The sequence below is a fragment of the Giraffa tippelskirchi genome, chromosome X, assembly GCF_054371585.1.
Source record: "Giraffa tippelskirchi isolate mGirTip1 chromosome X, T2T-mGirTip1v1.2.pri, whole genome shotgun sequence".
NCBI classification, from domain to species: Eukaryota; Metazoa; Chordata; class Mammalia; order Artiodactyla; family Giraffidae; genus Giraffa; species Giraffa tippelskirchi.
This window is the reverse complement of record NC_137289.1, coordinates 95,723,351-95,833,990: the sequence shown is the minus strand read 5'-3', so window position 1 is coordinate 95,833,990 and position 110,640 is coordinate 95,723,351. Positions and strand designations below refer to the sequence as shown.

Below are 110,640 nucleotides of genomic sequence, written 5' to 3'. Positions count from 1 at the left end.
CACCCTATACGAAGCTTACACAAACCACTGGACCAACCTTAGGAAGGAAGAAACCAAAAAGGAAGAAAGAATTCAACCTTGAAGCCTGAGAAAAGGAGCCTCAAACACAATAAGTTAAAAAAAAAAAAAAAAAAAACATGAAAAGGCAGAGAATACTATACAAATGAAGGAACAAACTAGAAACACAGCAGTCCAAATAAATGAAGAGGAAATAGGCAAAATACCTGAAAAAGAATTCAGAATAATGATAGTAAAGATGATAAAAAACCTTGAAAACAAAATGGAGAAAATGCAAGAATCAATTAACAAAGATCTAGAAGGATTAAAGAATAAACATGTGGAGACAAGCAACACAATTACTGAAATTAAAAATACTCTAGAAGGAATCAATAGCAGAATATCTGAAGCAGAAGAATGAATCAGTGAGCTGGAAGATAAAATGATGGAAATAACTTCTGAAGAGCAGAATAAAGTAAAAAGAATGAAAAGAACTGGGGATAGTCTCAGAGACCTCTGGGACAATATCAAACACACCAACATTTGAATTATAGAGGTCCCAGAAGAAGAAGAGAAAAAGAAAGGGTATGAGAAAATTTTTGAAGAGATTATAGTTGAAAATTTCCCCAATATTGAAAAGGAAATAGCTAATCAAGTCATCAACAGATGAATGGATAAAGTAGTTGTGGTACATATACACAATGGGATATTAGTCAGCCAAAAAAAAGGAACACATTTGAGTCAGTTCTAATGAGGTGGATGAATATAGAACCTATTATACAGAGTGAAGTGAGTCAGAAAGAGAAAGATAAATATCGTATTCTAACGCACATATATGGAATCTAGAAAAATGGTACTGAAGAATTTATTTACAGGGAAGCAATGGAGAAAGTGACATAGAGAATAGACTTACGGACATGGGGAGAGGGAGAGATGTATGGAAAGAGTAACTCGGAAATTCCAACAGGAATTTGCTGTATGGCTCAGGAAACTCAAACAGGGGCTCTCTATCAACCTAGAGGGGTGGGATGGGGAGGGAGATGGGAGGGAGGTTCAAAGCTATTATCGTTCAATAAAAAAAAAAAACACCTAAGGTGAAAAAAAACAAAAAACTAGTGCATGAATGTTTATAGCAACTTTAAGCATAATTTTCCAAAGCTGGAAACAATCCAAATATCTACGAATATATAAATGGATAAAAAAAAAAGTATGGTGCATCCTTATGATGAAATATTACTCCCAATATTATTGATACACAGCACGACTTGAAGAAATCTGTGTCATTATGTTGAATGAAAGAAACCTGTCTGAAAAGGTTATACTTCCTGATTCTATTTATATGACATTCTTGAAAAGGCAAAACTCAAGTGATGGGAACAGATCACTGGTTTATAGTGGTTGGGATTTTTTTTTTCCTTTTGGCTACACTGTGTGGCATGTGGGATCTTAGTTCCCCAGCCTGGGATTGAACTTGTGCCCTCTGCATTGGAAGAGAAGACTCTTAACCACTGGACGACCAGGGAAGTCCTTACAGAGGGTTGGGGTGAGGGTGGGGTGTATCGAGAAAGGGATAGTACGAAGGAGTTTTGGGAGGTGATGGAAATATTTTTTATCCTGATTGCTATAGAGCTCACACAGATATGTAGTAAAATTCATAGACCTGTACATTAAAAGGATAAAAGTCCATTCTGTCGTATGATAATTAAAACAAAATAAAAGACACAACCCTTGTTCTGAAGAGTACACAGATCAGTCAGAGAGCTGGAGGTCTAGCCGTGTCCTACACTGTACAACACAGAAGTCACTGACAGTGCAGTGAGAGCACAGAGCAAGGAGATTATCACTTGAGGGGGTAAAAATCAAAGAAGGCAACCAGAGAAATGACACTTCTTTGATTATCATGCAGCTGTTGAATATATTTTCATGTGTATTTTGACCACTTATGGTGTTTAAAAAAAATAATTTGTTATCCTTTGTTGATTAAAAATTTTGAATGTTCTTTTTTCGGTTTATAAGAATTCTTCATGTATTAACGATATTAACCCTTTGACTTTTATTTCTGTGTATTTTCCATTTACTTCCCTTTTATTCATGTGTTATAAGTTTTGTGATAAACACAATTTTATTTTTGAGCAAGGAGAAGAGTAGATGTTTTTATTGATCTTGAACCCCTTATGGACCTTCATGTTGGACAACCTGAAGGATGCGTGGACCACCCCAGGTCCTCTTGTTCACCCCATCTCTCCTCCAATGCTCATTCCATCCACCTCCTTCTCTGACTATCTCCCACTGGCATCGGTGATAGAGGAGTGCCCCACATCCATCCTCTTAGTGATGCTGGGGCCCCTTCACCACAGCATTCCTCATCACTTTGATAAGTGAAGGAACTCCTGGCCCTCTCAGGGGACGTAGTCACCTTGTGGGTTTTCTGGGGGATTTCTAGTTCACATCATCGCTCCTCTCCAGCACACCCACTTCTTTGACTTTTCTTCTGCCATCTGCTCCAGCAGTCCTGCCATTTCTAGTTCATGTAACATAAGGCTTTCTCCAGCCTTCACAGATGGCAGTGAAACTTCAAAGGAGTAAGGATCAAAAGAAAATCCTAAAAAGGTTTTAAAAAAAAGGACAGATTAAATTCATGAGAATAGGATCAAAGTGATGTCTCATTTCTCATTCAGTTGGATGGTAAGATAAGAGCTGTTTGTTCATTGTTTTTCCTCTGATGTATGCAGTCTCTAGAGCAGTGCCTGGCACCTAGTGGACACTCAATAAATAATTGTTATACGACTGATTGGAGTAATAGCTTGAAAAATAGTTTCAACCTAGATCTATATCACGATTCATTTAACTAGTAGGACAAAATATAGTTATGATTGGACAAATAAGGATGTGATGATCAATGCCCACCAACCTGAGGTGGAAAATGTACCAAAGAATGTACTCTCAGCTAACAGGAAAATAATGCGAGGAAGTAGTGGGATGCAAGGGTCACAAAGTGAGCAAAGACATTGGTATAGAATGCCGGTACAGATAAACAAACGCTGACTATCAAAAAACATAACAGTAAGGACTTCCTTAGTGGTACAGGGATTAAGACTCCAAGCTCTCAATGCAGGGGGCCCAGGCTTGATCCCTGGTCAGGGAACTAGATCCCACATGCCACAACTAAAGATCCTGCATGCTGCAACTAAGACCCAGTGCAGCCAAAAAAAATAATAAATATTTTTTTAATGTTTAAACAAAGTTCAGTTCAGTTGCTCAGTTATGTCTGACTCTTGGTGACCCCATGGACTATAGCACGCCAGGCTTCCCTGTCCATCACCAACTCCCGGAGCTTGCTCAAACTCATGTCCATTGAGTCAGTGGTGCCAAAGGTAACAAAAGGTAACAGTAATTACACACTTTACATTTCTGATAACTTTTGATAACAAGCTAGACATTAAATTACCAAAAATATTAACAGGAGAGGTTGAAAGAAGGATATCCTGTGATGTTGATTAATATGTTTTGGTTAAATTGATTCCTCGGGCTTTTAAAAAGCAGACAATAGAGATATTGATTAATTCTAGCCATTGGTAGAAAAAAGTAGGCTTCAGTTTGTTAAGAATTCTATATAAACATTAAAGTAATAGGAATAGAAAATACAACTTCCAAGTCACTGAGAAAAAAAAAAGAATGAAAATCCCTAAATCAATCCAAGAAGTGAAACAAATGTTCATATATATTGATATTTTGTTATAAAAATATCTGTATCCATATATGGGTAGATCAGTGCTTCCTGGTGGCTCAGTGGTAAAGAATCCACCTGCCAATGCAGAAGACGAAGGAGACAGGGGTTCGACCCCTGAGTCGGGAAGATCCCCTGGAGGAGGGCATGGCAACCTACTCCAGGATTCTTGCCTGGAGAATCCCATGGACTGAGGAGCCTGGCTACAGTCCATAGGGTAGCAAAGAGTTGGACACTACTGAAGCGACTTGGCTCGCACACATGTTAATTAAATAAAGCCTAAAAGTTATTAGGCTTGAGGAATAGGATTGGCTTGTTTACGCCTTTACTTTTGGGATAATTTTTGGAATTCAAACTTGTGAGTAATGATCATAATATGGTTGGAGAAATAGTATACAAAACTGTAGAAAATCATTCCATTTTATGTGAAATATTAATATTATTCATGCAGAAAATGAACACACCTAGAAATTTTAAATGTAATTTTATATGAAGGATAAAAGTAAATGACTTTTTCATGTATAATCAACGCTGAAAGCTCAGCTTCTCTGTGAATGCACGCTAAATCACTTAGGTCGTGTCCGACTCTTTGTGACCCCATGGACTGTAGCCTGCCAGGCTCCTTTGTCCTTGGGATCCTCCAGGCAAGAATACTGGAGTAGATTGCCACGCCTTCTCCAGAAGATCTTCCCAACTCAGGGATCAAACCTGTGTCTCCTATGTCTCCTACATTGGCAGGTGCATTTTTTTACCACTAGCACCACCTGGAAAGCCCTCTCTGTACACTGGTGCCAAATCAAATCTCTGAGACAGAGTTTTGGGTAAGGAGAAGTGGAAAAGAATAGCTTTATTGCTTTGCAAGGCACAGGGGGTCACAGTGGGTTAATGCCCTCAAAACTGTGTGTCCCACCTTAGGGAAGATAGTGAGAAGTTTTATAGTAATCGTTCAAGAGGGCATGGTCAGTCATTGTATATTATATACAATATATTACATATTATGTTATATATTATATATGTGCTTAGTTGCTCAGTTGTGTCTCATTCTTTGCGACCCCATGGACTTTAGCCCATCAGGCTCCTCTGTCCATGAGGATTCTCTAGGCAAGAATACTGGAGTGGTTTGCCATGCCCTCCTCCAGGGAATCTTCCCAACCCAGGGATGGAACCCAGGTATCCCTCATTGCAGGTGGATTCTTTACTGTCTGAGCCACCAGGTAAGCCCATATTATATATTACATTATATTATATACAATACAATATATATTATATAACATATAAATCATATTATATATTTTATAACATATATTACATATTATATAATATATATTGTATACCATATATCATTTGTTATTATTATATATTATGGGCTTCCTGGGAGTGCAGATGGTAAAGAATCTGCCTTCAATGCAGGAGACTCAGGTTTGATCCCTATGCAGGAGACTCAGGTTTGATCCCTGGGCCTGGAAGATCCTCTGGAGAAGGGAATGGCAACCCACTCCAATGTTCCTGCCTCGAGAATTCCATGGACAGAAGAGCCTAGTAGGGTACAGTCCATAGCGTTGCAAAACGTCAGACACAACTGAGCAACTAACACATACATACACATTATATATTATATTATATATCATTAGATATAATTGATTGTATACAATAGATACAGTCCTAAATTATGCAAATCAAGCTGATAATGTTGGATATAGTGCTAGAAAGTTAGGTTGAGATTTGAAATATTTATTTTATGTTTCTATATTTTTGAATTTTTCACTATAATTATCACATTTTAATTTTAAAATTGTAATATATACATTCAGAATTTATCATTACTGGAAAACTGCATATTATATAACAATGCATACAGAAATGAAAAAGTATAATTCAAAATAATATGTACAAGTGAACTCAATTTTATAAAATTATATTTATGTAGGGCTTCCCTGGTGGCTCAGTGGTAAAGAATCAGCCTGCTGATATAGAAGACACAGATTTGATCCCTGATCCTGGAAGATCCCTCAAGCCACCGAGCAACTAAGCCCTTGTGCCACAACTATTGAGCCTGTGCCCTAGAGGCCAGGAGTCACAACTACTGAGCCTGTGTGCTGCAATTACTAAAAGCCCACATTCCCTAGAGCCTGTGCTCCACAACAAGAGAAGCCACCACAATGAGAAGCTTGGGAGTTGCCACTAGAGAGTATCCCCACTCACTGCAACTAGAGAAAAGCCTGTGTAGCAACGAATATCCAGCACAGTCAAAAATAAGTAAATAAATAATTTTTAAATATATAAGTACAAACATGGAAATTTAGAAATACATAAACATGTAAAGTACAGAAATGAGAAACTATTTCTAGGATGTTGGGTTTGTCATTTATTTCTACAGCATAGTTCCTTCTTTTCAGAAAAACTTGCAAGCCAAGAGGATGACCTAATGATAAACGAAAACATCATTTCTGGAATGAAAGTAAAAGAAATAGGAAGCAACGGAAGGTATTTAAAGGGATGGGAAAGGGCTCCCATTCCAATATAAATGAGAAAACCTCAAGACTAAGCTGAACCCCCTCCACTAAAGTGCATGCATGCACACTGCCTCTCTGTGAGCACTGTATGGTGTACACTGATGAATTGGTGGGGAACATCTTACCAGGCCATTGAGGACTTGCCCCAAATAGCTATTTCCCACTTAGTTGTTGTGTTTAGTCATTCAGTCGTGTCTGACTCTTTGTGACCCCGTGGACTGCAGCACGCCAGGCTTCCCTGTCCTTCACCATCTCTGGAGTTTGTTCAAACTCATGTCCATTGAGTCAGTGATGCCATCCAACCATCACATCCTCTGTCATCCCCTTCTCCTCCTGCCCTCAATCTTTCCCAGCATCAGGCTCTTTTCCAATGAGTTGGCCCTTCACATCAGGTGGCCAAAGTACTGGAGCTTCAGCTTCAGCATCATCAGTCCTTCCAGTGAATATTCAGGGTTGATTTCCTTTAGGATGGACTGGTTTGATCTCCTTGCTGTCCAAGGGACTCCCAAGAGTCTTCTCCAGCACCACAGTTCAAAAGTGTCAATTCTTATGTGCTCAGCCTTTTTTATTATGCAGCTCTCACATCCATACATGACTACTGGAAAAACCATAGCTTTGACAATACGGACCTTTGTATGCAAAGTTATGTCTCTGCTTTTTAATACATTGTCTAGGTTGGTCGTAGCTTTTCTTCCAAAGAGCAAGCGTCTTTTAATCTCATGGCTGCAGTCACCATCCCAAGTGATTTTGGAGCCCAAGAAAATAAAGTCTGTCACTGTTTCCTTTGTTTCCCCGACTATTTGCCAAGAAGTGATGGGACCAGATGCCATGATCTTTGTTTTTTGAATGTTGAGTTTTAAGCCAGGTTTTTCATTTTCCTCTTTCATCTTCATCAAGAGGCTCTTTAATTCTTTTTCACTTTCTGCCATAAGGGTGGTGTCATCTGCATATCTAAGTCACTGGTGTTTCTCCAGGGAATCTTGATTCCAGCTTGTGCTTCATTCAGCCCTGCATTTTGCAGGATGTACTCTGCATATAAATTAAATAAGCAGGGTGATAATATACAGCCTTGACATACACCTTTTCCAAATTTGAACCAGTCAGTCATTCCATGCCTAGTTCTAACTGCTGCTTCTTGACCTGCATACAGGCTTCTCAGGAGGCAGGTAAGGTGGTCTGGTATTGCCATCTCTTTAAGCATTTTCCAGTTTGTTGTGATCTACACAGTCAAAGGCTTTAGCATAGTCAATGAAGCAGAAGTAGATATTTTTTCTGGAATTCCCTTGCTTTTGCTATGATCCAATGAATGTTGGCAATTTGATCTCTGGTTCCTCTGCCTTTTCTAAATCCAGCTTGTACATCTGGAAGTTCTAGGTTCACATACTGTTCCCACTTAGTACACCTGGCCTAATGTACTAGCTCTCATTCAAAATGGGCCTGGGGTAGGATCTGAGAATTTATTTCTAACACGTCCCCAGTGATGTAGCTGCATCCTCACTTTGAGACCCTCTGGCCTCATGTCTGGGTTCGCAAACAGAGGAGGACACCCGGAGACTGGCAAGCTTGTGAGACCTGCAACCTCGGGGCTTGGCGGCTAGGACCCTCCTCTATGCCTTTAGCCTCCAGCATTTCTTGACAATTTGGAAAAATTGTGGGGATCTAATGTAGGGTTAACTAGTATGAATTTACAAAGCCTAGGTCGAGTAGAAATGGAATTCTAGACAATGTCTCATCAGATTTTGCAGCTTAGACTTCAGATTTATTTCATATTCATCAAAGGAGAAAGAAGGGCAGTACTGCCGCAGTGAGCAGGTTTCCCGGTAAACACTGCAGCAAGCAGCTTCCTTCCCAATCACCAAAGGGCTCTGCTGCGTTTTTTTTCAGACTCGAAAGGCGGGCGAAAAGGCAGTGCAGATGGGGGTGGGGGTGGGGGTGAGGGATTAAGGGCTTCTTGGCATTTCTGGAGCAACATTGCCACCAAGAGGAAAATATAACAAAGCCTCAAGCCATGTGAGCAAACAAAAGGAGGCTGTTGTTCAGTTGCTCAGTTGTGTCCCACTCTTTGCAATCCCATGGATTTCGACACACCAGGTTCCCCTGTCCTTCACTATCTCCCGGAGTCTGCTCAAACTCATGTCCATTGTGTCGATGATGCCATCCAATCATCTCATCCTCTGTTGCCCTCTTCTCCTCTTACCCTCAATCTTTCTACAATACCAGAATGAAAGGAATGCTTTGGCGGAACAGAAAATCCAGAAATCAATGAGTGACTGACCCAGAAGCCAAATTGAAGATGATCCCAGTGGTTTGTCGATGGGACAATTTGAGCATCAACAAGGTTGCAATGGTTTGAAATACATGAAATATAAACCTGGGTTTTTGTTTTGTTTTGTTTTGTTTTTTTCCCCTACATCATGTGGCCAGTGGGATATGTTTTTCCACCAGGGGAACCTGCGGTCCCTGCAGTGATAGTATGGAATCTTAATCCCTGGACCATCAGGGAAGTCTTGGGAAACAGGTCTTTATGTTGGAAACTGATAAATACAGGGAAAGAATCAAGTATCAAGTATTGATCCTGTTTTTCTTATACAAGCAAAGAGTTGGGGGGGGAAGCTCCTTTTATAAATATTTTTGGGCTAATAAATGAAAGAATAAGAGAATCAAAATATTCTACTTTGTCACCCCCTTGTAAATAAATGGATCCAGTCAGCACCCATCAATGACTGGTGACATCATAAAAAGAGAGACAACCAACAGTATGTGCCTAATTATGGGGGCACAAAGCATCCACACTGACAAACCTAGACAGTGTGTTGAAAAGCAGAGACATTACTCTGCCGACAAAAGTCCATATAGTCAAGGCCTTCCCAGTGGTCACATACAGTTGTGAGAGCTGGACCTTAAGGAAGGCCAAATGCCAAAGAATTGATGCCTTCAAACTGTGGTGCTGGAGAAGACTCCTGAGAGTTCCTTGGACAGCAAGGAGATCAAACCAGCCCATCTTAAGGGATATCAACCCTGAATTTTTGTTGGAAGGACTGATGCTGAAGCTGAAGCTCCAATACTTTGGCCACCTGATGCGAACATCTGTGGTCATTTGATACAAACAGCTGACTCGTTGGAAAAGTCCTTGATGCTGGGAAAAGATTGAGGGCAGAAGGAAAAGAGGGCATCAGAAGATGAGATGGCTGGATGGCATCACCGATGCAATGGACATGAACTTAAGCAAACTTTGGGAGATGGTGAGGGACAGGGAGGCCTGGCATTCTGTAGTCCATGGGGTCGAAAAGAGTTGAACACGATTGGATGACTGAACAACAACAACAATAAAGCATCCATATGAAGCCATCCTGAATATATATTAAAAAATCAGGGTAATGTGAAGGCTGAATGGATATTTGAAACTATTTAGGATTTCTTATTATTTTTTTAGATGAGAAAATGGTATTGAGGTTAGATTTTCTAAAGAGTCCTTATCTTTCAGATACACCTACTGACCTACTGTAGATTAAAAAATATGATGTCTGAGATTTGCTTCAAAATAATCTGAAGGGTACACAGTGGATGGGATATATAGATGATTGGCCATGAGTTTATGAATGTTGGAACTGGATGGTGGTACAGAATGTTCATTTTGCTGTTCTCTAGACTTTTGTGTAAGTTTCTAATATATCCTAATACAAAGTAAAAATAAAATTAGATTGCTGGAATTATGCCTTTTATAAGCACAGTGCCCTTAATTCAGATCTAGCTTTGAATACATTCTTAGCACATATTCTATTTATATAATTTGTATACATACAGCTTGTATGAAATGGGACTTAATAAAGTTTTAGATGGCCTAGTTTCATACAATCCTGAGTCATCTCACAATTTATGAGTCATTTCCCAAATCCACGACACCTACTTCCTGTTAAGGAAGTAGCAGTTCAATCCATGTTTAGCTTTTCTTTTTTCTGGTAAACACATGCATGAATTCACATGGTACTGCATTTTATATGTATTTGATACATGGAATTATTGTAGGTACATGAGGTCTAGTAAATATAGTCAGAGGGTCTCAACTTGCCCTGATCCATTTCATAGTTAATTGCATGTCTGAAGTTCTTGTTTCTGCCACTTGTGAGAAATGAAGCTTCTCTCAATCAGCAGTGTTAGCTGTTAGTGTTACTTAAAACCCTGCAATGACTCCCCACTAAATAAAGGACACATTCTATCCTTTAATTTTAGGGATGCCTTCTGCTCTTACATCTACTTCTGGTTTCGTCAGCTGTGGTCAAGCTGGCAGGAAGGTACTCAACACACAGTGAAGGAGTCATTGTAACCTGGACCACAGCACCGAATGGGGCCCACTTCCTCCCAGGGAACAATGTGATTGATAGCCATTTCAAGGCTTCCAGAACTGGGTTTGGAGCCTGTGCTGAACAGATGTAGCACAGAAGGCCTGTGACTGCTGTCCTTAGGAAGGCCTGTTTGAAAACTTGGACATTGGTTAGTGTAAGAGACTGAATTGTGCCCCCACCCCAAATTCTTATGTTGCAGCCCTTCACCCAAAGTGATTGTATTTGGAGATAGGGCCTTTAAGGAGGTAATCAAGGTTAAATGAGGCCATAAAGGTGGGGTCCCACCACCTAATGCGGCCGAGGATTACGGTGGTGTCCTTAGATGAAGAGGAAGAGACCCCAGAAATTTCTCTCTCTTGGTGCATGCACAGAAAAAAAGCCATGTGAGGACCTAGCAAGAAGGTAGCTATCTATAAGCCAGGAAGAGAGTCCTCGCCAGAAACCAACCCTAGTGGCACCTTGATCTTGGACTTCTAGCCTTCAGAACTGTGAGAATAGAAATTTCTACTGTTTAAGCCACCCAGTCTGCAGTAACTCGTACGGCAGCCTGAGCTGACTAATATAACTGCCATCTGGGAACTCCGATTTTAGGAGAGTTCCCAGCACTCTAAATGACAAGTAGGTGACTATGCCTAAATAGTTTGGACAAATCCTGTGGTTTATGCCTAACACCTGCTTTCCTTCTGGGGATGTACCATTTTGGTGCCTGTTAGCCAGAGGGTACCTACATGACTGGCCTCTGAGAAAAATCTTAGACTCTTATCCCAGGTGAATTCCTCTGTAGATAGCATTTCAGATGCTTTGTCACTGGTCATTGCTGGAGGAATTAAGCGTGTCCCATGGGACTCCACCAGGACAGGAGCCTAAGAAGCTTGTTCCTGTTTCCCTCCCCACTTCACCTCATGTGCCTTTTCCCTGTGCTGACTGTGCTTTGTGTCCTTTCACTGTAATCATCACCATGAGTATGACTCCACAAAGTCCTGAGTCTTCAGAGTGAATTATCAAACTTAGGGACTTGAGACACAGAGCCTCTTCCCCATAGTCTCATGCCATCATTCTCAGAGCCCCTTTGTTCATGGCTTTGTTGTTGTTGTTCAGACCCTAAAGTGAAAGTGCAAGTGAAATCGTTCAGTCGTGTCCGACTCTGGGATCCCGTGGACTGTAGCCTACCAGACTCCTCTGTCCACGGGATTCTCCCAGCAAGAATACTGGAGTGGGTTGCCATTTCCTTCTCCAGGTTCAGTCCCTAAATTCTGTCCAATTCTTTGCGACCCCATGGACCGCAGCATGCCAGGCTTCCCTGTCCTTCACTATCTCACAGAGTTTGTTCAAACTCATGTCCATTGAGTCGGTGATGCCATTCAACCATCTCATCCTCTGTCGTCCCCTTCTCCTCCTGCCCTCAATCTTTCCCAGCATCAGGGTCTTTTCCAATGAGTCAGCTCTTTACATCAGGTGACCAAAGTATTGGAGCTTCAGCTTCAGCATCAGTCCTTCCAATGAATATTCAGGGTTAATTTCCTTTAGGATTGACTGGTTTGATCTCTTTGCTAATTTCCAAGAGACTCTCAAGAATCATCTCCAGCATCACAGTTCCAAAGCATTAATTCTTCAGCACTCAGCCTTTTTTATGGTCCAACTCTCACATCCATACATGACTACTGGAAAACATAGCTTTGACTATACCAACCTTCGTTGGCAAAGTGATGTCTCTGTTTTTTAATATGCTGTCTAGGTTTGTCATAGCTTTCCTTTCAAGGAGCAAGTGTCTTTTAATTTTATGGCTGCAGTCACCGTCTGCAGTGATTTTGGAACCCAAGAAAAGAAAATCTGTCATTGTTTCCACTTTTTCCCCATCTATTTGCCATGAAGTGATGGGACTGGATGCCATGCTCTTAGTTTTTTGAATGTTGAGTTTTAAGCCAGCTTTTTAATCAAGAAGTTCTTTAGTTCCTTTTTGCTTTCTGCTATAACGGTGGTGTCATCTCTATATCTGAAGTTGGTGAGATTTCTCTTGGCAATCTTGATTCCAGCTTGTGCTTCATCCAGCTGGCATTTTGCATGACGTACTCTGCATATAAGTTAAATAAGCAGGATTACGATATACAGTCTTGGTGTACTCCTTTCCCAATTTTGAACCAGTCAGTTGTACCATGTAAGGTTCTAATTGTTGCTTCTCGACTCACAAACAGGTTTCTCAGGAGATGGGTAAAAAGGTCTGGTATTCCCATCTCTTTAAGAATTTTCCAGTTTGTTGTGATCGAGATAGTCAAAGCCTTTAGCATAGTCAATGAAGCAGAAGTAGATGTTTTTCTGGAACTTGCTTGCTTTTTCTATGATCCACCAGATGTTGACAGTTTTATCTCTGGTTCATCTGTCTTTTCTAAATCCAGCTTGTACATCTGTCACTTTACTGCTTGTATTGCCAGCTCCTCAGACACAGAATGCTTACTTTAGTCATCACTGTATTCTCAGTGCCTAGAAAAGAGTAGGGTCCCAGTGTCTGCTGAGTCATTGGTGGGGGGTGCTTAAAACAACAGAAATTTAGGAAATTCCCTGGTGGTCCAGTGGTTAGATACCCATGCTTTCACTGCCAAGGGCCCAGGTTCAATTCCTGGTTGGAAACTAAGACCCACAAGCCATGCAGTGCTGCCAAAAAAAAAGAAATAAGAGAAGAAAAACAGAAGTTATTTTATAGTTCTGGAAGTTAGAAGTCTGAAATCAAGGTGTTGGTGGCAGGGCCATGTTCCCTCTGAAGGCCCCAGGGGAGGGTCCTTTCTTGCCTCTTCCAGCTTCTGGTGGGTTGCCAGCAATCCTTGGTGGTCCATAGCTTGCAGACCTATCACTCTAATTTCTGTATCCACTGTCACATGGCATTCTCCCCATGTGTGTATCTCTGTGCCTCTTCTCATCAGGATGCTAGTGATTGTATTCAGCGATTGCCCTAATCTAAGATGACCTCATCTTGACTTACATCTTAATTACACCTGCAGAGACTGATTTCCAAATAAGGTCACATTCACAGGTTAAGACTTGAATAAACTTGGGGGGGTGCAGGGGAACACAATTCAACCCACAACACCTTGTTTCAGCTATATCAGGATGCCTCATTGGTCAATGCTAATGATTACTGACAATAATTTCTAATTTTCCCTGAGTACTTTCCTTATTGTGGGCACTGGGCTAAGTACTTAATGTGCATTATTGCATGTGATTCTCTCCCTCCACCATAGACACTATTATTATACCCATTTAACTGATAAGGAAACTGAGGCCTGGTGAGGTGAAGCAACTTGCCATGTTTCTCATTCAGTTAGTGGTAGGTTATAATTTCCAAAATTATGGAAATTATACAGGTGGTATATTATAATTTTCAAAATTATAAAAATCATACAGATTTTTCCAGACCACCTTACCTGTCTCCTGAGAAACCTGTATGCAGGTCAAGAAGCAACAGTTAGAACTGGACATGGAACAATGGACTGGTTCAAAATTGGGAAAGGAATACATCAAGGCTGTATATTATCACCCTGCTTATTTAACTTATATGTAGAGTACATCATGCAAAACGCTGGGCTGGATGAAGCACGAGCTGGAATCAAGATTGCCAGGAGAAATATCAATAACCTCAGATATGCAGATGACACCACCCTTATGGCAGATAGCGAAGAGGAACTAAAGAGCCTCTTGATGAAGGTGAAAGACGAGAGTGAAAAAGAGCTGGCTTAAAACTCAACATTCAAAAAACTAAGATCATGGAATCTAGCCCCATCACCTCATGGCAAGTAGATGGGGAAACAATGGAAACAGTGGCAGACTTGATTTTATTGAGCTCCAAAATCACTGCAGATGGTGACTGCAGCCATGAAATTAAAACACACTTGCTCCTTGGAAGAAAAGCTATAACCAATCTAGACAGTGTATTAAAAAGCAGAGACATCATTTTACATACAAAGGTCCTTATTGTCAAACTATGGTTTTTCCAGTACTCATGTATGCATATGAGAATTGGACCATAAAGAAGGCTAGCATCAAACAATTGATGCTTTTGAACTGTGGTGTTGGAGACTTTTGAGAGTCCCTTGGACTGCAAGGAGATCAAACCAGTCAATCCAATCCTAAAGGAAATCAACCCTGAACATTCATTGGAAGGACTGATGCTGAAGCTGAAGCTCCAATACTTTGGCCACCTGATGTGAAGGGCTGACTCATTAGAAAAGAGCCTGATGCTGGGAAAGATAAGAAGGCAGTAGGAGAAGGGGATGACAGAGGATGCGATGGTTGGATGGCATTACTGACTCAATGGACATGAGTTTGAGCACACTCTGAGAGAGAGTGAAGGGTAAGGGAACCTGGCATGCTGCAGTCCATGGAGTTGCAAAGGGTCAGACAAGACTGAGCAACTGAACAGAAACAACATAATTTCCAAAAATGGTCACAGCAATATTTGTGGCCCCGTGTGCCTTTCCAGAACCTTGTCACTCCCCATCAAGAAGCAGAACTTTTTTCTTCTCCATCTGAACCTGGGCAGGACTTTGTGACTGATTCAATGAATAGGATATAGGGGCAGTGACACTATGTAACTTCCAAAACTGGTCATGAAAGATACAACTTCCACCTGCCTCTCTCTCAGAGTCCTTGGCCTTGGAACTCAGCCATCATGTGGTGAGGAAGCCCAAAGCAACCACATGGAGAGGCCCAGGCTACAACCAGCATCAACGTCCATCCATGTGAGTGAAGGAGCATTCAGATGACCCAGGCCCTGGTCTTCAAGTCTCCAGCTGGGGCTGCAGACAAAGAGGAGCAGAGACAAGCCATCGTCACTGATGTAACCCTATGGGGCTGTCCCAGAGCTTGTGGCCAGTCCCAGGGTGGGGAGTGGGGGCCAGGGCCTAACGAATAGATTGCTCCTGCTGGCTAGTGTGGCATTTCTTTCATAGGATCTTATGAGACTAGGACAGCAGAATGGTGGCAACAGGCTGATTTGGGGTGACTTTCAGTTGTGTTGTTTATAGGCCAAGTTCAAGGCTCCAGGCCTGAACATTCAGTGCCAGCCCTTGTGCTTGAGCTGTATGTGTATCAGCTCTCACCATGACTTTTTCATGCCTCCAGTTTAGGGCACCTAAAGGTACAGAGGTGGTGGCAGGTGTCTTTACCTTATATAGCATCCAGGGCAGTCATTCACTCCACCGGCTCTGCACCAGGTATCAGGCAGTCCTCTGGGCCATGCCCACTCCCTGTAGGAACTTTCAAGACAATTGTTCCACAACTCCAGTCAGGTCTCTTCGCTCATCAATGTGGTGACATCATGCTCCCCCAGGTGGGTCTCAAGCCCTGCCAGATGCAGAAAATGGCAACCCACTCTAGTATTCTTACTGGAAAATTCCATGAGCAGAGGAGACTAGTGGTTTACCGTCCATGGGGTGGCAAGATGAAGAATGGACATTCTTTAAAAAAAAAAAAAAAAAACTTCCCTGACAATCCAGTGGTTAAGGGTCCACCTGCCAGTGCAGCTCACACAGGTTTGATCCCTGGTCTGGGAACTAAGATCCCACATGCCGTGGGGCAGCTAAGCCCGAGTGCCACAACTACTGGGCCCATGCACTCTAGAGTTTGTGCTCTGGAACAACAGCAGCCACTGCAGTGAGAACCCTGCACACCACAACTAGAAAGTAAACTCCACTTGCTACAACTAGAGAAAGTCCGCTCCCAGCAATGAAGACCCAGTGTGGCCATAAATAAATAAAATGATTTTAAAATGAAATTTATGTATTTATTATTATTATAGATTGTTTTTATTTATTTATTTTTGGCCATTCCATGTGGCATGGGGGAATCTCAGTTCCCCGACTGGAGATTGAAGCCATCCATGCCCCATGCATTGAGAGTGTGGAGTCCTAACCACTGGACTGCCAGGGGAGTCCGAGAATGGACATTCTTTCTACAATTGAGGCTCCTCACTCTGCCATGGGCACCATGCTTTCCTCCCCCCTAGCGGGGGTGTGTGGAAGGTAGGAGTGCAATCAAGTTTGCAATAGTTCTCATTCTAGGAATGCAGTGATTATCGTTTAAAGAGTTCAAGAAAAGACATGGCTAGAAGTTTTCTTGTTCTACATTTACGATATAAAATTCCAAACAGAAAATTTAACATGACCAGAAAATGAAGTATTTTTATTCACATTTCCCCACGTACTCTGTGTAAGGTTTGCTGTTGTGGGTCTTATCAGCAAAACACAGAAGTATGAGGAGTCACTGGAGGCCAGGATTTATGGGCAGCCTAATGGACGATGCAATGTCCAAGTAAGATGTAACCAGCATTAAATAAATGGTATTAGGGAACTGCAGAGGCAAGAGATCTATATTTTCCAGTACAAACAGATTCTAAAGAGCCGTGGTATTGTGAGTAATAATGGTGTTGCTACTTTCTTGTGGTAGGAGATGAAATTAGCCAGGAATGGCACTGTGAGAAAATAGAAAATATATATTGATTCTGCCCCCAATTCCTGACACAGAGCTCCTGAACCCTTTGTAAATTCCAATGTGACAAGAGCACTAGCAGCCATATATCAACATGAATCATCCATAGTTATACATGTTGATGTATGGCAGAAACCAACACAACATTGTAAAGCAATTGTCCTCCAATTAAAAATAAAGAAAGAAAAAGAGCACTAGCAACATCTTTTATTCTATTGAGTGACTCTAGGTGGGTCTGGATGGCTCCTGGATGGGGGCTGGTCACCAGAAAGACCACACCATAGTTAGAAGCTTGACATTTTCAGCCCCACCTCCCATCCTCCAGAGAGGGGAGAGGGCTGGAAATGAAGTTAATAATTGATCATGCCTATGTGAGGAAGCCTCCGCAAAATCTCAATAGCGTGAAGTTCTGGGAGCTTCCTGGTGGGTGAACCATCCACATACCAGGAGGGTGATGTACCCCAGTGCCACAGGGACAGAAGCTCCTGCACTAAGGAGTCTCCCAGACCTCACGCTAGGTATCTCTTCATCTGACTGTTCATCTGTATCCTTTATCATGTCCTTTAATAAACTGGTAAACGTAAGTATTCCCCAGAGTTCTGCGAGTTGCTTTAGCAAATTAATTTAATTTGAAGAGGAGGCCGTGGGAACCTCTGATTTGCAGCCAAATCAGACAGAATTTGTGGGTAACCTGGGGACCTACTACTTGCAACTGGCATCTGAAGTGGGGTGAGGGGCAGTCTCGTGGGGCTGAGCCCTTAACCTCTGGGATCTGATGCATTCTCCAGGTAGATAGTGTTGGAATTGAGTTAAATTATAGGACACCCAGCTGGTGTCATAGAGAATTGCTTGATGTGGGGAAAAAACCCTACACATCTTGTGTCAGAGGTGTTGTGAGTGTTCTGTGTGAGTAGTATAGGAGACACATCGGAAAGAGAAACACAGAAGGAGGTGGAAAACTTGGTTTTTCCCTACATGGAAGGTGAAGGATAGTTTTTTCCTTTTTAGGCACATTTGACAAAAAAGAACATAAAGAACATAAGGAGATGGCTCCTGGACCTGAAGAGGAAGAGATGGAGACTGGAAATACAAGGATTATTCAGGTGTATTGACTATACAATAAACAGATATCTAAACATCTCTTCTTGAGAACTTACTATAGAGCACAGGGAACTCTATTCAGTGCCTTGTTGTGATCTAAATGGGAAAGAAATTTAAAAAAAGAGGGGCTATGTGTATATGTATGGCTGATTCACTTTGCTGTACAGCAGAAACTGACACAAGTAGTGTAAAGCAAATATATTCCAATAAAAATACCTCTTCTCTACACTTTTTTCTAAATCCTCATCAATAAATCACAATACCACATATGAACCCATGATTTTCAATACATTTTTAATTCAAACTATTCATATAGATGGAGACCTTGCAAAAATATTTGTCTGTGGCCCCAAACACCTTAGAGGCAATGTGGTAGGCAGCCTCTGAGATGGTCCCCAATGACCTCTGCCTCCTGGGGTTCATGCACTTATATCATCTCTTCCCCTTGAGTGTGGCCTGGATTTACAGAGTCACTTCCAACAAGCAGAATTAGGCAAAATGATGAGGTAGCATCTCTGAGGTTAGTTTGTAAAAAGACTGCAGCTTCTGTCTTAGGTACACTCTCTAAGGAGCTGGCTTCCACTGTCCCTGCTGCTACCCATCGCCTTTTTCCTCCCTCAACTGGAGCCCAGCCAATTATATAAAGAAGTACAGGCTATCCCGTGAAGGCAATGTGGAGGAGAGAGGCCTTGGAGGGGCTAGCTGCAAGAGGTACAAACTAACGTATCAGATACTCTGTGTGGTCTCTTGCCCAACCTCCATTCATTCATTCACAGAGGCCCCCAAATTGACAGATCATAAAGGCAAATTCCCAATCATTTCTGCCACTGATGGGCAATAACTTGGTTACAATAAGCCCAAAACAAACATTTAACAGCCAGTGGGGCAGGCAGTATGGCCTGGCCTTGACTGTCTATTTTTCTTTTCATCCCTGCAAGGAGCAGGGTGATATGTGGTAAAACTTTCTTTTTCCTGCACTTTTGTTATTGACTGCCGCTGGAATAGCCTTTCTATAATGCCACACTTAACTCTGTGTTCTTCTGAAGAACCCACAGTGGCTCCCTCCTTCCTGTCATCATCACATGGATTCAGCTGATCATTTCCTCCTCTTCTGTGCCAGCCAGCCATCTGTCCGAATATGCATTGAGGCCACGGCGCTCACCGGGCATCACAATCACCAAAAGCAAGGCCAGGGGTGACCTCTGCTCTGATTCTGCATCACTGCATGGGTTTTAGGGGTCATGGGTTTTAGGGCTGTTTTCCTGAGGGCAGAGGTTTTATCTGTTTTGTTTCTTGTTAAATCCTGCTGCAGTGCCTTGCACAGTGTAAAGCCTCAGGTAGTACATGTCAAAAGAATGAATGAACTGACTCCCTAACCCTCAGCTGGGGCCAGAGGAAACTGACCCACAGAGTGGAGAGGTGACTGGCTCAGGACCATGGATTAAAACCCTGGGTCCCCACTCACTCACCCAGTGGCTACCTGTTTCTTTTCCAGCCCTCTCCCTGCACCACCTAGACCCCCTTTCAAGGAAGCCCTGGCTGCAGTTGTCAGCTCTGCAGGGTGGGCCTCAGGTGATGAGAGTCACCTCCTCGAGGTCAAGCCCTGCCTGGGCCAGCCCACATCTGATGACCCACCAAGGCCGAGACATAAACCCCCCGCGGTTTCCTCCCAACAGGGGTCGCTCTGATGGGCAGCCCTGGCTCCAGAGCTCCTCTCTGGGACCGCCCAGACTCTGTGGGGCCTTCATTGCAGATCAACTGGCCCTTCCCCCAATCTTGCTTCCTCCTGCTTCCCTGAGCAGGAACCAATCCCTAATAAATATGTTATACCCCAAACTCCATCTCAAATTCTGCTTTCAGAGAACCCACCTTCTGACACTGACTATTCTCCAAGGGCCCAATAAAATGCCCCAGTGATCCCAGAGGCCTTAACACTGCCTCCAGTTGTACACCAGTTTGGGATAGCTACCTCGTTTATCAGCTAAATGTAGATGTCTAACTAGTTGAAAAAGTCAATTTATTTAAAGCTCACCTGAGAATACTGGAGGCACATGATGCAAAACAAAAGGTGCAGGAAATGATGGTGTGTATTTCACTGGTGCTGAGTTGTATTAAACTCAGCCCAACACAAGCAGGCAGGTGGGATGGAGCATGAAAACACAGGGATGGCTTTTATTTAGAACACATCTCCATGTGATTCTGAGGGAATTGAAAAAAATCTAAAAGCCCAAGGGAACAGCAGATGGACTGCATTTTTCTGGATCTGGGAAATCAGTCTTCTGAGAGCTCCTGAAACATGTAATATGCTGTGTAGCTCAAGAATCGTGTCAAACAGGTTATTTTAGCTTAAGACACACTCAACAATGAGCAGTAGAAAGCAATGATACTTGATGCTTGCATAATCTTTCTGATGCAAGAATGAACAAGACCAGATCAATCCTGTCAGGAAACTAGAGCATCACCCGGGACAGGTGGAGAAAACAGCCTCAGAGAATTTAGCCCAAACCTCATTCAGGGTGGTGGGAGGACCCTGAGGTCTTCGTTTTTAGAACTGAGTGCTAATTTCTAATCACTATTGCATCATGGTCTGAGAGTAAGGTCATGGAAAGTTATTTTTTTTAATAACTTGAGGGTTTCTTGTGGTTCAGTAACAGAGCACATCTTTTTTATTCAGATGAGGTTGTGAGGTAGAATTTGACCACAAGTGACTTCTCATTTTGAATAAAACCTGAAAATGGAAATGGAGTAGGGGATGTTCACAGATACAGAGAGCAGATTGGTGGTTGCCAGAGGTGGGGTAGGGGCAGTGTGAAATGGGTGAAGGGACTCAAAAGATACAAACTTCCAGTTATAAAACAAATAAAGGGATATAATGTACCACATGGTGACTATAATACTGTAATATAATAACACTGTTAATAATACTGAATTGCATATTTGAAAGTACTCTGGCTAACAAACACATGAAAAGATGCTCAACATCACTTATCATCAGAGAAATGTAAATCAAAACCACAATGAGGTACCATCTCACGCCCGTCAGAATGGCTGCCATCCAAAAGACTACAAGCAATAAATGCTGGAGAGGGTGTGGAGAAAAGGGAATCCTCTTACACTGTTGGTGGGAATGCAAACTAGTACAGCCACTATGGAGAACAGTGTGGAGATTCCTCAAAAAACTGGACATAGAACTGCCATATGACCCAGCAATCCCACTGCTGGGCATACACACTGAGGAAACCAGAATTGAAAGAGACACATGTACCCCAATGTTCATCGCAGCACTGTTTATAATAGCCAGGACATGGAAGCAGCCTAGATGCCCATCAGCAGATGAATGGATAAGGAAGCTGTGGTACATATACACAATGGAATATTACTCAGCCATTAAAAAGAATACATTCGAATCAGTTTTAATGAGGTGGATGAAACTGGAGCCTATTATACAGAGTGAAGTAAGCCAGAAAAAAAAAACACCAATACAGTATACTAATGCATATATATGGAATTTGAAAGATGGTAATGACAAACCTATATGTGAGACAGAATAAGAGACACAGATGCATAGAACAGTCTTATGGACTCTGAGGGAGAAGGCGAGGGTGGGACGTTCTGGGACAATAGCATTGAAACATGTATATTATCATATGTGAAAAAGAACACCATTCCAGGTTCGATGCATGAGACAAATGCTCAGGGCTGGGGTAATGGGATGACCCAGAGGGATGGGAGGGGGAGGGAGGTGGGAGGGGGCTTCAGGATGGGGAACACATGTAAACCCATGGCTGATTCATGTCAATGTATGGCAAAAACCACTACAATATTGTAAGGTAATTAGCCCCCAACTAAAATAAATAAATTTATTAAAAAAAAATAAAATGTATTTTTTCTCCCCAAATTAAAAAAAAAAAAAAGAAAAACACCAATACAGTATACTAATACATATATATGGGATTTAGTAAATTGGTAAAGATAACCCTGTATGTGAGACAGCAAAAGAGACACAGATATATAGAACAGTATTATGGACTCTATGGGAGAGGGAGAGGGCGGGATGATATAGGAGAATGGCATTGAAGCATGTAAATTATCATATGTGAAACGAATCGCCAGTCCAGGTTCGATGCATGATACAGGGCGCTCGGGGCTGGTGCACCAGGATGACCTGGAGGGATGGGATGGGGAGGGAGGTGGGAGGGGGGTTCTGGGAGGGGAACACATGTACACCCGTGGTGGATTCATGTCAATGTATGGCAAAACAAATACAATATTGTAAAGTTAAAAATAGACAAATAAAATAATTTAAAATAAAAAAAATCATGGTTCATGAGCTACATATGACCTTACAAATCATTTAATCCAACTTATTCATTTTACAGATAAGAAAGAAATTGAAACCAAAAGAAGGTCATGAGGTTGTCAAACAACAAGTGGAAAAAAAAAAAGTTCTCATCACAAAAGAAAAATTGTAACTATATATGGTGATGGATGTTTACTAGACTTATTATGGTGATCATTTCACAATATATACAAGTATCAAATCTTAATGTTTTATTATATTTACATCTGAAACTAATATAATATAGTATGTCAAGTATACCTCAATTTAAATTTTTAAAAAAACATAGGCCTATGGACTTCTCTGGTGGTCCAGTGGTTGAGAATCTACCTTGCAGTACCTGGGACTTGGGTTCAACCCCTGGTTGGAAAACTAAGATTCCATATGCCACGGGGCAACTAAGCTGCAATAAAAGATCCCACATGATGTAACAAAAATTCCCTGGTGCCACAACTAAGACTGACACAGCCAAATGAATAATAAATACATATTCTTTTTTTAAAAAATGGGCCTAGGGTAGTCAAGAACTAATACGAACGTTAGACATTATACCTGTGGCCACTCATATTCCCTGCAAGAGAGAACACCCAAGGTCGTGAGAGCACCCTTCTTTGAGTCCAGAAGTGGGGAAAACAGGTAGACCACTTCCTCTATTTTGCTGCATTTTCCACTAAACCTAACTGCAGGCCTATTTCATTTTTAAATGTCTAGCGTGAAGACTGTTCAACTTGATCCAGCCATATGGATAAGTTGGCAAGGATTCAATTGGCTGTCTTCTAGTTCTTTAGCTGATGGTCTGGTCTGTTATATGGACTATAGAAATTCATGACTACTATATTTTCAATCTTGATCATGCTCTGGATCAATAAAAAGGGTCCTTTTTGACTGCTTAATGCTGTTTTCCTTAATTTTATCTTGAATTTATATTGCAACTACTATTTTCTCTCTTTACTTTTCTCATACATTTTTACTTACTGTTTAAAAAAATCTTTCTAAATTATTTTGATTTAGACATTATTTGATTTTTGAATTTTTACTCAATTTGTGTGCCCAACCTGCATGCCCTTGTCACTTAATGTATGGAATTTAATCCATTAATATTTATCCTCAGAATTTTAATTCTGTGTTGCTTTATGTTTTCACTATTTTTTATGCCTTCTTGGTATTTCTTTCTTGGTCTACCTTTTGTTACAGAATCATTTGTTTTTCAAGTGATCGGAAATTTCTCTCTCCTGTTTTTAATTCAACTTGTGATTATCTCTAAGTCTTTTTTAAAAAAAGACTTTGTTGAATCTACCTTTATCTAATTATCCACAACAGAAATGAAGGAATATCTATTCATTTCTTTTCTCCTTTGTGAATGGAGTGTGAACACTCCTATGGTCATACAGACATGAGTTTGAATGCTCCAAGAGTCACACAGACTGGGTACAGGCACATCTGGGGTAACAGCTGGGATGCGGAGTCCCATGAGTCACACACAGAGTAATTTAGAAACAGGTCAGACAGACTCGGTATAAACACTCCTGAATAACACAGACTGTGGTATGAACACTTCTGGAGTCATATACACTAGGGTATTGACATGCCCAGGTCACAAAGGCTAGATGTGGACACTCTTGGGTACATATATCCTGAGGTAGGGACCTCCTGCAGTCACACAGACTGGGGTGTCGACACTTTGGGGGTCTACAGACTGGAGCTTGGACACTTGTGTTCACAAAGACTGCGCTATGGACACTCCTTGGCTCACACACAGTCAGGTATGCATGATAGGAGTGTCCATATTCCAGCCTGTGACTTCACTAGAATCTACATTTAGCTCTGTGAACAGTTTGGTCCGCATTGTAATCTCCCACCCCATTATATCTGATTGTAGCCTGTATTTCACCACTAGTAACCACTTTGAAGTCCTTATAAATTCAGTAGTTTTTATCCTCAATATTTGAATTCAGACAAGGCCACTAATGCTAGAGTATTTACCGTTAAGTCCTGGTTTGAAGTTTTACCAAAGGGGCACAGATGGTGAAAGACATAACAATGATCCAGGTTCAAGGTCAGAAAACAGGGCATGGATGATAGACTAGTTACATGCCAGGGCCTGTGCTCTAAAACAAGAGTGTTGATGGTAAAATGACTAGCCATGTTTAAGGTCAGGCCAGAGGGTCAATAACAGTAGTTTCCTTATCAGAGGCCCCAGTGGAAGGCAACACCACCAGAGGGGAATTGACAGTGGAAGAATTAACAGGGACTGTGGTTCAAAGTTAGATAAGAGGAGCGTTGATGGTAGAAGTTAACACACAGGGTTCAATAATAATAGACCAGAAAAACCACTGATGGTGGAATAAAGAGACCCAGATTTAGGGTCAGATAAGAGAAGCTATCTCTTTTTAATTAGCTAACAATCATTCTGTTTGATTATATAGACAGAGCGGTGTTGATGTTAGAATAGTTAGCAAATGCTTGAATTCAGACTAGACAGGCATTAACAGTTAACAGAGGCCCTGGCTTAGGGTCAGTCCAGAGAAACAGAGATGGAGACAACTGAATTAATATCTGGGTTTGAGCTCAGTCAAGAGAGGAATTCTAAAATAGTTCACAGAGCCTGGGGGTTTGAATTCAGATTCTAGGAACACTGATGTTGGAAGAAATAACTGTACCAGTTCAATGACAGATTCACAGGCAGTTATCAGATCAGGTTTGAGGTCAAGTCAGAGTGGAGTTAATGGTGGCACATGTAACAGAGGTTTGAGGATAGGCCTGGTGTAGAGGGATTTAAATGGCTGTGTTGGATAGTTAGACAGTAGATCATTGAATCTGGAAGAGTAAACATTAGACAGATGGGAGAGCAAGGATAGTAGAAAAGCTTTGATTAGGAAGCAGGATGACATAGAAGATGGGATGACAATAAAACAGGCCCTGTTTTGAGAACAGACCAGGACACTGTCACAGAAGTTAATAGTGGACCATGTCTGAGGTCAGACTAACGGAGAATTGTGACTTGTGTTAAAATGGCCTGGGTTCAAAGTCAGATCAGAGAGGCTGAAGGTTGAATAGTTCAAAAGAAGCTCAGGTACAACCAAGGTAGGAGTGTTGGATGAAGAATTAATAAGACATCTAGATTTGATTTGATACCAGAAGGGCCTTTCAGTTAGAATATGAAGGCCTAGATTCAGGTCATGTCAGAGGAGCGGTGATGGTAGGATACTTAACAGAGACTTTGTTAAGGTAGACCAGAAGGGCACTGATGGTGGAACTGTTAATAGAGGAGGTCAAACCAGAGAGGCTGGCATCTTAAAACAGTACAAAATTAGATCAGAGGGATTCATGTTGGAATAGTTAACAGAATTCTCCACTCACAGTCAGACCAGAGGGCTGATGATGGTCGAATAGTCTATAGAGGTCAGGGTAGCAGTAGAATAACTAACAAAAGCTCTGGGTTTTGGTTGAATGTGAAGCCTATCATGTTGGATTAGTTAAGAAATTCTCATGTGGTATCAAAGATGGTCTTGATGCCATGAGAGCCAGCAGAGTCTGAATTTGAGGTCATACCAGAAATGCCTTGGTGATTCTAGAGTTCAAAAAGGCCCAGTCAGAGCAGAAAGCAAGGGATGGTGGGATATTAACTAGAGGGCTACATTCAAGTTTGGACCAAAGAACAGTCAGCAGAATTTCATTTCCAAATAAGACCAGAGGGGTACTGATGGTGGAGTGGTTAAGAGTTCCAGATCTGATGTCAAATCAGAGGCACAGTGATGATGGACAAGTTAACAGAAGCCCAGGTTTGACTAGGTTTATTTTTTATTATGTGTTCTTTAATTTCCCCTTAGATTGTAAGTCAAGAAAATCATGAAGATGAATTTAAAACAGAATGCCAACTCTGTTACTTCAGAATTTTGCAAGGAGGAAACCCCCCAAGTCATGTATAACAACATCCATGATCAGTCATCTTGAATCCAGATGCAATAAAGAACATGTAAAACGTGAAGAAACGAAGGTGTTAGAGGAAAATGAGGTTCCCCCAAATGATGTTGAGGTTGACTAATCTTAGTTGAAACTGAGCATCTTTTTGGTGCTCCATCCTATGCAGGAAAGAGTTAGCAGCAGGCCTGGAAAGGCCTGTTTCAATGGGGGTCCTTGGCTGGCATCTGGAAACTTCCAGGAAATTTCCACCACTCTCTTAACTGATAAGAGTGACTTGATGTGCCTGGATTGTTCACCCAAGCACTGTGGTTTATGCTAAATAGCTGCATTCTTTCAGGGAGTCTGGAAGTTGGGTATGTGCTAGGCAAGAGGGTGCCTATGTGACCAGCCCCCAGTAGAAACTATGGATGCTTCCCTGGTTGATAATGTTTCACATGTGCTATCACACCTAAGGGAATCAAGGGTGTCCTGTGGAGGCTTGTGCCTCGTCTCCTGTGGACTTGACCCCTGTGTGTCATTTCCCTTTGCTGATTGTGCTCTGTATCTTTTTGCTGTAAAAATCATAGCTATGCATACAACCATATGCTGAGACTGAGAATCCTTCTAGCAAATCACTGATTCTGTGAACAGTCCAGCTCTCTGGACTATCACCACTATCTCATCACCATTTACCTTAAGGTCTGTCAGATGGAACTACCAGGTACAAATGCTTCTGGCTGCAAGTAACCACACTGTCCGGTAACAGTGGCTTGGATGAACAAGAGGTTATTTTCCTCCATCAACAGGATTGCTGGTGTTAGTTCAGCAGCTCAACTATGTTGGGCCAGGCTGGGGTCTCTGTGACTCTGTGGACTGAGCCTGAGGTCTCAAGATGGTAGCTACACTTCCCATTGATGCTGAAGCCAGCAGCCTATGAAGCTAGAGGGAAGGGAGCAACTGGAGCAAGAGCCTCCTTGATATTATGGAACTTTGACATTTTCCGGGTGACTCGGGTCATTGACAAGGGATTTGGGTTATCTGTCTCTCTGCCTATATCCCAAAGTTTCTCTCCTCATTCAGTGCCCAGTAGCTCAGTCATGTCCAACTCTTTGTGACACCATGGACTGTAGCCTGCCTGCCCAACTCCTCTGTCCATGGAATTTCCCGGGCAAGAATACACTCAGGGCTCCTCTCAAATACTGAACATGACTCTGTGGTCTCTGAGCTATTCCAGGCCCTGAATTTGGGCCCTGGGTGGGCTTGGGAGGAGGTGGGGGTGGCCTGGGGTTTCTCTGAGGTGGAAAGAGATTCCTCATCCCCTTCCTCCCACAACAGGAGCCATCACCTCAGCCTTAGGGTCCATGGTTGCTCTGCACTGCCTTGGCACTCTCAACACCTCTGCTCCCTACTTGCAGAAAACAACCAATGCACCAACAGGTGTGGGGCTCACGGAGTGGCTGCCCCAAAGGTGGGGGGAGCCTAGGAACCTCAGCCTCTCTTAGGAGCTGGTGGAGTCCTGCAGACTAAAAGGATGAAACCTCTGTGATAGAAGCCAACATCCCCAACCTTAGCCCCTCTGCTGCCACCACCCCATCACTGCTTGCCTCAACTAATGCAAGTTAGTTGAGGTCCCCTGCTGACTGGTCCCCCTGCTCCCGCTCCCCTGCTTCAGTCTGTTTTCTTCACGGTGCCAGAGGGATCCTCTCATAATGAAGTCAGATCATTCCCCTGCTGTGCTCAAAATCTTCTGGGAACTCACCCCTCACTCAGCAAAAAAGTTCAAGTCCTCACGGTGGCTCCTAAAGCCCTCCAGCACTGGATCTGTCCAACCTCATCTCCTACCAAACCTTGATCCAGCTATACTGGCCTCTATGATGGTCCTTCGGGCACACTCCAGCCTTGGTGCATTTGCACTGCCTTTTCTAAACCTATAATATTCTTCTCCCTCACACACAGTGGCTCTCTCACTTCATTCAGGTATTTGTATAAATTTCACACTGTCAGAGACTCCAGGCTTCCCAGGTGGCTCGGTGGATAAAGAATCCACCTGCAATACAGGAGACGCAGGAGATGAAGGTTCAGTCCCTGGGTCAGGAAGATCCCCTGGAGGAAGGCATGGCAACCAACTCCAGTATTCTTGCCTGGAGAATCCCATGGACAGAAGAGCCTGGAGGGCTACAGTCCATAGGGTTGCAAAGAGTTGGACACAACTGAAGCAACTGAGCACGCACAGAGACCCCAGATAGCCAAAGCAGTCTTGAGAAAGAAAAATGGAGTTGAATTAGGCTCCTGACTTCAAACTATACTACAAAGCTACAGTAATCAAAACATTATGGTACTGGCACAAAAAACAGAAATATAGATCAATGGAACAGTATAGAAAGTCCAGAAAGAAACTTACATGCCTATGGTCAATTAATCCATGACAAAGGAGGCAAGAATATACAATGGAGGAAAGACAGTCTCTTCAATAAGTGCTACTGGGAAAACTGGTCAGTTACATGTAAAAGAATGAAATTAGAACATCCCCTGAAACTATATACAAAAATAAATTAAAAATGGATTATAAACCTAAATGTAAGACCAGATACTATTATAAAACTCTTAAAAGAAAACATAAGCAGAACACTCTTTGACATAAATTGCAGCAATATCTTTTTGGATTCAGCTCCTAGAGTAATGAAAATAAAAATGAAAATAAACAAATGGGACCTAATTAAACTTAAAGGTTTTTTGCACAGCAAAGGAAACCATAAACAAAACAAAAAAGACAATTTTCTCCCACAGAATGGGAGAAAATATTTGCAAATGATGTGATCAACAAGGGATTCATCTCCAAAATATACAAACAGTTCATGTAGCTCAATATCAAAAAAAACAAACAACCCTTGGGATTTCCCTGGGGGTCCAGTGGTTCCACACTTCTCTTGCAGGGGGCATGGGTTCAATCCCTGGTTAGAGAACTAAGATCTAGCATACTGCGTGGTGCAGCCAAACAAAAAACAAACAGGCAAAAATGAGCAGAAGATCTAAATAGACATTCCCCCAAAAAAGACATATAGATGGCCAAAAAAGCACAAGAAAAGATGTTGATCATCACTAATTATTAGTGAAATGCAAATCAAAACTACAATGAGGTATCACCTCACTGCTCAGAATGGCTATTATCAAAAGTCTACAAACAGTAAATGGTGGAGAGGATGTGGCAAAAAGGGAAACCTTCCTACACTGTTGGTGGGAATGTAATTTGGTACAACCACTATGGAGAACAGTATGGAGGTTCCTTAACAAACTAAAAATAGAGCTACCATATGGTCCAGAAATCCCACTCCTGGGCATATGTCCCGAGAAAAACATAATTTGAAAAGATACATGCACGGCAGTGTTCATTGTGGTACTATTTACAATAGCCAAGACATGGAAGCAACCTAAACGTCCATCAAAAGAGGAATGGATAAAAATGTGATACACAGAGTTTCCCTGGTGGTCCAGTGGTTAACAGTTCACCCTGCAATGCAGAGACACCAGTTTGATCCCTGCTCGGGGATGAACCCACATGCCACAGAGCAACTGAGCCCTTATGCCACAACTACGAAGCCCACACTCTATAGAGCCCATGAGCTGCAATTACTGAGCTCACATGCTACAGTTACAGAAGCCCAGGTACCTAGAAGCCCATGCTCTGCAACAAGACAGAAGCCACCACAATGAGAAGCCTGCTGCTGCTGCTGCTGCTAAGTCGCTTCAGTCGTGTCCAACTCTGTGCGACCCCATAGACGGCAGCCCACCAGGCTCCGCCATCCCTGGGATTCTCCAGGCAAGAATACTGGAGTGGGTTGCCATTGCCTTCTCCAGTGCATGAATGGGAAAAGTGAAAGTGAAGTCGCTTAGTCGTGTGCGACTCTTAGCGACCCCATGGACTGCAGCCTACCAGGCTCCTCCGTCCATGGGATTTTCCGGGCAAGAGTACTGGAGTGGGGTGCCATTGCCTTGCACACCACAACAAACAGTAACCCCCACTCGCTCCAACTAAAGAAAGCCAGCCTGCAGCAATGAAGATCCCCATAGCCAAAAAACAAAATACATCTTTTTAAAAAAGATGTGATACATATATACAATGGAATATTACTCAACCATAAAAAAGAATGAAATAATGCCATCTACAGCAACATGGATGGAGCTAGAGATTATCACACTAAGTGAACTCAGAGAAAGATAAATATCATATGATATCTCTTATTTGCAAGATCTAAAAAAAAAAACACAAATGAATTTATTTACAAAATAGAAACAGACTCATAGACTTGGAAATCAAACTTATGGTTACCAAAAGAAAAGGTGGGAAGAAGGAATATTAATAAATTAGGAGTTTGGAATTAACATACATATACTTCTATACATAAAACAGATAACCAAAAAAGACCTACTGTACAGCACAAGGAACTTTGCTCAATATTCTGTCACACCTTACGGAAAAAGAATCTGAAAAAAAATAGATACATGTATATATATAATTGAATCACTTTGCTGTACACCTGAAACTAACACAACATTGTACATCAAACATACTCCAATATAATATAAAATCTAAAAAAATAAATAAAGGTTTTCCTGGTGGTTCAGGGGTCAAGAATCTGCCTGCCAATGCAGGAGACACTGGTTCGATCCCTGGTCCAAGAAGATCCCACATGCCATGGAGCAACTAAGCCCATGGGCCACAACTATTGATCCAGTGCTCTAGAGCCCAGGAGCCACAACTACTGAGCTTACATGCTACAAATACTGAAGCCTGTGAGTCCTAGAGCCTGTGCTCCACAAGAGAAACCACCTCAATGAGAAGTCTGCACACTGCAATGAAGAGTAGCTCCTGCTCTCCGCAACTAGAGAAAAGCCCACATAGCAACGAAGACCCAGCACAGCTAAAAATAAATAAAATTATTTTACAAAATACATAAAAAATAAATTTTACATGGTCAGGAACCTCTGTGATCATGACACCAAAAAGAGCCTAATCCTCCCCACCCTCTTGCAACTCTATCCCCTATCCTTTCTCCTCACAACACTCAACTTTAGCTGACCCCTTGTATATTTTTGTCTATTATCTACCCGACTCCACTAGAATGTAAGCCTCACAATCACAGTGATTTTTGTCAGTTTAGGTCACAGCTGTACCCTCAGTGCCTAGAACAGTTACTGGCATACAGTAGGTGCTCGATAATGTCTCTCCAATGCATCACTGTGTAAAACACGTGAAGTAGTGCCTCTGACATGGCAGATGTTCATAAATGGTTGTCGAATGAATGAATGAATCAATGTCCGAAGGCATGAATGAGGAGGTGAACCTCATCCCATCTTGGGTCCTAGAGCTGCCCTATCCCCCATCTCGCCCCCTGCAGAACTGGAAGCCAGCCATCGGCACAACCATATGAACTTTATTTACAAATACAAGACTGGGGCAGGAGGTGGGTGGGAAGGTGAACAGTAGCAAGGCTGGAAGTCTCCTACTTCTGCTCCCGCCTCCAGACGATAACCATGCCACTAGCGTCGCTCGAAGCCAGCAGGCTCTCATCACAGTTAAAGCTGACATCCAGCACAGGCGCACTGTGGCCCTGCAGCTTGTTGACGGCGGCCTTGGCTGCCCGCTCCACGTCAAAGAAATGCACGCACATGTCCTCACTGCCAGTCACTGCCCAGATGAGAGGAGAGACCATCAGGAGGTGTTGCAGGAGGCAGTAGGGTGCCCTGCGTGTGGAGTCTCTGAGGTGTCTGAGGTGTTGATGGATTTACGTCCAAGGTGTGAGGTCCCAGGGCTGGGGGTCCTAGGGTGTATCAGCCCTAGATGGGAGGTCACCTAGCTGTATTGGTTCTGTGTCCAGAGTGTGAGGTCTCTGTGTTCTTTGTTGGTGGGGGTGAGGAGGGGTCTGTGTCTCAGGCTATGAGGTTTCTGGGCTGTTTGGGGGTCTGTGTTCAAAGTGTGAGGTTGCTGGGAGTTTTTGAAGCCCAGGAAGTCAGGGCATTAGGATATCCTGATATTTGAGCCAGAACAGCACCACCCCTGGTGCCTGCTCCTCCCTGGCCACCCAGACACCCAAACCACATGGGACTCACCCACACAGGCCCCCTGGCGGAAGGACATGAGAGGGCAGAAGATGCTGCGCACAGGGTGTGAGCTCTGCTCAATGGGGAAGGTTCTCTTCAGCTGTAGGGTCCCCTCATTGTCCACCACCCTGAGAGGAGAAGAGTGGGTCAGGGGGGCAGCATCAGCCTTGGGGGGGACAAATGGTGGGCTAGCTTGTGTCCCCACCCCCACACCTAAGCTCCTTTCAAGGTTCATGAAATCCAGTTTTGAGACCACTGCATAAACGTATAAAGCATGGGCTAGAGTGCGATAGTGACTGTTTGGAAGCTGTATCTGTTGATATATGTGGGGAACGTCTGCTGTTTAATTCACTAGTTCCTTTTTCCAAGGATCCCTAAGAGATCCTGGAGTTAGGACACGCACAAAGAGAGGAAATGGCTGACCAAGCTACAGGAACCCTGCACTTTGGAACACCACGTAGCCATTCAAAGGAATGAACCCGAGCTACTCCAGGGAGTCTGGGGCATTTCCACCGCAGTTTGGTAAGGAAAGCTTTCTGGTGTGCAGCCCAGGCTAAGAACCACATTTAGGTGACATAATTGTGTGGAGATAGTAAAACTCCCTGCTTCAAAAAGGAAAAAAAAAAAAAAGGAAAGAAAGAAAGCAGGCCACTGCTCTAAGGGCATGCTAAGTCACTTCAGTCGTGTCCAACTCTTTGCGACCCCATGAATGGTAGCCTGCCAGGCTCCTCTGTCCATGGGATTCTCCAGGCAAGAATACTGGAGTGGATTGCCAGGCCCTCCTCCAGGGGGGTCTTCCCAACCCAGGGATCGAACCGACATTTCTTACATCTCCTGTACTGGCAGGTGGGTTCTTTACCACTAGTGTCACCTGGGAAGCTCTAAGGGGGCTCTAATCCATTTTATGGCTCAGTTTGTTCATCTATAAAATAGACATGATAATAGCACCCACCTCATAGGGTTTTTGGGAGGATTAAATGAGGTGATACGTACAAAGTGGTTTGAACATGGCCTGGCCCCAGTAATTGCTATGAACATGCTAGCTACTGCTATTACTATTACTTCTCCTATTGCATTACAGCTCCTATTGACGTTGCTATTATCATATTATTAGGAGACCAGATCGCCACCCTCAAGGTAGTTAATCTCCACCCTCCACGGCTCAGTCTGCTGGGAAGAGAAGGCTCTCATGCCAGTCTGACAGAGGGGACAGGCTCCCCACCTCCAGGTGGCACAGAAAGGAGACCCACCTGTAGAGGAGCAGCTTGTTGAGGCAAGCGTTGATGAGCAGTGAGGGGTCCCGGGCCTCACGGCTGACCCAGGAACGGGCAGAGATGCTGGTCACAGGGCTGCCCTCGTGCACCACCAGACGCTTGGCTTTGGTCAGCTTCCCTGTGGCAGCAGAGACAGAGAAGGCAGAGGTGAGGGCTAGGGCTGTGCACCGGGAGGGTGGGAGTACGAGCACCTGGATGCAGGCTGGGGGCCTGCCTGCACGTGCTAAGTTGCTTCAGCTGTGTCCAACTCTTTGCGACCCTATGGACTGATCTGCCAGGCTCCTCTGTCCATGGGATTCTCCAGGCAAGAATACTAGAGTGGGTTATCATGCCCTCCTCCAGGGGATCTTCCCAACCAAGGGATGGAACCTGTGTCTCCTGAAGCTCCTGCATTGCAGGCGGATTCTTTACCATTGAGCCACCAGGAAACCCCAGGTGCCTGCCTACCTGTGGCCATGTCAAAGAGGAAGGAGAAAACACTGCCACGGTCATCACCCGCCCAGAGCAGCCGGCCAGGGGCATCAAAGGACAGAGCGAGGACGCGGCCCGTCAGCTTGCTGGAACCACCCTTCACTTTCTTGCCCGTGGAGATGTTCATGACGTGCACATTGTGCTTGGCATTCCCCACCTGTGGGTGAGACCCATACACCATCACCCTGCTCCCAGCTAGTCCTTCCTCGAGGCTGCAGTTGATGGGACTGGCTGATCCCTTGTGCCCTCTCTATAGGAGGGTGGGTCAGTAGACTGCAAGGTGACCCAGGCCGGTAATCCTCCCCAGCTGGTCCTTCTTGCAATCTGACCAGAACAGACAGCTGCTCCCAGAACTAAAGGGAACTGCCTGGTCCTTCTTGGAGTCTTCGACTATCCTAGGACAGCAGCTGCTGCTGCAGCTGAAAGGATCCCAGAGCACAGACCCACGGGGCCAACTCCCCCTACTCCCTGCTCAGGGCTGGGCCAGACTTTTCATTTCCTTCCCCTGCCCTCTGACTCTCTATCCAGGTCAGACCACCAAACAGCTGCCACTGAGACAAGGTTTCCAACCAGTAACCCTGCTCCCCAGCCAGCAACCCCAGCAAGTTGGCAAATGGTAGGACTACTGCTGATGGGGCCGTGATCCTACCCACAGACTGCCCTATCCCCACAGTGAGCCCACCCCAGTCCAAGAACTGAGACCCTAGTCCTGCCTTGTTTCCCTCTGAATCTGGCCAAAGAAGGATGGAGGTGATGGACTAGAGGGGACTCCTTATCCCCATTCCCTGAGACACGCCCTCCCGGCTTGGCATCCCTCCCTTGGTGAGGGGGTGCCCTGGAGCCTGACCACGGTAAGGTTGTTGTTGACCGGCTGGAAGGTGCAGCAGAGCAGTTCAGCGCCGTCAGGGTCAGGGATCTCCCGGATGCAGCGGCCATCCTCAGAGGCCCAGATGCGCATGGTGGCATCAAGGGAGGTGGACACAAGGATGTCATTGGAGAGAGACCAGGCAAAGTCGGAGACCCCGCGGGTGTGGCCCCGCAGCACTCGGAGCACGGTGGGCGGGGCAGGTACCAGCTGGCACAGTGAGATGCTGCCGTCAAGTGAGCAACAGGCCAGGCGGTGCCGGTCATCATTGGCGAAGCGCACCCTGGGGACTGCAAGGCCAAGGAGCCATTTGGAAGAGTCAGCATGCTCACCGAGTGCTTTCATTTATGGAAGCTTCTGACCTGTGAGCTGGGGGCCCGGATCCACTGCACCAGGCACAGTGGCCTCAGTAAAGGGATTCCTTGGCTGAGAAAGAGAGTTGGAACCCAGAAGGCCCTCTGCCAAAAACTCCCTAAATCTTGGCAGGTACCTTATGGACTGTAAATGACTTCTGTAGTGTGAAATGGCTTCCACATCTCAGTTAGCACTTTCTAATTACCAAGGTTTTGGCAGTTTCCAAAACCCACTCTGCCCTTTGCAAGGGGATTTCTCTGCAGCAGAGGCTTTAAGCTCCTTCAAGTGACTCATGACCCCAGAAGCCAAGTGCTCTTTTAAGCTGCTCAGTCCTTTTATGGTAGATAAAGTAACCAAGGCTTGGCAGATCACTTTGCAGAAGACTTTTAGGTTTGCGAAAGGTTTGATGTATGGGAACTGCCCCATCAGAAGTGGGCCCAAGACTCTGCATTCCAGAAAAGGAGGCACTGGGTTGCTGTCAGTTTGGGCAAATGCATGGTGATGGGACCCGCCATCCACTGGCTCACCTGCCTCATCCACGTGCTGGTCAAAAACATGGTACATGCCCGCAAAGGCATAGTTCTCGCTCAGCGATGTATCCCCAGCCATGGCTCGACTTGCTTCTGCCGCTGAGGTGGGCACCACGCTGCCTGGGGGCCTAGACCCCAGTAGGAGTGAGGGGTGAGAGAAGGGAGGTACTAGCATGTGGCCTTTCATTGTCCCGTGGCCCCTCCCCTCCTCACAAACCTCTTCTTTCAGCTGCCCCTGGTGCATACCTGTCCTCGTAGACAGCACGGTTCATCTGTGCTTGCAGTTGGTAGGAGCCTCGGCTGACGGAGCGGCGGTGCCCACGGGCCCCCAGGGCCCGAGGATCATCTTCGAAGTCCTGGCAACAGAGGGTCAGAGTGGGCACACCTTGCAAACAGCCCTCAAGAACCTATAAGGTCTAAAGTCTTCAAAATATATCCAGAACCATGGGAACTTCCTGGCGGTCCAGTGGTTAAGACTCCACATTTCCACTGCAAGGGCGTGGGTTCAATCCCTGGTTGGAGAACTAAGACCCCACATGCCAGAACCAGATTCCTTCTCACCCCTTCCACAGCCACCACTGCTGGCACTCCTGTGGTGGCCTCTGCATTAGTTCCCTTGCTCTTGCCCCACTCAGCAGATATTCAACAAATGTTCTTTGAACAAAGAATGAACACTTTTCCACCAGAAAACCACTTGATTTAGTCTCTTGCCTCATTCAAGTCTCAGCTCAATTGTCACCTCCTCAGAGAGGCCTTCCCTGATCATCTCCATTAGAAACAGCTTTTTTCTGTCCCCCACACCAGTCCCGTTTCATTCCCCAAGTCTGCTTTATTTTTCCACGTTAGCACTCCTCACTACAAGCCATGGTAGTTATTCACTTGTTTATCTGGTTTGCTATGTTTATTGACCTATTTATCTCATGTATTGCCTGTTAATCAACCTATTTATCTTATTTGTATTTGTTGATTTATATCATACTTTATCTCTTTTTGCCTTCTGCTCATCCTAAGAACCTAGAACAGTGCCTGGCACATAGCAGGTGCTTGACAAGTCTGTTGAATGAACAAATATGGATGCAGGTAGTACACATGGCAGGTGGCATGGGGAGGAGCTCACCTCCATGCGGTCAAGGGTAGTGCGGCTGCTGCGGACGATGCTGTTGCTATAGGCACGAGCACTGCCTGGCTCAGAGAGAGGCCCGTAACGCTGGCCCAGCAGCTGCCCACGCAGCCTCAGGTACTGCCGACGCAATGCTGGAGGGTGCCCAGCTTTGGCATTCTCTCGCAGTAGCTGGCTGCGCCGTCGGATATATTGCGTCCGAAACTGTGGAAACGTTGGTGTGCGGTACGCGTTGTACCTGCGATGGCAGGAGGCAAGGCGGGCAGCAGGCACAGGACAGAGGGAGTCAATCAACTCAAGGGATAGGGAAGGAGAATGAGGTGTGTGTCAGGATGGCAAGTGGTCAGAAGTGGTGATGGGGGTCTCTCTGGTGCTGTAATGAGGGTGAGTCCACAATAGTAATGGGCAAGGCAAGAAGGTCCGTGTGGGTACAATGGAGGCAGTCTGCAATTTTGCTGGAAGTGGTATGGGGTGACCGAGTCAGTGTAGACAATGGTAGGGGCCAATCTGACATGGTGTGGGAGTTAATGTGGGCAATGTTGGGGGTCAGTATGGGATGGAGACTGGGTCAGACTGGGGAAATGATGGTGGTAAGAGAAGTCTGGAGGCAAAAGTGGGAACAGGATGTCACCAGCCTGGGCTCTATCACCCCCTCCCAAGGCTCTAATACCAGACGCTTTGCGCATGCCCACATGTGACTGCATTCTCCTAGCATGCTCTTTAACGACCCTCTCTGGCCAGTCATTCTCTCGGCGGGCAAGCCCCACACGCTACTACTGCACATGCTCACCTCCGGCAAGCCCATTAAGCCGCAAAAGGCAAGTTCTCTGCCCAGCCTCATTTATTGCCACTGCGCATGCACCACAATAACTTCCGCTCCCACGAGCTCCGACCCCACGCCTCACCTCGCGTCTACTGCTAAGACCTGCTGCCACACCGCGGCCATTCCCTGGCCTCCTCTTCCGGCGTGTCCGCCCGCGGGAGCCTGCAGGACAAGGGCCTGGAATGTCAGCATCTCAAGTGAAGCGATCTAGTTCCGCCCCTTCCGCCAGGCGATCGTTGCCATAGTCACAGAGTCCCTCCAGTCCACGATGTCGCGAAATCCCACCCGACTGTTAGCATGGTCACCACCCCAGTCCTGCCCTTCCCAGGAAGCGCCTGGGTGACTCATAGTGGCGATTCATATCTGACCCCGCCCTTCCCGGTCACCATAGCAACACCCCTCCCCCACCTAGTAATCCTTGTCGGCACTCCCCAACCATCTTGCCCCCGCCCACCCCATGCGTTCCCTTCCCGAGTCCAAGAGCAGGACCCGGGATCAGGGACCACCTCCGGGTCTGCCTCCCGCTCTTGAGGCTCCCGGGGCGGCCCTGAAACCAGTGTCACCCTTCTCTCCTCTCTCTCTCTCTCTCTCACAGGCTCCAGCAAGATGGCCGCCTGCTGCCAGGAAGAGCCGCCGAGCGCGGAGCAAGTCGATAGGAATCCTCCCCAGGGCGTGGGAGAACCACGCAGGCGCATTAAGGAACAGGCGCTTTTGGCACAAGGATGGAGGCTCCGCCCTTTTAAGGTCTATTCACCCCAGTCCCCAATGGCATTTAGGTACACAAGAACAGTGTCCAGGGAGGACGGGGACAGGGCGAGTATGCGAATTACCCACTAAAAATCAGAAATATTACTTTGAAAAAAGACTTTCTTTTGAAGAGTGGCATAAGCTGCTTTTCAGCAGTACAATCTTCACCAAGCAAGATTAGAAGTGCAGAATAAAAAATAGTCACACATGCAGAGGCCCCTAGAAAGTTCTCCAATTCTTAGGTGACTGATGGGCCTTCAGACACGCCCAGAGTAAGAAGAGTACTTTGTCTGTGATGGAGTGGCAGGGTGGGCTTGGATACTCCCAGGAAGCATGGTCTGGGCATCTCTAGAGATGGGATATAATTATGAACTACAAATTTTGGGGTTTGGATCCCAGGAGGCCACCTAAATCATCCTTATTTCAACTCCAACAGGAAGTTGCATCTATATTCATCTTAAAGTGATCAGGTTGTACAGTGTATGGAGTTGGACTACAATGTTTAGTAACTTCCTGTTGTTGTTCAGTCGCTCAGTCGTGTCCAACTCTTTGCGACTGTATGGACTGCAGCACTTAAGGCTTCCCTGTCCTTTGCCATCTCCTAGAGCTTGCTCAAGCTCATGTCCATCGAGTTGGTGATGCCATCCAACCATCTCGTCCTTTATCATCTGCTTCTCCTCCTGCCTTCAATCTTTCCCAGGATTAGCCTCTTTTCTAATGAGTTGGCTCATCGCACCAGGTGGCCAAACTATTGGAGCTTCAGCTTCAGCATCAGTCCTTCCAATGAATATTCAGGGTTGATTTCCTTTAGGGTTGACTGGTTTGATCTCCTTGCAGTCCAAGGGACTCTCAAGAGTCTTCTGTAACACCACAGTTCAAAAGCATCAATTCTTTGGTGCTCAGGCTTCTTTATGGTCCAACTCTCACATCCACACATGACTACTGGAAAAAACCATAGCTTTGACTAGAGGGACCTTTGTATGGTAATGTCTCTGCTATTTAATATGCTGTCTAGGTTTGTCATAGCTTTTCTTCCAAGGAGCAAGCCTATGTAACGGCTTAACAGATCTTAACTGATACAGTTCTCAAAAATGTTGTTCAGATTATTGTTTGTTATAAAAATAGTGTTATTTTCACACTATTTATATAATACAATAACCTGAACAGTGTTTTTTAAAGCAACCTTAAATGAGACAGAGCCAAAAACATATTGCCCTTTGTGTTCTAACAACCTCCCTTGTCCATGTAACTAAGCTATGGGTGGTCTTTTCAGGATGTTGAACACCATTTTGTTTCATGATTGCTAAAGAATAAACTATTTCGCTGCACAAACGTGTAACCACTAACATTTATTGGACAACATGCTAGATACTGTTTAAGGTGATTTATATGTATTAATCCACTTAATCCTAATAACTGAATGTTGTGGGTCCCTTTACTATCCCTATTTTACAGCTGAGGAAACCTGAAGCCCAAGGGTGACATTTTGTTGCACCAGACCGCTATTTGTGGCCAGCATTGGGTTTACAGTTGGCCCTTGAACAACACAGGTTTGAACTGTGTGGGCCCACTTATATGTGGATTTTTTTTTCAAAAAATATTACAGCATTATGTCATCTGTGCTTGGTTGAATCCATAGATGTATAACTGTGGATACAGAGGACCAATTATGGGACTTGAGCATCTATGGATTTTATTATCCATGGCAGGTCCCGGAACCCATCTCCCATGGACACTCCTGATGAACAACTGTAATTGCCAGTTCTTTTTTTTTTTTTTTTGCCATAAAGGATGATACAACCAATGCCTTTCCCATTCTCCTTGACCCTCCCTGGACAGAACTCCACACCTTCGTCCCACCATTCAGCTTCTGTAGGAATGCTGTGGGAAGAAATCACAGGAGAGTCAGGGATAGCAAGGAGATCTACTGTCTCCCTGCCAGAATTGTTTTGTTCTTGTTGTTTTTATAATTCATGTTAAAATTTCAAAAATTTAGAACTTCATTCGTGATACTATATAAAACAACCTAACTACAGGGTTGTTATAAATATGAATTAGCTATTTATGTGCAAAACATGTCTATAAGGACACCAGTTGTGAGAACATTGCTGTCATTCCAGGAAGTAGTACAGTACTTTTCAGAAGGCACTACAACCTGGCCACTGCCACAGTCTCTGACAACTATGTGGTTTTGGGCTTAACCTCTTTGTGACTCATTCTCCTTATCTGAAAATAAAAACTGCCTCATAGAGTTAGTGAGAGGACCAAATGAGTTAATATTTGTAAAGCTTAGACAAGCATCTGGAACAGAGAATATATCCACTAAATGTTGATTACTGTTAGTTGTTTTAAAAACCTTTTCCCAATAAACAGATCCATCTGCCAGAGGTAAATCTGATGCAAAAACAACAAGAATTAGAATGACCTTGATTATATCTTGCATTTATCTGCTCTGCATTTTTTTCCATTTTTGTTTTTAAACATTTACACACTGATACTAGATAAAAGGGGGCTTCACTGGTGGCTCAGCAGTAAAGAATCTGGCTGTGACACAGGAGGCGTGAGTTCAGTCCCTGAGTAGGGACGATCCCCTGGAGGACGGCATGGCAACCCACTCCAGTATTCTTGCCTGGAAAATTCCATGGACAGAGGAGCCTGGTGGGCTACAGTCCATAGGCTTGCAGAGTCAGGCATGACTAAAGCGACTGAGCATGCATGCACTAGATTAAAAATTGGTTTTGAGGGGCTTCCCTGGTGGTATATTGGATAAGAATCCACCTGTCAATGCAGGGAACATGGATTTGATCCCTGGTCTGGGAAGATTCAACGTGCTGTGGAGCAAATAAGCCCATGTGCCGCAATTGCTGAGACCACATGCCCTAGAGCCTGAGCTCCACAAGAGAAGCCACCACAGTGAGAAGCCTGCACACTGCAAATAGAGAGTAGTCCTTACTTGCCGCAACTAGAGAAAGCCTGTGCAGCAACGAAGACCCAACGCAGCCATAAATAAATTAATTAATTTTTAAAATGGGTTTTGAACAACAAGCTGGTGATAGAAGGCACTTTCAGTTTGTTGGGAGCTTGGAGAGAAAGGGGCAGAATTTATGTACATGAATGGCAGGCAGGTCAGTGGGTGGGGAAAGAATGATCTAGGGCCTGGGGTTATCAAGTCACCAGAAGCAGCTCCTGGAGGTTGTGAGTGACCTTGGTTACAATCATGACATTTAAAAAAGCTCAAGTCCAGGGTGGACCACAAGTCTCACCCACTCTAACAGAATCTGGGGCTATTTCACTGTCAGAGTGACAGTTGAGGGTCCTAGCTGAAAGGAGAAACAAAAACAGTTGGACAGAAAAGACAGGTAAGCCAGAGCTGTTTGAAGGTAACACCACATCACAAGAGTAACTTAAGTAATGGCAGAAACAAGCAAGGGCCATGTCTTTTTTGGACTCCTTTCTTCATGTGCCTCTTGCCTATTTGGCCCCCAGAGTTTATAACGGCAAAGGCGAGCACTGGACCACAGTGGTTGTGCTGGCTTCTCATTACACATGAATGAGATGAAACCTGAAGTTGGGCCTTATCCTCAGGAACTAACAGGAACATGATTTGAGGGAAAGCCTAGGTGGCTGGGGGGTGACAAGAGTGTGCTGAGAATCAAAGCCAGAGAATGAAATAGGAAGACCATGGAGATGACGTGTAACTGCATGTAGACCCTGAGTTCTTATTCTCTTATCTCATCCCTGAGGTTTCTTCCTAAATTGGACAAGTGGGGGTTGGGACACAAAATCATAATTTAAATTTTACCATTTCCTGATGGGAAAATATTTACCTCTGAAGACAAAGTTCTCACAATCGCCGAAGTCTTAATGGTGATAACTCCCAATGCCTGAGTCAGAAACCAGATTCCTATGCTTGGGAAAAGTCTCACAGACCACTTGAGCAGCCTCTAGCAAAATTCCATAGCCAGCTTTCCATCAAATAATTATCAAGCCCCTACTAGGTGCCAGGCACTGGAAAAATAGCAGTAACTGAGATAACTGGTCCCCACTCGCATGAAGCTGCCATTCTAGCTAGAAAGATAAGTGATAAATAAGATCATTTTTCAAATTGGTTTTTACTATCATTAAAATAGTAGTTTGGTTAGCATTGATGAGCAGTGGGGGAAGGAGGAAGGAGTGAGAAATAAATTTAAGCTGGTCACAACACTAAATCAACTACGCTTCAATAAAATTTTAAAAATAAAATGACCAAAAAAGTTAAGCTGGAACCTGAATGAAAAAGCAGCCAGATACATGAAGCTCTAGACAACGAATGTGTGGATAAAGCCAGTGAGGCCAGGCAGTGACTGATTCAGAGGAGAAATCACTTTACGGGGCTAGAACTGGAGTCACTCTGCTCTTACGATCTCAATTCCCTTTACCCAGTGGTGATTCGGGGCCAGACTGGGGACCTGAACAAGCCTGGACCCAGGATTTGGTACCTCAATCTCAGGTGATAGAGCTACATGGGCACAGCCATTGATTTGTCCCACTTTTTTCTGTTAATACACTCACCTACATCTGGTTGCTTTTCAAATATTAAGCCATTCTTGCTTGGTTTTGGTGATAGCCTGCATTTACCAAGCTCTTACAACATCCATCTTATAGAACTGTCACAACAGCCCTAATGAGGTGCAACGTTTAGCCCCACTTTGAAGATGAGGAAAGTGAACCCTTGGATGGGTTTACTGCCCATGGCCACAGATGTAGAAAACATTAGAGCTAGCATTTGGAAGCAGGCAGGAAAGAGAACTGGACTAAGTTTCTTACCCAGGATACCACAAAGCACCACCCCCCTGGTAACCAGCCAGCAGTGTTGACAACAGCATCCCATCCCTCTCTACCTCTCTGTATGTCCCCCATCCCCACTCCCATGCTGCTGCTGCTGCTGCTAAGTAACTTCAGTCGTGTCTGACTCTATGCGACCCCACAGACGGCACCCCACCAGGCTCTGCCATCCCTGAGATTCTCCAGACAAGAACATTGGAGTGGGCTGCCACTTCCTTCTCCAATGCATGAAAGTGAAAAGTGAAAGTGAAGTCGCTCAGTCGTGTCCAACTCTTCGCAACCCCATGGACTGCAGCCTACCAGGCTCCTCCGTCCATGGGAATTTCCAGGCAAGAGTACTGGAGTGGGTTGCCACTGCCTTTTCTGACCCCCACCCCCATATCAAGTCCCAAATCAGTTTCTACTCCTCTCTCTCTTCTGATCTTCTGCACTGGTAGATCAAGCATGAAATCTACAACAGCTTCCAACTGCTGTGAGAAGCTGACCTTTTAGGCCTCCTCCCCAACTTCATCCTGTGTTGCTCTTACTCTTATCTGGTTATGCTCCAGTTACACTGGCTTTCTCAATTTAAAATTGCACAAATTGTTCCTGAGATCTAGAACACTCTCTTCTGTGCATGCAAACACTTCTACTCATCCTACATTAATATTACTGATAGCAAGCACTTTGTGCCAGACACTGTTCCAAATATTTTATGCAGAAAACCTTTTTTAATACAACAACCCTCTGAAGTTGGTACTATTATTATCACATGTCACAGATCAGGAAATGGAGGCAAAAAGATGAAGTAATCTGCCCAAGACAGCATAGCCAGTAAGCGATGGAGTTGGATTTACACCCAGGCCACCTGGCTCCACAATCCTTGCTCTTAACCACTACACTAACACCAATTCCCAAGTTACTTTGTGTGAGGTCCTCCAGTGTGGATTCATAACAATTTCTTTCTCTCATCCCACCCCTTCTGTTTGATCTCTCAGCAAGTCCTGTCAGTTCTACCTTCAAAACATATCCAGAATCTAACCTCTCCTCTCCACGTCCACTGCTGCCACCACCATTGCTGGCTCAGACTACTATGGTGGCCTCCTCACTGCTTCCGCCCTTGCTCTCTTCCCCAAGCCTGTCCTCCCAGTAGTCAGAGGATCCTGTTACAATCCAAGGCAGCCCACGGCCCTCCTCTGCTCAGACCCCTGCTCCATCTCTCTGAGAAAAGGTCAAAGTCCTCCCTGTGGCCAAGGCGGCCCTACAGGACCAGGCTCCATCACCTCTCAGAACTTACCTCCTGCCACTTGCCCCCTTGCTCACTCTGTTATGGCTGCATTGACCTTCTTGCTGTTCCTCACACACACCAAGCAAGCTCCCACCTCAGGGCCTTTGTGTGTGCCTGCTTTTTCATCTGCCTCTAATTCTCCTCTTCCAGATGCCAAGAAAAGGCAAGGCTGAGATATTTGGCTGGTAAGGAAATGTGTCCTCATTCAATTCAGATGTTTGCTACTTACATAGATAGTAGAAGTGAGAAGAGCCACAGATGCCAGCTCATGTCCCTTATACAGGGTAACGCAGAAACAAAAAAGGGGCCAGATGACCGCAGCATGAATGGTAGGACACTGTGGTGCCAAGAAGTTAGTGCATACTAAGCAGTTCTATAACCTTAAATCAGGGGAGAGAAAGAACAGAAAGCCTCATACCTCATCAGAACCTTGGAAGACGAGAAACCGTCTCATGGCAGCCTCCTTGGTAGACAGGGAGGTTAGTGAGAAATGGCCTTGTAGCCTCTTGTGCTCTGTGTTCCGAGGATCACAGGGCGTTCTGCCAATACTTAGATGAGCTTGCCTACGTGGCCTATGTGGAGACGTGCTACGCAGTCAGAGTGCCATGCAGAACCATTCCCCTACCATTCTCCAATTTCATCTCCAGTGTAAGGTCGCTTCCTCTGAGTCACCTTCCCTAAACAATCTTGTGTTAAGACCCCATCAATCTTCATTCCCTCTGCTTTATTCTCAACACTTGCCACTTTCTAGCATTACATCACATACCAATTTATTACTTTATTATCCATAAACCCCAATATGTGATTCCTAAGCAAAGAAATTTGTCATAGCTGTTGCCGTGTTCCTACAATTAGTATCTGGCACACATAATAAACACTTGCCAAAATTTACTAACTACACCTAACTACCAGACACTGGTAGGTGTTTCTCATATCTGGACTCATTCATTGGGGATAATCCCCATCTTACCACTGAGAAGACAGGTTTCTAAGAGGTCCTGGGTTTTGAAAGAAGGCAGGAAGAACCTGTAGTGCTAGGCAAAGGAATGGTCCACCTACCTGGAGAAGTCAGAGGGGTCCTGAGAGCTGGTATTGGGGAAGGGGAGCAGGAAGGGGTTCTAGGACCAGTATCTTGTGTTTTTTGCTTTTGCTTTTTGGCTGCGCTGCATCCCATGCAGGATCTTAGTTCTCCAATGAGGGATCAAACCCATGCCCCCTGCAGTGGAAGTGCAGAGTCCTAACCACTGGACTGCCAGGGAACTTCCTAGGACCGGTATCTGGAAAATATTAATGTCAGATGTAAAGAAATAGAAGCTAGCATTTCAGGGTTTCTTTAGGCTCTTGGAATAGAGATGACTGTAACTATTCAGAAGGCTTTGGGGAACAGGGCAGTCCAACAGAAAATAGCTGACAGTCATCCACTTCCCACACCGATGTGAAGGTCTTACAAACCACACCACTCAGTTTTCTTTTGAACTTTTTATTATGGAAAATATCAAACTCACAATGCATTGATTTAATGTACTCCCATGTACCTATCACCCAGTTTCCACAATTTTAAACACACTGCATTTTCTAAACTGAAGGTTCCATAAGCATGAGTGGTTTGAAGCCAAACGTCTTTGTTAAAATACAACAAACTAGGAAACATCAGGACATTTTGCACATTTAACTCATTAAAACTTTCTTCCACTTAAATAAGACACATGGCTGGACTGTATTCCTCCCTCTCCAAAATATACATTTTTTAACACAAAATGTACTTTTTAAATGCAAAGTTTAAAATAGAGACTGCAAGTTCTGTGCTTGAACAACTATTAAGTAGAAAGAGTAAAGAAAACTTCCTGAGTTTTACTTTAAGGAAGCTTAAAATTGAATTTAGAACAGCATATTAGAAATGTTTATGCATGGGGCGATGGGATGACCCAGAGGGATGGGATGGGGAGGGAGGTGGGTGGAGGGTCCGGGAGGGGGAGCATGTGTAGACCCATGGCTGATTCGTGTCAGTGTGTGGCAAGCACTATTACAATATTGTAAAGTGATTGGCCCCCAACTAAAATAAATAAATTTATTTTAAAAAGAAAAAAAAGAAATGTTTATGCAGAACATACTACACACTGTTTTCAATTTAGAAGCCTTAACTTTGTGCTTTCATTGGTATGTTAAAATCCACATCCCATAGACTCTAGTGTAGTTCTCCATAACCAAACGCAAGCATTTCTGCAGTATATTGTATGCATATTCACACTGAATGAGAAAAACAAAGACTATGAAAAACTTCAGGTCTTGTCACAAATCTTGAAAAGAAAAGCTTCTGGTTTTTCAGATCTCTGTGCACTTTGATTACAAGGGATCATGGCTCGTTAGCCTGGAGAAGCGTGGGAGGTAGAAGAGGAATGCAGATATGCAGGAACTGTTTGTGTTTTATCTCTAAAAGCAGGAGGGAGGAACATTGCCCAGTTATCTAATCAATATGCTTTCTAACATACCTTAAGTATTTACAGCAACTTATTTTAAAAACCTTTTAAAAAATATTTGACTGTCCCAGGTCTTACTTGCAGCGTGCGGAATCTTTAGTTTAGGCATGTGGATTCAAATGAGATATACCCATTTGAATGCAAAGTTCCAAAGAATAGCAAGGAGAGATAAGAAAGCCTTCCTCAGTGATCAGTGCAAAGAAATAGAGGAAAACATAGAATGGGAAAGACTAGAGATCTCTTCAAGAAAATTAGAGATACCAAGGGAACATTTCATGCAAAGATGGGCTCGATAAAAGACAGAAATGGTATGGACCTAACAGAGCAGAAGACGTTAAGAAGAGGTGGCAACAATATACAGAAGAACTGTACAAAAAAGATCTTCAGTACCCAGATAATCATGTTGGTGTGATCACTCACCTAAAGCCAGACATCCTGGAATGTGAAGTCAAGTGGGCCTTAGGAAGCATCACTACAAATAAAGCTAGTGGAGGTGATGGAATTCCAGTTGAGCTATTTCAAATCCTAAAAGATGATGCTGTGAAACTGCTGCACTCAATATGCCAATAAATTTGGGAAATTCAGCAGTGGCCACAGGACTGGAAAAGGTCAGTTTTCATTCCAGTCCCAAAGAAAGGCAATGCCAAAGAATGTTCAAACTACCACACACTTGCCCTCATCTTACAAGCTAGTAATGCTCAAAATTCTCCAAGCCAGGCTTCAACAATACGTGAACCATGAACTTCCAGATGTTCAAGCTGATTTTAGAAAAGGCAGAGGAACCAGAAATCAAATTGCCAACATCAGCTGGACCATCAAAAAAGCAAGAGAGTTCCAGAAAAACATCTATTTCTGCTTTACTGACTATGCCAAAGCCTTTGACTGTGTGGATCACAACAAACTGTGGAAAATTCTGAAAGAGATGGGAATACCAGACCACCTGACCTGCCTTTTGAGAAATCTGTATGCAGGTCAGGAAGCAACAGTTAGAACTGGACATGGAACAACAGACAGGTTCCAAATAGGAAAAGGAGTACGTCAAGGCTGTATATTGTCACTGTGCTTATTTGACTTATATGCAGAGTACATCACGAGAAACACTGAGCTGGAAGAAGCACAAGCTGGAATCAAGAGTGCAGGGAGAAATATCAATAACCTCAGATATGCAGATGACACCACCCTTATGGCAGAAAGTGAAGAAGAACTAAAGAGTCTCTTGATGAAAGTGAAAGAGGAGAGTGAAAAAGTTGGCTTAAAACTCAACATTCAGAAAACAAAGATCATGGCATCCAGTCCCATCATTTCACAGCAAACAGATAGAGAAACAGTGGAAACAGTGTCAGATTTTTTGGGGCTCCAAAATCACCACAGATTGTGACTGCAGCCATGAAATTAAAAGACGCTTACTCCTTAGAAGAAAAGTTATGACCAACCTAGATAGCATATTTAAAAGCAGAGACATTACTTTGCCAGCAAAGGTCCATCTAGTCAAGGCTATGGTTTTTCCAGTAGTCATGTATGGATATGAGAGTTGGACTGTAAAGAAAGCTGAATGCCGCAGAATTGATGCTTTTGAACTGTGGTGTTGAAGAAGACTCTTCAGAGTCCCTTGGACTGCAAGGAGATCCAACCAGTCCCTCCTAAAGGAAATCAGTCCTGAATATTCATTGGAAGGACTGATGTTGAAGCTGAAACCTCAATACTTTGGCCACCTGATGCGAAGAGCTGACTCATTTGAAAAGACCCTGATGCTGGGAAAGATTGAGGGCAGAAGGGGACAACAGAGGATGAGATGGTTGGTTGGCATCACCGACTCAATGGACATGAGTTTGAGTAAACTCTGGGAGTTGGTGATGGACAGGGAAGCGTGGCATTCTGCAGTCCATGGGGTCGCAAAGAGTCAGACACACATGAACAGAACTGACCAGGGATGGAACACAGGCCCCAGGAGTCTTAGCCTCTGGACCACCAGGGAAGTCCCTGAAAAAGGTGTTTTGAGTTTCTTACACCCCCAAAACCAGAATGTAGGGAAGGTGTAGGGTTATTACCACAGACTTACCCTTCTCTAAGTATGTCACCTCCAGTACCACTCAGTGAGGTCGATAGTATTATTCCCACTTTGCAGACATAGAACCTGAGGCACATATAACTAAGCTAGGAAGCAGGGTCAGTGACTTCCATGGGGAGTGAAAGGGGAAAGGTTTGGGATTTCTTCTGGACTTCAAAATGGGTAGGGGGTGGGATGTCTATGAAAATGTTTCTGTCAAATTTGTGGGGAGGATAGACCAGATCTAGGGCTTGAATATACAAATACTTGTAAACAAAGGGTCTGGTCTTCACAGGTTTTGGGACACAGGCTCCCAAAGCACCTTTAAATGTGGGTTCAAGTCTCAGTGCGTTCTTGGGAAACATGCACACTAGTGAGATTCTGGTCAAACTGAAGAGGACTAATAAGCTTTTAATAAGGGTTTTGAGTCTCATATCTATAAATTGTATTGATGAGTGATGCAGTGCCAAAGAAAACTGTCTCCTAGGCCCCTTTCCTTAGAGCAAGTAAACCAGAGGCTGGGCAAGACTGGATTACTCCAAGTGTGTGCTCAGTTGTGTCTGATTCTTTGTGACACTATGGACTATAGCCCGCCAGACTCCTCCGTCCATGATTCTCCAGGCAACACTGGAGTGGGTAGCCATTTCCTCAAGGGGATCTTCCCAACCCAGGGCCACCTGGGAAGTCCAACATTCCTACACAGCACCTCAGGAAAGGCTATTGATAGTTTTATGTCACTTAGGGGATCATTTTCTTGTAGAAACTTTGTGGTTACCAGACTCTGTCTCAGGCCACATTGGGAAGACACTGTACTTCCTGAGACATAAGGTGCAGAAGTGCTCCCCACCCTAGGCAATAACAGTGCTCCTCCTGCCAGATTCCACTGCCTAAACTCCCTGGAGCCCAGCACAGAATGCCTAGTACTCAACTGGTAAGGAGTAGCTGTAAGGCCCCTTTATCTGGTCCAGGCAGGTCTCAGAAGTTCCCAAGTCTCCATCCACCTGGCAAAGCAAATTCATGGCTGAGAGAAATGGTCCTGGGCACTGACCCAGCTAGCTGGGAAGTAGAGGAGACAGGTCATCAGTACTGCAACTTTCCCAGTACAGTGACCCATGTGGTGCCAGCTTGGATTGCTGTTTATTAACACCACTGAAATACGTGGAAAGCAGCAGAGCCTGGGTTTGAACCCTGAAATCAGAATCCAGAGGCTGTGCTCCTAGAATCCTGTTTTCAAATCAGGCTTGTCCTATCTCTCACACCAAGATGAGTTTACTATACCTGCGTCCACCCCCATTATTTTAGGAGGAGCAGCTGGCACCACTACTATTTATGACAGGATTTAGTCTCCCATCCCCCACCAGATGCTTAAATTCTCAGTACAATCTCCTAAGGAAGGCACCTAATATGCTCGGAGGAGACAGGGAGATCAGAACTCTAGCAGCCTTCCCAAAGCTTGACACTGAGATTATCACAATGGGACCAAGAGACCATGTCAGGAAACCCAATTCCAGCCACAAGGGAATTTCGCTGAGATTCCCCACCCTTCCCACAGGCCTGATGTATGTATACCCAAAGCAATCCCAAACCCAACCAAACTTTGAACTCAAGGTCTCTACCCTTTTGGCAGTCCCTGCCCACCTAACTGTATCCTTTTCTCAGTCTCCCTCTTGGCCTTCCCCTATTTTTAATTTGTAGTAAGCCTCTGTATATTGTCACCCTGCTTATTTAACTTATATGCAGAGTACATCATGAGAAATGCTGGGCTGGAAGAAGCACAAGCTGGAATCAAGACTGCCAGGAGAAATACCAATAACCTCAGATATGCAGATGACACCACCCTTATGGCAGAAAGCAAAGAACTAAAGAGCCTCTTGATGAAAGTGAAAGAGTGAAAAAGTTGGCTTAAAGCTCAACATTCAGAAAACTAAGATCATGGCATCTGTCCCATCACTTCTTGGGAAATAGATGGGGAAACAGTGGCAATGGTGTCAGACTTTCATTTTGGGGGGCTCCAAAATCACTGCAGATGGTGAGTGCAGCCATGAAATTAAAAGACGCTTACTCCTTGGAAGGAAAGTTATGACCAACCTAGACAGCATATTTAAAAGCAGAGACATTACTTTGCCAACAAAGGTCCGTCTAGTCAAGGCTATAGATTTTCCAGTAGTGATGTATGGATGTGAGTTGGACTGTGAAGAAAGCTGAGCACTGAAAAATTGATGCTTTTGAACTGTGGTGTTGGAAAAGACTCTTGAGAGTCCCTTGGACTGCAAGGAGATCCAACCAGTCAATCCTAAAAGAGATCAGTTCTGCGTGTTCATTGGAAGGACTGATGTTGAAGCTGAAACTCCAATACTTCGGCCACCTCACGCGAAGAGTTCACTCATTTGAAAAGACCCTGATGCTGGGAAGGATTGGGGGCAGGAGGAAAAGGGGACGACAGAGGATGAGATGGCTGGATGGCATCACTGACTTGATGGACATGAGTTTGGGTAAACTCCGGGAGTTGATGATGGACAGGGAGGCCTGGTGTGCTGCGATTCATGGGGTCACAGAGTCGGACATGACTGAGTGACTAAACTTAACTGAAGCCTCTATATCTTAATTTGAGCAAGAAAAAAGCACTATCAATATCGATTTGTTTTCAGGTTTCATCTTTTTAATCAACTTAGTATAGGACATACTAAACACTACATGAAACAACAGATTTTCTTCCAGTTTAAGAAAAATGACATACACAAGTATTTCTTAGAAACTTCTATATAATCAAGGCAGAGATCTGGAGTAAAAAACACCTATAAGTTATCGTGCTCTTTATTTCTCACAGTTGGAAACAGCTTCCTAATCAGCATTAAACATTGTGTACAGGTTTTTAAAATGTTTCTAGATGCATATTAGTAAAAGAATCTGGCCAAACATTTGTCAGAATAATCCTAAAAGCTGGAACTAAAAAAAAAAAAATGGTAAAAAAGGAAGAAATATGCATACTCTACAAATATCTTCACACTTTGTCTTTAAATGGGAGAAAAATTTTAAAACAAAACAAAACAAACATGGAGCTTTCTGAAAGATCTTTAATAAGGTACCTTAGGAACTCAATTCCAAAAAAAAACCAGGTTGGTTTAACTATAACAGATGTTTCAGTGCAGCTCCAAAAGTCTTTATAAATACAGTCATTTGGAGAGGTGGTCCTGGTCCTGGATCAGATTATTCCTTGTGTTTCTGAGAACAGTAAGGGGGAGAACTGTGATGTTGGGAATATGCTAACATGCTTAATTCCCGGGGTTGACGAGGATGCTGAAAGGCTGGAAACCCCTCCATCTCTTACATGCTCAACAGGAGTAGATGATTATAGACAAGACAGGTGCCCCCCCCCCTACTTCCGTCAAAGCAGACTAGCCTTAACAGGCACCTGAAAGCAAGGGAGGCCTAGGAATGGTTGTCAGGTGGGCCTGTTGAGGTATGTACGTACAGAAGGAAAGGTGAGAGGGACAGGATAAGACTGGTGGACAGAGGTCTCTTAAATGGCAACACAGAAGTCTCACATTAGGTGCACATACCTCATCTCAGTTGTTGTAACTGTCCCTGTAATTTCCTCCTGAGTAGCGGTCATAACCACCCTGGCTTCTGGGAAAAAATATACATAGTAGTATCACAGAAATGTATTATATACTGTGTAGTATTACTAAACACCATGATAAAACATGAATATCAAGTAAAATTCAGTCATATGGTATATAATGTAACATATTAAATATTACCACCATACATAATCAAGACAGTACAATAAAATCTACTGCACATTGCAATTACATACCTAACAAATTATTTACCAATGTTATACTTAACCCAAAATATTGCTTCATACTTGCTTTATAACTTCATTACAATTTGCAAACACTAGTAGCACCACAGCAAGGTATGTATGCTCAGGCAACTTTTGAGCAAGAAACTGAGTTTTTTAAAGATTTTTTAAAAAATTTGTTCATTCCTTTGGCTGTGCTGGGTCTTAGTTGCTACACACGGCATTTTCAAACATTGTTGTGGCACGTGGCATCTTTTTTAGTTGTGGCATGTAGGGTCTAGTGCCCTGACCAGGGATTGATCCCAGGCCCCCTGCATTGGGAGTACAGAGTCTTAGCCACCAGACCACCAGATACATCCCGAAGATGAGTTCTCAGTGAAGAAGCACCAGCGTACCCTAACCCCTTGGTGACCCACCTGCCACCATAGTCTCTGGACCTTCCATATCCATATCCGTATCCAAATCCGTATGCTCCAGGTCGATTGTCATACCTGCCACTTCCATAGCCCTGGTCCCCACCACCTACAATAGAGAAGAAATATTTGAATGACAGTTGTCTAGACGTAGAATGCTAATACCCAACTCTCCTCCATACCCCATGATCAAACTTACCAAGGCACTTACCTCTAGAGTAGCCACGACCACGTTCATAGCCCCCAAAGGCACCCCCTCGTGTTCCCCGGGCTGACTTGCCAGCGTGGTCTACACGGATCTGACGACCATCCAGAGACTAGGTGTGGGGAGACACAAGGATGGATGGGTTGGTGGTCAAACAGGGCAGGGGTGAGGTAAGAGTGGGCTGGGCAAGTGGGCAAAAGAGCCCAGAAATTCCTGCTGGGCACCAGGTTCTGGGTGCCATATTCCAGAACAAGCTCCTTTGACCCAAATGGTTTTATCTGGAGCTACAGAATCCCACAAAATTACCTGAATCCACCATGTTTCCCCTGCTACTACTTACATCTTGACCGAACTCAGGTTGAATTCTCCTCCCCACTCCTCTAAGCTGCCCGACTATTAGGGCTAGACAGACACCTCTCTTGGTCTGAGGCTTCAGAGTCCATCCCAGAAGACTCACGAGGTCCTCTCCGGGCCAGGCCCGCAGGTCTGCAGACTCTACTACCTAAGCCCAGAGCAGGTCAACCATCCACAGGTGGCTTCTCGGCCTCATGCAGGACCAGTCGTCGCCTCCCAGGCAGCCCGGCTCTGTCTGCCGCTGCCCTCCACCCCCTAGAACAGAAGGCAGTCACGCTCCTGTGAGTGGGCACCGCGGGGCTTGGTGGCCGCGCTGCCCCAAGCAGACACAGAGGGGAAAACAGAATGGTCCAAGTGACAGATGGGAGCAGGGCCCCTATGCAGGTAGGAGACCTCACCTCTCCATTCATGGCTCTCATGGCATTTGAGGCGTGCTCCGGATTGGTGAAGGTGATGAAGCCAAAACCCCGGGATCGCTGAGTCTCCCGGTCCTTGACGACCACCACTGGGAAAAACAGGGGAAAGAGCTAAGAGGACAAGTAGTAAAGGGTGTTAAGAATGGACCCTCCTTCCACTAAAACTCAATGGAAACTTATTGGGTTCTCAGTCTTAGGCCTAGGAGCAAAGGCAGGAAAAGGGTAAGGCCTGGGGTTCTAAACTTTCTCTCCCATTTCCTGAAATGCATGGGAACCAAACTTTCTTCCACAATCCCATCACGCATTTGGCCCATTTCTCACCCTCAGAAATAGGTCCGAAGCTGCTGAAGTGGTTTTCCAGAGCCCGCTCATCTATGTTGAAGTTGAGCCCTCCCACGAAGAGTTTCCCTTCTTCAGAAGACATGGCAGTAAATTCAAGTCCTGTGTGGAGGATATGGAGAATAGAAGAAACTGTGAAGATGGGAGAAAGAAGAGGATGGAGAAGTGAAAAAGGATGAAGGAGAGAACAGAGAAGAGACAAAACAAGCAAAAAAAAATAGGGCGTAACTAAGCACAAAGACGAAAAACACGGGAACCTCCGGAGCCGGCTCAGCGAGGAAGTCTTCCCGAAAGCCAACACAATATTCCCCACCCCCACGCCCGTCATTTTGTATATCTGCGCAGGCCCAGAACCCCCTCGCAGTCCCTTCGCGCCCATAGAACAAGATGGCGACGGTCACATGCAAAAAGACCCCTCCCCCCATCCGCCTCCGCCGTCGCATGGTCACAGCCGCCACCCACGCTGCCAGCCCTTCCCGGCATTTCCTGCACTCAAATATAGCGCGCCAGCCTCACACCAACCAAAAAGTGTCACCCCTAAGCATGGAACCCACCCGACCCAGTGAAGCCCAAGCCTATGTATCAGAGGCCGCTACTCCTCACTCGTGCACATCGCTCTCAACCGGCGCAGCAAACATCAGTGAAACGAGGAACAGCTGCTCCGCAAAATATACGCTACTTACCTAGAAACTAGCAAGAACTCAAAAGAGAGAGCACCACGAAGGAGCCGGGACTGGGAAGGTTGCCGCGCGGCGAGACGCTGATAAAGGGTACGGCGTGAACACGTCATGGAACTTCCGCCGCGCGTGCCACCGTGCGCGCTCATTGGCTGAGGCCAGTGAGGCGGGGCGGGAGGAAGGGACAACAGTTTAAAGAGAGCTAGGCGCCGACCCGGAGGAGGCAATGGCAACCCACTCTAGTACTCTTGCCTGGAAAATCCCATGGACAGAGGAGCCTGGTGGGCTAGTCCATCAGATTGTAAAGAGTCAGACACAACTGAGCGACTAATAACACTTTCTCTTTTTCACCATACTGTACTCCAAAAGTTAACAAAGGGGGTCGCTTAAGAGTCCATGGAGTCCAGGGGGTCCATGGGGTCGCTTAAGAGTCGGACACGAAAAAAAAATTAAAAACATAATAAAAAAAAAGAGTCGGACACGACTGAGCGGCTTCACTTTCACTTTTCACTTTCATGCATTGGAGAAGGCAATGGCAACACACTCCAGTGTTCTTCTCTGGAGAATCCCAGGGATGGGGGAGCCTGGTGGGCTGCCGTCTATGGGGTTGCACAGAGTCGGACACGACTGAAGCGACTTAGCAGCAGCAGCAGCAGCAGCAGGTGTTGAGCATGCTTCCGGAAAAGGAGGGGAGGTTTCTGAGGTTGATGCCACCTAACATCAGCATCTGCCCAGCCGCCTTCATCCCTTACGCTCTCATACCCGTTTCTGTCTCTGACATCACCCTTACCACCCTTGATGTCACTTCCTTCATTGATTCTGACGTCTTTCTCTAGGTTCCTGACGACATAATTACTGTCCTCTGATACCCTTTCACCTTCTAGTCCTCCGAGCTCATATCCCCTATAGGGCCCGATGTTTTATCTCCACTGACCCTGACGTCATCACCATTCACAGTCCTTAACATCAGACATTCCTTCGTTTCTTAGCCCCTGATCCTGATCCCTGCATTTCCTCCTCTGTGCCCAACATCTAGCCATCTGTTATGCGACTCTTTCCCCTGGCATCGTTTCTTCTCATTTATAACTTCAGCCCTTATCCTTACCTGACAGCTTCCTGAAGCCAGTTTCTCAAATTCCCCACCAATAGACCACCTGAAGTGCCTTCTACAAAAGAGGATGCTTCAATCTTCAAAAGGAGTAAATCCCGATCCAACAGAATGATTTCTGCTGTCACTCAGAGTTGCTGAACCCTTAATCCACACAGAGGACTTTCACAATAGGTAAGGGACAGAGTGTCTGAGCCCACTTCCCACAATTTGTTCTTGTCCGCCTTCTGAGTGTCTGAGCTACCTTTACAATGAATGGATTTGACAGACTTTTTGTTTCTGAGCTCCCCATCAAGGAAGAATGGGTTAGTTGCCCTCAGAGACTTGAAATATGTCATCCATAGAATGGACTTGTCCAGCCTGTTAAGGATCAGCACCCCAAATACAGACTAGATTTGTTAACTTTTGGAGTACAGTATGGTGAAAAAGAGAAAGTGTTATTAGTCGCTCAGTTGTGTCTGACTCTTTACAATCTGATGGACTAGCCTGCCAGGCTCCTCTGTCCATGGGATTCTCCAGTCAAGAATACTGGAGTGGGTTGTCATTACCTTCTCCAGGGGATCTTCCCAACCTATGCGTTGAACCCAGGTCTCTTACACTGTAGGCAGATTCTTTACTGTCTGAGGCACCAGGGAAGTCCACTTACAGAGGACAGTTAGAATAGATTTAGCCTAATTCCTATGAGCCCTGGGATTTTTCAGAATGCTCAATGAGCATTGTCTTCTTTCTTAAAGTTACCCGTTGCCTTAGCCCCTAAAAGAAAACCAGCTTGTCCTTAGAGACTTTCAAGTCAGGCACTGAATTCTCTCTAACTATGAAAGTACTAGGTGGCATCTTCTTTTGATATAAAGCTGTTGCATCTACAGTGGAAATCTGTTGTTTGGTGCAGCCATCTTTATTAGTTATTTTAACTAGATCTGGATAAGTTGCTGCTGCTTCTACATTAGCACTTGCTACTTCAACTTGCACTTTTATGTTCTGAAGACAGCGTTTGTTAACACTCATGATCCAACCTCTGCTAGATTCAGACTTTTCTTCTGCAGCCTCCTTCACTTCTCTCAGGCTTCACAGGACTGAAGAGAGCTACGGCCTTGCTCTGGCTTAAGCTTTGGCTTAAGGGAATGTTGTGGCTGGTTTGATCCTCTATCCAAACCACTAAAACCTTCTCCATATCAGCAGTCAGGCTGTTTCTCTTTCTTATCATTTATGTGTTCATAAAGTCAGAAGTGGTTCGCAACACTTCCCTGGTAACTTGGCTGGTAAAGAATCCACCTGCAAAGCAGGAGATAACGGTTCAATTCCTTGGTTGAGAATATCCCCTGGAGAAGGGATAAGCTACCCACTTCAGTATTTTGGGGCTTCCCTGGTGGTTCAGACAGTAAAGAATCTGCCTGCAATGCATGAGACCTGGATTCCATCCCTAGGTTGGGAAGACACCCTGGAGGAGGGCATGGCAACTCACTCCAGTATTCTTCCCTGGAGAGTCCCCGTGGACAGAAGAACCTGGCAGGCCCTAGTCCATGGGGTCGCAAAGAGTCAGACATGACTGAGTAACTAAGCACAATAAACTATAATGGAAAATAATTGAAAAAAAGAAAAAGACTCATGATATCTGTAAAGCACAATAAAGCAAAGCACAATTAAAATGAGAGGTGCCTGTATTAAGAGTTGGGGAGAGAAGAGGTGGTTCACAACACTTCCTCAGACAATAGTTTCAGAGATGAGCATCCATACACAGGGAAGGAGGAGAAAAACTCATGACCAGTATGGGCAGAAACCAGGCACATAGTTACAGCTTTCATTGATTGGTTGAGCAAGGAGCAGGAGGGGATGTGAAGCTCGTTGCAAAAGAATGGGAAGAGCTGAAATGTCTTATGGCTCAGTCCATCTAAAGTCTATCATGTCTACCTCAGATCCACTGAGAGAACACAGCCAAAGGACTCAGAGGCTTTCTGCAGTAGATCCTGCCTACTATAATTCCTGTTTCTTGGGGAGATTTCACCAAGACAAACTTCCATAGGAAATCACAGATGAGGCAATGACTGGCATCTGGGCTCTATTGTCTCATAGTGGATCTATAATGCTGATGAAGATGACCTATTGCCAAGACAGAAACTGACCCCAAAAATTCTAGATATATTTTTGAGATCAGCCCCACTGCCCTGCCATTCCATTTTCCTGACCCAGGGATCAAACCCAGGTCTCCCACATTGTAGGCAGACTCTTTCCTGTCTGAGCCACTAGGGAAGCCCCTGGATTCACAAAATGAACTTGTCTGACTTGCCATATCCAGACTTCCTATGCCTAGGATAGACATGAAGAGATTTCACATTGTCCACATATGTACTAGTTTTATTTTTTATTTTTATTTTTTAACAAACACCTAATATTTATTAATAAATTAGTACACTTGAAGGCATTTTTCTGATATCAGTCCCTCACCATTATACCCACAAACCCCACCCACACAAAGGGAGTCCACACCACCTCTGCGTTAGAATCCATCAACTGAGCATCAGACAGCACGTCTATAAATGGGAGCAGAGTTGCAAATATATCAGGTAAGAGTTCTTACAGCTGCAGCCATTTTTAATTAAAGTGATTGAATGAAAGAAACCCACCAAGACCAAGGCCTTGAGGGCAGACCGGACCTACTGACTACGTGTGTATAAAAAACAAGACATCTTGTCAAGCAAAGCTGGGCAAATTCCCTTTGGAAAAGGTGCCAGTTGTCACCGGCACTTCAATTGTGACTTTCCAAAGTGCAGCAATAGGTTCCAGAAGAGCTCAATCCCTAAAAGATGAAGTTCAAGTTCTTTGGTGGCCTGGTTGTCAAGCCACTCGAATAGCAAAGTCATGATGGCTTGTGAGGACTTCATGTCTCCAGCCCAGAGCAGATTAGCGTAAGGGGAGCACAAGTAATTAAGCATTCAATACGGTGTCCAGGTGAAAAACCATACAATCAGCAACAGTGTGGTCAAGTTTCAGCCATGAATATGAACTATCCAAAAAGGCCTATTAAAAAGATAACTCAAACTCTAATTGCATTACAGTAACTCAACGGGGTCTTAAGTTTCTCAAACCGTTAAGAAAATCCATAAATGACGAATAATAAAATAGTAATAATAAAAGCAGAAGTGGATTTTGAGACACGAAGACGGCTTATAGCATTCATAAGATGCCATGACACTTTTAAGAAGTTAAGAGCCTCACGATCCAGTGTGTGAGAAAAGCCACACTGCATTTGTGGTTCATTAAGTGAATTTAAAGTGCACAGAACAATTTTGAGAATACATATAAAAGCAAAACAGAGAAGACAGGGAACCTAAAAAAAAACTTCAGTGGTGGATATTCTGAAACAGTCGAAAAAGCTTATATGCTAATTTCCCAGATGGGTTTTTAAAAAGAAAGAACTCAAAACACTGGCCATATACTCCGTTAAACACACACGCATGCGCACACACACCAAAAAAAAAAAATTAAAAACAACAACAACAACAAAAAAAACACCACCCTGCCATTAAATTGAGTAATTTCCAGAGTGCAGTGTTCCTCGTGTTCTACAACAGGTCAGGAAGATGACTATAAACAGAGTCCAGGAGGGTCTGGCTGGCTTCCTGGCTCTTGACTCCAATGATCTCAAACAGCCGATCCAGCTTGTCCTCGGCCTGAGGAATTTCTTCAATCACCCGCAGCTCCTCGGGGTTCAGGATGTGGAGCATGTCATCAAAAATAGGCTGCAAGTCGCAGGGGTCCAGGCGCACCTGTCGCAGCACTGTGTCCTTTTCTTTGGTTATAAAGGAGCCGTTCCTGCTCAGCGCAGAGGACCCGCTGGAAGTGGAGTCACAGCGAAGGAGGGGCTCAGACTCATCCACGAAGAAGCCCTTGTTCTTGTCCAGAGGGGAAGGTTCCACAGTCAGGAGCGTGGAATTCTCAAGTTTCGTGTTGGGGCTGGGGATCGGGCTGGGGCTGAGTGGGCTGGGGCTCATGGGGAGAGCCAGCTTGTCAGTGTCCAGCTGGGCCGTATCCTCCATGAGGCCACGGATCTTCTCCACCACATCGTTGCGCCTGTGCTGGCGCAGGGTGCTAATTAACTGGGCCAGGCTGGCCTCGGGGCCCCGGATGGTCCAGTGCTGCAGCGCTGCGTAGGCACGCTCGTGGTCCGCCGTGTACCCGTTGGAGAAAGCGGCCACCTCCCTCTCGCTGGCATTGCACAAAAACTGATAGATATCCTTCCACTGGCTTCCCACTTGGGCTGCTACCAGCTTCAGGATGTCTATACCGTGGCCATTGCAGTAGTAGATCCACTTCTCCCGGTTCTGGGTGGGGGCCATGGATTTCTTGAGCCCTGCTTTTTCCACAGTGGCGCTGGGATCCTGCCGGGGCCCCTTCTTGAGAGTCCTCGAGCTTTTCCGGATACTGCACACCACTATCACCACCAGCACCAGCAGCAGGAAAAGCACAATCATCCACGGAAGATGCTCGTTGATGTCGAAATGCTTGTGTGGGTTCTGCCTGGGGTGGCCCCTCTTGAGGCCTTTGATGGGCGTGCTTGACTTCTCGCCACCAGTGGCCTCCATGGACGGCAGCAGCTTCAGGATGTGTCTGTGGTGGGGCCCTTGCTGGTGGTTCACTACCTGGAGGTTGGGGAGGGTCTTGTTCATGCCCTCCTCCCCGCTCGCTGAGCTTGTGTTGCCAGGGACTGTCCATTCCTGGATGCCACTTGGCACATTTGGTCTAACAGAGGCAGAAGAGTTGGATTCTGTTGAGTTGATGCCTTTGGGAATGAGAGTGGAGGAAGGGACATCGTGCGGTTCCGTGTGCTCAGGGCGTGAAAGGCTGGTTGTGCCAGGGGAGGGTGGGGCGGTGCTGGAGGAGGACGGGAGCGGGCCGCAGACGTTGTCTGCCTCCTTGGTCCCCAGCTTGATCATCACCATGTTCTGACTCAGACAGTCTGTGTATGCTTTGCATCTCATCACACTGGAAGGCACATCGGAGAAGGTCCCCCGAGCACACTGCTTACACCGCACGTCCTCCATTTCTGTCCCCTTCTTCCGCACCCCCCAACCCACAGGGCACACCGTGTGGGGGGTGCAGGTACCATTCGACTGGAACATGCCAGGTGGGCAAGTGCATTCTCGGTCAGTCAAGGCAGTACAGGGTAATTTCTCGATCATCAGCCAGGGGCACGGCTGACTACACGCGTGGCATTTCTCGATGCCATTCTCGTGTCTGGTAAAGGTCCCCGTGGGGCAGCTGCTGCAGACACGCAGGCTTGTGTTGGTACAGTGCTCGGACACGTAGGTTCCTGCTGGACACTTGTCACAAGTGAGCACCTGGCCGCTGATGCGGTCGACGTGGTGGTATTTGCCAATGAGACTTGGTGCCTTCTGCTCTGGTTGAGCCCTGGTGGTACTGAGGAATCCAAGCAGGAGAAGGGAGCCCGCGATCATCGTGGCTCCGGCGATGCGGCTGCAGGAGGCCGGGGCGATGCTGCTGCTCGTGAAGGTCCCCATGGCTGAGCCCAGGGCTCGCAGGGCGCCCGGGGCGCGTGGCCCCCCAGCAGCTTGAATTGGCGGCTGCTACTGCCCAGCGCCGCATCCACCGCCGCCTCCCGAGCCGGGAGCCCATCTACCTCCAACACCCCATGTGCACTGCGGCAGCCGGACGGCCGGACACAGGAGGGAGGCGGCGAACGAGGCTCCGGGGGCGCTTAGCACCTGCCCAACTGCGCGGCTGTCCGGGCGGGGAGAAGCAGCTGCTGCTGCAACCCGCACCTCCCCGTGCTCTCCTCCGACAGCGGCTGCGGAGAACCAGGGAGGAGGGCTGGGCGCGAGAGAACGAAGGAACAACTTCCCATAGCGAAGCCTCCGGCCGCTGCCAACCACCCTCCTCCGCTGCCCTGACCGGCCGGCGAGGGACTCTATGTACTAGTTTTAGCCCTCTGAGAATCTGAGCCTCCATGCAAAAAGAGAGGTACTTATTCACCTCTCAAAGTGTCTGAGCTCTGATCACATTCTACAGTTTGTGACACATCATCATAGTTGTTCTATGCAGTCTCTTGTTTTACTTATTCTTTTATTCCTGTACCCGACTATCATTCTTTCCTTCCCACAGTTAACTATGTTATTGAGTTTTATGTGTATCTCTTGGTGTGATTTCATATAAAATTGGTATTTTGTGTATATTTTTAATTAAAGTAAATGGTAGTGTTATTTTTTATTTTTATTTTTTTAATTAGTTTATTTTCTATTTTTTAACTTTACAATATTGAATTTGTTTTGCCATACATTGACATGTAGTGTTATTTTTTAAAACTTTCTTTTTCAACCAGCATTATATTTTTAAGATCCATATGTGGGAATTCCCTGGCAGTCCATTGGTTAAGACTCTACGCTTCCATTCATGGGGCCCAGGTTCGATCCCTGGTTGGGGAACTAAGATCACACAAGTTGCAGCACACAGCGGCAACCCATTCCAGTATTCTTGCTGGGAGAATCCTATGGAAAGAGGAGCCTGGCAGGCTTTGGTCCATAGGGTTGCACAGTCGGACATGACTGAAGCACCTTGGTACACTGCTAATTTTATTGCATTGTGTTCAGAGAACATGGTTAATATTGCTCATTGAGGCTTTCATTGTGCCCTCACAGGGTCCATTTTTGTAATTAATTGTAAGCATAGAAGGAGTCTTCTCCATTTGTTAAGTGAAGGGTTATATAAGAATGTGTGTCATATACGTGAAATTATATGTCAAGCTTAAAAATGTATTGTTCAGGTCTCCTTATGAGAATATGTGTTTATGTTAGGCATATATTCTTTGTCAACGAGTATATATCCTTGTCTTTAATGATCTGAAATTTTGTTAGCTTTAGGATGTCTATCCCAGCTTTCTTTGGGCTTTTATTATTCTACTTTATTTTTTCTTTATACTTTTATTCTCATCAACATCCCTAAACTTTGTGTGTGTATACTGTTGAACCTTTTAAAAAATCCATTAAGGGTCTCTGTGTTCTAAATATTTTTTGTACTGTTATGTTAAAACTTCTGATAGCTCATTTCATCTTCTCCATTTATAGTATTTTTCTATCATACTCATACCTAATACTTTGAGTCCTTTTTATATTTCTTGTTCCTGTTTTCTATTTTTTCTTATTTTAGTTATTTAAAATAGTCTTCATCTGTCTGTCCCAGTACTTCTGCTTCAGATACTGTATATCACCCCATGTGGTAGCCAGTCTCTGACATAGCCCCCAGTGGTCTCTGCCTCCTGGTACTCACATCCTGTGTGGTTCCCCTCCATGTTGTACTAGGGTTGGCCTATGTGACCAAGAAAATACAATACAAGTCGTATGCCATTTCAGAGCTTAAGTTATAATAGACATTGCAGTTCTGTCATGGTCACAATCTCTTGCCTGTCTGCTGGGACCACGTGTCCTGAGAAGCCTGATTGGAGAGGCTTATGTGGGGAAGCCTCCTACTAACAGCTCTGTGTGGGCCATATTAGAAGTGGGTCCTTCAGCCAAGTCATCCCTTCAGCTAACTGCAATCCTGGCTGAACGTGACTGAAACCTGAGAAGAGACCCTGAGCCAAAACTACATGGGTGAGCTGTTCCCAGATTCCTGACCCTTGGAAACTGAGAAAATAAATATTTGTTGTTTTAAGCTAAGTTTGGCAGTGATTTGTTATACAGCAATAGGTAACTAATGTGCGTGTGTGCTCAGTCACATTCGACTCTGTGACCCTATGGACTATAGCCCACTAGGCTCTCCTACCCATAGAATTTTCCAGGCAAGAATACTGGACTGGGTTGCCATTTCCTTCTCCGGGGGTCTTCCTTACCCAGGAATCAAACCCTCGTCTCCTGCATTGGCAGGCAGATTCTTTACCATGTGCCACCTGGAAGCCCATAGATAACTAGTACATCCAGTTTATTTTTCACTGGAGGTAGTTATATTGTTCTGATGTATACATTACCCTGACATGGCAGCTGTTCTGGCTGGTAACTGTATTGAGGGAATGCTGAAAGCCAAACTTGACTCTGGTTAATCACCTGGAGTCCAAGGGATAAATGGATGTACAGGGAGATGGGTCAGATGATGGACAGTCCCAGCACCATGCAAGCAGAGGTCTCACTTGCATCTATGATCACATTACCCAGTAATTCTGCTGGTAGAGTTTCATTTTTAAACCCTAAGAGGGGGGTCATTTCCCAAGTGGTACCACCAGCCTTTGTGTCTGGAGGGGGACAATGGAGGAGTAATCACTCCTCTGGCTGCTCATTTCCTCTCCTCAGCAGGGTTCTTGACACCCTGATACTAGCCCTCCCCCCAGACACCTGGACCAGTGGTTTGGATGATTTCTGCAGTGAGGGGGCAGACAAGGCAACATGGGGGAGAGGTAATAGCCAGAACTTAAAATCTCCAACCTCTTCTGTATTTGCTGCCTCCAGCCATCCACCACTCAAAACTCAGGCCAGTTAACGACCACCTTCCAACTCTCCATGGGTCTTCATCACTGTGATGCAGTTTCTAGAACTCATATTTCCCTCTGTAGTTTCTCCAGAGAAGTTTCTGGGCAAGGGGATCAGTGGCTTGCGCTATCTGCCACCTTGGCAGGAATCAGGAGTCCCAAATAACTTTGGAAACTAATAGAGATTTCTGTCCTTTAGGATATCTGAGCCTCATGTTCACAGAAAGGACTCCTCTGGTCTTCAGAGGTCCCAAGCTGCCATATACAGAATTGACTTGGTTGACCTTTCAAATAGTTAAGCTCATTGATCAGGGAATACATCCAGAGGGTGTCAGTTGGTTACTGACAAAGACCAGATTCCTCCATATCTTGGCTGGCCCCTGGGGCCTGGGTGCCTGAGACCCTTATTTTCACTTGTTAGGCCTACAGTCTTGGAGACCCTAGGCACAGAATGGTCTTGACCCTGCGCCTCCAGTGACTGAGCTCTCATCTGAGAATGGTGGTTAGCTTACCCTCCAATACTGGGGGTGTGAGAGGAGCCTTTTAAATTATCCCCAGCTTTACATGGCATTGTTGGGAGAGACAGATGAGAGGGTGGTTGCCCTGATGCCCACCTGCCTGCATTGCCTAACATAGCAACTTCTGGCCAGAACCTGGCACACAGTGAGGCTACAACTTGAAGGACCCCAGTTATTTCACTCACCACCTGCCATGTCCTCTGTGGAGGGACGGCACTCAGCCTTCTGAGAACGTAAGTGGGGAAAAAAGGCCCTTTTTTGGATTACTATCCTCCACATATGTAGGTGACTTCTTTTAGGGCCTTAGCTTTATTAGAGCTTGATATTTTTGTCCACAGTAATGGGATAGAGAAGACAAATATATGGTTTCCATTGCTAAAATGGTTAAGACAGGTATCCATGAGCTGGAGACCCAGTGCTTAGAAGCCTTAGGTTGCCCCCAAAGCATGTGACAAGAATAGGAACCTTACACCCCTGCCCAGAACCACTAGCATTCATGCGTAAGACTTACAGGGAAGGGTCTGGATCTTAGAAATGGTGACATGTGGAATGCTAGAGGTAGCTCATCCAATGTTTCTAAGTCGTGCACACTTTCCAGTCTTTGTAACGAATCTTGCCCTTTCTGAATCAGGAACTCTCTCTCCCATCCCTCATTCAGGGGACTGTCCTAAAAACATACATTTACAGACATCATCCAGACCCTCACAGGCAGACAGATGTACCATAAAATAGCTTCAGGCCTCCTCAAGTGGTGTTTGACCTGGGCTCACCTTCTAGAATTGATTTATCAGTATCCATTCTCCTGTCACCAGGGAAGTGGGAGCCACCCTACACTTGAAATGGGCGGTGTTTCAGCTCCAGCAGGTAAAGAGGCCCTGGGGATTCCATTTACAACAAAAACCAGGGAGAAGGCAGAGAAATACACAGACCACAGTGACTTTCATGTGTGCAAAGTACAGTTGTTAAAAACAAAACAAGAAAAACAGAGAGCGGAGGCCGTGGCCTTCATGGGGCAGTGTCAAACAAAAGCCCCATACTCTCGGACCTGGGGAGAGAGGGCACTATGCTCTCACAGGTCTAGGGCTGGCAGGCAGGGATGTGGGGTCTCATGTGTAGGCCCTCTTGGCAAAGAATGGAGACCTGATGGGGCTGATGGAGGGCTGAAGGGAGTCTGATTAAGATGGGGCTGTGGCCTCGGCTCCCTCCTCTGAGTCCCACATCTCTGACTGCAGGTAATCAGCGAAGAGAGCTTTGGCCCGGCGTAGGACGCGGCCCAGGTGGTGTTTTCGCACAAGGCGGTCAAAGTGCATGGCCAGCTCGTTGTAATCCAGCCCATTGCGCATGATGTGGTCACGGTGCTCCAGCAGGATGGCGAGGCACAGGAAGAGCATGAATGGGTTCCCTCGGCCAAACTCCTGGGGTGGGGGCAGGCCCAGTGGGGGTGGGGGTGGCAAGGACTTCCCAGGGTCTTGTGGGGAGCCCACCTCTGGCATCAAGGGGGATCCAGCAGCCACGTCACCAGCAGGAGAGGCATCCTGGGTGGATGGCGGAGACGAAGAGGATGGGGAATCAGGGTGGGAAGAGGGGGAAAGCAGTGGGTCTGAGGAGTTCAGCAAGGGCTCAGAGAGAGACTTGGAACCGATGAGGGCAGCTGGGTAGGGCAGCTGGATCAGGGGGTCCCTCCTGGGGCCCGTTCTATCCCTGAGTTGCCGGAGGTCATCCAGACTGGCTTGCCTCAGAAGACGCCCCCCGCCACCAGGTCCCTGGCTGCTGGTGGTCAAGTGGTCAACAGCATCTTCAAAGGTACCACCTCCTCCACCAGCGGGCCTCAGCATGTGTCTCTGCCGCATGGGTCGTCCCCGGTGGCCCCCGAAGCCCATGTCCACCACTAGGCTGGGTGGGCCCACGAGCTCTACCTCGTGCTCAGGAGGGTCAGGGGGCAGTGAGCTCCAGGTGACCTCCAGCATGCGCAGAGCGTCGTCAAAGGCAAACTCACGCTTGAGCTCAAGCAGCAGCCAGCGGTAACAGAAAAAGAGGTCATCAGCACCAGCTTCCTGCAGGTACTGGTAGAAATCAGGGTCTGCGTGTCGCAGCAGCAGCTTGAGGTGAGCAAACTTGGTGGCCATGGCACGACCATCAGGGTGGAAGTTCGCAGCCAGGCGCTTCATGATGCCACAAAAGCAGACGAAGGCGTGGCCCTCGTGGTCCATGACAGCGAGGATGGGCGAGGCCAGGTCGCTCATGCCCTGGCAGTAGGACACCTGCGGGTGGGTAACGGCGTAGGTGGTGAGCAGGTCGTGCAGAGCCCGCAAGTGTGGGCCATCCTCGGGCCCTGCGTAATAGGGGTGGGCCCGGTCAGTGCGCAGCACATCCTTGAGGACTGTGCTGCGGATGAACTCCAGGTCCTCGGGGCTTGCTCGCTGGGCCCACTCGCTCTTGAGCTGCTCATACTCCCGGCTCTTGCGTTTCATGTAGTCCATCCGCTCTCGGCCTGTCAGCCCGTCTGGGTATACATTCAGCAGATACCGCCACACCACCTGGCCAGGGATGAAAGGGATGAGGTGGCGGGTCTACAGATGAGCTGCCACGCCCTTGTGTGCACCTATCACCACCCAGCCACCCTGGGCCTCTGCTCTCCTTTGGAAAAGCCTGCCTTCCTACCGCTGCATGCGCTGGAACACTTCTATACCATCCCCTGAGAGTGTGGCCCAGAGCATGCATCTCTCGAGCTATTCATGTGTGCGGGAGTGCTGGACCTAATGAGTGATGGAGAAGGCTCACCTTTCGCAGGGAGGGCTCAACACCACCATGATAGATCCGCAGGCGCAATTCCTCGGGGCGGGAGAGCTGGCCCTCATGGTTCAGGTACGTATGAAACTCCGCATCGCTCAGGGGTGGCTTGAAGGGCTTGACATCTTCTCCATATGACCAGCTCAGCACCTGCTGGACCTTAGACAAGGTGCGGCCCACCTATGAAAGAAGGAGGGGTTGGGGAAGACCACCGTTCAGCTGGGCAGGCCGGGGGCAGGTGCCAACCATCAGGCTCGGAATTGGGGGTGCCAGGGAGGCACTGCCCTCCAATAACAGCTGGGCCCTGGGGCTCCCTGAAAGCACCTGAGAGATGATGGACTGTGTGAAGGGCAGGGCAGCTGTCGTCAGTGATGACCGCTTCTCAGCCAGTAGCACATCGGAGCCAATGACATCCTTGGGGCTGATTATGTCCCAGTCTTCCAGCAGCGGGCCTGGGCACACAGAATGACATGGTATGAGAACCCCAGAGCTCAGGACCAGGTTCCTCTCCCTCTAAAGCCCAGCCACCCACAAAGCAATGAGCCACTCCACTCTCCCTTCCTATGTCATCCTAATCACACAAAAAATAAAACCATGAATAATCTTCTGGTGGAAACTGTCTCACAGAATGTCTTGTAGACTCTAATAGTAATATTTTAACAATATAAAGCAATATTTATTGAGAGCACTATGTGCCAGGGCTTAACATCAATATAAACAATAAGAACATTAGACAACACTTCCATAGGGCTGAGTGACAGGAAGTGTTGTAAGCTCTTTGCAAATGTTAACTCATTTACTACTCATACAGGTGGCACTAGTGGTAAAAAAAAATCCGCCTGCCAGTGCAAGAGATGCAAGAAAAGTGGGTTGGACCCCTGGGTGGGGAAGATTCCCTGGAAAAGGAAATGGCAACCCACTCCAGTATTCTTCCTGGAGAATTCCACGAACAGAGGAGCCAGGTAGACTACAGTCCATGGGATTGCAGAGATGGACACAACTGAAGTGACTAAGTACATACATACACGCACTCTCTAAATTGAGCACTATTATTATCACCAATCTTTCTAAGAGGAAACAGGCACAGCCAGAATTAGTATTAATAGTTGCCTAAGATCCCATAGGGAGTGGGTGAAAGAATTGAAATTTCAAAGTCAGGCCCAAAGCTCAAGAACCCAAACCCTGAATCTTACCTTCCCACTAGTCCTCCTTCCACAATCAGTATAGACTACCATTATTCTCATTTTACAGACCATGACAAAAATTAGTAAGTGGCCAAGGACATGGTAGGGCTGGGATCTTTATCTCATTCACCTTACTCCAGGGCCCAGGTAAATTTTAGCAAAAGTATCTGTGGAGCAGGTACGTCATGCATGTTACACAGAAGAGACAATGCTATGCTTAATTTTATCTAACTCTGGTCCTTGGTCTCTCCCTTCTCTCTCTTCTTTACTCCCCCTTGCATCCTTTTTGCCCACCTCAAATGTCATGTGGCTTGAAGCAGCAATGGCCACTTGAGTAAGTTTGAGAGACTCAAGAGATGTCCACCCTGGCACCACAGAACTGCTAAGCTGACGACAGCAAAGACCAGTGGCTTTCCACCTCTATTATATGAAACAAATCAACTGGGATTTGTTCAAGCCACTGTCATTTGCAGGCAAATGCCATCCCTAAGCAACATTTCCATGAAGTCCGCTGTACTTTCTCCCACAGAACTGAGAGGGAAGCAAACCCTGGGCCACAAGTCACTGCCTCTCCCTGGAAGTCCCACTGGGCACTGCAAACCACAAGGGGGAGCCCGAGATCCATTCGAGACATGACCTGCTCCTCAAGTCTGAACAGTGTCTCTATCTCTTCAGTTGCTTAAGCCCCAAACCTGACAGACATCTCTCAACTCCCAGGACCTACCTGTTGCCAAGACCCATGGCTTCTGCATGCAGAACATACTTCAATTCCACTTCTTCTCTCAGCTCATACCACGCCTCTCATCCAACCAGTCCCTGCTACCCCTTTGCCCCTTCTTCTCCACTCTCTCCCAACAGATGCCAGAATGGTCTTTCTAAAACATGAAAGCACTTAAAATGAAGAAGATCACACTACTCAACAGGTAAAATGAAGAAGGTCATACCAATGGTCTGAAAGACCAAAGAGAAAAACCCTTTTCAAGGCACAGAGCTAAAGCTTAATGATGAGAGGAAAGCAGAGAGACCTGGAGGACGAATCCAGGAGACCTGAGAGGCAAAAAGTAGAAAATGCAGGAGGATAAAAGAGGTAAGGCAGAGACAGAATTACCAAGATATGAAGGAAAGTGTCCCTGAAATGAAGAAGTGGCTTGGCAAGTCTCAGATAGGATCAATCAATGAATAGCATAGACCATGGGCCTCTCCCAACTCTTATTAACCTGCTAGCGAAATGCCCACATTCTAAGAATGAAGACAAACTCTTGCCAGCTTCCAAAGATAAAGAACAGGCTGCTTACAACTGGAAGAAGGTCAGACTGCCAATGGGCTTCTGTTCCACAACTCGGAAAGCAAGATAGTGACTTTCAGTATCCACGGAGCACTGACATAACAGGCCTTAAATCCAAGGGCCCCCATCCAGCCACGTCAGTACATATCCATCACAACCAAAGAAAGAAGTTTCTGATTATTAGCATATATGAAACCCATGCACTAAAGAGGAATTAAAGAGCCTCTAGATGAAGGTGAAAGAAGAGAGTGAAAAAGCTAGCTTAAAATTCAACATTCAAAAAACTAAGATCACGGCATCTGGTCCCAGCACTTCATGACAAATAGATGGGGAAACAATGGGAACAGTGACAGACTTTATTTTCTTGGGGTCAAAAATCACTACAGATGGTGACTGCAGCCACAAAATTAAAAGATGCTTGCTCCTTGGAAGAAAAGTTATGATAAACCTAGACAGTGTATTAAAAAGCAGAGACATCACTTTGTTGACAAAGGTCTGCTGTATAATCAAAGCTATGGTTTTCCCAGTAGTCATGTACAGATGTGAGAGCTGGACCATAAAGAAGGCTGAGTGCTGAAGAATTGCTGCTTTTGAACTCTGGTGCTGGAGAAGATTTGCGAGTCCCTCGGACAACAAGGAGATCAAACCAGTCAATCCTAAAGGAAATCAACCCTGAATATTGAGTGGAAGGACTGACACTGAAGCTGAAGCTCTAATACTTTGGCCACCTGATGAGAAGAGCTGACTCACTTGAAAAGAGCCTGACTGAGGGCAGGAGGAGAAGGGGGCGACAGAGGATGAGATGGCTGGATCGCATCATTCACTCAATGGACTGAGTTTGAGCAAACTCTGGGAGATAGTAAAGGTCAGGGAAGCTTGGCATGCTGCAGTCCATGGCGTCACAAAGAGTCGGACATGACTGAGCAACTGAACAACAACAACCCATGCACCTTATTGGAGGGAAACAAAGAAGTTCTCTAAGAAATGACTACTGAATGACTACAAGGGCTCAAGGTGGGTGGAGGAAGGCAAAAGGGAAGGTACATGGTGACAAGCCACAAGTTTTTAATATTAATATATACAGTTAGACATAAAATGACAAAGAGACTGTCATTGGGAGTGTAATATTGTTACATTAGAATTCCTGAAACATAAGTGACTAACTCTAAAGAAAATACAATGACAGCCTGGAATTGAAAAAGAAAAAAAAAAAAAAACTACTGCCTAAGCAAAGCCCAGAAGTTAAGGGTTAGGGACCAGGAGAATGAGAATGTAAGGTGTTCCAAAGCTTCTGTTTCAAGGGCTAGGGTGGGTGGGGGTGGGGGAGACTGGAGGGGAAAAGCGGTCAAAAGATTTCACTGTCAATTGTCTAAAAAAGCATAAATCCAGCTATGGCGTTTTTGTGAGAGACACAGTAAAACTAGGTGACAAAGAAAGGTTAAAAATTGAAGAAATCTGAAGGTATACCTGACAAACACAAACAGAGAGCAAGAGCAGCTATGTGAATGTCAGAAAAAGCACTGCTCAAGACCGAAACATGACAAAAAAGAGAGACATTCTATGTTGATTTTCTAAAAAGAAAGAAAAAAACCATTAATAAAATGGGCAAAGGATTTCCACAAGCACAAACTCGTCTAGTGGCAAAACTGGATCTGAACTGATCCAAGACTATATCTAGTCTTTACGTAACCCACTAAGTATGAACATGCACACATTTCCCAGAAGAAACATTCAAGTTTCATTGTAGGGCGCTGTCTCAGGCCCTGCTTACAGTATTACACAATATGTGCTACACGTACTACACCTCCTTATGATAAAATTGTCAAATCTCCCAAATGCTAAATTATATATTCTGCCAATCAGAAATGTAATAGGTTTTTTTTTTTTCTGAAACTGGGTAAAATTATTTTAACGTTTATATGAAAGAATTCACATTTAAGCATAGTTAAGAAAAAGAAGAGCCCCCCCAAAAAATTGTGGGAGGAAGGAAATGCTTGTCTTGGTAGAATTCAATATAGAAAGCCCAGAAATAAATCCAAGCACATATACTCTGGTCTGGGAAGATTCCACATGTCACAGGGCAACTAAGCCTGTGGGCCATAACTACTGAGTCCGGGCACCATAATGAAAGATCCTCTATGATGCAACCAAGACCTGATGAAGCCAAATAAATAAAAATAAATAAAAAAAAAAAAACTAGGTCCACTAATCACAATGTTGACTGAGTAGAGATTTATATGTAAAAGAGAAAATAATATGTGTGTTAGAAGAAAATATAGGAGAATATTTGTATAAAATAGAAGAATATTTGTATAAGCTTGTGGATGGGGAAGATGTTCTAAAGAGGAGAAATTCAGAAATCAAACAGAAAAAGACAGATATATGTACAAGACTGCATACAAACATTAGTTTTTGATAGGACCAAAAGAGCACCACAAACAAGGCCACAAAACAAAAAGATAAGCTTGGAAAAAAATATCTGCAATACATATGACAGAAAGGGAATTCATATCATGAACGCACAGATTGATTTCGTCTAGCCTTGGGAATCTTCCAACTGAAGAGGTGACAGAATCTGAGTTCTTCCCAGAAAGAGGGACTGGGCCATCTAAGTGGTCACAACATGCCTGTTGCTTTCACATTCATGAACACAATCCCAAGAATCCCATTAATAATATTTACAACAGTTCCATCAATTGGACACTTACCTATTAATGTATAGTATGATTTATGTTAAACACATACCATTTGTGTACATATACAAATACAAATATACTTGCACCTCTCTATATGTGGATTAATTTGTGTGTGTATGTGTGTGTGAATAAAGGACCTGTAAGATTACACATCAAACTGATCAAAGTAGTTCTGCAGGGCAAAAAGATAGGTCTGTATTGTGTGCTAAATCGCTTCAGTCATGTCTTTGTGACCCGATGGACCATAGCCCACCAGGCTCCTCTGTCCATGGGATTCTCCAGGCAAGAATACTGGAGTGGGTTTCCATGCCTTTCTCCAGGAGATCTTCCTGACCCAGGGATCAAACTCATGCCTCTTGTGTCTCCTGCATTGGCAGGCGGGTTGTTTACCACAGTGCCACCTGTGAAGCCTAAGGTAGGGGATCAAGATTAGGCACAGTGATTCCAAGAGACAGACTTCATCATTATTTTTAATATGGAGAATGTATTTACTGGATAATTAAAGATTAGTTTCATTAGGGAATTCCCTGGCAGTCCAGTGGTTAGGGCTCCGAGATTTCACTGCTGAGGCCTGGGTTCAATCCCTGGTCAGGGAACTAACATCCTGTAAACTGTGTGGTATGGAAAAAGAAAAACAACTCCAATCAAATTCCCATCAGTATCTTAATGAAATGATAAACTAATTCTATTAAATGAAAGGAACAGTAAGTGCACAAGAATATTCAGGAATAATTTTAAAAAGGAAAACCTATATCATAAAACTATGTGATTAAAACAACACGGAACTGGCCTAGGATTTAACAAAGAGATCAATGTAAGACAATCAGGAATTTGGAAACAAACTCGTGTATTTGCAGGAGTTTTGGAAATAAGACAATGGTAGAAATAGAATGGAAATAACTGTAAAGTGGATTCTATTTATAAAGGTAACTTTTAAATGTCCTTTTGCCAAACTACTGGGTGTCTGTCTCTGTGTAATTTGCATTCCTCTCAGTTTGTCTGTAGTTGGGGTTTTCTTCACATGTTTATTAGCAGAGCAGATTTTATTTCTTTACTGAAATAGTGCTACTATGGAGGCTTGGGGAATTAGCTAAGTGACTGACACAGAGTAGCACACAGGGCTGCTTGTGCAGAGGTTCCTGTGGCTCTGGCTACCAGCCTTTTTCCATTTGTCTTGCTGCCTGTCTCAGTCACTGTTTTTCCCTCTGACTCTTGTTTCTCTCTCTCTCTGATTCTTTTTCTCTAATCTTTTTTTAAATAAGCCCCACATTTTATAGTTGAATGTTTAAGAGCAAGGACTCTTGAAGCCAGTTCAGCCACCACCTGCATTCAAATCACGCTCCTCCATTGACTGTCTCTGTGACACGGACACGGACAGGTCCTGTCCCCTCTCCGAGCCTCGGTTTCCTCATCTGTAACATGGGGATAACGGTCATCCCTACTCTGTAGGATTGTTTTGACAATCCAGTGAATAAACATTATGTGTGTAGAATGGCCTCAAGTGTTCGACACATGTTAGCTATTTATGTTATTATGACATCAATAAAATGCCTCTTCAGGCATCTCAAATAGGCACTGTGAACTTCTGAGACTGGAAACCATGTCTTCCACTCCACAACTTTTTACTTTAAAAAAAATTTCAAATCTATGACAAAGTTAAAAAGATGAATACATTGACCATCCATACATCTTTCATCTACTCCCCTAACTGTTCACATTTTTGCCGCATTTGCTTCATCTCGTTCTCTCCATATAAATACATATATTTATTATTTTGCCAAGTTATTTGCAGATATCATAACACCTTACCCCTTAATACTTTTGTTCTTCCCAAGAACAAGGATATTTTCCTTCAATAACCATGATACCGTAACCATACCCTGGAAATTTAACACTGACACTATCATTATCTAATGTATGCTTCATAATCAAATTTTCAGGACCATGCCTTAATTTATCTGTGGGCTCCCTGGGACCAGTACAGGCAAAATTAGGGGAACAAATACGAGAAGACTGAGAGTGGCTGAGAGATCAAAGGAACCAATCAATGAAAGTGAGTACAGGATGAGTGAATGAATAAATACAATTACCACGACTATAATCAGCATTATTATATTTACAATATTATTATAACTGAAACATATAATACTATAGCTCTATGATTATACTGTATTCTGTAACTATCACTAGACTATATGCTATAATAAATATGATAATTATTGTCATTAGAGCTAATACTTTTTGAGCGTTCACTATGCAGCCATGCACCTTTTCAAGCATTTTTACATGAATTTCCCTGTTTAATCCTCATGATGGCCCTAAGATACCATTATCTCTACTTTATAGATAAAGAAATTGAGGGCCAGTAGCCAAGCCAGGATTTGGACCTAGGATTCCTTGCTCCTTAGCCCACTGTGAAGGAGTGTGTTATGAGGAGTGGAGTCATCCTAGGGGGAAAGGGGGGTATCCCAGGGCAGTGCCCCCAGAGCACCGGGTACTCACTGTCCTCAGTGGGCCGGACATCTACACGCAGGTGCAGGTAAGGTTTGGAGGCAGTGGCGAAGGCTGTGCTGAGGTCCCAGTCAGACAAGAGTGAGAGGTAAGCTTCCTGCCCCAGCCGATCTCGGCCCAGGTAGCTGATACCAAAGTTCTTCTTCCTGGACAGAGGAAACACGGCAGCTTTCAGTGCCCCTGTGCCTGGGAAGCCTCAGGGACCATGTCTAAAAGAAGCCTGGGAAGTTTGTTTCACAAACACAGAAACAGACGCACATCTGCTTGTAGCTGGAAAACACACTGAAAACTGGTACTGGGGTCTCCTCTAGGGAGAGTAACCGAGTAGCTGAGGGATGGAAATGGGAAGAAAGCAGCTTGTACATAAAAAATAAAACAAGCTGTACGGTTGTTATTTTTCACAACAGAAAATGTTTATGTAAAAAAGTCAAATAACAACTAAGAACTTGTTCCTTAGATACACCAGTGCAACTCTATGCAAAGCATGTTGTGTGATAACTACTGTCATCATGAACGTGTTTAGTCACTTGGTTGTGTTCAACTCTTTGTGACCCCATGGACTGTAGCCTGCCAGACTCCTCTGTCCATAGAATTTTCCAGGCAAGAATACTGGAGTGGGTTGCCATTTCCTTCTCCAGGGGAATCTTTCCAACCCAGGAATCAAACCCTCATCTCCTGTGTCCCCTGCATTGCAGGTGGATTCTTTACCTGCTGAGCCATCGCCAGAACGACTGTCACCACAGAAACCCCCCCAAATACCCATCATTTTTGTACCCTTTGAGTTTGTTACCATGTGCATATATTCCTCCAAAATAACAATGATACCAAAATAACCATCACATTTGCCCCCAGGAGACACTATTTTTCATCTATCAGGTTGGCAAATTTTCTAATGTTTTTAGTAACCAGTGTTTGTGAGGGTGTAAGGAACACAGAAATTTTATGGGCTGCTGCTGAGACGGTAAATTGGTAACACCTACCTGGAGAACATTTTGGAAGCATCTGTTGAAACTTAAAAAAGTATACACCCTTTAATTCAGCAATATCACTGCTAGGAATTTATCCTATGACTAGATTTTCCCCAAAAATTCCAAGATATGTATGTGGCTATTTGTTTATTGTGGGACTATTTATATTAATAATAACAAAACAACCAACCCTCCCTACCAAACAACAACAATAAAAATGCCAAACAACTGCTGTCAAGGTGGGTGGCCCACTGGTTTTGCCTCGCACCCCATTACTCACCCATTCAAGTCAAAGGCTCGGATGAGGATGTGTTGTAACACATCGAGCGAAGTGATTTGGGGGTCCACAGCAAAAGAGCGAAACTCAAGTGGCAAGAAGCTCTCACATTTCTGCAGAGAGAAGACATGGGGTAGGCCATCAGGGGTCACATCACCACACTGACACGGATGATATGGCAGAAGGTAAGGGTAGAGATGTGGCAGTGGCCAGATCAAGGCGGGAGTTCTGGGCCATGGAGAGAACTGTGGTTTGTGCTCTGAGTGAGGAGGGGAGGCTTGGGAGGGTTCTGAGTAGAGGAGGCATGTGGTCTGGTTCAGGATTTAACAGGACCCTTCTGGCTGCTCTATCAACAGTCCATGGGGGACAAAGGAGAAAGCAGTGGTCCAGTGAGGAGGCTACTGCACCAGGAGGCTACTGGGTCCAGGCACCGAATCCTTCTCCTCCATCTCCTCAAGGATGGTTGCCAGGATCACCATGTTCAATCTTTTGTTGTTCAGTCGCTCAGTTGTGTCTGACTCTTTGTGACCCCATGGACTGCGGCACGCCGGGCTTCCCTGTCCTTCACTATCTCCCGGAGTTTGCTCAAACTCACATCCATTGAGTTCGTGATGCCATCCAACCACCTCATCCTCAGATGCCCCCTTCTCCTCCTGCCCTCAATCTCCCCCAGCATCAGGGTCTTTTCCAATGAGCCTTCAGAACCTCATGAACAGTATGAAAAGGCAAAAAGACATGTCCAGCCTGGCCCTTATTAAACCAGTCCTCACGCTGCAGCCAATCTAGCATGTCTATCTACAACACTCTCTTGCTTAAATCTCTTCAAAAGGAACCCCAGGATTCCCAACAGGAGCTTTCTTGAACTTTACACTCTGGTACTACCAAACTCCCAGAAGTTACTCTGAACACATTCTGGCTCCAGGCGTGTGCTTGTGGAGATCCCCCAGTCTGGAAGGTCCTTCCCACTCTTTAACTGGCTCACTCACAGCTTAAGCATCTTCTCTTCTTTGAACACCCAAACCTCTACCTTTGAGCTTGCTCTATTACACTGAAGTGATCTGTTTACTTCTCTCGAGAATCTAACCTCTTCTCATCACCACCAGTGTCACCACCCTAGTCTGAGCTACTATCACTGCTTGCTGGAACTACTGCAACAGCTTTCTTACTCAAGAATACATGCCAAAGGCCCTTCACAATCTGCCTCTCTCTTACCTCTCCTATCCACCCCCTACCACTCTTCCCCTCACTCTCTGGGCTCCAGCAATATGGAAACCTAAGGGAACATGCCAAGCTCATCCCCATCTCCCAACTTTTGCCCTTGCTGTTCCCTCAGTCTAGAAGACTCTTCCCCTCTGATATGCACACTGGTGACTCCTTTTTATTTGGGTCTCTGTTCCTTCATATACCTTTCTGGGTATTTCCCTGCACGACCTTGGCTAAAGTACTCCCTAGTTCGGAATCTTTTTCATTATCTCCCCATGACATTCACCAGTGTCTAAAGCATTTCCTTTATTTAGCTGTTTGTCTTCCTGACGAGTATGTCTGCTCATCAAGGGTGGGGATTTGCACAAAAGTCCACTCTCAACACAATGTTAAACTGATGTCAGCGCCTCCTTTTCAGACAGCAACAACCTCCCTCATTTCTCGGGGCTCCACTCCATTAAGGCCCCTCCTCCAATCCTATAGCCCCTCCTCTCTACCCACAATCTCCTCCCATCCATTCCAGAGGGCCCTACCCTTCTATTTGCAATCCCCACGCCCCACCCTCTGCCCCCGCATTCCCAGGTCCAGCCTTCCCCCAGCCCCCACCCAAGCCACCAATATTCTGCTCTCAAGCCTCTCCCCTCACGTAACACCCCAATTCTCAAGTCCCGCCCTCCATCCTAGGACAGCCACCACCTTCCCCTCTCCCGGGAGCTGTGGGCAGGCTGAACGATGGGCCGCCAGCCTCACCTTGACTCGGACCCGCACCACCTCTCGCTCCTCCTCCTCAGCTGCCGCCGCCTGGGCTCCCCCGCCAGGCGGGGGCGCTCCGGAGCCAGCCAAGTCCGAAGACCCAGAGGCCGTTGCCATCCTGCTGCCACCCACCTCAGGGTGACAGCTGACTGTTGCCCCCTACCCTTGTGCGCACCCCAGAGTGCGGGCGCTCGCGGCCCCACCTTGTGCCCTGGCGCAGGCGCAGAGGGCGCCACGCGACCCTACCCACCCCCCCGCCTGGCACAGGGAGGAGGTCACCTCTGCGCTTGCGCAGAGTGTGCTGTTGCCAAGAGCCCCGCCCCCCAAAGCCGGGCATTTTGCCTCACTTTAGCCAGTGTGCAGGCGCCTTCTGAGGCCCCGCCTCCCTCGTCCTTGATTTGGTCACTTTGCTTCCGGATTCACCAAGGTGTGTGTTAACGCGGCGACCTATTGGGGCGAGAAAAGTGGGCGGGGAAAGGACGCTGCTGCGCGATAACGTCAAGGCCTCACGTCCTGCCCCCACGTCCTGCCCCAAGTCGCCTCGTCGCTGCTTAGAGATGACGTCATCTATTTAAAATCGTTTCAAATGAATCTGCTGAATGGAAGAATAATCCTTTTCCCACAATCTTTTAAAAAATAGTTTACACGTTATAAAAATTCATGGACCTGTACATTTAGATTTTTGCAGTTTATGCCTGCATGTTATACTTCAATAAATAATTTACCCATAAAAGCCATTTGTATGCTCTGTGGACAAGTTTGCCTCTGTTTTTATTGAATCTTTACAACACGTTGAAGTCAGTCCTGTTATTAAACGGTGTGTGCCCACCAAATATCAGCTGAATACTGGACATATTTTAGACTCCTTTGAGAAAGTTTATGTACCACAAAATGCAAAAAGTCATTCTCACTTTACTGTACGACGTCTCTATGGTTTGGACAAAATACATGCTGCCCTTAAAAATGTAATTTCTAACCCAAGGAGTCCTGTAAGGTACCTGGACTTCAGCTATTGTTGCAGTATTGTACGGATGTTACCCTTAATGTTACCTTTTTAGAGAAGTCTCCTTTTCTAAAACACTTCTTGTGGCACTGCCAGGTTTTCTGATGGAAACAAGGAGTTTGAAAGTCGCTTTTCATTAAAATTATCATAGAGTGGAATGAGCAAAGCATTAGCCTAGAACTTGGAATTTATCCTGAGGGCCCTGGAGCACAGGCTTATGATGTGTTCAGATGCCCCTGTCTTGGTTGTGGAGAAACCTCTGGAAGGAAATATACTGGAAGCAAGGAGAGCAAAAAGGAGGTCCTTGCCATAGTGCTGGGGAGAATTTTCTCTTTCATTTGTTCATTCTTCCATTCAACAGTGTATACCAGATAGTTTAAATATATTAATTCATCTAATCTGCATAAAAATCCTGAGGTAGGTACTATCATTATCAGCATTTTACATATGAAAGCACTGAATGAAGGTCATGGGAAAACATGGTCAAGGTCAAAGGGATAGTAAATGGCACAGAGAGCAGAGAGTGCAATGGACAGAAGATGGGGCTGTGCCTGATGTGCTTGAGGGAGAGCAAGGGCGCCATCATGCCTTAAGTAAACAATGAGGTAAGTGATGGATCTGAGGTGAGAAATTAATGCAGGGCTTTGGGTTAACAGTGAGGCATTTCTCAAAAAGTGACACTGTAGGCTCAAGCAGAATCAAGATTTAAACTGAAGTCAAGCTCTGCACAGGTCACCTGGAGCCCATCTACAGGTATCTGCAGTTTAATTATTCATGGTCATCTCCTCAAAATTCCTCAAGTACCCATTTGTTTTATGACTGAAGGTCTATGAGCTTAAAGACAGAGACTGCTGGATGAGCAATAGGGGTCTGTAGGGTGAGGGGTATCTGTGGGTACACAATAAGTGGTCTGTGGGGTGAGTGAAGGGATGTCTGTGGGATGAGTGATAGGATATGGTGTAAGTGATGGAAGATCTGTGGGGTAATTGGGGATCTATAGGGTGAGTGATGGAGAATGTAAGGTAAATAGATTCTTCAAAGTGATTATGGGGAGTTTACAGGGTGAATGATTGAGGGATCTATGGTGAGTGATAAGATACCTATGGGGTAAATGATAGGACATTTGGTAGGCAAGTGATAAGGTCTGTGCAATACATGATGGGGTTTCTATGAGTGAGTCATGGAGTTGTATATGATGGAAGGTCTGTTGGGGCAAGTGATGGGGTCTGTGGTGTGAGTGATGGAGGTCTGTGAGGTGAATGATTCTCTCCGTCGATGGAGCAAATGAAAGGCTGTTTGTGCGGAGAGTGATGGGTATCTTAGGAGTTAATGATGGAGTATGTGGGGTGAGTGATGGGAGGTTAGTGGAGTGACTTTTGTGGGGGTGTATGGTATGAATGATGGGAATCTTTAAGGTAGTGATGGGGTTCTTTGGAGTGAGTAATAGGGGATCTATGGAGCTAGTAATGGGGTATTTGTGGGATACCTGATCAGGAGATAAGAGGCTGAGTAAACTGAAGAACTTGGATTTGGAAAATTCGCAGCCTGTCCATATTTCAAAACAAGAAAGGGTATATTCTGCAGAGAATGCCAAGGGTGTGGATGGACGATCACGCCTTAAAAGACTTTACAGGTGTGATTCATGGATCTAATTAACCATCAGGGGAATCTGTGGGGTCAGTGATGGAAATTTGTGAGGTCATAGGTTCGAGGTCGATGGGATGATGATGCTGGTCTATGGCCAAGAGGATGGCGGTCTGTGGAATGAGTGCTGGAAGGATCTATAGGGTCAGTCATGGGGCATCTCTGGGGTTAATAATTAAAGATCTCTCAGTATAGGGTCAAGATCTTTATTTACTGACTTAAAAAATTGTCCCCATCACAGATTTCCTAGGTTCTCTTGTACCTTTGTCCCATTGGCTCCTGACAGTGGCTCCACACGGCTCCTTTCTTCCCACTGCCCACCTATCAACCTGAGTTTGACAGATCAATTCGACTTGTCCTTCCAACCTGTGGGAGCAAGGATTGGCATCTTCTGGCAGGTGGAGAGTTCCTCAATAGCCGGTGTTTAAGCCTAGTTCATCACTCTTTAGTTCTGCTTACTCTTGGGTTTTGGGGCTTTGGCATCCAGTATGCTCTGGGCATGAGCAAGTTGCTTTATAGAATCTAGTATGAGGAGTCCGGGCAGCACCAGCCACAGGGCGTTCAAGAAGACAAAGTAAAACCAGAAGTAGAGTGGGTGGCCCAGCTCCCCGTGCTGGAATCCATCACGGTACTCTGTCAGGAAATAGAGCACATCTCCATACACCTGACCTGTGGGAGGTAGAAGGAGAAGGAAACTCTGTAAGGAGGAGGAAAAAATTCCAAGCCATTTTCCAAGTTATACAGCTCAGGATTCCCAAATTCAGAGACATAAAAGTTCTGAAATCACAAGACTGAAGATTTGAGAAATCAGAAATATGAGAATCCCAGAAATCAGAAGCTGAGACTTTCTGAACTCAAGAGAGTTCATGTCTCCGTAATTGAAGGAAGCTCAAAATCCTTTCATTCAAGACAGCTCAGGATTCTAGGACTAAAGAGAAGTCACATTTCCAGAAAGCTAACAACGTAAGAACATAAGAGGACTGAATCTCAGATGAAGGAAGCTCAGAATCTTGATCCAGAATAATGCAGGGGTTTCCCACTATCATGGGCCACCTCATGTAACTGTAACCCTCATGAGAGACTTTGTGATGGAGTGGGAGGAGAAATTAACTCTCCTGGATTGAGAACACAGGCCTGGAGGGGCATGGCTGTTCCAAAACCTCAGGGAGTTTGTCATTCAGTCTGACTCAGCCCTGGATGGTCACAATTGAGAAGTCCCACCCACAGGAATGCCCCCATGTCTGTAGATCCCCCATCAAGCCCTCAAGCACCCATTGTGGGCCTTCTCCTCACCCAGAGAGACCACAAGCTGTAGGACAAAGCGAAGGGGTTGCTGGCGGAGAAAAGCGATCACCACCCACAGGCTGAGTGGTCCCCACAGGTAAGCTGTGATGGTTTCCATGCATATCGTGAAGTTATCATTCCTGCAAGAGAAAGGATGGAGGGGGAACTGGCATCACTGTGCTCTACCTACAAGGCACCCCTTAATGCTCCCTGACTCACCTCCCCCCAAAACAATGCAGGTCTCTCTTGACAGACACTTACAGGATGTATCGGCTGTCTCCCTTGGCATACTCTTTCCCTGAAGAAGACAAGAAACTTATATGAAGAATATCAGCAGGAAAAGTTAGACTTGTGAGAGCCAAGGGCTCATGTAAGAAGACAGGCTTTATAACCTCCCCATGCCTCAGCTTCCTCATCTGTGAAATGGGGCAGCTGTTTTTATATGTATACAAGATAATGTGTGCAAACCTGACACAGAACATTAAGTGTTGCTGTGATTGTCTTGTATTCAATAAATGTTTGTGGAATAAAATCAGGCAGGTATAAATGATGGAGTGAGGAAAGTAGCCAATGAGAGAAAGAGAGAGAGTTTGAAGGTGAACAGATGAGTAAATGAAAGAGTGAGCAGAGATCACTAAGGAAAAGACAGATCACCCAATATAAAAATAGACAGGAGACTGAAATAGGTTTTTCACAAAAGAGGATTCTAAATGGTCAATAAATACATGAAAGGTACTCATTATCACTAAGGGAAAGCAAATTAAAACCATAATGAGATATCACTCACATCCACTCGAAGGACTAAAATTTAATAAACACCTGATTGTATCAAGTGTTGATGAGGATGTGGGAAAACTAACTCTAATATACTGCTGGTGGGAATATAAAATGGTGCAGCCATTCTTGAAAAGTTTGGCAGTTTTTCATAACATTAAACACACATCTACCACAGGACCCAGACATTCTACTCCTCCACATTTACCCAAGAGAAATGAAAGCAGATCCCCACAGAGACTTGCAGAAGAATGTTCTAGCAGATTTATTCATGAGGCCAAAAAAGAATACTGTTTGTAACAGCAAGATTGGGGGAAATACCTATTAATACTGGAAAAGTCAAATAATTCTGTAACATTTATGCTTTCAAACTCTTTATAAACTTATGATGAGTGTCCTCATTTAAAAAAAAAAGCAAAGTTCAGAAGCAAAGTTCATTTTAAAAAAAAGCATGTTACCATTTATACAAAAGGAAAAATTAAAATGATGATGATGATAAAGTTATATGGCATGTATTGTCTGCCAAACATTGTTCTAAGTGTCATACATGTATTTGGGTATGACTATTATCCCTCTTCTACAGTTGAGCAAACTGAGGCTTATGTGTGTAATTTATGTGTAAAACCCTGAAAAGAAACATAAGCAATTATTTGGGGAAACATGGTGGATAGAAGGTAGATTTTTACTGCATACCTCTTTAAATGGCTTCATTTTGGATGTGAATGAAGCCATGTGAATATATATGCAACAAAAGTTAAATAAATTTTAAAAATTTATTTTAAACGAATGGAATAAGAATTGGTGGGTAGGTAAACATCTAAGCCAATCCTTGTCCAGGAAATTCCCTTCCACAGCATGTTGAAGAACCCAGGACTCACAGAGTTGAGATAAGATGGCTTGGTCTCCAAGAAGGTCCGCGTGGTAGAGGCTGAACCAGCCCTCAATCACCAAGTGAATGAACGCACATACTGCAAACCAGCACAGGGACAGTCTCCGCCAAGTCCCCAGCGGGACGACTGCAGCACGCCCTGACAACAGCCATGTGGTCACAACTAAGACTCCAGAGACGGAGAAGAGGCCAGCCAGGATATGCCAGGTGGGGCAGTCATTAGGCACAAAGTTGTCTAGTCTCAGGTGCCGAGGCCAGTAGGGGTGCGTGGGGCTGGTGTTGGTGGTCATGTCTTTGTAGGCTGATGGTGATGTGTGGATATGTAGAAAAGAGAATAAAAAAAAAAAAAACTGAACAAATACAAAGGCATATAATGTGATCATAAAATCAAATCCAAATCGTTTATTATGACAAGAAATGTAAGTGGACTCAATTAACCAATTAAGACTGACTCAATTAAAATAATCTAATTATATACTATTTTAAAAACATGAATATAAGGCCACGGAAAAACTGAAAGCTTGTTCCTGCCCTCTGGGAGCCATATGATACAGTAGACACAGGAACCAGAACAGGTCCCAGCTCTCATTGGTCTCACTGGGGAAGATAGGAACCAGGCCTAGTCTCTGCTCTCATTGGTCACAGTCTGGTGGTCAGACACAAGAATCAGACTAGGTCCCAGCCCTCATTGGTCATGCTCTGGCGAGGGAGACACAGTAACCAGGCCTGATCCCCGCCCTCAGGGGTTACAGTCCGCTTGGGGAGACACAAGAGCCAGGCCTGGTGCCACGCCTCACAGGTCTGCTAGGGAAGACACAACGATAAGATCTGCAGGGGTTACTGTCTTGCATCCTGCAACGGAAAGTTATTACCCTCCCCAAAGTCCTGGAAACTGCAGAACAGAAAAAAAAGATGACTAATCAGAACTACACCTTCAGGTTCAGTGTATGGGATTATCCTACCCCTCCGAAATTGCTCACCCTGCAGCCAACCCGCAAGAAAGAGGAAAGTGGAGGGCACGGGTCCTTCGCCGGGAGCGAAAGAGGAAAAGGAGGGGCAAATACGGAGACCATCAATCGGAAGTAGAACCTTGGTTCAGCTGCCCAATGAGAAGGCAGATCTTTTGCAGTCCTGACAACCGCGCAGTAGCCGACCGCTCTGCGCAGGCGCGTGGGGGTGGCTAGGGTGGCAAAGCGGCGAGGGAAGTGGGGGCGGGGGAAGGGTCTCGCGCAAGCGTGCCGAGGGCTGGCCATTTAGCAATTGAGAGCTAAGGGATGGAGAGGCAGTTCAGGCGGAGGGCACTCACTCAACAGCGCGTTTGCAGCGGCCTCTCCCACAGGCTCCCGGGTCTCACTAAGATCGCTCGCTGGCTCCGAAATATCACTACTTCAAATCCAACCCCTCACAGGTTCCGCCTTATGGAAATGACCAATGGAGGAGCTGGAAATGAGGCCAGTGCCGCTCTCAACCAATAGTTATTGTCTGTGTGCCGCCGACCCCGCCCTCACGCGTGGTACCATTTTTGCTGCGGAGAAGCCGAGGTTGGTGGGCGTTTTCAGCCGGAAGCCAGTCTGTGGCAAGACTTGGCTTCAGTTTCCCTAACCCCTTATCCATCCCATCGGAAATCAGTTGTTTATCTGGTGTTGAATCAGCATTGCATTGCCCTCATTTGTAAAAGCAGAGCAACCAAAACTTCCCAGATCAACCTTCAATCCTAACCCCCCCCCCAATGGGCAAGGAAACTTAATATAAATAAGTCCTGGTGGCTCAGCAGTAAAACATCCACCTGCAACGCAGGAGATGCGGATTCGATCCCTGAGTCGGGAAGATCCCCTGGAGAAGGGAATGGCAATCCACTTCAGTATTCTTGCCTGGGAAATCCCATGGACAGAGGAACTCGCGGGCTACAGTCCATGGGGTTGCAGAGAGTTGTACACAACAGGCAGATCAAATCTTACTGCTGCCTCCGCCTCTCTCTCAGGCCACCTCCATCCTGACTTCAAGACAGAAGAACCAATCAAAACCCAAGCCCCTCAGCCTTGCTGACCAATTGACATGGAGACCCTCAAACCCCCTGTGCTAACTCTAAAGAGTGAATCGAAACTCCATAACTCTAACCCAGTGGGCATCCAGACTATTCAGTCAGGCTCCAGACCCAACCCAGGCCTTCTATCCAATTAGAATCCACACCCCTCAGTCCTAAGGACCAATAAGCATCAACTTCATCAGTCTTGCTTTTTCTCCACTGTCCCAGTCAGGGCAACCAGTTAGAATGGGAATTCCTCAGTTTTTCAGCCAATTAGAACAATTATTATCAGGCCTCCCCCACATCCAGGTATCTAGTCTGTCTTGGTCCCACTCAAATCTACCAGTGCTATCCTCAGGCTCATCATTCAATCATGAATGATAATAAATGAACTAGAAACCAATCACAACCTCCCTCTTCATGGTTTCTAGCTTCCAAACCTTTATCTACGCTGTGTCCCCTTCCTAATTCATTTCTATTCCCCACTGAGCAGTGAATAAAGAGGCTTTTGTATATTTCCTACTTTTATTTGATAATAACAAACTGTATAAAAAGGGACAAGGAAGGCGGGGAGGCCCTGGATCTCCCCCTCTCTGCTTCCCCAAGCATCCCCCACCCCTAGGCCCCAGGAGGGACCACTCCCTTCCCGCCTTGTGGTGGGGTGGGGATTGACAGGCATGGAAATGGTGTGTGTGTGTTTGTGTATGGGTGTTGAGGGGGGTCAAGGATGGAGAGAGGGTCAAGAATTAGAGGGCCTTCCCTCATCACGCATCAGAGCTGGCACCCTGAGGAAGGGTCTTGAGGGAGCTTGTGATGGTCCACAGATGTGTCTCAGCCTATGAGACGGTAGAAGATCCAGCATCCAAAAGTGACCCAGTGACTGGCCCAGCTGAGCTCTGACCATTTGTGGACAGTGTATGCCATGCCGTAGCCCTGTGGGAAAGAGGTGATGGTTGGTCCCACTCAGCAAGAATAAAGATCTCAGGAAAACCCATCCTTTGCTCAAGGATGTTTCTGTGACTCCACTGCAACCCTGAGTGAGGCCCCAGAGGAGATTGAGTACATATGAAAGGTAAGCAGACTTAGTCTTTTTTCTTTTGTGTTTTCTCCTCTTTTAAAAATTTAAATACGAGACAAGGCAATCCCACTGTCTGACCTGTACTCTCCCTTATATATAAAGAGTTCCTAGAAATTGAGTTTTTAAAAAGACAGACATTAGCAAAGGAGGTGAGTAGGCCATTTTCAGAAAAGGAAAAAAAATGAAATCACTCTTAAACATATCAAAAGATACTCAGCCTCATGCATCACCTCCTTCCACTCAAACTGACAAACATATTTGTGATGTCTGAGAGGCACTCTGTTATTGTTGCAACAAGCATGATCACACCCTGCTGGTGGGAGGGTGAAAAGGTAACTTCTCCATTGCTATCAAGACTAGATCCTACAGTTCTGTCTGCTCCTCTGTGAATCCACATGGCTGTGATGTTATTACTTGCTGTAGCATTACTTACAATAGAAAAGGAGTGGAAAATCACCTGGGTGTTCACTGATAAGGGACAAACTTCCCTTATGTCACAATGGAAAAAATGAATGAGGATACTCTGTGTCTTTTTAAAAAAAAAATATTTATTTGGCTGTGCCTGGTGTTAGTTGCGGTATGCGGGATCTAGTTCCATGACTGGGGATCAAACCCAGGCTCCCTGCATTGGGAGCAAAGGGTCTTAGCCACTGGACCACCAAGGAAGTCCCTACTCTGTCTTAATGTGGGAAGTTTTCAGGAATTATGTGAAAAAAACAACATGCAGCACAGTATCATTCATGTGTTACCTTTAGGGTAAAAACTAGGGGGAGGGAATTAAAAATATTTTTATAGCTGCTTATTATGTTTATATCTTAGAAGAATAGTTCGATAAAATGAACAAAAGTAGGTACCCATAAGAGGATGGAGGTAAGACGGTAGAAATAAGACTTTCCCCTGAATATCTTGTACACTGTTTGGTGTTTGAACCATGCAATATGCATTAACTATTTTTTTTTAGCTGTGCCTAGAGGATTGCATGGAGAAGGCAATGGCACCCCACACCAGTACTGTTGCCTGGAAAATCCCGTGGATGGAGGAGCCTGGTAGGCTGCAGTCCATGGGGTTGCTAAGGGTCGGACACGACTGAGCGACCTCACTTTCACTTTTCACTTTCACCTTTCACTTTCACCCATTGGAGAAGGAAATGGCAACCCACTCCAGTGTTCTTGCCTGGAGAATCCCAGGGACGGGGGAGCCTGGTGGCCTGCCGTCTATGGGGTCACACAGAGTCGGACACAACTGAAGCAACTTAGCAGCAGCAGCAGAGGATTGCAGGACCTTAGTACCCTGACCGGGGATTGAACCTGGGCCCCAGCAGTGAAAGTGCCATGTGCTAACCACTAGACTGCCAGGGAATTTCTTGCATTAACTATTTTTTAAAGTTTTAATAAAAAAACAAAAATTTTATTTAAAAATAAGCAAAACCCAGATTTTACACATTCAACCTGAATGAAAAATCAAAAATTGTTTTTAATTACAAAATATAAAATATAAAGTTTTATTTTCAATTAAAAATTGAACTAAGGGAATTCCTGGTGGTCCAGTGGTTAGGACTAGGTGCTTTCACTGTGGTGGCTCAGGGTTCAATTCCTGGGCAGGGAGCTAAGATCCCGCAAGATGCCTGGTGTGGCCCAAAAAAAAAAAAAAAAAGAAGAAGCAAAACCTGGATCCTGTTAGTGCCATATGAATAAACATTACTTTCAATTTCAATTGTTTTTCATTTAAAGAGGAGTAAAATCTGGAATGTGCACACTCTACCTGAATAAAAATAGTATATACATTTTAACATACACTTTTAAAGTAGAATCCAGGATTTGCACAATCAATATAAATAAAACTACTTTTAACAAATTAAATAAAGAAAACTTGTGAGTTCTACCTAAGTAACAATATGATGAAATAATTAACTTTTACAAAAGGAAAACTCAGATTTTGTATTCTATCTATAGAAAATAAATTTTATAAGTAAAATAAACATATTTTGCACACTTCATCCAAGTAAAAGACCCAACAGTATCAATCAACCAGAGGGACAATGGGAGAGAAGGACAGAGGAGCAGTGGTTACACAAGCTGGAGACACTGGACACAAGGTCCTCATGTCTTGTCCTCCACACCTTTGTTCTTATGGTTCCGGTGAGCAGGTAGCACATTCCTGGGTGACCCCCAGCCCAGAGCCCGCCCCACACCTTACCTGCTCCTCTGTGGTGTCGTCCACATCAACATCAAACAGAGAGCCTAGGTAGGCTAGGTGGAAGATGGCCAGGGCCCCAAAGAACAGGTTTAAGGCTCGCACCCCCAGGCCCTGTGGAAGACAGATGGATAAGCTTGGCAGCTGGACCTAATCACTGTCCTCCAATCCCACCTGGGCAGTTGCTCCCAGGGAAACACGCTGCTGCTGCTGCTGCTGCTAAGTCGTTTCAGTCGTGTCCGACTCTGTGCGACCCCCTAGACTGCAGCCTACCAGGCTCCTCCGTCCATGGGATTTTCCAGGCAAGAGTACTGGAGTGGGTTGCCATTGCCTTCTCCAATGAATGAAAGTGAAAAGTGAAAGTGAAGTCGCTCAGTCGTGTCCGACTCTTCGTGACCCCATAGACTGCAGCCTACCAGGCTCCTCCATCCATGGGATTTTCCAGGCAAGAGTACTGGAGTGGGTTGCCATTGCCTTCTCTGGGAAACACGCTAGGCACAGGAATAAGGATGTCCAGGGGACCCCCCACCAGAGTAGGAAAGAGATGGTTCTGATCCTCCTGTGGGAGCTCAAGGGGTCTCCAAGGATGAGGATACTGTTAGCTTGAGAACGTCCAAATTGGGGGAGATTTGAGCATTCAGGCAGAGGAGGAAGAATGGTGGGTGGGGCTTTGAGTTGGGGGTTTATGGTGATAAACATTGGCTGTCTGGTTCGAGGCAAATCTGAAATTCTCCATACTTCTTGTTGCCAAAAGAATGAGAAAAAAAAGACACAAACCAAAGCAAATCGCTACTGTGACCTACAGGGCCCACCTCTCCCCCTCTGACTCACTCTGCTCAAGCCATCCTGGCCTCACTGTTCCTCAAATATTTCAGGCACTCTCCCATCTTGGGGCCTTTACTCTGGTTGTTCCCTTTGCCCGAAATGCTCCCCTTCCTTACCTCCTTCGGTTAAAGAACTCAAAAGTCACCTCCCCACTTAAACTTGAAACCACTCACCCCTGATATTTCCCTCTCCCCTTCCCTTATGTATTTTCTCCTTGGCACTAATCACAACCTAACAAGCTACTACACTTTACTGACTTATTTTTTATTTACTGTCTCCCCTGTTAAAATGTTTGTCCCAGAGGGCTGAGATTTTGGTTTATTTTGTTCATCACTGTGTCTCCAGCACCTAGACAGTGCCTGGTACCAGGAGGTGCTCAACAAATGTTCATTGGGAAAATAAACGCTAGGTGGGTATACAGCAGTTGCTTGATACATTCTTATTAGAGAGATGGATACCAGTGAATAGAGGTGAGGTTATGAACATGGTTCAGGACTGGAAGAGAAAGCTGGGCACCCTGAGACAGATATAAGATGGAAAGAGAAGTAATTTTTGAGGGGGGCGTTGACCACAAGGCTGCCTAGGCTGAATCCTCACCAAGCGATGCTGGTGTGAACAGTCTGGTGGGCACCGTTTTGATAAGACGCAGGCACTGAGAATCCGAGCCAGGCGCTTTCGGAGAACTAGGGCAGATGCAGGGGAGGGGAAGGTAAGACTGTCAGGTTAGCCTCAGGTGACAGCGGTTCCAGCCCGCCACCCACCAACACCAGCCACCCATCCCATCTGCTGGGTTGGGTTCTGCACTCACCATGCTCCACATAAGTGATAAATGCCAGGGACAGCAGTACTGCAGCCAGGTGGAAGCTGAAGCCCTGGGGTGGGGTTGGGGGCAGTGAGGTGAGTGAGCAGGAGGCCCCGCCACCCCCACCCAGCTACCATCCTGATCCCACTCTGCTCTACTCACGTGCAGGAGGGCGCTGGCTGCATAGGTGACTAGCACAGCTGAGAAGGTCCCCAGGTGGAGAGCATTCTTGAAAACATCTACAGGGGGAGAGAGGTGGGGCAAGAGTCTCCTTAGCTTTTCCCCTGCCCTACCTGGGGGGCCATTAGGGCAGGGTGAGGATACCCACAACCTCTAGAGGCCCCCAGGATGAAGTCTCTCTATAATGGCCTCCAATTTCACATTATCTAAAACTTAGCTCCTGATTGTCCCTCCCAACCTATTCCTCCTGTAGTCTTTCCAAGTGTGGCCAATGTCAACGAAACCCTTCCAATTCATCAGGACCAAAAGCCTCACTATCCCCTGACTCCCATAACCAAACTCTTAGCATATCCTGTCAGTTCCAGCTTTGGAGTGTATCCAGAATTTGACCTCTGCATTTCCACTGCTGCCCTCCCCAACACCCCGTCTTTCCTCACAATAGCCAGAGGATCCTGTTACAACCCAAGGCAGCCCATGGCCCTCCTCTGCTCATACCCCTGCTCTGTCTCTCTCAGAGAAAAAGCCAAAGTCCTCCCCATGGCCACAGAGACCCTATAGGACCAGGCTCTGTCACCTCTTGGACCTCACCTCCTGCCACTTACCCCCTTGCTCACTCTGCTCCGGCTCTACTGGTCTCCTCACTGTACCTCAAATGTGCCAGGTACACTCCTGCCTCAGGGCCTGTGCACTGCTGTTCCCGCCATCTGTTACATTTCTCCCATACATATTTGCATTGATTGCTTTCTCACCTCTAGGTCTTTGCTCAGACTAGCTCCTCAGTGAGACTTGCTCTGGTTGATTTATTTAAAATTGCACCCACTCCCACCCACACACTCCTAACACTCCCAGATCTTCTTTACCTTCTCTCTTTAATTTTCTTACCACAGCACGTATCACCACCTGAACTACTGTGTATTTTTTAAAATTATACTGCTCCCCCAACAAAAATGTCAACTCCACAAGAACAGGAGTTGTTTGGGAGGTTTTTTGGTCCCTACTATCTTCAACTTGTTGTATGAATGTGAAAAGGGGTGTGGGTTGATGATGCCAACCCTCTTGGAGTGATGACTTGGTGACTCACAGTTATTTAGCCAATAAGACATGGGCAGGTTCCAGCTTGTGACAACTTCCACCATGGACCGGGGCAGCTCCACATTCAGTGGCTTAGAGACTGTCAAGTCCCTGTGGGCAAAAGAGACATGCAAACTCATTTGGGATTTAACCCTCCTGAGAGTCACACTTTTGTTCTTAGCTGTTCCCTCCCCTGGGAGCACCCCCCTCCTCCCTGAGGCTCCTCTAGGCAGCACCCTGTGGGAGATGGGGCCCCTCAGCCCTCCCCACCATTCCAGGTGATCCTTCTCCTCGGTGAAGCCGGCCCCCGCCAACGTGGCCGTAGCTTCGGACAGAAAGCCCACAAAGTAGTTGCTGAAGTGGAAGGAGACAGCACTCTCGTAGGCTCGCAGCCACCTGGGGGAAAAGGAGCCAGAGAGAGAGGCATCATGCCCGGGTCCAGGTGTGACACCCCCCGATTGCCAGCATCCCTTGCCCCACTCCGTAGACTCACCTTACCATGGTGCCCCTAGGGGTCAGGAAGGCAGCAGAGAAGAAAGGAAAGAGAGTCAGAGAGGCCCTGGAAGCTGGTCTGAGTTGTTCATCGACAAGACAGACAGAAATATGGCAGCAAAAGAAGTGATAGTCATGCTACAAGAGTCACACACATCCATCCTTCCATGCCCTGTTGGTTAGTTTCAGGTGGCTCAAATTGATGTGTGAGTTGCTCTATGATATGACATGGTCCCACAGCCTCACTTGGCCAGACATCCAGACCCAGCCACTGTTAGAGGCTGACCTCACAGCTACATGGGCAGGCACATATACTATCAGACTCCCAGCTCTCTGACCGGATTCAGTGACCATAAGACACATGGAAGTCCTTTAGTTAGGCTCAGAGATCGTCAAGCACCCAGTTATGTACACATACATGATTCTACACTTAAGACAGTCATCCTGTCAGTTGTACAGTCAGACATGGTCAAAGACAGGCAGCATCTTCCACTGGAAAAAGCGTAGGTTCTGGATTCAGGCCTGGGATTAATGTCTGGCTGTAGTTGGGTGACAGTGGGCAAGTCATTCAGAGCCTCATTCATCATCAGACACAATCAGCAGCCAGTGAGGAGGGGAGAAGTTCATGTAATCAAAGAGCTGGATGAAATCCTAGTCACACCAGGGGTGGATGGTCAGTCCTGCCCCTCCGCTGCACAATACTGAGGAGCCAGTTAAGGCAGATCCATAGGCAGAATCATCACAGACACACACACAATATGCCACAGATCCATTCCCAGCCACAGTTAGAGATAAGCCAGGTTTATCCTATCTAGTGACAGCCACATGCTCCCATCACAGACAACTGCACAGCCAGCCAGCACTCCAGTCCCACACAAGGAGTCCCTGGCTGACAGGCAAAAACCCACACACACCTCTAGCCACTGTCACAGACAGGTCAGCATCGCCAACCGACACATATCTGTTGCTCTCTATTGCACTCATATAACTTGCTTCTAATGGTGGAATAGCAGAACAGATGGACAGACAGGCATAGTATGTAATGGAGTATCTATTGTACATGGAGTTATAGGGCCAATCATGGTCAAACCAAAGCCCTCAGACAAACACTCAGTCTCTGTCTAGTCACTGGGTAGATGGTCAGACAGTCTCAGACTCACAGAACCAATCAGTTACAGACTATGCCCCCACCCCCCAGTCAGCCCCACTCGCCCTCAGCACCTGCCCTCATTTACCTGACTTTGCGTTTCTTGCTGTAGTAACAGAAGACAGATAGAAGCATTAAGAGACAAGCTCAGAGCTGGGGAGACCCCACGTCCCTCCCCAACCCCCTCACTGCTGGGCAGAGGCCTCAAAGGCTGTGCTCACTTGCGAAGGAGGCGGTCACCATCAAGGGGAATGAAGTACGGGAAGAGGTAGGGCCCCACACAGGTGGACAGCACAAGGCACAGCAGGGCCAGCGCCAGGCTCCGGGTCACCTTCTGCAGCCATCGACGGCTCTATGGGGATCAAGGCTCCGTGAACACTGCCTCATGGTGGCTCCCACAGTCCCTGCCCACCTTTCTACCCAGGGCCTCACCAGCGGGCGACCTTGGACGGCCTGTAGGTAGCTGTGGAAGGATATCCAGGGCCCGAACACGATGGTGCCCACGAAGTAGAGGTAGCCCATGAACTCCACAGGCGAGGGCACTGCGCCCACCTCGCCCCTGTCCAGGTCGAAGCCCAGAGACACCGCCTTCATGGCCACGATCATCTGGGCCCCTACATGTGGTGCCCATGGTCAAGTGGATGAGAAGAGAGCAGGTAGCCATGGGGGGATGTGGGGATCACCAGGTGAAAGGCGGTAGGAAAGAAGAGTGCAAGGGTGGAGAAGTGGGCACAGGGTCAGACAGGCAGTTGAGCAGGTGGGCCCAGGACAGGCAGACGTCCTGACTCTATAGAGAGTCAGGCACGGACATGAGATGGGACAGACAGATGGGGTGGGGGAAGAGGCATGGTAGAGAGAAACACAGACGTGAGGGGAGTCTGAGGGCTGCGTGTCCAGTGAGCTAGGCAGATGAGGGATAAGCATGGGGAAGGAAAGAGACAGGGTGGGGGGATTTAGGAGAGGTGGAGTGGGGCTGGAGGGCTGGGGCAGAGGACAGAGTCAGGGCTGCCTACCTCGCATCTTGTGCCATGTCACAGTATCCACCATGTGCATCTCACTGAGGAAAAAGGTGGTGATCTTGGCCCTATGACTCCCCTGGCCTCAGACACCGCAAAGCGGGGAAACCAAGGTGCAAAGAGGGTATATTTTCCCTGCCCTGCACAACCTCATGGAGGAAGAGTTCTCCAGGGCTCCCTCCTCCAGGGGGAGCTCAAGTCCCACCTGTCCAGTGTAGCCCTTTGGAAAGAACAAGTCTCCCAGATTTCCGCTTCCAGAAACATCCTATGCCCTCTCTGTCCTGGACAGTCTCATGAGGGGTGTCCTGGGGACCCACCCCCCCACCCACTCTTCTGCTGATGGTACAGGGATGAGGACTCACACCCATACCCCATAAGCAGGTAGATGAGGATGGTGACGGAGAGGAAGACGCCCCGATGGGAAGAATGTCGGCAGAGGAACAGCACGAGGTAGCACAGGAGGCTGAGCAGCACGACCCAAACCATGTGCAGCTGGAAGAAGTGGTAGAGGCTGAAGAAGCCACCTGCCACGGTGCTTGCATGCTTCAGATAGGATGGCAATCCTTTGGGTGAAAGAAAGAGAGAACATGATAGGGAATTATAGGAGGGTTGGTAGAAGGGCAACCTGGGCAGAGTTCACAGCTCAGGCAAAGGCTTAGAGGTTGGAATGTGGTGGGATTGCAGGTGACACAAAGCATGTTTTGAGGAGCTGGGGAGGCGGCTTGGGTTTAAAGAAAAGAGACATCTATAAAGGTCATTTTGGGAACCCTGGAGGAAATCTGAATAACTTATATTGTATAACACTATAGCATTGAGATTAAATTTCCTGAGGGGTGATGGTTTAGGCTATGATTGTGGGGGGAAGATGTCCTTATTCTTGGGGGACATATGCAAGAGGATTTGGGGTGAAGTGTCAGCAGGTTATTCAAGTGATTCAGGAAGATGATCGAGTGATCGATAGAGCGAGGTAATGTGGCAGGATGTTGACAGCTGGAGAATCAGGTGATGCGTATATGAGTATTATACTATTCTTTCAACTTAGCTTTGCAGTAACTTTGAAATTTTTCAAAATGATAAACCTGGGGAAAAATAAAACATCCATTTAAGAAAAGAACAAGAAAAAAGAAAGTGTAGAACTTCTGAGTCTCAGATTTCCAAAATTCTCAGCATCCTATAGGAACCTTGGGGACTTGGAATCTTATCTTTTTAGAAAAAGGCATGCCCCGGTTTGTGGAAACATTTCAGAATCCTAGAATCCAGAAATCTTATTATGATTCTAGAAATCCAGAATGCCAGCATTTTGGAAGCACAGAATATGAGAATTTCAATGTGCCAGAATCCCCAAACCCTGTAACATGGTACTTTGGGATACACGGTACTTTCCATAGCCCTGTGACATGTGCATTTCAGAATTTTATAACCTTGGGATGTAGGCATTTCAAAATCCCAAGATTCAGGAACCTCAGCTTTCAAGAATCCCAGAACCCAGGGATACTGAAAGGCATGGTTTGGCATGGCAGGATGAGACTTGGTGTGATGTAGCATGGGGTGGCCGTGTTAGTAGGATGTGGGGTGGTAGAGTGGGGCTTGGCCTGGTGGGATGTGGTAGGCTGGACACATAGGAGCCTGGCTTGGCAAGATGGGGCAGAATAAAGTGGGCCTTGGTATGGATAAATGTGACAGGTGTGATATGGCTTGGCATGGTGGCCCATGGTGGGGCAGGCACTTACCAAGCCTCCAGAGGAGGCGGCAGGCGAGGCAGATGGCAAGGAGCAACCAGATCTGGTCAAGGCCCTGCTGGGCAGTAGGCAGGAGACAGCCCTGCAGCAGCTGCTGGAAAAATTCCTGGCGGCTGAAGGTGGCCATTATGGACCCCCACGGATGGATGGACAGATGGATAGACCTGCCAAAGGAGGGACACAGAGGAGGCTAGCTGGGATGTCCATGGGGCAGATGATGCTCAAGGGATGGATTTGAGCACTCAGATTTCAGTTTAGGGTATGGCGGGGCTGGGGGAGGGTGCGAGTGTCAGGTACATCAGACTGAGCCGCCAACTGTGTGTGTATGTGTGTGTGTAGGGGGGTGTCCTGGGTGCCCATACACAGCCCATGACCTGAGGTGAATGAAGGATCTGTGTTCTTGTACGCTGGGAACAGTCCGGGTCCGATGGCAATTGAATGGTGTACATTCTAGGCCTGTATATCAAATTGAGGGGCTCCCTGGTTTGCAATGTACAGTCACGCTGTGTGGAGGGCAGAGAGGGAGATCCTGTGACACTTGGGGACCGTGTGCATCTCTCCTTGAACGGAGGTGGGGGGTGTCCTGTATCCCCCGCGCGCCCCATCCCACCCCCACCCGGCCGCCAACAAAGCCCTTCCCAGGCCCGGGGGCTGCAGGGAGGTGGAGATGGCGGTAAGGGACACGGCAGAAGGAGTTCGAAAGGTGATGGAGAGGGGGCCCTAGCACACGCACTGCAGACCCGCAAGGGGAGGCCGGCTCAGGATGCAAGCGGGAGAGCCGAGCGTGCACCACCGGCGACCTACCTGGCAGTAAGGAAGCTGCGGTCCAAGGGGCTGGGGACGTGCCGCCGCCGCCGTCGTCGCTGCCTCCTCCTGGCAGCCTCCCCCGCAGGCCGCAAGGCCGGGACCAGCTGCAGCTCTCCGGGCGGCGCGGTGAGCGGGCCCTTTAAATCCCGGGCCGGCCCGGTCGGCCAATAAGAGAACGGGAGCGGGGCGGGGACGAAGGAGGAGGGGAGCGGGAGGATTGAGGGAAGGAGCTGGAGGTAGAGTGGAGCCGGGCGCGGAGGATGTTGGCGCGCGGAACGTTGGCTCCCGCAACTTTCCGACCTTTTAGTGTGCCAGTCCCTGAAGGGTCGTGTCGGGAGGTCTTCTGACCATCCAAGAACAAACCGTCCAATCACCAAATTCCTAAACCGTGGAAGCCGAGATGGGAAAGATGGGGGAGGGAGGAGAGAAAGCCCGCTCCTCCACTCATCCGCCTCGCCCCTGAAACTGCCCCCCCGCGCACGTCTTCGTGACACTGTTATGCCCCCGTTTCACAGATGGGAAAATAAACCGAGGTCCCTCCTTACCCATCCTCTGAGGGAACTATGAGAATTTCCAACCCTCCCCACCACCAGAGACCGGCCAGAAACGCAAGTACTGACTGTCACCTGGGAGCACGAATTAGGCGCCTAGGCTCCCCCGTAGGGACTCCCGGTGAGCACTTAGCTTGTCATTGAGAACTGATTTGCAGGTTGACTTCCCCGCCAGACTCACTCCTGCATTGAGGGTGACCCCAGCAACTACTGAGTGTTTCCTGTGAACCAGGAGGCTAGTACAGAGCACCGATTTCCCGGTGGCTCAGCGGTAAAGAATCCGCCTGCAATGCAGGAGACATAAGATACGCGGGTTCGATCCCTGGCTGGGGAAGATCACCTGGAGAAGGAAATGGCAACTCTTTCCAGTATTCTCGTCTGGAGAATCTCATGGATAGAAGAGCCTGGTGGGCTACAGTCCATGGGCTCCTAAAGAGTCAGACATGACTAACTTACAGTGTCCCCAACAATGGTTTGAATTTGGGCTCTATCTGCACCGACTCAGGATTTTGCAGCACTTGGTGTTTGCCTCCCCTCCCCTGCAGTGTCCAGACACTCCACTCTGCCCCTAGGCTGATGAAGGGCCTTTTTCCAAAGGAGCATTTATTGGGCACAGATTGCAAATTTAGCTATCAAGTGGAAGGAAGAAGAAAGCTAAAGTCAGGCTGGACCCCACCCTGGCCTGAGGAGCTAAATCAAACAGGTTCTAATCAGATTAATACCTGCCTGTATGGAGCTGGGCAAGCCATGCCCATTCCCCAGGCTTCAATGTCCCTTTCTGTTAAACAAAATAGTGGGATTAGCAGTTCTTTGCTTGGAAATACCAATGGCAATTGAAAAAAAAATGTATGTCTCCTCTCTTTAAAAAAATGTTAACATAAAGTTAAATAGAGTTTAAACACATAACATATATTACAAATGAAAAGCATTTAACAGTTGATCCTTGAACAGCACAGGTTTGAACTGTGTGGTCCACTGATAGGTGGGTGTTTTGAATCCTGGGGTGTGGAGGAACCATGGGTATGGAGGGCCAACTATGAATTATACACAGATTAAACTCCTCCCAGTTGTTCAGTGGTTAACTGTAATGAATAATTACATAGGCCAGACACAGCATTATCAATTCCTTTCCTTAACAGCAGAATACAGGCCATAAATTTTGTGAATTAGACTTCATTCTAATTTTTTCCTCAGTTTTCAAACATACTCAAGTCAACAGTGACCCACAGCACAAGCAAGAACTATTTCCTTTGGTTGCAAGACCTGGCATTTAAAACTGGAAGATCCTCACTATGCATATCCTGAGCATCACAGACTTGATTGTTTCCATCTAGTCTTTTGATGTATGTGACAAAGAACCAGTCTCTAGATTCTAGGAGATGTAAAGGGCATCTACAAATCAATAAGAAAAGGACAAACAATGCACTAGAAAATGGACAGTAGACATGAACAGGTAATTCACAACAGAAGACACCTGAAATGGCCAATATGTATAATATGTGAATAGATAACAAATCTCTTTAGCTATCAGGGAATTGTAAAACTAAAACAACGGGTATGATTTCATATCTTCTAGATGTGATGTTTTATATTTTTACCACTGGAACTTAGTAGAGAGTGGACACTCATTAAATATTTCTCAGACTTTGTAACCTGTATAGTCATTATGGGTTATGGGTTCTAGGACATTTTAAATGGTCTCCCTGTAATTAAAGAGATGAAAATTAAAACAAAGAGACCTCATTTTTTGCTTATTGTTGTTGTTCAGTCACCCAGTCGTGTCTGACTCTTTGTGACCCCATGGACTGCAGCATGCCAGGCCCTTCTGTCCCTCACCATCTCCCGAAGTTTGCCCAAGTTCATGTCCATTGCATCCTTGATGCCATCCAGCCATCTCATCCTCTGATGACCTCTTCTCCTTCTGCACCAGCAGCATGGACTTTTCCAATGAGTCAGACGTTCACATCAGATGACCAAAATACTGGAGTTTCAACTTCAGCATCAGTCCTTCCAATGAGTATTCAGGATTGATTTCCCTTAAGATTGACTGGTTTGATCTCCTTGCTGTCCAAGGGGCTCTTAGGAGTCTTCTCCAGCACCACAGTTCAAAAGTATCAATTCTTCAGTGCTCAGCCTTCTTTATGGTCCACCTCTCACATCTGTCCATGACTACTAGAAAAACCATAGCTTTGACTATAATGGTCCATATTAGTGGGTAATTTTTCTTTTAATTAATTGTCCTCTCAAGCCAGTCACCTCTTTTGGGGGGGGTCCAAAGGTATCAATTCTTCAGTGCTCTGCCTTCTTTGCAGTCCAGTTCTCATAACCTTAGCTTATTATTTTGGAAAAAACAAAAAAATTGCCAAGCCTCAAAATAATACCATTTTCTCTCTCTCTCTCCTTCTCTTTTTCTCTCTGTATCTATCTATGATTTTTTTCTAAAGTATTTGATCATAGTTGCAGATGTGATGCCCCTTCAATTAAATTCAGTATGAATTTTCTAACAACACGGACGTTTTCTTACATTCTTACCAGCAGAGTATGAGGGTTTCAATTTCTCCACATCTTTGCAAGCACTGTGTTATCTGACTCTTTTGGGTCTAGCCATCCTAGTGGGTGTGCTGATACTGTTGTTTTATAGGAAAAGGAAATCCTGGGTCACGAGCTGCCTTCCTTTATCAGGTCTTTTGGATTTCTTCCAATCTGGAACAACATCTCACTCTTCCATTAACTGACATGATCTTGATGTTTTTGAAGAGCACAGGTCAGTGCTTTGGAAGAATGTCCTTAAATTTGGGTTTATCTGCTGTTATTCCAAGATTACATTTGGATTATGCATTTTGGCAGGAATTCCACAGCAGTGATGCTGTGTTCTCCTCAATGTCTCCAGAATCACAAAAATTTGTTAACTCATTTAATTAATACCAGCCCAGACATGTTGGTATTAGTTTTGATCATTCAATTAAGGTGCTGTCTTCCAGGTTTCTCCACCGAAATGTACTCTTTCTCCTTTGTAATTAACATTAAGAAGTATCTTGTAGGGATATATTTTGAGATTATGTATCTCTCCTATTTTTCCTTAGAACTTCCATTCACCAATTTAGCATCCATTGGTGAATCTTGCCTGAAGCAATTAGTATTATGATGGTGGCTATATGATGATTTTCTTTTATTAATACATGTATAGACAGTCCCAAAGAAAGGCAATGCCAAAGAATGTTCAAACTACTGCACAAGTGTGCTCATTTCACATACTAGCAAGGTAATGCTCAAAATACTTCAGGCTAGGCTTCAACAGTACATGAACTGAGAACTTCCAGATGTACACACTGGATTTAGAAAAGGCAGAGGAACCAGAGATCAAATTGCCAACATTCATTGAATCATAGCAAAAGCAAGGGAATTCCAGAAAAACATCTACTTCTGCTTCATTGACTATGCTAAAGCCTTTGACTGTGTAGATCACAACAAACTGTGGAAAATTCTTAATGAGATGGGAATACCAGACCACCTTACCTGTCTACTGAGAAACCTGTGTGCAGGTCAAGAAGCAGCAGTTAGAACCAGACACAGAACAGCAGACTGGTTCAAAATTGGGAAAGGAGTATGTCAAGGCTGTATATTTTCACCCTGCTTATTTAACTTATATGCAGAGTACATCATGGAAAATGCCAAGCTGGATGAATCACAAGCTGGAATCAAGATTGCTGGGATAAATATCAACAACCTCAGATATGCAGATGATATCACTCTAATGGCAGAAAGTGAAGAGGAGCTAAAGAGCCTCCTGATGAAGGTCAAAGAGGAGAGTGAAAAAGCTGGCTTGAAACTCAGCATTAAAAAAAAGCCTAAGATCATGTCATCCAATCCATCTCTTCATGGCAAATAGATGGGGAAAAAGTAGAAACAGTGGCAGATTTTATTTTCTTGAGCTCCAGAATCACCACAGATGGTGACTGCAGCCATGAAATTAAAAGATGCTTGCCCCTTGAAAGATGGGTCAATGATAAACCTAGACAAAGCTATGACAAACCTAGACAGCATATTAAAAAGCAGAGACATCACTTTGCTGACAAAGGTCCATACAGTCAAAGCTATGGTTTTTCCAGTAGTCATGTATGGATGTGAGAGTTGGACCATAAAGAAGCCTGAGAGCTGAAGAATTGAGGCTTTTGAACTGTGGTGCTTGAGAAGACTTTTTTTTTCTTTGTATTTTTTTTCAATTAATTTATTTATTTTAATTGGAGGATAATTACTTTACAATATTGTGATGGTTTTTGCCATACACTGACATGAATCAGCCACAAGTATACGTGTCTCCCCATCCTGAACCCCTCTTCCCACCTTCTTCCCCACCCTATCCCTCTAGGTTGTCCAAGAGTACCAGCTTTGGGTGCCCTGCTTCATGCATCAAACTTTCATTGGTCATCTATTTTACATATGATAATGTACATGTTTCAATGCTATTCTCTCAAATCATCCTACCCTCGCCTTCTCCCACTGAGTCCAAAAGTCTGTTCTTTTCAGCAATCCCACTGCTGGGCATACACCCTGAGGTAACCAGAATGGAAAGAGACACATGTACTCCAATGTTCATTGCAGCACTATTTACGATAGCTAGGACATGGATGCCACCTAGATGTCCATCAGCAAATGAATGGATAAGGAATTTGTGGTATATATACACACTGGAACATTACTAAGCTATAAAAAGTAATGCATTTGAGTCAGTTCTAATGAGGTGGATGAACCTGGAGCCTATTATACAGATGAAGTAAGTCAGAAAGAGAAAGACAAATACTATATATTAATGCATATATATGGAATTTAAAAAATGGTACTGATGATCCTACATGCAGGGCACCACAGGAGACACAGATGTAAAGAACAGACTAATGGAGAAGACTCTTGAGAGTTCCTTGGACAGCAGGGAGATCAAACCAGTCAATCCTAAAGGAAATCAACCCTGAATATTCATTGGAAGGACTGATGCTGAAGTTGAATCTCCAATACTTTGGCTACCTGATCGAAAGAGCTAACTCAATGGAAGAAACTCTGATGCTGGGAAAAATCGAGGGTAAGAGGAGAAAGGGCAACAGAGGATGAGATAGTTGGATGCCATCACTGACTCAATGGACATGAGTTTGAGCAAACTCTGGGAGAGAGTGAAGGACACGGAAGCCTGGCATGCTACAGTTCATGGGGTCACGAAGAGTTGGACACAACTTAGGGACTGAACAAGCTGGAATTTTACTGGGAAAAAGAGCTTTGTCTTCTTCTCCATGTATTTATTCATTTGTTTATTTGTTTCAGTATGGGACTCATAATTTACAGGTTAAAATTTTAAAATAGTTAAAAGTTATTATTGTTATGTAGTTATAAAAGTAGCTTGAGGTAAAATTTGCATACCATAAAATTCACCTGAGTTAGTTGTACAATGCAATGGTAATTAGTATATTTATATAGGCTTAAGCAAAAATCACCAAAATCTAATTTTAGGACATGGCGATCACCCCAAAAGAAATCTTGTGACTGTTAGCATTCACTCCTGTCCCTGAGCCCTAGGCAACCACTAATCTCTTTCTGGATTTGCTTATTCTGGACATTTCATATAAATGAAGTCATACAATCACAAATCTTTTGTGTCTTGTTTCTTTCACTGAGCATAATTTTTCAAACTGTGATAAAATACACATAACATAGAATTTAGCATCTTAACCATTTTAAGTGCACAGTTCAGTGATTAAATATATTCACATTGTTACACAGTCAACACCACTATCCATCTTCAGAACTTTTTCCATCTTTCCAAACTTAAACTCCATACATATTAAACACCAACTCCTCCTTCCTTCTTCCCCCAACCCCTGGCAACCACCATTTTACTTTCTGTTTCTATGAATTTGGTTACTCTAAGTACCTCATGTAAATGGAATCATGCAGTATTTGCCCTTTTGTGACTGGCTTGTTTCACTTAGTATAATGTCCTCAAGATTCATCCATATTGTAGCATGTGTCAGAATCTCCTTCCTTCTTCAGACTGAATAATATTCTGTTGTATGTATATGCCACATTTCATTTATCCATTTATGCATCAATGAATTCTTGAGTTGCTTCCACCTTTTGGCTACTATGAACACACACAGGTGTATAAATATCTCTCCAAGTCCCTGCTTTCAATTATTTTCATATTGTATGTCCAGACATGGAACTGCTGTATCATTTGGTAATTCTATTTTTAGTTTTCTGAAGAACTGCCATATTGTTTCCCACAGTAACTGTATCATTTTATATTCCCACCAACAGTAAACAGGAGTTCCAACAAGGTTATCCTCACCAACCCTTGTTATTTTATTTATTTATTGTTATAGTAGTCACCCTAATGAGTATGAGGTAGTATCTCACTGTGGTTTTGCCTTGTATTTCCCTAAGGATTAGTGATGTTTATAATCTTTTCATGTGATTATTAACCTCATTTATATATATATTCTTTGGAGAAATGTCTATTCAAGTCTTTTACTCATTTTAAAATGGTTGTTGTTGTTGAGTAGTAAGGGTTCTTTGTATGTTCTGGATATTAGCCCCTTATCAGAGATATATTATTCATAAATATTCTTTCCCATTCCATGGATTGCCTTTTCATTCTGTTGATTGTGTTCTTCGATGCACAGGAGTTCTTAATTTTGACATAATCAACTTACCTATTTTTCCTTTTGTTGCCTGTGGTTTTGGTGTCATATCCAAGAAATCATTACCAAATCCAATGCCATGAAACTTTCTCCTCTGTTTCCTTGCAAGAGTTTTATAGTTTTAGGCCTTACATTTATATGTTTGGTCCACTGTGAGTTAATTTTTGTATACAATATGATCCAACTTCATTCTTTTGCATGTGGATATCCAGTTTTCCCAACATCATTTGTTTAAAAGAATTATCACTTTTTATTTTAACGCTCAGATTTTTCTAGTTTTGGCCAGTGGGGTTCTCTTCAAGCTGACTCCTGTGTCCTTTTGACATGTCTCCATCATTTTTTGAGTACATCTTTTCTTTAGATCACATCAAGAGGTTTCAGGCTCATCTTGTACTTTCCCAGTCCTGGCTCTGGAGTCAGCCATTTCTCCCAAGAAGCTTCATTTCTTTTTAGTGGATAATGGCACTTACGACACCAAGATCTGGGTACTAAAAGTGCTCATTTCTTCTGTAATATTGCTGACTCTAGGCCCTCTCACTGGACAGAATTAGGATATAAATATAGACACGTGTATGTTATGAATCCATATATACATATGTTTGTAAATCCATACACACATTTATCTTTCTCCCTATATATTCAAGTCCTTGAATTCCCACTGACATCTACAATACCAATTCAACACACCAGAGTGTTCATCCAAGCCTTTCCCTTTTCTGTTTGTAACTCCCTTCTCCAATAGTAAGAAACCTGATTCTCATTAGCCACAAGAATTTTACTTATTTGCTCAGCCCTAAAATACACATTCAGTAGTTTCAGATTTACTAACCTGATTCACTGTGGAAGAGAAGTCTACCAACTAGAGGTCAGTATTTTTTACAGTCCTTTTTTGTCTGTAGCCTGATGGATACCTGTTCAAAAGTTGCTTGGATTTGGAACTTCCCTGATGGTCCAGTGATTAGGACTCTGCACTGTCACTGCAGAGGGCATGGGAGATCCCCTGAAGAAGGAAATGGCAAACCACTCCAGGATTCTTGCCCAGAGAATTCCATGGACAGATGAGCCTGGTGAGCTACAGTCCACTGGGTCGCAAAGAGTCAGACATGACTGAGTGACTAACATTTTTCACTTTCACTTTGGGGAACTAAGATATTAAAAAAAATTACTTGGGTTTGTTCTTCCTGGTCCCCTTCAGTGAAGCTGTGTTTGAAATGTGATTAAGGTTCATTTATTTCTGTCTGTTTTAGGATTTCCCCCCACCCTGGTTAACTTCATTTATTTTTTAAAGTATGTGAAATATTAACATGGTTTCAAAAGTCAGAACTATATCAACAAGTGTGTTGTGACAACAAGAAGTGTCATTTCTCTGTCCCATTCCTTCCAGCTGGCTCCCACCCACCCTTCTAGGCAACCAGTTTCAATGCTTGATGGTTTAGCCTCCGTGTGTTTCTTTTTGGTAAAGGTAAGCAATTTTACATGTGTTTTCTTATATCATCTTCTTATTACACAAAGGGTTGCATACTATAGATCCTTTGGGGTACTTTGCTTTTTTTTCCACTTAATGGTATGTCCTAGAAATCACTCCTCATCTGTCCATCAGAGAAGGCAATGGCACCCCACTCCAGTACTCTTGCCTGGAAAATCCCATGGACGGAGGAGCCTGGTAGGCTGCAGTCCACGGGGTCACCAAGAGTCAGACACGGCTGAGCGACTTCACTTTCACTTTTTACTTTCATGCATTGGAGAAGGAAATGACAACCCATTCCAGTGTTCTTGCCTGGAGAATCCCAGGGAAGGGGGAGCCTGGTGGGCTGCCGTCTATGGGGTCGCACAGAGTTGGACATGACTGAAGCGACTTAGCAGCAGCAGCAGCAGCAGCAGAACTCTGTTGTGTGACTATACCACAGGTTGTTCAACCAGTCTATGTATAGGAAATCATACTGTTGAACTGGCTTCCTGAAGCACTTCTCTGAGCTGGTAGCTGTGTGGCAACTGGAAACCATGGTGGCTGGGCCCAAGAAGAGATATATGTCCAGCAGATATGGGACCTGTCCCCAAGCCCATTCTGGCCCAGCCGGGCCCCAAGAGGAGGTCAACAGCGCCCCCTGCTCCCAGCACAGGCCACAGAACTCCCAGCAGCATACTCATGTGATTGTGCCTAAAGGATGGCTTCTTGCCCTCCCTGACCCAGCTTTCTCTCTGCATGTTGGAACAGTAAGATCCCAGGTTGAGGTGAGGGATAAAGGAGCCCCCACCCCTGGACTGCCCTCGAGGAATTTCAGGCAGTGAGGTATCAGCCCAAAGGGTTTCATCTTCCCTGGTCCAGCTGCTCTGAGTCCCTCTGCCTGGAATGCTGTTCCTCTACTTTTCATCCTTGAGCTCTCCTGATTTCCCTTCAAGATCCAGCTTGCTATCACCTGTGAGGTGTGGGGGTAATCGTTCCCACCTCCTGCCTTTGGCACTCCCACACCCTGGGCAGACACTCCCTTCATAAGCCTTATCACACAGGAGTGCCTGTCTCCCCACTAGGCAGGGCCTGCACATCTGTTCTGTCTGGGGCCCCCAGTGCCTGTGCTGGGCTGCGCTGGGCTTCCAAGGGGTGTCCAGCAAGGACTGACTACAGGACTCTATTGAGCAGCTGACTAGTGTGGGTGAAGGAGGGAGGCGCTGTGGGCCTCTGTCTGCCCAGAGTGTGCTTGGGATAGGGCTGCCAAGAGGACCTTCTGGATTTATGGGGGTACTGAGGCTCCCCATCCAGTCCTATTGCCCTCAGCTTCCTGCCCCACTCCACCTGCCGTCTGCTGTCTCTGTTTCTTCCAGAGTCCATGTGGGCTTCTCCATAGCTCCTGGCACCCCAAGGCCTCCTAGCACACTGTCCCCTACTCCAGGTTCCCCTGGTGCCCCAAGATCTGATGGCACTGATCTCATGTCGAGCTGTTAAAGCTGTGGGCTTATACTAACTAGGGCTTCCCTCGTGGCTCAGCTGGTAAAGAATCCACCCGCAATGCAGGAGACCCTGGTTCTATTCCTGGGATGGGAAGATCTGCTGGAGAAGGGATAGGCTACCCACTCCAGTATTCTTGGGGTTCCTTAGTGGCTCAGCTGGTAAAGAATCCACCTGCAATGCAAGAGACCTGGGTTTGATCCCTGGGTTGGGAAGATCCCCTGGAGAAGGGAACGGCTACCCACTCCAGTATTCTGGCCTGGAGAATTCCATGGACTCTATAGTCCATGGGGTTGCAAAGAGTTGGACAGGACTGAGCAACTTTCACTTTCACTTTGTGCTAACTGAGCCTGACACCTGGAAGGCTGCAGCATGGGTGTCTATTCAGCCAGTGAGCCCCATCCCCTGTCAGGGATATCATTTCTATGGCACATCCTCGACTCTTCTCCCTGTGAAAGACAATGCCATCCCACAGAGTCAACAGAGACCAGTGCTCCTGACAAGGGGCCTAGGATGGTTTCTTAGATAAAGATTCAGCTACACTCAGAAAGTTTCAGAAGCTTCTTCTCTCCAGGAAATTTTTATTTAGAACCCCAGTTAGCAGTGGCCTCCACCTCCTGGTTAGAGACACCCAGTGCTCCCCTCCCTTCTCTTCCCTTGGCAATGTGGCCACGCATCCTTCAAGGCCCTCAGCACTGCAGAACTGGGTACACTGCGATGCACATGCCCAGTGCCCTCAACCACGCTGGGTCCCTCACACATGTCCCCAGCGTATGTGGCATGAGTCAGAATTCATGATGGCATCTGCATACCAACCAGCCATTTATGCATGCATCCATCCATCTGTCCGTCCATCTCAGAGACAGTTCCCACAAAGACATCCTTTCTGAGATTTAGAGTCTTTTTTCCCTCTGAATTGCGGGCTGGACTTGACACGCATGTCTCCTTGGGGCCTGAAGCAATAGCAGGCTGGTCACCCAAAGGTCTCTAGCTACATCCTCTGGGTTCTAGCTCTTTTGCTCAGATGTCACCCCTGGCTTCCTAGGGCCAGGAATGAAAGGCTTCTGCTCCTCTTTCCGGAGTCACCTTCTGCCTTGGCCCTTCATCCACCTGACTCTTCTACCATAGTCATCTCTCTTATATCTCCCAGAATTCACCCATGCTGTTCCCACTTCCAGGAATGTCCTTCCTTCTTCTCTCTCTTGAGGCCTCCACAGCATTGATCACAGATTAAGATATGCCCATGGCTGTCTCTCCAGCTAGACTGGGGGCTGCTTAAAAGCAAGACGGTAGACATGATTCATCTCTGTGCTCCCAGTGCATGTGGTATGGACTGGATCCATAATACTCTCCAGTTATGTGGGTGGGTGGATGGATAAGTGGGTGAATGAATGAGTGGGTAGGTGGGTCACTGATGGGTGGATGAATGGGCATAAGGCTAGGTGAGTGGCTGGGTGATGGGTGAGTGTATGGATGGATGGAAGAGTGGGTGATGACTGTTCTAGTGTTTTGACCTGCCCTATCTGCTTTCTGGAGCCTCCCCTCTGACCCTCCCACACAGAACTTATCTGTAATCGTCTGGAAGAACAGACCTCCCTCTTTAGAAGGTTTTTTTCCTCAGCATTCCCTGATAGCTCAGTTGGTAAAGAATCCACCTGCAATGCAGGAGACCCCAGTTTGATTCTTGGGTTGTGAAGATCTGCTAGAGAAAGGATAGGCCACCCACTCCAGTATTCTTGGGCTTCCTTAGTGGCTCAGCTGGTAAAGGATTTGCCTGCAATGCAGGAGACCTGGGTCCGATCTCTGGGATGGGAAGATCCCCTGGAGAAGGGAAAGGCTACCCACTCCAGTATTCTGGCCTGGAGAATTCTATGGACTGTATAGTCTATGGGGTCGCAAAGAGTTGTACATGACTCAGAGACTTTCACTCACTTCCTCAGCATTAGAAATTGGTGCTTGATGAATACACATCAACCTAATAGCTTTGGAGCAGAACTGAAGTGACAGGCTGACAGCTGGGCAGACAGAGCCCTTGGAGGAAGGGAACAGAAGTGCCTGGGAGGGCCATCTGCCTTGCATGGAGACCTAAGATAGGAAAGAAATTTCTTTTTCCTCTTGCACTGCCTTGGGACTTCTAGATCCACTGTGTGCTTGGAAGTCTCCCCAGAGATCTCCCCTTCCTATTGCTACACTGCCCTAAATTCCACCACTGGATC

General features: G+C 45.5%; 5 protein-coding genes and 1 pseudogene across 59 annotated transcripts; all 6 read right to left on the bottom strand.

The window, feature by feature from the left end:
* Positions 1-31,812: 31,812 nt before the first annotated feature.
* Positions 31,813-46,051, bottom strand: WDR13 (WD repeat domain 13). 33 transcript variants are annotated; one of them, XM_081566862.1, is made up of 10 exons: positions 45,834-46,051; positions 38,019-38,098; positions 37,111-37,317; positions 36,240-36,349; positions 35,991-36,121; positions 35,092-35,399; positions 34,221-34,401; positions 33,750-33,891; positions 32,509-32,627; positions 31,813-32,086 (listed from the first exon to the last, which is right to left on the bottom strand). In XM_081566862.1, the coding sequence occupies exons 1-10, from the start codon at positions 45,946-45,948 to the stop codon at positions 31,902-31,904; spliced, it is 1,578 nt and encodes a 525-aa protein (XP_081422988.1). In that variant the 5' UTR covers positions 45,949-46,051; the 3' UTR covers positions 31,813-31,901. The 33 variants fall into 33 exon arrangements, with proteins under 33 accessions (XP_081422988.1, XP_081422990.1, XP_081422991.1 ...); XM_081566864.1 differs by lacking the exon at positions 45,834-46,051 and adding an exon at positions 45,193-45,296 and having other exon boundaries at positions 37,111-37,351; XM_081566865.1 differs by lacking the exon at positions 45,834-46,051 and adding an exon at positions 45,193-45,296 and having other exon boundaries at positions 35,095-35,399; positions 37,111-37,351.
* A 5,884-nt stretch (positions 46,052-51,935) lies between these two features.
* RBM3 (RNA binding motif protein 3) lies at positions 51,936-55,607 on the bottom strand. Of its 10 annotated transcripts, none has more exons than XM_081566845.1 (7): positions 55,514-55,607; positions 54,813-54,962; positions 54,474-54,580; positions 53,716-53,833; positions 53,520-53,625; positions 52,859-52,925; positions 51,936-52,520 (listed from the first exon to the last, which is right to left on the bottom strand). In XM_081566845.1, the coding sequence occupies exons 2-6, from the start codon at positions 54,913-54,915 to the stop codon at positions 52,865-52,867; spliced, it is 495 nt and encodes a 164-aa protein (XP_081422971.1). In that variant the 5' UTR covers positions 54,916-54,962; positions 55,514-55,607; the 3' UTR covers positions 51,936-52,520; positions 52,859-52,864. The 10 variants fall into 10 exon arrangements, with proteins under 10 accessions (XP_081422971.1, XP_081422976.1, XP_081422979.1 ...); XM_081566850.1 differs by having other exon boundaries at positions 53,728-53,833; XM_081566853.1 differs by having other exon boundaries at positions 52,859-52,922; positions 53,728-53,833.
* Positions 55,608-60,118: 4,511 nt separating this feature from the next.
* LOC145535912 (tumor necrosis factor receptor superfamily member 21 pseudogene) lies at positions 60,119-62,533 on the bottom strand (annotated as a pseudogene). The gene has a single exon (XR_014075532.1). The product of XR_014075532.1 is annotated as a tumor necrosis factor receptor superfamily member 21 pseudogene (transcript).
* A 4,008-nt stretch (positions 62,534-66,541) lies between these two features.
* On the bottom strand, positions 66,542-79,483 carry TBC1D25 (TBC1 domain family member 25). Of its 5 annotated transcripts, none has more exons than XM_081566841.1 (6): positions 79,256-79,483; positions 77,318-77,427; positions 76,061-76,215; positions 68,718-68,845; positions 68,385-68,573; positions 66,542-68,140 (listed from the first exon to the last, which is right to left on the bottom strand). In XM_081566841.1, exons 1-6 carry the CDS (start codon positions 79,385-79,387, stop codon positions 66,779-66,781), a joined length of 2,076 nt encoding a protein of 691 aa, XP_081422967.1. In that variant the 5' UTR covers positions 79,388-79,483; the 3' UTR covers positions 66,542-66,778. The 5 variants fall into 5 exon arrangements, with proteins under 5 accessions (XP_081422967.1, XP_081422965.1, XP_081422966.1 ...); XM_081566839.1 differs by having other exon boundaries at positions 77,318-77,475; positions 79,268-79,483; XM_081566840.1 differs by having other exon boundaries at positions 79,268-79,483.
* A 2,626-nt stretch (positions 79,484-82,109) lies between these two features.
* On the bottom strand, positions 82,110-86,270 carry EBP (EBP cholestenol delta-isomerase). Of its 5 annotated transcripts, none has more exons than XM_081567419.1 (5): positions 86,171-86,270; positions 84,854-85,165; positions 83,463-83,499; positions 83,211-83,341; positions 82,110-82,586 (listed from the first exon to the last, which is right to left on the bottom strand). In XM_081567419.1, exons 2-5 carry the CDS (start codon positions 85,152-85,154, stop codon positions 82,363-82,365), a joined length of 693 nt encoding a protein of 230 aa, XP_081423545.1. In that variant the 5' UTR covers positions 85,155-85,165; positions 86,171-86,270; the 3' UTR covers positions 82,110-82,362. The 5 variants fall into 5 exon arrangements, with proteins under 5 accessions (XP_081423545.1, XP_081423548.1, XP_081423550.1 ...); XM_081567422.1 differs by having other exon boundaries at positions 84,854-85,156; XM_081567424.1 differs by lacking the exon at positions 86,171-86,270 and adding an exon at positions 85,797-85,907 and having other exon boundaries at positions 84,854-85,156.
* Positions 86,271-87,396: 1,126 nt separating this feature from the next.
* On the bottom strand, positions 87,397-98,370 carry PORCN (porcupine O-acyltransferase). Of its 5 annotated transcripts, XM_081567416.1 has the most exons (15): positions 98,238-98,350; positions 97,425-97,597; positions 96,065-96,257; positions 95,692-95,735; positions 95,111-95,292; positions 94,900-95,030; positions 94,767-94,784; positions 93,533-93,547; positions 93,310-93,435; positions 93,050-93,150; positions 91,951-92,027; positions 91,795-91,858; positions 91,584-91,669; positions 90,165-90,275; positions 87,397-87,823 (listed from the first exon to the last, which is right to left on the bottom strand). In XM_081567416.1, exons 2-15 carry the CDS (start codon positions 97,558-97,560, stop codon positions 87,722-87,724), a joined length of 1,386 nt encoding a protein of 461 aa, XP_081423542.1. In that variant the 5' UTR covers positions 97,561-97,597; positions 98,238-98,350; the 3' UTR covers positions 87,397-87,721. The 5 variants fall into 5 exon arrangements, with proteins under 5 accessions (XP_081423542.1, XP_081423540.1, XP_081423541.1 ...); XM_081567414.1 differs by lacking the exon at positions 93,533-93,547; XM_081567415.1 differs by lacking the exons at positions 93,533-93,547; positions 94,767-94,784 and having other exon boundaries at positions 98,238-98,370.
* Between the last annotated feature and the right edge of the window lie 12,270 nt (positions 98,371-110,640).

Bases quoted from the DNA above. Each gene is read 5' to 3' on its own strand.
- EBP (XM_081567419.1), bottom strand. From the start codon at position 85,154: ATGACCACCAACACCAGCCCCACGCACCCCTACTGGCCTCGGCACCTG. The intron at 83,342-83,462 runs GTAAGTGTCTGT...TTTCTCTTGCAG, and splicing joins GGAGACAGCCGATACATCCT to GAATGATAACTTCACGATAT. The intron at 82,587-83,210 runs GTGAGGAGAAGG...TACCTCCCACAG, and splicing joins ACAGCTTGTGGTCTCTCTGG to GTCAGGTGTATGGAGATGTG.
- PORCN (XM_081567416.1), bottom strand. From the start codon at position 97,560: ATGGCCACCTTCAGCCGCCAGGAATTTTTCCAGCAGCTGCTGCAGGGC. The intron at 93,151-93,309 runs GTGGGGAGGGCT...TTTTGCCCACAG, and splicing joins GAGAAGGATCACCTGGAATG to GGACTTGACAGTCTCTAAGC. The intron at 92,028-93,049 runs GTGAGTCACCAA...CTCCCCCTGTAG, and splicing joins GTCTTATTGGCTAAATAACT to ATGTTTTCAAGAATGCTCTC.
- RBM3 (XM_081566845.1), bottom strand. From the start codon at position 54,915: ATGTCTTCTGAAGAAGGGAAACTCTTCGTGGGAGGGCTCAACTTCAAC. The intron at 54,581-54,812 runs GTGAGAAATGGG...TGTTTTTCCCAG, and splicing joins CTTCGGACCTATTTCTGAGG to TGGTGGTCGTCAAGGACCGG. The intron at 52,926-53,519 runs GTGGGTCACCAA...ATTTTTTCCCAG, and splicing joins TCCAGAGACTATGGTGGCAG to AAGCCAGGGTGGTTATGACC.
- TBC1D25 (XM_081566839.1), bottom strand. From the start codon at position 79,387: ATGGCAACGGCCTCTGGGTCTTCGGACTTGGCTGGCTCCGGAGCGCCC. The intron at 68,846-76,060 runs GTGAGTACCCGG...CTGTGTGCCCAG, and splicing joins TGTCCGGCCCACTGAGGACA to GCCCGCTGCTGGAAGACTGG. The intron at 68,141-68,384 runs GTGAGCCTTCTC...ATCCCTGGCCAG, and splicing joins TTGAGCCCTCCCTGCGAAAG to GTGGTGTGGCGGTATCTGCT.
- WDR13 (XM_081566862.1), bottom strand. From the start codon at position 45,948: ATGGGATGCAGCGCAGCCAAAAAGCAAAAGCAAAAAACACAAGATACT. The intron at 38,099-45,833 runs GTAGGTGGACCA...CTTGTCCTGCAG, and splicing joins GACCCCTCTGACTTCTCCAG to GCTCCCGCGGGCGGACACGC. The intron at 36,350-37,110 runs GTGAGCTCCTCC...CTCTGTTGCCAG, and splicing joins CTACCCTTGACCGCATGGAG to GACTTCGAAGATGATCCTCG.